General features: G+C 39.8%; 1 protein-coding gene across 2 annotated transcripts; it reads left to right on the plus strand.

Moving 5' to 3' along the window:
• Positions 1 to 573: 573 nt before the first annotated feature.
• LOC100671869 (RNA-binding motif, single-stranded-interacting protein 3) lies at positions 574 to 66,383 on the plus strand. Of its 2 annotated transcripts, XM_064277423.1 has the most exons (5): positions 574 to 1,042; positions 8,375 to 8,422; positions 53,644 to 53,724; positions 56,731 to 56,858; positions 66,116 to 66,383. In XM_064277423.1, exons 1-5 carry the CDS (start codon positions 953 to 955, stop codon positions 66,120 to 66,122), a joined length of 354 nt encoding a protein of 117 aa, XP_064133493.1. In that variant the 5' UTR covers positions 574 to 952; the 3' UTR covers positions 66,123 to 66,383. The 2 variants fall into 2 exon arrangements, with proteins under 2 accessions (XP_064133493.1, XP_023410653.2); XM_023554885.2 differs by lacking the exon at positions 8,375 to 8,422 and having other exon boundaries at positions 583 to 1,042.
• Positions 66,384 to 144,179: the final 77,796 nt, after the last annotated feature.

A 144,179-nucleotide genomic window follows, 5' to 3' on the forward strand; every position in this document is an offset into this window, starting at 1 on the left:
AAGTAGTAACTTGGATTTTAGATTTTTTATGTTAGATTTTAGTATGTCCTTCAAAGAGATCCGGTCAGGAAGCCCATCTGGGCCAGCATTGTTCCCCAATCCAAAACCAAAAACCCACTGCCATCGAGTTGATTCCAACTCATAGGACCCTACAGAACAGAGCAGAACTGCCCCATAGGGTTTCTAAGGAGCGCTTGTTAGGTTCAAGCTGCTGACCTTTTGGTTAGCAGCTGTAGCTCTTAACCACTATGCCAACAGAGTTTCCAATAGATAGATCATATTGTGCTCATCAAGTATTATTCATATTAACCCATTGCCATCGAGTCCATTTGGACTCATAGCAATCCTGTAGGATGGAGTATAACTGCCCCATAGGGTTTCCAAGGCTGTAATCTTTATGGAAGCAGACTGCCACATTTTTCTCCCATGAAGTTGCTGGTGGATTTGAACTGCCAACCTTTCCTTTCGCAGCCAAGCACTTTAACCACTGCGCCATCCAGGATCCTTATTAATCATGGATAACTGGCCTAAACCAGGAGTTCTCTTTGATATTGAAAAACATTAAATACTTTATATTAGTGTTGATACTTTCCAGTCAAAGAAGTTTGTATGTATTTAGAGCAACAGCAGAAGGGATCTATATGATATCTTAGAATTCATTCTGCATAGACTGTTGGAAACGGAAGTGGCAGGCATTTTTAGATGCATCACAGATAAGCCAGCTTAGAGGAAAGGAAGTTGGTAATGCCATATATTTAGACGACCACAAAATGGCAGGGAGAGAAGTAAAAATTACACTTGGTCGAATTTAGCCTCTTCGGGAAAAAGTGCACACGTTTGATGTTAACACAGTTTACTAGGTTTATGTTTTAAAAAACGTTTCCTTCCTTGTGGAGCATGTTTTCAGACGGACTTTGTGTGCACTTCGCAGGGTGCTGTGATTACGCCAACAATGGACCACCCTATATCAATGCAGCCGGCAAACATGATGGGCCCCCTGACACAGCAGATGAATCACCTTTCGTTGGGTACCACAGGAACGGTGAGTTGAAGAGTTTGTTTTCTTGGACTTCCTTACTAAAGAAGGAATACCCTCTGTTTTTACTGGCGTTATTGGTGAAACTGGCTCTCTCATTTCCAGCCTGGACTAACATGCCTTCCAGATTCCAGTACAAATAAGCTGCATTCTGCATGTGTTCCATTCCAGGGCACGTTTACTCACATTGACAAGGCGGAGGGCTCTGCTGTGTTGCATTTAAATTCCATGTACTTCCTGTCCCTCTGACACAATGCACCAGATAAATGTCTGTTTTTGGAAAGGTATCTTTTTGCATGCACTTGCGAGTCTTGACCTTGTGGCTTAATACATTTGAGCTTGATTTTCTTTTCCCAGCTGCTTACTACTTGAGTTAATACATGATTCCTAGTTCATTCACAAGTGAGGATCAACCTTGACTATGACGGATGGGCAGGGATTTTTATTTACTTTCAATGTTTAAATCAATAAAAAGTAATTGGGAACCTGCCGTATCTGAGCTCTTTTAATCTTTCTTTGGATACGTATACGTAGACGATGTCAAAGAGAAGCAAGGGAATCTAACGTATTTGATCTGTTCTTGTAGTTGGGATATTTTGGACTAATCATACTTCTCCTTAGGGAACAAAAGTAGGTTGCAATATGCCTATTCCAGCCTTGATTTTATATCATCGAGGCATTTGAAGCCATGAGTAAAACTCTATGTTGTAAAGCAAAACAAAACAAATCTCTTCAAAAAGAATACTTCAAATGTTCCAGAGGACAGATGGCTAATACAACCTAGCATACTGCAGATTTGTTACCGTTACAGAGAACAAGGACAAACATTAACAACACCATCCGCAACAGTTTTATTTTTTATAAATGTTAGTACAGATAATCTTGTCAGTTTTAAAGATGTAGAAACAAAAAAATAGTTTTCTTCTGACTGAGGAAGCTTAAATAGTGCAGAAAGCAGTGGACTAAAAGTTGGAATCCTAGATTTGAACCTTGATTGATCCCTATGGCTTCTATCTGTCCTCGGGAAAATAACTTAGTATCTTTGGGCCTCAATTTCCCTCTCTCTCATTCCAGTAATGAGCTTGTTGCTATTTGAGGGCACCTTCGCATATATGACTCTGTGTCATACATGTTATAGTCACTACCTCTGTGTGGAGTTACTCTTCAGGATTATGCTGACATCATCTCCAAATATTTTCACTGCTGTGTTTGGGGACTTTTACCTTATAGCAGTGCCTTGCTAATGCCACCTAGATGTTGTTGACTTACAGGCTTCTTGGAATATACAAAGTTGCTGACATGCCCACTGATGCCTCAACAATCTGCCCTAAATAGGACTAAAGTCCATATAACTTAATGAAAAGTGTCACATTGCCTCAATAAAGAAATTTAGTTTTATTAACAGAAGCAAAGTACCTATCTCCAAGGCCTCAGTTGCTGAACCTGTAAAAAATAGATGATAACTTACCTGCCTAAAGACTTGGGCAGATCAAATGCTTTCTTAGGTCTCCAACCTAGACTTTTAGAAGTCATGTCTAAGACTTCATTTAATTCTATACCATAGTACAGCTGATTTTCATAGGGGAGATAGAGTTTGAAGATGAGACTTTTTTACAACTCTTAGCAATGTGTAAGGATTATTTCCATTGCCAATGGGAGAAATTGGAGGGAAAGGAGGGATAACAGGCACCAAGCAAGTCAGCAGAACACATTACATTAGTTCTCAAAGCTTGAAAATAATCCTCTGTTCTCTGAGACAATTTAGGCAATGGCTCTGCCCTCCAGACTCTGGGTATTGGCCACACCTTCTGGATCCTGGGTGGAGGGCCCTCACCCTGGGCTTCAGCTCCACCTTCCAGGCCCTCTGAAACAGCAACTCTTCTCCCTAGGCTGTGGGTGGCCCCATTTTTAACAACATATTTCCTCTAGCTTTGGTTTTTTTTTTTTTTTTCATTCTTCTCCCCCTTCACATTGGTAATAAATAGTGCTTAGATAAATTATAAGTTCCGTGTAGCATGCTGCTTTGCAAGGATTTAAAAGTTTATAAGGTTCTGGAGAAACAGAGAGGACAGTATTAACTGTGTCGATTCATTCAACAAAATATCATTGAGTGTTTTAGTGTCTAGAATACTGTGCACAGTGTTGTACTTTTTTGTTAAACCATCTCTCTTACACTTACACTTTGATATGCCATCATGGATTCATATATCTGAATTTTTGATTGGCATTTGGAGTAGCTATTTATGCAGTTGAGGATTTTTTCTAAATAAAACTTTTCCACCTTATTGCTTCTTTCCAAAGTACTTTATCCATCTCTGGGAAGTCAGCGTGGTGTCATGAAAGAGCAGCAGGCTCTGAAATCAAACTTGAGTTCAAAGCCTGGCTCAGCCCCTTATTAGCTATGCATGTTTAAGCGGGTTACTTAACCTCTTCAAATTTTAATTTCCTCTTTTATAAAGTAGGGAAAATAATATTTACATCCCAGGGGTGTTGTGTTAAATGAAATGATGTATATATAACATACCTAATACAGTGTATAACACCCAGTAAATGATTATCAAACAAGGAACCCTTATTTTTTTTTTGAATGGCTTCTAACTGGTGAGATTCTAGTCCAGATGGCCAGATGGGATGAAACACCCTATCAAGTCCACAGCACTGGCCTGCTGTATTTCATTTAATGCAACTTGTTTCTTTAAAGTCTACACTTTCTTAGCTCCTAATATACCGTTTCAGGGTTGCAAACCAAAAAGTCTATGGAGCCAAGCCAAGTAACATTAATGAATAAAGTTGGTTGAGTTCAAGAAAAAAAACCTGGAAAAATAAACTCAAATTTGCTCTGTATTTACTGACCTAAGTCATAAGTATAGTCATACAATACAAATATACATGCTATTAGAGGTTATTTTTTAAATTAGAGATATTTTTAATGCAGTAGTAATGACATCTCTGCCTGAGTATTAGGTGAACAATAGGAAAAGGTAGTGCCTTTGGCAGCCTGGAACATAGATGCCTCATCTAGAAAGGGCAGTCACCACTCACCTCCAGCCAATTATTACCAAAAAATAAATTTATTTATTTTTAGGCACATAGACTCAGGGTGCCCTTATTTTCCAACTTTTCAAGATAAGCTGAATATTTGGCTGATAATATGAAGTTTCCCTAAGTTTAAATGTTGGGCATAGTCTGACCCAAGAGCTCCCAGTTTGTGGTCCCTGCCCAAGGTTTTCCTGGTTCTTCTCTGACCATCTGGCCGTTCCTTCTTCCTTTAATCACAGACTCTTCCTTTTCCTTTTGCTCACTCCCTTCGTAAAAGCTGGGCTTCTAATTTTAAACTTACTTCTCATTCCACATGGTTTCTCTAAGCAATCTCACTTTCATGGTTTTAACCTCTGTCTTCCATACAAAAGATGCCTGCGTTTGAGTCCTCAACCCTAACCATGTCTTAGAATTTTAGACTCATTTATCTAACTACCTGCCAAGTGTCTCCATGCAAATCTCCCTTGAAACTGGCAAAGTCACTCCCACCCAAGCTAATCTCATGATCTTCCTGAGCTCTCTCCCCACTAATCTCCTTCCTCTGAAACGTTCCTTCTCTGTATTTCATCGTGGGCTAATCACATGACCATTCACCCAGGTACCCAAACCTAGGACTCAATCTAGACTCCTTTTCTGTCACCACCATATGCAATTATTTTTTAAGTCCCACCAATTTTGGCTCATAGGCATTTTTCCCATTCATCTTTTTCTCTGTATTTCTATGGCCTCTGCCCTGGACCTGGCAACATTCCTCCCTTGATTAATTGTGATACTCTCCTAACTGGTCCTCCTACTTCCAGTCTCAACTTGCTTCAGTCTGCCCTCCACAGTGTTGCTGCAGCCAATCAATCTGAAATTATCTGACCATGCCTCTCCCCTACCTGGAAGTTTTCAGAGGCTTTTGGATGTCTGAAGTCGCTGAAATTCTGCAGAGTGAGGTGTAAGCATTGACAAGTCTGGATTAAGATAGGAATTACAACACCAGAAACAGATGGGCTCAAAGGATGGAGCGGAAGAAATTACAGTGAATAATCTAGAGTAGGCAGTAACTAGGGCTGATGGGAGTTAGCGCTAGTTTAATACTTTCCATTTTTAGAAGGAGGACCTTGGCCATAGGCTATGTCCCACTTTGTTTTTTAAGATCCCTAACTAAAAGGGGGAGGGAACTGTTCAAAGAAAGAGGATGTATTTGTTCCCACATAACCTCAGATTTTAAAATGGATGCCGTGTAGTTTAATTAACCTTTCTCTACACTTTGCCACCTCGAATGTTTCTTATTCAATTATCTACCTATTTTTAAACTGGACAGAGTCTGCAAGCCTTAAAAAAAAATGACTTTTATGAAAGCAGTATCCTTGTTTTATTTCAGGGCTCAGCTGACCTTGAAGAATTTTCTGGCTATTTTGCTTTTGTTTGTTTTTTTTTTGTTACCAGGATTCCCTCGATGGCTCCAAAGCCCTGTTATCCATAATTTCTTATCACTTTACTATAAGCTCCAGCAGAAGCCACTGGGGGTTTGTCTGTGTCATGGGAACCTCCAAATTGCATGCCAGCCTTGTTTTACAAGCTTCTTATCACCTTTTCCTTTGTTCAGTTGGTGGTCATTAGTGGCTTACAATGTCACCAGAATCTGTTGAAAGACATAAAAAAGTTTTTATTCTGCAGGATTCTTATCTACACTTCTGTTTGGGTTCTCCAAGCCACTGGTGATTTGTGGTGTCATTGGATTCCCATGACGTAACCGCAGCCACTTTCAAAGATAATCTTGCCGTTGTGCTCCATGTGTTCACCATATGGACAGCATTTTTCAATCATGCCATTCCTCCCTTACACGCTAAAATTCTGATGGTATCAGGTGAAAATCCTGAACTATTCATGTTGCTTAGAAATTGGCTTTCTCTTTCAATAATTTTGTATGAATAGAAGTCTTAAGACTGAGAGTGATTAAAAAAGCAATACAGCAGGTTAAATAGACTTATGATTCAGGAAATAGTATCATAAGTGGTAATGAGTACATCTCCTTGAATGGTTTTTCAGGGAAAAAAATTATCAATTTAAAAAAATCAAATACAAGAAAGAATATATGATAAAAATGGAATCATTTAAAAATATGTTTAGTCTATTGTAAGATATAAAATATCTTGTTGGGTATTGTAGGATGAATAAAAAAGAAACTTTGAAAGTAGTCTTGCAATATAAACAATAAGTAGGCTTTAAGTGGTACTCTTGTATTATGAAAGTTCATTTTCAGGTATTAAGCTATTGCTGTTTAAAAAATGAACTTTGAGTACAAATAAATTAACTAAATATAAACCCCCAATAGACAAAATGCCAAACAGCATGAACATATGGTTGAGAAAAGAATATAATGCCAAAGAACAACCAAAAAAAAAAAAAAGAAAGCAATCGAAAAACAGTAATTTAGTCAAATACATTTATCTCCCAACAAATAAGAAAAAATGATCAAAGGAATACACATTGCTGACAAAGGTATGGAAAACCTAGCATTCTCATAGACTGATCAGGTGATGATAGGAGCCCAAATTTGTTCAAGTGTCAGCTGGAGAGTAAGGTAGTCATTCAAGGCTGTTGGTTAATATTGAATGACCAAGCAGTTGTGGTTAGAGAAACTAGTCTATGGAAATATTCGAAATAACAGGAAAAATTTTATACCTCAGAAATGCCCCACACATTGTTCTTTGTTATCTCTAATAAATATGATTAAATAAATCGTAGTCCGTCCATAAACCAGAATATAATGCAGCGTTAAGTTATATTGTAAGAGTTTAAAGTAATTAGAAAGTGGATTATTTTTAATGTTGAATCAAAAAAAAGCATGATATAAATTTGCCTCTGTGGAGTAGAATATCAATCGTGAAAAAATGTTCATGAAATAAGGCCACAGAGGAGTACAGATGTTGTTATTTCTAGGTGAGGGACTAGGGGCAATTTGTATTTTAATCCTACTTTTCGACATTCTCCAATTCCTCAATAATGAGGCATGATTTAATTTTATAACTTTAAAAATGTTATAAATATATTCTTGGAAAATCACTAATGGCATGATCCCAAAATTAACTCTTTTATAGAATTAACTTTTGAGGGAGGTGGTTTGGAGCGGTAAGCTGTGATTGCAGTTTTTTAAAAGGTCCTACGAATTACTACCACTTGAGTAAACCTTTTGGAGACTCTTTAAAACGTGTTTTACTTATGCTAGATTCTGGGATTACAACCAACTCTTGAGTTCATGTATGTGTGGCGAGAAACAAAATCTCGTATGACTATCTCGTGTATTCGCTTTTTAATCTTTTGATCGATGTTCGCTTTTGCTGATCAAAGGGCTTCACAGTGTTCAAGTCCTAATCTATCTTCTCACATGCCACTTAGTCATGAAAGGCTGATTAACAGTGCCCTTTGTGACAAGGAGATGGCATTGAGAAATTTGCGATAGCCTGAAAGTTATCAAATGGGCGGAAAAGTAAAGTTTGAGATTTCAGGTTTTAAAGTGGAATAAAGATCATGTGAATGCAGTGAGAGTTGCAGAATTACATCTATCTGACCATTTATTGGCAGTTTATTTGAAGATGAACAATGCCTGGTTCCTCTCCCACAACTTACCCCTCCAAGGGAGAATTTATGATGCTTTGGGAAAAGGCAATGGTTATCTCTCAAACAGATCCTATTGTATCACCTACGCTTCCTCAATTCCAACAAGTACAGTTCCTTGGCCTTGATTCAAGAACACCCTTCTCTCTGCCTCACCTGTACCCGCTGGGATCAGAGCTGGGCCCAGTGAATAATAAGGAAACTTGAGCTTCAAAATGTGTCAGCCTCTATAGATTATGAAAATTTACTAATTTTTCATTTTTCTCTTTTAAAATGTAGTTCCTTCCTTTTTTCTCCAGGACTCTGTTTCAGACTGTGCTCTGGGCTCCCACCAGATGGGCTGCCCTGTAGAAGTCTTTTGTCAGCCAGAGAGGGTGAAAAATATCACATTGATTCCCCAAGGGAGGAACCAAAATTGTGACAGACTGAGGAAGATGACCATGTTCTGGGACAGACTGTACTGTCCTAGCAGGTCAGCATGGTCCTAACGATATGTGCAGTTGTGGTGATAATGGGGACCGTGATGACATCAGCTGTAAACGGGGGGCCCTAGAGCCTTGCCTGTTTCAAGCCAGAGGGGTTAGGCCGCCATATGACATACAGTTGGCCCTTCCCATTTTTAGAGAGCTAAGATTCTATTTTATTTTCTTTTGTCCTTCATTGCATTCTTTCTCATGCTCTTTTCATTCAAAGATTCAGTCCCAAGACAGGATTATGATACTGCACCAGCTGTTGTGTCAGGTAGGAAAATTCTAATTCCTTTAAGACATGATTGGAGGGGAGAGATGGAGGTTGCCTGCTTTCCTCCAAAACTCTTCAAAGCAGTGATTCTCAACAGGGTTGGGTGCACGAAATTTGACATTCTGTTTGGATGATGGGGTGGGACGGGGGAGGGAATATATGGTACAAAAAAGCATATTTAATATGGCAACCCAGTTTTCTGTCTGGAAAATAAATACGCTGCCCTAGAAATAAAAAATAAAAACTAACGTTTTGTCAAGGCTAGGCAAAAGATAAGAGTCTCTCCTGTGTCTCAGTGATTCTCGGCGTTAGGAGGGGTCATCGGAATTTCTGGGAAGTGGGAGAAAGGATTTTATGGTTATCAAAAGGAGGCACAGATTAATAAACATGGTTTGAGAAGCACTGCTTTAGAGCCCAGAGAATCAGAGAATTCTCTGAAATCAGAGAATCATCCCATTTTGCTTGCTCAGCATTCGGCATAGTATCTGACACATAGTAGGTGCTCAATAGAATTGTTTGTTGAATGAATCAAAACTTCAAATTTGTTTCAAAAATGGTATTTTTTGGATCTGAAAAGATAAGCTGCCAGTGTTTGACTTGACAACAAAGTGAAAAGGTTGATTTGAGAATCCTTTAGTGTCTTGAGGATTTTAATTAGCAATATTTAAGTTCTTTTATGAAATCCAGTGGTGCCATTTGTAATAAGGTATGTGTATATGAAAAGGTGTGTCTTTATTTTGAATGGCACAAATCGTCTTGTGCATTCCCAGTAATTCTGACCTTTGGTTTTATGCAAAGAGTAAAAGGGGCAAAATTCCTTGTTTTTTGTTGCTTTTCTTTAATTAAACAAAATACTGTAGTGCAAAGAAGTTTGAATTCGTTGATTCTTTAATGTGCCAGATGGCAAGGACATAGTGTTCAAACCAAGAAGGGCATCAGAGAAACAGAGTAAACAATCAAAGCCAGAAATAGATGAAAGAGCCCATGAGGCAGTTGAGTCTGGCAACTGGACTGTGGTTTTCAAGTAGAGAACATCTTGTTCTTGGTTACCCTGTTTGCTTGACCCAACATCCAAAGGATAATCCTTTTCTCATGTCTTGTGGATTTGTTTAGTTATGCTTAAGACTCAACACTCATCTTAGAACTTCAATTAAGAAGGCACCAATCGAGGGACAAAAAGTTAGCTTTCTGCTGTGACGTACAGGAAGTCCCCGTCTTACAAACGAGATGTCTCTGTGTCTTTAAAAGTCGAATTCGTAGGTAAGTTGGAACAGGTGCATACAGTTCTCATTCAGCCTTACTTTATTGCAAGAAAGGTGCTCGGCTGCTAACTGAAAGGTCAGAAGTTCTAACCCACCAGCCGCTCTGTGGAAGAAAGATGTGACAGTCTGCTTCCATAAAGATCTACATCTTTGGAAACCCCATGGGGCAGTTCTGCTCTGTCCTATAGGGTTGCTATGAGTTGGAATCCACGCGGCAGCAATAGGTTTGGTTTGGTTAGTGCAAGAAAAGGCTCGAAGTCCTCACAATGATTTAAAAGCTGCGTGTGCAGCAAACGAAGGTGATTGTGATGAATTTTTTGTGGGTAGGAGTTGGTTCAATCAGTTCAAAGTGAGGGCAAATTTACAGAACACTAAAGGGCAAGAATGAGTTGTCTGTAAGTCGGATGTTCATAACCTGGGGCCTGCCTGCAACTTTGGTCTTGGATATGTGTATAGATTGCCATTAATTAAAAGATCACTTCTATTTTTCCTAAGTGTATCACCTGTCATATCTTAACGGGCTTGTTTTATTTAGACTATGAGACCCCTGAGAAGTAACTTTGTGTAACGTATGTAGCGCCTACTTTATATAGCATGACCCCTATTCTTGATAATTCACCAATATTAACAATAATGAGAGACACAAACAAAATCAGAACTTTCCTTAAACTAGGTTTCCTGGTCTCACTTTCGAGAACATGATGGAAAAACAATCCAAGCATCAAAAGCACTTAGTAGATAATCAACCACGCATCAGACTCTGTGCACGTCAGTTGGGGCACAACATCTGACTGCAAATCTAGGTTCAGGGGTTTCTACCTGATTCCATAGGTAGAAGCCACTGAAGGTTCTTGATCAAACAAACAACTTGGTCAGAGTAGATACTTCAGAAACTTACTCTGACAGCTTCATATGTACTTGAGGAAGGGGAAACAGAAATCATGGAGAAGAATTAGAAAGCTGAGATATGATAAAATTAGAATAAAAAATATGCTAGAGTTTCAGCAGTGGAATACAAACGAGGGGATCAATACACAGATGAATTGAAAAATAATTGTGTGGGGGATTTTACAGGGCTTTTTCCCCTTATAAGTTTTGATTGGTGGTTTGACATCTTATAAATGTGCGCAGGCTTTTTTGGTCTACCTCTAAATCAAAGTAGACTTGCCTTCTAAAAATGTTAACCAACATTTAACAAATTACCTGGTGGAAACAGCTTACATGGCTTTTGAAAATGATATATCTTTTGTCCAACCCCTGACCACACAAGAAAGTGAAAAAGCAAGGGTGTTGTACCATCTCCCTTCCGTATTTCCCAATATGCCACCATTAGACAATTCAAATAATAATGAATTCTTTGCCAGTGTAGTGGTCAATTAAACTGACAATTTGTTGGAGTTCAAGGTATCTGCTTGTTAAACTATAGAGCCACAACTGAACCCAATTTCCTTCTATCAATATGTAAAACATTTTTTGAACACCTTCTGAGTGCTAAACATTGTACTCAACTGTTGGGGATACAGAAATGCTGGTGGTGTAGTGGTTAAGTGCTATGGCTGCTATCCAAAAGGTTAACAGTTCAAATCCACCAGTCACTCCTTGGAAACCCTATGGGGCAGTTCTACTCTGTCCTATAGGATCGCTAGGAGTCGGAAACGACTCACAGGCACCTAACAACACAACAATAGGAAGTTAAGTAATTTCCCCCAGGCTTCACAACTAGTAAGGGACACAAGTAGATTCTGAACTCAAGAATCTGACTGAAAAGTTTATAAACTTAAATGTATTTGTTTGCATTACAGCACATACGACAGTGTTTAATAACTTGTTTACACCTGACTTCCTAACTAGACTCTAAGTTCTCAGAGAGAAGATGCATCCCTAGCACCGAGCCTAATAATTGCCACATAGTATGCTCCCAATAAATATTTCTGAATAAATAAAAGAACATGGTGACATGCGACTCAAAGAAAGGGTCCTTGCCTAAAATCACGTCTACCCTGACCCAGCCTTAGTGTCTGCCATAGTGATCATTTATTTGCCCCAACGATTCTAAATGACTTGGTGTCATCTCATCACCCCATATTGTTCCCTGCCACCAAGCGTGTCCACATCCTGTCCCATCCACCTAATGCAACTTTCCCACTCCTCTCTAACTGGTGAACTCTTATTCATCCTTACAAATCTAGCTCAGAATTCATTTTATTCCTGAGGACTTCTAATCTTTCTGGATTGTTTCCATACTTTATACCTTTAACGTCACAAATAACAGCAGCAGCAACAACAACATTAAATTAGAACACATTTTTAAAAAAAAAAAAAACTGAACTGCCAACCTTTTGGTTAGTAGCTAAGCTCTTAACCACTACACCGTTGGTTTACTCATTGGCGATAATAGTAATAATTATCTCCTAAGGTTGTTATGAGCATTAAATGAATTAAAATATATAACCTTCTTAGTACAGATTTTTGGCATAAAATAATTGCTCAAATATTATCAGTCACCACTACACTAATCATTATTGCTCCTAGGGACTACAATGATGTAGAGAGAAAAACAACTAGCATTGTAGGGCAGGTCAAAAAAAGTTCCAGTAGAAGACATGTCTAAACAGAGACATAAGGACAAACAGGAATTAACCCGTGAGCATCGAGTCAATTTTGACTCATAGTGACCCTATAGGACAGAGCAGTACTGTCCCATAAGGTTTCCAGGCTGTGTCTTTATGGAAGCAGACTGTCACATCTTTTCTCCTGTGGAGCAGCTGGTAAGTTTGAACCACTGACCTTTGGGAATTAACCAAGTACAAAACAAATTGGAGACGAAAGTTTCAGACCGAGGAGGCAACATGTACAAGGCTCATGGTCAGTATGGAATGGCAAAATCAGGGAACTGCAGATGGCTAAATAGGCTAGGGATACCGCTAAAGAGATAGGGAGTAGAGCAACAAGTCTGGAGAAATAAGCTGGAGTAATATCACTAGGTATGGTAACTTGAACTCTATCCTGATGGCAACAGAAATACATCAAAGGATTTTCAGTTGAAGAGCAACATGACCACTCTGGCTATAGGGTGTAAATGCATTGAAGAGAAGCAAAACTAGGAAAAGAGAAATAGAACTCAATAATTGAGTCAAGAAATCATGATGGTAGCTCAATCAGATATACAAGACCAAATGGGCAGCTCCTGTTCAAAAGCAGAATGAGAAGGCAGGAAGGGACAGGAACTGGTCAAATGGACACGGGAAACCCAAAGTGGAAAGGGAGAGGGTGCTGTCACATTGTGAAGACTGCAACTAATGTCGCAAAACAGTATGTGTATAAATTTTTGACTGAGAAACTAATTTGACCTGTAAACTTTCACCTTAAGAAAATTAAAACAAACAAACAAACAAAAATCATGATGGAATGTACTTAGGTTGTGGAAATGAGAATGGAGAGAAGTCGGCAGATTTGTGACGTATTAAGGAGATAGAACACACAGGACTTGTTCTCTGAATTAATGTCAGGATAAAAGGAGAGAGAAGACTCAAAGCAAGTTCTCTGGTTCATGGCAAAGCAATGGCCCGAGGTGCCATTTGCTGGGGACTGAACCATTGGAAGTAGGATCAGGTTTGGCAGGAAGGAGGCCAAAATCAGTGTTGTACATACTGAGTTTGAGATGTCTATAAGACATCCGAGAAACCCTGGTGGCACAGTAGTTAAGCACTCAACTGCTAACCAAAAAGTCAGTGGTTCGAAACCATTAGCAGCTCTGTGGGAGAAAGATGTGGAAGTCTGCTTCCATAAAGATTTACAGCCGTGGAAACCCTATGGGGCAGTTCTGTTCTGTCCTGTAGCGTCACTATGAGTCTGAATCGACTCAACAGCAACAGTTTTTTGTTTGCTTGTCTTGTTTTTTGTTTTTAATGAGCCATCCAAGTGGAGCTGTTCAGTAGATGTTTGGATGTGTGTGTGTGGAGCTCAGAAGACAGCTCTTAGCAAGAAATGGATTTTGGAGTTGTTAGCATGAAATTAAATCATGTCACCCAGAGAATGTGCTTAAAATGAAGTAGGCAGAACCTTGAAAATAAAGAATGGGAAGAGAAGACTAAAATATAGATTGAAAAGAGCAACTAAATACATAGAAGGGAAACCAAGAGTCTGAGGTTTCAAAGAAACCAAAAGGAAGAGAACATTTCTAAGGAGAAGCCTGTGCGGTAAGATGCGCCCTGGAAAGAATCCATTCTCTTTTGTTACACTGGGTTTAGTTAGCGAATTTGATGGGACAGTTTTAGGGAGAAGAACAAACACAGTGAATGTCACATCTTGTAAGGAAGTGAAAATACCAAGTGTAGGAAATGCAACAATTTGGCTTTGAAAGGGAGCAGGGAAGATAACAGGAAATAAATTGAGAATGGAACTGATTCATCGATTGATTTTTTAAAGATTAGAAACAGTTAATCATGATGGATAGAAGCCAGGAGAGAGTTCTAAAGGTTGAAGATGTCACTTCTAAAGGGAAAGACTGATAGAGCAAGGTCCTCGAGGAAGCCAGACATCTCCTCCAGGAGAGTGGGGGGACAGGAAGAAGAAGGGAAGACATGTGCACGTAAGTTTGTAAATGTACTGGTAGTAAGTCAAAAGATTTCCTACGTGAAAAATACCATTTCTTTTTATGTGAGGTATTAAGTGGCATCTTCTGAGAATAAGTGGGCAATGCTACGGTAAGAAATTTAAAGAGAATGAAGAACTGAAAATTTGTGAAGTGAGAAAGCCGACTAGCAAAATATAGGTTTGAGGGGCGTTACAGGGGTCCATTTGAAGCCTTAGATGACGGATCTTTGTGACACTGGTCAGTGAAGATGTTTGATTTTGCACAGTGGTGCTCAGAAGCTGAGACGGCAGACAGGTGGATTAACCCAGCATTAAGGTTTTACTGAGTGGGGTGAAAAGAAGGACAATGTGCAGGACCAGATTACCCAATGAGCAAGCTGTGGACAGGCTGAGTTGTGCATACTTACTAATCTGTAGTGAACAATTTCACCTGTTTTCAAGGTTGTGGTGAAACCCATGTGAAATTGTTCACTACAGATTAGTAAATAAACACAAGTAAGTTTAAGCCCGTGCATAGCTTGCTTAACGTAAACCGATGTGTACCGTGCTTACTGGTTAATACGCCCTTGGCAATGTCCACTGATGAAGTTGGGAAGAGAAGGACTTAGTGATAGACTGTAGTTTCCAGCAATAGGAAAAGAAAAGGCAGCAATGGGGAGTGGGAGCTAGGAAGAATGCAGAGAATAGAATCTAGCGGCTTCAATGAGAGGTGCGAATACAGTGGTCAGAAGTGGAATACTTGGATTTAAGGTCTTGGAAAAGTCCAGGTCATGGAAGCAAGTGGCCAAAGTGAACTTGGCAAGAAGGTAACAGAGGTTAAGGAAATCATGCAATATAAACATAAGAAACTACTATTTAGGGAGGGGTATTTTGAGTCAGAATCCACTCCACAGCATGAGTTTTTTGGCTTATGTTTGCATCTTTGGGTTTGGTTTGGTTTTTGCCATTGATAAGATACGGACTGATTATCAGGGAAAATATCCCAAAGTAGGGGGATGACTGATAGCTCTTATTTCTGGAATATATTGCAAAGGCAATGAAGACTTTCCCTCCGAGAATTTTTAGGAATGAAGTTCTTTGCAGAATACATGGGTTGATTAAGGACAGGAAATTGTCCTAGATCTCTGTTCCCAGGGCACGGTTTATGTGTTGCCAAGGATACTTAAAATGATTTTAGGGATGAAGCAACCCAAACTTTATTTTTACTACAGCAGTTGTATGGTTATTTTAATGTGTTCAATAAGTTTATCAAATGCATAATGTAAGGAATATTTTTGTTTAGGAAGAATCTACTGGAAATAGTTAAGATGAAAGAGTGAATATATTTTTAAAAAAATAATCATTCATTGCCAATTTGATTATACAGGCTTAGGCAAAAATACAGAGTTGCTACGAACGGGTTCTGGAATTAGATCACTTGGGTTCAAATCCTTATCTTCATCCTGTAATAACTGGGCATCTTTGAGGAGATTACTTGACCTCTTTGTGCCTCAGTTTTCTCATCTCCTAAATGAGAATGACAATCATAAGTGTTTAATATGATTATTGAGTGGATTCCATGAAATAGTGCATGTGGAACAGCAGAGTACCTGGTGTCCGTGGTCAGTAAATGTTCGCCGTTTTTGTAAAAGTAATCATCATCATTCAGAAAAAGTAAAGCTAAGGCAAGAGTCATGTCCAGAAGAAAGTGGCAGAAGTTAGGGGAAAAAGGGAGTGTCTGATTTATTTCACTGGAATCCTCTCTCCTGCCTACATCTCTGCTACACCTTGTTCAGCTCGTTACAAGAACAGAGAATAGAAAAGGCTGGAATCACCTTACAACTTCTCGTGCAAAATCAGGAATCTGTTTTCTTTTTAGTGTTCGTTCCTTTTCCATAGCAATTGTAACTTCTTAAAGATCCTCTTATTTTAAGAAAATTTTAATTAAAAAATACATGTGGAAATGAAGAGTAAAACACCATTTTTCAAATATGTATATGGTTGGATTTTATGAGGCACATATGAAAGCAATAGCTATTTTATAGTCAAATATTTATCTCGTTGCCTTGAGCCTAATTTCCTGGAAGAGCTTCAGCATGAAAACAAGCAGAAGACTCGCCTCGACAGATAACAGCTTAGAATCAAAAGTCATCCTCCTTTACTCAAGCTTAGACTCAGAATTTGAACCTGGTCTTGGAAAAATGAAAAACAGGGCCAAAGAAATGCATTGAAAAGAACCTACAGAACTTGGAACAGATATGCATTCTCTGCCATGTATTTTCTATGTTGTTGTTGTTGTTAGGTGTCGTTGAGTCGGTTCCGACTCTTAGCGACCCTTTGCACAACAGAACGAAACACTGCCCAGTCCTGCGCCATCCTTACAATCGTTGTTATGCTTGAGCTCATTGTTGCAGCCACTGTGTCAATCCACCTCGTTGAGGGTCTTCCTCTTTTCCACTGACCCTGTACTCTGCCAAGCATGATGTCCTTTTCCAGGGACTGATCCCTCCTGACAACATGTCCAAAGTATGTGAGACACAGTCTCACCATCCTCGCTTCTAAGGAGCATTCTGGTTGTACTCCTTCCAAGACAGATTTGTTCATTCTTTTGGCAGTCCATGGTATATTCAATATTCTTCGCCAACACCACAATTCAAAGGCGTCGATTCTTCTTCAGTCTTCCTTATTCATTGTCCAGCTTTCACATGCATATGATGCGATTGAAAATACCATGGCTTGGGTCAGGCGCACCTTAGTCTTCAAGGTGACATCTTTGCTCTTCAATAGTATTTTCTATACACCAGGTAAAATAGGTTGAAAATAGTAAATGTCAGTATAAGGACACAACGAGATGTCACAGAAAGAGTATAAATAAATCACAACAAAGCTTACTCAGTGTAGTTGTAGATTAAGTCCTTAAGTGTTACTTTTCTATCTAGGGTGTTACACTCTAAGAATGAAATCCATCACAAAGTAATTTACATTGGAGTATTAAGGCAAAATTCACTGTTTAAAGAGAATAAACTTTTGTTTCTTCCTTATTATTTTTGCTTGTCAATAATATAAGTTTGCATTGGAAAGCCTCATTAATTTGAAATGGATAATCCTCAACCAAAGATGTAGTTGAAGACTACCTTTATACTGCCTTTTCTTGGGTGAGAATGACTTGATAAACCTGTCCCATTTGGGCAGCGGGTGGGGGAATGTTTGAGCTATTTCAGAGAACAAAACCATTTTTTCAAGCTCTAAGCAACATTTGTTTTCACAGGGACCATGAGCTAATTACAAATGATTTCCATCTGGTAATTAAAAATTAGGTCCAATAATTCCTCTAATTAGCAACAATTAGCCATTAAATTGTATTTCCTGTAACTGACCTGACACAGAGTTGTATGTTCACACAAGCCTAACAGGAACGTCGGTTTCATTTCTTTGCTGGATGCTGTGATCTACTTTGGTTACAAAATTGCATTTCTTTAAATGTACTAATTAATTGATATTTTGTTTCTCTTCAAGGAGTTCTAATTAGGGAGAGTTTATTTATCATTCATTCAACTAATATTTATTGAGCTCCCTGCATAGTGCTACAAGGAACCAGGTGAAGTGGTGTAGGATAGTATATGTATTCCCTGCCCTCAAAGAGCACAGAATCTAATGGCAGAGGACAGGACAATAAAAAATGGCTCATAGCACAGAACGAGACAGATGTACACAGAGCACTCTGTAGAACACACTTTGTCCATATTGTTTTGTGAGGGGACAAATAGGCACGTGCACGTTGAGTCATTGTGTTCTTCTGGTGCGTTTATATTGTTCACTAAATGAAGTCTTAAAGACCTTTCCTGTAAGACCCCATTTTTTATTGCTCTATTCAAGTAACAGATCCTAAATGGAGCTTAAACAAATAAACTATATCCAAACCAAACCAAGTGCCGTCGAGTCGATTCTGACTCATAGCAACCCTATAGGACAGAGTAGAACTGCCCCAGAGAGTTTACAAGGAGTGCCTGGTGGATTCGAACTGCCGACCCTTTGGTTAGTAGCCATAGCACTTAACCACTACACCACCAGGGTTTCCAATAGACTATATATGTATGTATATATATATATAAATATACATATATATGTGTGTTATATATATATAAACCCTGATGTCACAGTAGTTAGGTGCTAAGGCTGCTAACCAAAAAGGTGGCAGCTCGAATCCACCGGGTGATCCTTGGAAACTATGAGGCAGGTCTACCCTGTCCTATAGAGTCGCTATGAGTTGGAATCGAGTCCGTGGAAAAGGGTTTTTGTTTTTGTATAAACATCACTGTTACTTAGCTCAGTTGTTTTTTGAGGGCGGAGGATATTGTAGGGAGCCGAAAAATTATCTCTCCTGATCTTCTAATCCAGGGTCAGCAAGCCTTTTCCGTAAAGGTCCATATAGGAAATATTTTAGGTTTTGCAGGGTATAGGGCCTATGTAAAGGGACCCTGGTGGCGCAGTGGTTAAGCACTCATCTGCTAACCTAAATGTCAGTGGTTTGAACCCACCAGCAGCCACACAGGAGAAAGAAGTGGGAGTCTGCTTCCATAAAGATTTACAGCCTGGTTCTATTCTGTCCTTTAGAATCGACTCAAAGGGAACGCCATTATGCAGGGTCTATGTCACAGCTACTGAACTCTGTCCTTATATTTCAAAAACAGTCACAGAGAGTATGTAAACAAATAAGCATGGCTATGTTCCAAAAACATTTTATTTACAAAAAAAAAAAAAAACTTTATTACAAAAACATGTATTTCCAAAACATTATTTCAGGCAGGGAGCCGAATTTGGCCTATGGGCTATAGTTTGCCTGTTCTAATTAATTTATTTTCAGAAATATTCCAAATTAATTCTATCACTAGCATTCTTTATAATAAACAGGAGGTGCCTTTCCTTTACAATGAGCATTTTTATGCTTTTTGCTTCATCAAACATAAGAAACATAGAGATGAGAGAGACTAAGATGGAAATTGAGAGACATATTTCTTTTTTTAATTAATTTTTATTATGCTTTAAGTGAAAGTTTACAAATCAGATCAGTTTCTCATACCAAAATTTACGTACACCTTGCTATACGCTCCTCACTGCTCTCCCCCAATGAGACAGCACAGTCCTTCCCTCCACTCTCTCTCTCCTTGTGTCCATTCAGGCAGCTTCTGGCCCCCTCTGCCCTCTCATCTTCCCTCCAGACAGGAAAGAGACGTATTTCTTATTGTGACAGTTTGCACAGCATAATTGATGGTTGTACTAAAGTATGAAAACACATTAAGTGCATTTTTATTTTTCATATTCTCATATATGTCTTCTGAGGATTATTCGTACGTATTAGCCACAGAACATCACCAACCAGGAGAAACAAATGTACGTTGGGTTTAATCTTTTCTTGTCAACATTTAGAATTTTGCACTGATAGAAATTCAGAGTAAAGGTAAGAAATTTATCGTTCCAGTGGATTTTGGAGTAAAAATATCTCTTACATCTTCTTCGCACCACCTGTGCTGGTTTTGTGGTGGCTGTTGTTAACTAGCGTCCACTGAAGTTACTCTTGTTCTCTCAGCACTGTTGTTGTATGCCATCAAGTAGATTCTGACTCTCAGTGACCCGATTTGACAGAGAAGAACTGGTACATAGGGTTTCCTAGGATGTAATCTTTATGGGAACAGGTAGCCAGGGGAGCAGCTGGTGCGTTCAAATTGCCGACCTTTTGGTTAGCGCCACCAGTACACCTTCTATCAGTATTAGCTAGTCTGTTTTTCTCTGGGTAACTGCTTCTGTGAGTATTCTGCTTTGCACTCTGGTGGCAAAAGTTTTTCTGGCCTTGTCTAAAGACTAAACAATGCGTAGGGCAGGCCTGGGATGGCTGGAGATGCGATTGCCCTTCTGAGGCATGAGTGGAATCTCTGGGTGGGGCGAATGTGCTCAGCTGCTAACCGAAAGGTTGGCAGTTTGAATCTACCCAGAAGTGTCTTAGAAGAAAGCCCTCGTGCTCTACTGCAGAAAAATCAGCCACTGAAAACCCTGTGAGGCACGGTTCCACTCTGACACACAGGGGGTCGCTGCGAGTTGGAGTCATCTCAATGGTCATTGGTTTCTGAGGCAAGGTCAAAGCCGGATGCCATGTGACTGTGTGGCACGCATATCAAACGGCAAGTTAGCATCCCCGAAAGAGTGAGGCAGTCTCTTTGTAGTAGCATCCTTCAGTTAGTGGCAGCAACAGGCTTTGAGGCCACCACAGCAGCAACACAGTGTCCCTTAGTACCTCAATCATCTACAAAAAGGCGGAGCCTGTATAACAGGCAACAGAGGAAGAGAGCACTTTCAAGACAATAGATTTTGAACTAATTTCTTACACCCAAGTCAGTACATTAGGTACTGAAAGCACGTGGCTCCTTTTTTATCAAAGGTACAATGTGGACACTTGAGGTTCCCGTCAGAGACACCAACCAAAAATTGACTGATTCACCATTTGCCAAGGCAAACTTGAGACATCCAATACTGGAAAGATGGTGCCTGATAGACATGCAACGTTTCTCTAGACTCTACGTTATATTCGTTTATCAGAAAGCACAGTACCTGAACCATCTGATGGCACGTCCCTATAAAAATGCTTCCTCTAAGGTATAATATATTTTAACCGCTTTCTCTCTTAGAGGGGTGATATATGACACATAAATTTAAACAATGGTTACTCACTTTTTGAAACACCACAGTTGAAGTAACTGTCCATTATTTTACCCAATGCCCTTTATAAAAAGAGGCAAATGATAAATTGCTTCTTGAGTTCAGTGCCTCGGCAAGTAGCTCTCTCCAGATGAACAGATATACTTCTTAACTGACAATGTGAAATACATAATTTAATCTAGTTCCCTCTTGGCCTTGGTTATCAGGATAGTTGGAGTTAGATGCAGTACATTCTAAAGGTTCCTGGTAACATGTTTTTTTTGTTGCTCTTAACTATTTCTTGATTTGGTAGTTTTTTTTAATTTAATTATTATTATTATTTGTGCTGGTGTCTTTAATTGTGTTTTTTAATACAGCACTGAATTTTGTAAACCCTCTGCAAATTCAACTTGGGAGTACAAAGACTCTTATTCCTGTAGTAACAAGTAAATGAAGAAATGGATCCAGGGAAGTTTGAGTGCCATAAAATCTCAGTGGAGAGAGAAAATGAGAGCTGATCGTGATTGCGTGTTGACCTTATCTGAAAATTCACCAGCAGGCACTGTTTCCACTCATTCACACTCATAAAGCTCAGAATAGGAAAAAGGGTAGTGTAAGAAATAGAAATGGCTTTCAGAGTCAAGAGGGCATATGTGACTCCTGGTATCATTCTTTAGTAATTATTTGATAACAAAAGTTACTTAAATTTTCTGAAGCTTATTTTCCCTGTCTTTTAAGTACAGATAATAGTGTAATAGCAATTCTTTATGTATACCCAATAAGATGAGGATAACATAGCTATAATACCTAATAGAGTGCCTGACTCAAATATTAAATAATTGACGCTTCCTTTTCTTCTTTCTTTCCTACATTCAGGGAAGTGTTTTAAGACTTTTATAAGCAACACTACCCTCACGTTTGCCATTACAGATTGGCAGAATCAAATTAGTGTTTAAAAACAGTTTCCAGGCCTGATATCCAAAAATAGGACAAATGTTAAAGGTATTCATTACATATCTTCCCTAGTGGCTGAATTATTACAATAATATCAGCTGAACTAATATAGTAAATACATTATAAATATTTTATAAAAAGCTTTTATAGCAACATAAAAATAGTATTTATAGTAAAACTCACAGCCATCGAGTCAATTCTGACTCACAGTGACCCCACAGGGTTCCCAAGACTGAAAATTCTATGGAAGTAGATTGCCGTACCTTTCTCCCTTGGAGCCACTGGTGGTTTCGAACCACTGACCTTTTGGTTAGTAGTCAGTCGCTTTAACCACAGTGACACCAGGGCTGTACAGTAAAAAAAAAGGTGACAAAATTGAAGAATTATTGTAATTTTGAATCCTACAGTGGGCACATGAAAATAAGCTAGAAGGGAAGGCACAGAGTGATCATATGTGGTTTAAATTTCTGTTTTTGAAACCTTTTGAAATGTTGCTTTGGCACTTACAAATTTACTAAGGTTTTAGTATCGCAGACTTAGAGTATATACCAGGAAATAGGACTTTATTCAGCTGAAGATGGAAACGAAGGTGATGATGACGATCATGGTGGTGGTGGTGACTTTGGTGGTAGCCGTGACCTCTAAAATTTCCCTTAAGGCCAGTCATCGCATCTTAACACTGTGGCATTCAAAGTGGAATCTGAGGAAATATATCTTCCTAAATAAGTATCATAGAATCTGGAGTCATTCTCTAAGTCTAAAGCCATTGCCAAACTTTATGTCAATATACCATCCATCCACTAGAAAGTCAGTATCTCTGCAACCAACTGACTGCTGCTTTTAATGGTTTTTGTATTGAAATCACGTTTCAAATGATATATCCTTGCATGCAGTACTGAGAGCAGCCTACACTCTTCCCGATGTATTTAATAGGAGGCTTCCAGTCCCTTGTGGTTTGTGGAATTGATATAACACATTTGAAATTGGTCACATGTATAATATACTTTCATTACATATTGAAATTAAATCTAACTTTCAGAAGATATATGTGTATATATATAAAGCTATTACCGTATATGTAACTTTTCATTTTCCTGATTAAAATAAATTTTTTTCCTAATGGAGGTATTTTTTCCCCAAGCTATAGATCACAAATATTTATACCTACCAAAACCAAGGCAATGTGATTTCAAAGTTGGTTTGCCACCCAAAATATTGCTTGTTTTTCTTCTTTTCTATCACTAAGTTTTGCTCATTTTGGTAACGTGGAATATCTCACAAGCAGCGCGTTGATTCTTATTAGGTCAGTCCTCCTTTTACACTCGAATGGGTCACCCACTTTAGTGCATTTACAGTGATTTAGCTTGGATAGAATATTGATTGAAATACCATTAGCTAACTGGACCCGATACTGCATATCAAAACTCTTGTCACTTCACATCAATTTTCCTAAAAATGGAAGGCAAAAAGCTGGAAAGAGTTTAAACCAATTGTGTCCTCTGATTTACAAGAGCTCAAAATATTTCAGTGGACAGCACAGTCATGTTGGTTTCAGAGTGACGAGTTGCAGGCTCCTATTGAGCATCAATGTAATTAGTTAATGTGCTTGCTCTGAGTTCAGCAATCTTCCCAATGGATTCAAATCTTGTGAAACACAGGACTCCAGTTTCAGGAAATGTGAATTTTGTTCATACCTGAGCAGTTACTATAGCAAATCAAATATGCAAGGGTGGTTAAAATCATTGAGATTCTGAAATACTTTCTCTGGAAGAATATTATCTACCAACCCAAGAAGACCAGGGACCAACTATAGTCAAACAAAGTATCTTAGTTATCTAGCACTGCTGTAACAGAAATACCACAAGCAAATGGCTTTAACAAACAGAAATTTATTCTCTCACAGTCTACGAGGCTAGAAGTTTGAATTCAGGGTGCCAGTTCCAGGAGGAGGCTTCCTCTCTGTTGGCTTTGGGGGAAGGTCCTTGTCATCAATCTTTCCCTACTCCAGGAGCTTCTCAGTGCAGGAGCCCTGGGTCCAAAAGATGTGCTCTGCTCCTGGCTCTTCTTGCTTGGTGTTAATGAGGTCCCTCTCCTCTCTGCAGGCTTCTCTCTTTTATCTCAGAAGAAATTGACTCAAGATATAACCTAATCCTGTAGATTGTGTCCTGCCTCATTAACATAACTGTCTCTAATCCTGTCTCATTGATACCATAGAGCTTAGAATTTACAACGCATAGGATAATTGAATTAGATCATAAAGTGAAGGAGAGCCACACAATACTGGGAATCATGGCCTAGCCAAGCTGACACATATTTTGGGAGGACACAATTCAACCCATGACACAAAGTTAGATTTACCAGCTCCCTAAAACAAAGGAGAATGTATTCTAGATGAACAATGGGGAATCATAGAAGATAATGTTTGGAGGGGCTTATTATGGATTTGGGCTGGTGCAGTGTGACTGTGGGAAGTGCTGAAGGGAATTAAAGTTTGTTCTATATTGGGTCCTGCCAGAAAATGTAGGGCAATTCAATGATTGGATGTCTTAGTAAGTGTTATCCAGTAAATGAGAGGAACAAAGTGGGGATAGAGTTATCATTGGTCAAGAAATAGTAGTTACTCACATGAGACAGAAAAGGGAGATGTTTAATTGTTTTTAGTTTTGGAGAATGTCCTTGTCTCTGTCTTTTTTCTACCACAGTCATGGAGTGGCTTAGTCTGACAATTGTTGATAATATTTGAAAACTGTTTATGTTTAATTGTAAATTTTATGATCTCACAAATAGCTGCCAGTTAATGGTCATTTGAAAAATTTCCATAATGATTTACTTATCTCAAGAGCAATTATAATGTTCTCTGACAAAAATATAGTAGGACATTGAATGACCTTGAGAAAGTGTCAGTGCAAACATGAAATAAGCCAAAATGGCATTTCATTCATCACATGTATTGAGTGTATGCAGAAGGTGCTGGAAATGTAAGGATAAATTTGCACGCAAAAGAATACATAGACACTAGCTCTAGAGGCTGAGATGAGTGCTTTATGTAGATTGTTTGTTACTCACATTTGATTGTCACAATTCTCCTGTAAGGAAGGTTCTGTGTCCTCTAAACAAATTGATTCTTTATGAACTGAGTTGGTCCTATTGATGCTCCTTTTATTCATCTTACTGATTCCCCAGAGCAGACGTTGTAAATATTTTGTTCTTCTCCCATTGCAAACACCAGACTGCCGTTTGTTCAGGAAACGGCTGCCTCCTCCGTTATAACAAGATGGGTAACACATTTGATGCAATCTTCCTCAAATGTTTCCTCTTCACTGCAAATGCCCATTTCTTCCTCCTCCATCTCTTCCTATCCTCCTGTTTTTTTTAAGTCGTGACCTTCTTTTTCGTCAATGTTAACTCTTCCTTCTGTGTTCTTGATTGCATCTGTCTTGCCTTTGTAAGGGTCTTACACCATTAATTACCCTTTATCCCACATGTACCTTGCTCGATATATACTTACCCACTGGTAGCTTTTCCTCTGCCCAATGAAATGTTTAGTTAGATCTTTTTTATCTTGTTTCTGAGGATGCTGGCCTTAGAGTACTTTGTTTTCTCCATTCTCTTCTTCAGTAAAATCTTCTACTTCCTCAGCTTTCACTCTCATATGTATGACTTTCAAATCTATATTGCCAACCCTGTCCTCTTTGATTTTTAAGTGAGAAAAATGAGGTAAAGGGAAGAAGAGTAAGATAAAGTTAGCCTCCACGCATTGTTGTTGAGTCGATTCTGAGTTATTGTGACCTTACAGGACAGAGTAGAACTGCCTTATAGGGTTTCCAAGTCTGTAATCTTTACAGAAGCAGACCGCCATATCTTTCTCCCATGGAGTGACTAGTGAGTTCAAACTGCTAACCTTTTGGTTAGCAGCCAAGTGCGTAACCACTGTGCCACTAGGGCTCCTTGAAGTTAGTGGGAGGCTAATAAAATAAATGTCATTAAAACTTATCAGAATTAGGCAGCAATGAATTAATTCACTGTGTTCATTAGGTAAGAAAACGAGTTATCATCAGTGATCATCTAACTATGTCTTAGGTGTCCCTCATCTACTCCCACTACTCTTGGGTGACTCATTAGAAGTTTAAACTTAATATTCACAATTTCAGTCAGCCTCATAATCTTTTTTCCCAATCCAGTTTCTTTTGTAGAATTCACTAGGATTCAAGCAAGCCTATATAAATAAAATTTCTCTGAGCCAAGGTTTTGAAAGTTATGTGTAGCTATGAGTTTGGCACTGTTATTGTCCTTGACAGTGGCTTGGAGTATATCTGTTATTTTTGTGTTATAACCATATGTTAATATTCAGCTAAAATTTGAGTAAGATAGACAATCTCTTTTATAAATTGACAAGTCATTTTTCTTCCAGCCAGACACCTCAGAGACATTTTGGCTCACTCTACCCCACATGAAGTCATCATTTTTTCATGTAGATTATACTTTCACAGTATATTTTGAGTCTGTTCTATCCATTTCATCCTGTCACCACTGGCCCTGGGCGGGTCTTTGATAACTTTTAATATTATTATTGTAATAGTCCCCTGGTGTCAACACCTGGTCCTTCCTCTCCTTATTTAGCCTTCACAACAACTGCATGTATTTTTAGGTTAAGCTTTTTTTTTTTTTTTAATCTTATCTGCAAGGTTGTAGTCTTAATATCACAAAAAGAAGATTTACCTTAGTAGACTATCCCTGCAGTCTGAGTAATTCCAAAAAGTACAGATTAGATTCCTTAATCTAAAGCAGTATTTTCTAATAGTAACCCTTGAACTTGTAACCAGAAATGCTACTCTACTCAAAGCTATGGGGTGGTTTACAGAGGTTGTTCTACAATGAGGTGAACGGTAAGATATAGAGGGATATGTGTATTGGGAGGGCAGAGTGAATGGGTTTTTTTTTAATTCTTCTTAGCTTCTTCAATTTAAGGATATCCATTCAATGCCAAGTTCAGCTGATTGTTAAAACATATGGCCCTATGTGTAACCAGCAACAAAGAAAGCTACGTTCCAAATACTTGTCAAGAAGTATAACAATTCCAAAGTCACTGCCACTCATATCTTTCAGAAGCTTGGCTAAGAGAAATCATATTTTTCAGAGGAATATTTGGATATTATGAAGTTTACCCATTCTCCTTGGCTATTCTAAATTATAACCCTGGATTAAGTGGAGAAATCTGTTTTACCTGGATGACTGCTTCTCACTGGCTTCCTGAAAAAGAGCTTTTTCCCCAAGTATGCATTGGCATAATGCCATTTACCTAAGTTTGAAGGACACTATAATAAACAGCCCTTGGAAACTGGCTTTACTTAAGTCTGTCGTTCATTGGACTACACAGTGTCTGCTCCATTCAAACCCATGGGAAAAATTTCTCTCTTACCTCCGTATTGGAAATAGTTCTTCTGCACTTTTGGTTTATGTTCTTATGCAATGGACACAGTGAACTGCATAATTCATTGCTGCCTGTCTTAGCCATCCAGTGCTGCCATAACAGAAATACCACAGGTGGATGGCTTTAACAAAGAGAAATTTGTTTTCTCACAGTCTAGTAGGTTACAAGTCCAAATTCAGGGCATCGGCTCCAGGGGAAGGCTCTCTGTCTCTGTTGGCTCTGGAGGAAGGTCCTTATCCTCAATCGTCCCCTGGTGGAAGAGCTTCTCAGGCACAGGGGCCCCATGTCCAAAGGACACACTCTGCTCCTGGTGCTGCTTTCTTGGTGGTATGAGATCCCCCGTCTCTCTGCTTGCTTCCATCTTTTATATCTCAAGAGATTGCCTCAAGACACAATCTAATCCTGTAGGTTGAGTCCTGCCTCACTAACACAACTGCCGCCCATCATGACCTCATTAACATCATAGAGGCAGGATTTACAACATATAGGAAAATCACACAATATCAGAAATCATGGCCCAGCCAAACTGATACACACATTTTGCGGGGGACGTAATTCAATCCGTGTCACTGCCTAACTTTGATAAGGTTTTAATGGCATTTACTTTATTAGCTTCCATGCTGTCTTCATCTTACTTTTCTCCCCTTTGCCTCATTTTTTACACTTACTTAATGCTACTATATTCTATGGAAACCCTGGTGGCGTAGTGGTTAAGTGCTATGGCTGCTAACCAAGAGGTTGGCAGTTCGAATCCTCCAGGTGGTCCTTGGAAACTCTATCAGGTAGTTCTACTCTGTCCTATTGGGTCGCTATGAGTCGGAATTGACTCAACGGCAGTGGGTACTATGTTTTATACAACTTTGGAAGCTGCCTTAAGTTCGCTTGGGGAACAGGTCAGGCTATAATTAATTAAATTCTGTAAATGGAGACTCCTAGTATATTGTTTCCCCAGTTCGGAGTCACAACTCACAGGCTGCAAGAATGAAGAAAGACTCATCAGCTTTATGTTCAAGACCTGCCATGATAGAGCTATTTTTCCAACTATTTTTCTTACTGTCCTTCTCTATAACCACAAACTTTCACTGCTCATGATTGTAGGAAATGAGTCATCAACACTTTCTCTCTCACGTTTCATGCTGACCCTCTACCAGAATTACTTCCCTGCCATACCTGCAGTCTCCACCAGTCAAATTTGATCCATCTCTACGTGTCCGTTTCTTCCATGAATCTCTTTTTGATTTTCATAGCCAGATATGATATCACATTAATTTGAAAATTCTCACAATTCCCTGTTAGCCCCTATTGTACAACACCTGATATTATAGAGACTTGTACATACCTTACCACTTCTCTGTCTACCTCAACTTATATCCTAGGTCCCCTGGAGGGTTGAAGATCAAGGATGGCATCATTTCTTTTATCCCTTATTGTACTTAAGCTCAAATTTTGATCAAAGTAAGTCTTTGAGTAAGGGCTCACTCTCAGTTAAATGGTTCAACATTGACACTCCAAATAATGTGGAGGACAAAGTGTAGAGGCAAAGCTAGACTCTGAATTTTCTCTAAAAGACCTAAAATTTAGGCCCTCTTTTCTTTTTTACCCTTCCTCCTCCCCTCAAAAGTTACTCCAGGTAGCTTTCTTGCCGTGGCAGAATTAGAGTGACATGCTTCTAACTGGTCTTGCTGATTCAAGTCCTATCACACCGCAGTTCACCAGAGCCATCTTTCTGAAATAAACATGACCTGTTTAAAATCTTTCCACAGCCTTCAAGATACAATCCTTACTTGCTAGCCTGTGCAAGGGTCTTCATGATCTTGATGCCTACATCTCCAGACTCATCTCTTACTACTTCTGTGCTCTGGGCAAAATAAAGCACTTTCAGTTCCCAAGATGGGCCCAGCCTCCGGATCTTGGCATAAGTAGGAAAAAAAGAAATACAAACACAGCCTCTATCTAGAATGCTTTTCCTCCACTCTTTAACTTGCTGATGCTGGCTTGCTTTTCAGGGCTTGTCTCAGATACTTCCCTCTCCTTGGAAGTCTCTCTCACTCTTCTGTCTTGTCTTGTTGTTGTTTGGCACCATTGAGTGGGTTCCAACTCATAGTGACCTTATGTACAACAGAACAAAACACTGCCTGGCCCTGGGCCATCCTCACAATCGTTGCTGTGTTCGAGCCCATTGTTGCTGCCGCTGTGTCAATACGTCTCATTGAGGATCTTCCTCTTTTTTGCTGACCCTTTGCTTTACCAAGCGTGATATCCTTCTCCAGGGACTGGTATCTCCTGTTAACGTGTACAAAGTATGTGAGACCAAGTCTTGCCATCCTTGCTTCTAAGGAGCATTCTGGCAGTACTTCTTCCAAGAGAGATTTGTTCATTCTTTTGGCAGCCCATGGTATATTCAATATTCTTTGTCAATACCCAAACCTACTGAATCCGAAACTAGGGGAAGGCCCAGAAATAGCTTCTTTAACAAGTCCTTCAGGTGATTTTGACGCACATTTAAGATTGAGAACCACTGCTCTAACCAGTCAGTCTCAGGCATGTGTGTGAATGGGGGAAGGTTAAAATAATTAAGAGAATGGGAGAGAATTAAACTGATGGTGGAATAAAAGCAGAATGTTAATTATCTGCTATTATTCAAACTCTATTCTTCCTTCCAGATTTCTATTATATCTTGTTGCTTTCTTTTACTATATCCTTCCTTTTGCATTTTTTTTTTTTTAAACCAATAGAGGTTAACTTAGGTTGGAATATGACTATGTTAGGTCCTTTGGGGAAAAATAGATAAATCCCTATTTGAATGTGTGCAGTACTATCAGAATTCATGGTCTAAATGAGATAGTCATGAGCTAAAGTGATATATTTAGCCATTTCCAGGACAATGTCATCAAACCGATCAGCACATTGGCAAAGTGTGTGCATCCAATTATGGAATGGTTAGTTGCCAAGAGATACTTTTAGGACTTTAGAGACCCAAAACCAGAATTTTAGATCACAGCCCTGCCTCTTGGACTGGAGAGGAGGGAACCACAGATGTTTACAAACATAATAGCTATAATTTGTATGTCTGGTGAATCCTTCTGGTCTCCTTTTTACATGGTTACTTCAGGGAAGTTTGACTAATGCATGAGTTAAGCCTTTATTTTTTAAAAGGGATTGTCTTAGTTATTTAGCGCTGCTATGACAGAAATACCACAAGTGGATGGCTTTAACAAACAAATTTATAGTCTCACAGTCTAGGAGGTTAAAAGTCCGAATTCAGGGTGCCAACACCCAGGGAAGGCTTTCTTTCTCTGTCGTTTCTGGGGGAAGGTCCTTGTCATCAATCTATCCCTGGTCTAGAAGCTTCTCAGCACAGGAACCCCAGTCCAGAGGATGTGCTTTGTTCCTGGTGCTGCTCCCTTGTTGGTATGTGGTCCCCCAGTCTCTCTGCTTGATTCTCTCTTTTATATCTCAAAAGAGATTGACTCAAAACACAACCTAATCTTGTAGATTGAGTCCTGCCTCATTAACATAACTGCCTCTAATCTTGCCTCATTAACATCATAGACGTAGGACTTGTGACACATAGAAAAATCTCATCAGATAACAAAATGGTGGACAATTGCACAATACTGGTAATCGTGGCCTAGCCAAGTTGACACACATTTTGGGGGGACACAATCCAATCCATAACAGGGCTATGACCCATAAAAAAAAAAAAAAAAATCATAGGATACATATATTGAAGCAATCACACCATGTCAACAAGTCTCTGCCTCACACATCCTTTTAAGCCTCCAGTAATTAGAACAGTAACTATATTGGTCCTTTTTATTTTCCACTGATGTCAATACCAACTAAGAGGATTACATTGTACTTGAGTATTAAGGCTCTTTTCCTAACTGGCAGAATCTAATCCTGATTATTCACTGTTTGTATTGCTAAAATGTTTAACACTAGAAACAAAGCTCTCAACTGAATCCCCAATTTCATACCAGGTTGACCTTCATTGTCTACAGATTCACTGTGTCTCATTGCTAATGAGGACAGTTGTAGTTTTTGTCTTTTTTTTTGTCAGTGCCTGCAGAAAGAATTCTGTGTAGAATTGGGAAGGAATTCTATTGTGTACATATTTATTTATCTCCTGTACCCTTCACAATTGCTTTCAGTTCCTTTGGGGATTATTTAGTTATTTTCTGTTTTACTTCCCTGTTGTTTATGCAAAATACAACTCCATGGAGGAATGACAGACATTCGGAGTACCCAACACAAATTTATCACTTAAACTTTGTTAATCTTTCGGTCATTTGTACAAAATATAGATTTCCTGGTGGAACATACTTAAACACCATTTCCCAAACAATTCCCTAGTGTAGGAGATCTCAAATTTAAAGCTCACCAGGGGAGCTTTAAATATCCCAATACACAAACCACCCTTCAGACCAATTAAATCACAATATCTTCAGGTGAGGCGAGGCATCAGGATTTTGGTAAATCTTCCCAGGTAATTCCCAGGTAAAGCCCAGTTCAAAAACCAGGGTCCTACAGAATGCAACTCATATCTCATGAGATGTTAATGAGATACTTAAAAATGAAAGAAGCTCTGTGACCCTGTTTCTGTTTCTAGTTTGGGAAATCCACCAAACTGTATAAGTCTTCATAGAGACCCACAATATACATTTGCATATTAAAGACTTTGAGTAGTCCTGTAGGAAAGGAAAAAGTGATCACAGTAATCCACCCTTATCCACGGGGGATAGGTATGTTCCAAGACGCTGAGTGAATGCCTGAAACTTCAGATAGTACCGGATCCTATATACAGTATGTTTTTTCCTATACATACATACCTGTGATAAAGTTTAATTTATAAATTAGGCACAGTAAGAAATTAACGACAATAGCCAATAATAAAACAATTATAGTAAAAGTTATATGAATATAGTGTCTCTCTCACTCAAAATATTAAGTCAAGAACTTTCACCTTTTCATTTAAAGGAAGCACTTTACGACTTCTCTTTGGCATATCTGAATTGCCGGCATCACTACTCTTGTGTTCTGGGGCCATTATTAAGCAAAAATAAGGGTTACTTGAACACAAGCACTGCAATACTGCAATAGTCGATCTGATTACCAAGAAGGCTACTAAGTGACTAACAGGTGGGTAGCGTATACAGCATGTATATGCTGGACAATGGGATGATTCACATCCCTGGTGGGGTGGGATGAGATAACAAGAAAGCGGTGAGATTTCATCAAACTACTCAGAATGGCACACAATTTAAAACTTATAAATTGTTTATTTCTGGAATTTTCCATTTAATATTTCCTGACTGAAGTTGACCACAGGTAACTGAAACTGTGGAAAGCAAAATCAGGAATAAGGGCGGACTACTGTGTAAAGAAAGAAGGAGGAGAGAGAGAAGGAACCCTCACGTCTAAGAAAAAAAAGACCTGCCTAGATTTGGTTTATTCCATCATTTTTCAAATTTATTTACTCAGAGATGTCTTTCTAGATGGGACACTTGTAAAAAATTCCTTGGAACACTCCTTCCAAGGAATATAATTTGGAAAATAATTTGATTAAAAGCAATCCACAGCCAAATTTTTATTAGAATGCATATGAAAACCCAGTTATGACTAGATTCAGCTCCACTGTCACATAGCATTTGATACCTAAGATAACTTTTAAGTTTACCATAAGGCTTGAGAAATTATCCAAAGCGTAGACAGCAATAGGGTGTTTGGATCACAAGCACGATCCAAGAATAAGAACACGTACTCTACTAAAGCAAAAGCAGAGAGATTTATTGAAGACTTGACACAGTTCAAATCGGGGACACCCCAGACCTCACAAAGTGAAGCTAGCACTCCGAGGTGGTGAGGTTACTAAGATATACTTATATACTCAAATCAGAAAGTAACAATGTAAAATTTATAATTGGTGCTAAGTGATTTAGGGAAGTGGAAGGCAGGGCAACTCCAAGTGGGAGCTTGAGGAAGATTGGTGCAAGGCGTATGTGTGTGCTTCTTAGATTGGTTACCTTAGATAATTGCAGAAATTTGTGACTAAAGAGGGCCTTACAAGGGAGTCACAGGACAAGTACAGGACGTTATTTTCTAAGAACATTCTGATAAGATAGTATCTTTAGCAAACATTTTCTGAGAGTTACTTGTGAAGGAAATTTCTGATAAGAGACATCCGTCAAGACCCTTCCTTCAGAAACATTGTTTCTGTATCTTTAGCTTAACCATAGAGAAAAACATTTCCTTAGTTACAGGATTAAGCCAGTACAGAGGTCAGTGGCTGTTAAAGAAACAGGTGAGCCCTAAAATGGTATCCAAACCCCACCCTAGGCCAGCTATTTTATTCAGGTCAGGTGCCTCAATTTTGGTGTTCTCACACAGCACTGTATGAGATCTAGTTCATTTTCCCAAAATTAGCAGAACAAAAGAGTTACGGTAAAATGGACATGGAGAAACCCAACATTTAGCAACACTGGGAAGGTATGAGAAATCCGATCAGGTAAGAAGGTGGAATGGTATCATAGCAGCAGTGGAGTGGTACAGTAGCTGTTTAATCTAGTGTTTAATAGCATATGAAGGATCATCACAAACTGGTTAGTTTGGGACTAGCCATTGTATCCCTTTTCTATTGCACCCACTCTTTATATTAAATTCTCTTGTCTCAAGCTTTAAAACTTTATCTCAGAACTTTATATTTCTGGGGTCTGTCTAAGCAGCCCTAGCCTTATAGTTCCTTCTTTTCTCCATCAAAACCAACCTTGCTTCCTTTTTTCAGAATTCTTACAGTTGTTTCTTGGGGGTGATTATATGATAAAAAACTAATTTCAAAATGTGTTAACATTTATCTCTAGTGATGAAATTTGTAGCACTCTAATGAATTGTTTCCATGAGACAGAACTGCAGAATGATGGTGGCCATTCTCCATGTGGGTTTCCTACGAGGTCTCAAAAAATTCTCCTAATTATGAAAAGTTTTTGAGTTGCCATAAATAGTGATGAAAATATTTAAAGTAAACAGGCAAATTGGACTTGAATAGAATTTTCAAATGGACAGCCAGCTATCAATGTTAGAGAAGGTTCTATTGGCAGTTGAATAGTATTTACAGGTGAAAAGAGAATCAAATGCTTACGAGACATGGCTCAGAGGCTGGTGTTATCCCTGGTCTGGTACTTTTTTGGCCAACTCTATCAGAGCTGATAATGTATATATATTTTTTAACTCATTTTCTCTCTGGCCTAGTTTCACCTTCCAGTTCCATGTGACTTCCACAACCACAAGAAGCTGTGCTCTTTGTTGCAAGTGACAAAATACCCAGCTCAAAAGAGTTTAATTTAAAAAGAAATTTATTGATTCATGTATTTGAAAAAACCATAGGAAGAGCTGGCTCAAATGCTCTCAGTAAAGGTTTGTTTTCTTTATAGTTCTCTGCCATGTCATCTTCACATTTCATGGACTCACATCTGACAATCCCAGCCCCTGCCTGTCGTGGTAGCCAAGTGTCTGTCATAGTTAGGACCTTACATGCTCACAGATTGCACCATGCAAGGGAAGAGAAAAGTCATTTCTGAAGGACTCCACAAAAGGGAGAGAATGATTTAATTTCCCAGAAGACCCAGAAAACACCTTTTCAAGTCTCATTGGCTCTGGTAGGGTTATTTTGGACAAGGGATCAGTATACAATAAGTACAGTGGAGTCAATCATATTCAAACTGTGTGTTTGGGAAAGGAAGACATAAGGAATCCCAAAGGAAATATGGGTTACCATTGAGGAGGGAAAATGGAGGCTGAGTGGGTGAAGGAAAAAAAAAAAAAAATACAGAGAAGTTCATTACACCTGTCCTTCCTTATTATTCCTCATTTATCTCTAGAACATATACTTATTTTTACTTTTGATTAATTTTTGCTTTTGACCTTGAGTCATGGTTTAGTGATTGATCTCTGTTTTTAAATCTTTTTTTTTGTTTTATCATTATCCTTTAGATACCTAGACATTTTCAAAGCAATTCAGTTTCATATATTTTTATTTTCTTTAAGAAGTATGAAATATATTCAGAGATTGTATCGTACGAGTCACAATATACTCATAGCATTGTAAACATATTTGGCTCTCAATAAATATTTTTGAATAATAGATAGGAAACACAAAGCTATTGGGCAACAGAAAGAGAAAAATAGGACCAAAACTCTAGAAAAATCTGCAGTTAACTTTCTTGGAAGAGAGTGTCCACGATACCCTGTGAGTTAGTGAAGGAGTATTTCAAGGCCAAAATAGAAATGAAAGGTTTCTAGGATAAAGTCAAGAATAACGAACTAGATGGGACTGGACTGAGCCAAGGAAGATCAGAACGTATTAAGAGTAATGCTGATAAAGTGTACACACACACACACACACACACACACTCACACACATTTTCTCTCTCTCTGTTTGCTTCTGGCTGCCTCACTGCTTCCACCACCCAGATAAGTGCACTCTTGGTGCACTTGTTTGTTTTTTAAATCCATTAGTTTTATTTATTCCTGGAGCTGTTTCTTACATGCTTCTCCAAATGATCAAACCCTCTGTTTCCTCTTTCCAGTGGATGGGAAATATTAAGATTTGAGGCCACCTTCAGCCCTTTTGAGTTGACTCTATCAAATGTTCCTTTAAGAATGTAACCCAGATATCACTCGATTGCCAGTCTTTTGAAGCCAGATAAATTAACTGGAAGCCCAATTCCATACCCTTTGATAGTCCGAAGCTTCCTGTAATACTTATGTATATATTTTGAGGGCATTGTGGTCACTTCTGTCTGCTCCTCCCATTCTTTTGCCTTTATAACTATCTCCTCCCATTGATTTAATGTCTGTCACCCTTGCCTTTAAGGCCCTACTGGCCACTCCCAAGTGCCTTATCTATATTATTTCCAGGAAAAATAAATTACCATTTCCTACCTAAGTTGAATTCTGATCGTGCTAAACTACTAAGATAATGAATTTTTCATCTTGTAATAATAAAAATAAAATCAATAATAATGACAGCTTCCATCTATTAGGTTTTTAGTATGAACCTCGCCCTATGCTGAGAACTTTATATGCATTATTGTGTTAATATTTCTCCAAACTCCTTTCAAGTATGAATGTTTGACTCCATTTTACAAGAGAATTGAGATTTTATACATACAAACCCAGGTCTGTCTTAACTATCATTGTGTTGTTGTTGTTAGGTGCCATTATATTGGTTCTGACCCACCAGGACCCCATGTACAACAGAACAAAACACTGCCCAATCCTGTGCTATCTTCACAATTGTTTCTGTATTTGAGCCCATTGTTGCAGCTACTGTGTCAATCCGTCTCATCAAGGGTCTTCCTCTTTTTTGCTGACCTTCTATTTTACCAAGCGTGACGTCCTTCCCCAGGGGCTGATCCCTCCTGATAACATATCCAAAATATATGAGACATAGTCTTGTCATCCTTGCTTTTAAGGAGCATTCTGGTCGTACTTCGCCCAAGACAGATTTGTTTGTTCTTTTGGCAATCCATGGTACATTCAATATTCTTCTCCGACACCACAGTTCAAAGGCATCGATTCATCTTTGGTCTTCGTTATTTATCGTCCAGCTTTCACATATGAGGTGATCGAAACACCATGGCTTGGGTCAGGCGCACGTTAGTCCTCAAGTCTTTCATGTACAATCATCATTGTACACCACTCAAAATGACATATTTCCCTAGAATTTTATTGGCTGATATTTTTTCTAAATCTAGAGATACTCTAACTTTATTTTACATTGCCTTTTTGAAAAATGTAAATGGGAAACGAATTCTAAGCCCGTGTTGTTAAATAAGTAATGTCTGTGTAATCTTTATACTTCTTCATGTGGGTTTCCTATGAAGTCTTATACCAATATCAACCTTATACCAATGCTAGAATTATTACAATATGTATCAGCAATTCCCCCCAAAATGGAGCTTCCATTTTTCAGCTTTTTTCCCCCCAGAATATGTGGCTCTTTACCATAAATGTCATAATCTTCTTCATTAATATGCTTTAATTTGAAGTATAGCATTGGACTAGTTTATTTTTTAAGTGTTCCTTAAACTAAAATAGTAGACTCTGAGAGTCAATCCCACGTTAGTTTTTTGTCAAGCAACTAAATACTTGAAAATAAAAGAAACAGAATGATTTCATAAGATGAGGGTATTTCCTATGTGTTAAATTAGAAAGCAGCAGAAATACTATGTTAATATATCAGTATTTCCAAAGGCATAATAAGTAATATGTTCAAGAAAACAATCACAACAACAAAAACAAAGAACAAAAAGCAGCACCAGAGGAGAACAAGCTCAGCCGTGCTGCTAGATTTTTCTGTGGTTGGAAGGTTTGGCTCCCTTCCAGTGAAGCTTCTCTGATCGATACCAGCCATAAGGAGAGTTATTGTTAGGTATCCCTCCTCCCTGCCCATTAAGGAATTGTGAAAGCACTAGTGAGTCAGAATATTAATACCTAAGTTGGTTTCAAACTGGCAGTTTCCAAGATTTATTCATTGGAATTCATTCTGCAATTCAGCAGAGAGAACATCTGCTTAGATTTAGACTGAACTTGAATTCAAATGTGCAGGCTTTCTTTCGACCCTCAAGAGAGAAAGGCCTCTAGGAATGAGAAGGTGGGGAAAAAGAAGAAAGAATATTTACAGACTAAATCAGTAGTAGTTTTAGCATTGCCCGTAGACATTTACATATCAGGCTTTTGAAAACCATCTGAAGTCTTACCTGGCCTGGCTAGAACAACAGGCCTCTTGCCCTGTCAATTGCTTCACTATCCTAAGTCAGCTCTGCAGGGGCTTTTACTTTTATTCAGTCTTTCTGCCCAAAGCACTCTGTACTCCTTGCCCAATGGATCGTCAGTTTCCCCTTGACTTCACTACTCATCCTTTCCTCTGTGGCCTCTGAAAACTACTTTTAAACCCAAATATAAATTGCCCTATATTCTCATGCTTTGTGCAGAAAGTTCTCTTCCTCATGTCTTACTTGAAATCTGGTTTTTCCTAAGAACATGTCTTCCCCAATCGTCTTCTCAGATGGAAACTGCACTTTCTCCTGTGACCAGTGGAGGTGGAAGGAGGTATTAGCAGTCTTTGAGATCACCATGGCCTCTCATTTTTTTTTTTTTTTCTCTGCAAATTCCTTCCTCTTTTAAGGATGACACTGTCCCAGGATGCTGTCTTCTTTCCCTCCTTGTTGCTGTCATCTTTGCCAAGCCCCACGTTGATCTCCTTGTGAACCCCCACATTCCATTTGAGCTTTTTGCCCTTCATCTTCTCTTCTCTCCTGCTCCTACCATGTTAATACCACAGTGTCAGTGTCCCTTAACCTCCTTGTTTCCAGTGAACTTCACCTCATGTTGCTGAGGACATTCACCCCAAAGACTACATTTTGGACCTAAACATATCAGCTCTGTCTCTTAAATTTTAAAACCCTCCTACTTGCTTTATAATCATTTACTCTTGTATCTCTCTTTTCTACTGTGTTCACTGCCCCTGCCCACCCTATTTCTTTCCCCCTCTAGTCTAGAAAGCTTTGTGTATCACTTCACCTGCTCTCTTGCCAGCACCCTCACTACAACTGTTAATAATAATGATGGGGTTTGAAATCCTTTCACTTATCCCGTGTCAGATCCCTTTCTAATTTTCCAGTGAAATAATTCCAGATATTTGATTTCATATGTTCACCTTACTTCACCATTTATGATTCACAATATTGAATCAGCACTCTTTGCCAGTGAACTTGACACTCTTTTTACAGAGAAAATCAAGGTTATCTGGTGTGAATTCTTTCAGCTTCCTGATCCTTTAATTGATTCTGGTAACCAGCCTCACCTTCTTCTCTCAAAGGAAAAGGTGAGCTTCCTATTTTAGGCTCACTTCTGTATCCTGACCCAATACTCATTTCCTCCCACCTCCTCAGGTGTCTCATTCCAAACCTGCATTATTTCATTACCGTTGATCCCGGCCTCAGCCTAACCTTCACCTTCAGAATGCTTCCCAACCAGCACTCCACAGCTTCTACCAATGTGTTTGTCATCCCTGTGCTGATCATACTGCTTTATATATGACGGAAGACCTTATTTCTACATTTAGCATCCTGCTTCTTTTTGTTCGTGATATAGTTTTATTGTTGTTGTTTTTAATTTTAAATTGCAATTAGATTCAGTTTCTTTTCAAATATATGTAGAATACAGGCCAACATTCTTTCCTTTTCTCTTAAATTTAATTTTCTTTACTTTATTCCTGCTTTTAACTATACAGAAGAAGAAGGCTGCTTTGTTAGTGTATTCTCTCTGAGTTTCTGTTATTTTCTTTGCAAAGTGTAGTGGCTTTCCACTCATATACCAAATTCCTGCTTTATGCAGTTGAGATGTTACTCAACAGGCCTAAAATGGTCCTTGCATTTTAAATCCCTAAATGAACCTGCTTACAACCCGTTCATGCTAACCTAAGGTGCCCAACACTTGAAGGGCCTAATCAAGAGTCTCAGGAAATGTCAGACGTTTTTACCAAAGTATTTTGTGAGTCTTGGGAAATGCTCATCTCTTACCTCCATAATGATCTTCATAAACTTTCTTTTGTGGCATAATTGTGTTTCTAAACTAGTACCAAACACACTACAGTCATATTTTGTCCACTAATTTTCTTATGGCATAGGCATCAAGATGAAAACAAAGGATTAAGATTTTTGTGTTCTTCCCAGAACCACTAACTGTATAGCTCCTGTGACCTTGAATTTTTCATCCAGAGTGTTTAATTATTCATTCATGTTTTTTATTCATTCATTCACTCAAATGCATATTAAGTGCCACCCACAATGAATCAGGCATGGAGCTTGCATGGTTGGACTGCTAAGAGCTATAGCCGAGATACAGATAAAGGGCCATTGGATATCATAGGAGAGAGTTATCACTTCCTATGGGAAACCAAAACAAATCTTCGTGCAAAAACTTCGCATTTGGATTCTGAGATTGAGAGACAGATTTTGGATGTGTGTTGCAGATGGATAAAAAGAGACTTGAACACAGTGGAAACGAAAAAGGCAGGAAGTTACCAGGAGAGTCCTCTTAACTGTGAGCAATTGTACTTGGGTACAATCCAACATGGGAGGATGATGTAAGTCACAATGATTAGAAGAATTCAGTGGGAGTGGGTTGAAATTTACCCTAGGATAACATCCTTTGGCTCTGCATTGTTTAACAGCTGTCATCAAGTAAACTACTTCTCCATTCCTGTGGCAAGAAGAGACATCTGGACTCTGACACCAGAGAGTGAATTTCTTCCCCATCCTCCTTTCCATCCTTTTGCCCTTGTTTCTTTACTTTGAGCTCCTCATATCCTTGGACACAAGGACAATAGTTTCTGGTGCCTGATGGAAACTCCTCCATAGTATTTTTGTATTGCTATCATTGCATATGCTCACATGCGTAGAGTAATACCATTTAAATCAGCGTTGCTCTTTTTCCCCATAAGCAAGTACAGCCCTTACTGTCCCTAGGAATATTTTGGTCAAATAGCTTTATGCCTTATTTTTGCAGTTTCCAATTTGTAGTCTCTTTCTATTTTCCTTCCTTGTTTAGAACATTACTCCCTCCTTGCTTCTTCTCCCCACTCCTGTCCTACTCACTTTCATTTGTTCCCCACCCTTCTTGGATCAGGTTCTAATATAAATATTCTAAATAGTTGAGTAGGTCAAGTTCCCTCTCTGGAAGTTTCTAGACTGAAAAACAAACTCACTAAAAAAGAATGTTTGTTGACTCTTGCAGTGACTTAACTCTGTTTCCAAGGATATTTTAGGGGCACCCTCCACATTACCTCTTATTGAGTTTTATTGTTTTTTTGTATCCACTGGGATGTTGGGTGTTCACCATGTGTGGGCCCAAGACCATTAAGAGGATATGTTTCATGTGGAAATGGAATTTGCTGTGTGTGTGGCAGTCTGGATGAGTTCCCTTTCACTTTGGCTGAAGTATCTTTCCCCAGCCCAGTTGAATGCTTTAGCCTTAGAGCTTACATAGGAAAATGACAAAGATTCTTGGTAAATGGAGGACTTCTTAGTTTACCTGTCTTGATAAAGTCCCCCGAAGTCTTTCGTTTACAAAATAAAGAAACAAACCTAAGCCTCCTAGAGAAAAGGATAAATGTGCCTGTTGAGGCTGAGGACATTAGGTGTTGAACTGTGTGTTCATATAATTTTCTGAAAGAACTACCCAGATATTGATCATCCAGGTCATTTGTTACAGTGATTTCTTCTTGATGCTTTCAAATTTAGAGAATGATTTAAATAAATGTTGATTTGACCTCAGTATTTCTCTCATTTGAAGAGATCAATGCTTTACAGAGAATTGTTATTCGTTACCACTGATAAACCTTACTAATTTGGCAAATATAATAGAGGATGTTAAGAAATACCAAGGAGGCTAAAAGCAGACAGGAAATTAAAACTCAAAATGGGAATACTAACAGAAGAAAGCAGTAATAATAGAAAAGGCCAACCTAGAAGACTTTGAGTAACTACTCTGTTTCTGGGTACTGTGTTGAACTTGAGATTGGCAGCAATGAATAATACATAAAATTAAATAACTTTGTTAGATCAGAAAGGAAAAATGAACTAACCAACACACCCAGTAGGTTAGTAACAAAACCAGTTTCTTCTGGGCTCCACTGGATCCTCTTTCACACAACAGTGTATACTTACTGGAGAATCCCTGAGTGGTTCAAATGGTTTACACTGAACTACTAAGCTAAAGGTTGGCAGTTTGAGCCCACCTAGCAGCACCGTAGAAGACAGGCCTTGTGATCAACTTCTGTAAAGATTAAAACCAACAAAACACCATGGAGCAGCTCTACTCTGTAACACATAGTGTTGCCATGAGTTGGAATCAACTCGACAGGAATGGTTTTGTTTTTATTGAAAATATTCACAACAGATTATAACCCATTAAACAATTTCAACACATCTAATTCACTGACATTGGTTCCATTCTTCATGTTGTGTCACCATTCTTATTATCAGTCCCCATATTATTTCACCACATTAATTTACCCTCACTGTTCTGTAAATTACTCAGCTATGCTTTAGAGTTACTATTGTCAGTTTGATCTCGAATAGATAATTCTTTAAAAGAGTGCAATGCTCAAAATGAAAGTTTGTTACTAATTCAGCTAAATTGTGTTTAATTTGAAGATGACTTCAGGTGATTGTTTCAGTTCAAGGTTCAAAATTTTTCTCAGGGCAAGAGATTTGGAGGTTCCTTCAGCCTTAATGGATCCAGTAAGTCTGGATTCTTTAAGAAATTTGAAATTCTGTTCCACATCCCCACACCTTTTGATCAGCAGTCATCTACTGAGTCCTTGATAAAAACATTCAGTAATGGCAGCCAGGCACTGTCCACTTCTGCTCTCATGGCAAAGGAGGCAGTAGTTCATGGAGGTAACTAGACCTGCAATCCAGCTTCTTCTCTCAGTGGCAACAGGTTTTGTTATGCTTACTTGACACAATACTTGGCACATAGTAGGAGCTCAATAAATTTTTACTGCATGTTGCTGAAAAGTATTGGGATTTAACAAAAAACACCTTGGGGTCTCAGTTCCCTGAGCTCCTCGCTTCTGGTGATCTTTTACTCTAGAGCAATTCCTAGAATTTGTCATTACTAATCGCTGTGCCAGCTCTAAATCTCAGTTTCAAACGTGTCACTTTCTGACCACCATCTCATTCCTTTCCAGCAGCACACTTTTTCTATGACCCTTATTGCAATAATTCTTTGAGCATTAAGCCTTCTGACCATGTTTTCGCTGTCAGTTTTCCTGTTCCTTTCTTCACAGCTTTGCCTGGCTTATATTCCATGGTAAAACCCTCACCTCCCTTGGTCCACTCTTTCTTCATAGTACTTTCCTGGTAAAACCTCCATCCTGCTTGTATCTAATTCTAAGTCTGCTCTATTCTTTTGAATACCTGAATGGGGCTTCAGTAAAACATGCCACCAGGCTGATGGGTTTCACAATAACTTTGTGACCACACAAGTTATATAGGCCCTCAGCATTGCCCAGAAATCTTCTTCCATAACCCTGTGCCATTCACTGTCCTACTGTCCATGACAAGCACTTCAAACCTTTTCTCAGAGTCCCAAACCCACCACCAATCACTTTCACCTTGCATCTAAAAACCATCCCACTGCCATCGAGTCAATTCTGACTCATAGGGAGCCTACAGAATTTCCAAAGCTGTAAATCTCTGCAGAAACAAACCACCACGTATTTCTCCCATGGAGCCACTGGTGGTTTCAAACCACCAGCCTTTCACTTAGCAGTTGATTTCTTTAACCCGTGCAACACCAGGACCCCTTTCACTTTGCATACTACCTGAAAAATAGAAATGATGAGAAGATAACTTAGGTATCTTATCAAACCATCCAGTCTTCCTGCATCTGAATCCATAGTCTCTTTCCTTCTATTTGAATGGATAAATTGTTCTTGCTCTCATCTTAAGATCAACACTTCCTTTTTTCTGTCTGTCTGTTTTTTGGTAAGCTCTTTTATTGACTTATAACATACCTATGTACAGAAAAGGACACAATTCATGAGTGTACAGCTCAATAAATTTTACCAAAAGTAAACACTCATGTATCCACCACCCAGATCAAGACATAAAATGGTCCTATCATCACCGAAGCCTCCTTCGTGTCCCTATCCTTTTATTATCACCACAAAAGTACCTACAATCCTGACTTCTAATACTGTAGATTTGTTTTTGAACTTTATGTAAATGGAATCATATAGTATGAAGTCTTTTATGTCTGTCTTCTTTAATTCAGCATTACATCTGTGAAATTCATCCATATTTGTAGAACATTTTGTTTTTAAATTATTTATATCATCATGCCATATATATAATTGATTCATTTTACTGTTGATGAATATTTAGGTTAATTTTGGGACTATTTGAAATAATGCTACTCATAAATATTTTTGTATGTATCTATTGTTATACATATGTAAGAATTTCTGGTGTGTATGTACCTTTTTTTTTTTTTTTATGTACCTAGGGAAGGAATTAAATGGTCGTAGGTTCTTTTTAGGTTCTGCAACGTTCTGCTTCACCGGCACTGCCAAACAGCTGTATAGAGTAGATGTACCAATTAACCTTTCACTAGCACTATATGAGAGTTCCTGTGGTCCACATGCTCACCAACACTTGGTATTGTCAGTCTTCCATTCTGCCATCCTGGAGGAGTGAAGTGTTATATCATAATACTTTTAACCTACACTTCCCTGATATCCAATGAGTGAGGTTGATCATCTTTTCACACGCTTGTTGGCTGTTTAGACATTTAGATATCCTCTTTCCAGATACCTCTGTTCAACCCCATTTCTGTGTGCGTTTACGAATGTGTACATTTGTGTATGTGTATGTGTGTATTTTATATATGTATATACACACATATATGAGTTTTTATTTTTGTTTTCTTAATTGAGATTTTTATTAATAGATTCACATGCAGTCAAAAGGCATAACATAGAGAGATTCCTGAACACATGGCCAAACTCTACCCGGTAGTAACATTTTTCAAAACTGTAGTATAATATCATAGCCAGGATATTGACATTGATACAATTCACAGATGTTACTCGGTTGTCCCCAGTTTTACTTGTATTCATCTGTGTGTGTATGTTACATTCTATGCAATTGTATTACATGTCTAGGTTCTTTTACTCAGCCCCACAGTTAAGTTACTGAACAGCATCAGCACCACAAGTATCCCTTACGTTGTATCTTTGTGACCATACTCACCTCCCTCTCACTCCCTCTTCTCCATCCCTAACCCTGGGCAACCACTAGTCTGTCCTGCATGTCTAAAAGTTTATCATATCAAAAATGTTATATAAATGGAGTCATGTTGTTGTTGTTGTTAGGTGCCATCGAGTCGGTTCCAACTCATAGCAACCCTACGCACAACAGAACGAAACACTGCCCGGTCCTGCGCCATCCTTACAATCATTGTTATGCTTGAGCTCATTGTTGCAGCCACTGTGTCAGTCCACCTCATTGAGGGTCTTCCTCTTTTCCCCTGACCCTGTGCTCTGCCAAGCATGATATCCTTCTCCAGGGACTGATCCCTCCTGACAACATGTCCAAAGTATAACCAGAACGCCTCTAAGGGGCGTTCTGGTTATACTCCTTCCAAGACAGTTTGTTTGTTCTTTTGGCAGTCAGTGGTATATTCAATATTCTTTGCCAATACCACAATTCAAAAGTGTCAATTCTTCTTCGGTCTTCCTTATTCATTGTCCAGCTTTCACATGCATATGATGCGATTGAAAATACCATGGCTTGGGTCAGGCACACCTTAGTCTTCAAGGTGACATCTTTGCTCTTCAGCACTTTAAAGAGGTCCTTTGCAGCAGATTTACCCAATGCAATGCGTCTTACAGTATGTAATCTTTCAGAATTGGATTTTTGTCATTGTTCAGTGTAATTCCCTGGAGATGCATCCAAGCTGTGCATCTCTGAATAGTCCATTCAAATCCATTAAAATTTGTTTTTCTTTTTCTAACTGATTTGTAGAAGTTTTTTAAAAATATGTATACAAGATTTTTTCTCTGACATATGTATTTATTATAAATATCTTCCCTCAATCACTTGAAAATGAGTTCTTAGTTTTAATGAAATCAGTTTATCAATCTTTTCTTTTTATAGGGAAACTCTGGTGGCGTAATGGTTAAGAGCTATGGCTGCTAACCAAAAGGTCAGCAGTTCAAATCCACCAGACACTCCTTGGAAACCCTAAGGGGCAGTTCTACTCTGTCCAATAGGGTTGCTATGAGTCAGAATTGACTTGATGGCAATCGGTTTTTGTTTTGTTTTCTTACGTAGTTAGTTCTTTTTGAGTCACATTTAAGAAATATTTGCTTTTTCCAAGATTCTATAGCCATTCTTCTGTTTTCTTCTAAAATCTATACTATTATACTTTTTATGTTAATATTTATGATCTATCTCAAATTAATGTGGTATATTTGTGAGTTAAGGAGCACTTGTGGCTCAGTGGTTAAGCGCTCAGCTGCTAACTGAAAGGTTGGCAGTTCAAACCCAACAGCCACTTCACAGGGGAAAGATGTGGTAGTTGGCTTCCATAAAGATTACAGTCTTGGAAACCCAAGGGGGAAGTTCTCCTCTGTCCTATAGAGTTGCTCTGATTTGGAAGCAGTTCAATGGCAGCAGGTTTTTTTTTTTTTTTTTTTTTAAATGATGTGAAGTAAGGGTCGGGGTCATTTTTTTCTCATAGAGATATCCAGCTGATCCAGTATCATTTATTGAAAAGATCATTCTTTGCCTCACTGAATTGCAGTGGTGCCCTGGTCATCAATCAGGTGCTTCTGGATATATTTTTTTCTGGTCTCTCTCTTCTGCTTCATTACTCTGTTTGCCTATCCTTGCAACAATACCACACTGTCCTAATTACTGTGGATTTCAGTAAGTCTTCATATCTGGTAGTGTACGTCCTCCAATGATTGTCTTGGATATTCTAGGTCCTTTACATTTCAACATATATTTTATAATGAGCTTGTCAGTTTCTACCAGGAAATTAGGATTGCATTGAACATATAGATCTCTTTGAGGAGAATTAACATTTTAACAATATTGAGTCTTCTAAACCATAAATGTGATATACCTCTCCATTTATTTAGGTCTTATTTAATTTCTCTCAGCAAATGCTCTCTGCTTTTGAGTAAGACATCATTCATGTATTAGACATATTTGTAGATATTTGGGACGATTACTTCATCATTCACAACTTTCTTTTTTCTGTAATGGTACATTGAAAAGTAAATAGCCTGCTTGGTAAGTTAATTCTAACAAAAATCATTATGAAAGCACACACTATTACTACTCTGTATGACAATCCACTTCATTCTACAAAATTTCATTGGCAGAAATAGAAAGGCTGTAGAAAGACCTGACCGGTAGTGGTCCAAGGAGGAGTTCAGCCTTACCATGCCCTATTGGGGACGCTCTTTTCTTTAGGGAAAATGCCTCCAGTGCTGTCCCTCTCTGTGGAGGATCTCCCAGCCCTTGGGTGACATGGATGCTTGAAAAGCATTCTTGAAATTACCCTTCAGGCAGCCATGACTAATTAGTCAGAGCAAAGCATGTGAGATGATACCAATTTGCCATCCCAGGTCCAGGCACTACTCCCAAACTCTGAGATGATAGTATTATACAAATCAAAAAAATATGGCCTTCAAAACCCCAGAATACCTCTACCTCGGAGAACACTGTACCACTCTCACAGTCCTTCCACCAACCGTGAGGAACCATGACTCAGGTTTTTCCCTGTATCCTCAAGCTCCCTTTATTAGAAGAAACTTTGTACCAGATGATTTTTGAAAGTAATTCACACTGCATGCTGTTAGCACCACCTTCCACGGTTGCTGCTTTCTGCTGCTCAACTTCTTTTCTAAGTTGCATTTTTAGAACTCTTCCTGTATCCTTCTAATTGACGTCCTGGGCTTGGTAGGACCTGGGCAATTCCTCTTTCTGCAGTGAGTTAAGCAGCTTTAAGAATTTTATAGCTAGGACTGGAACCACCGATTTAAAATCTAAACAGTATAATAAGTCAAAACGTGCCCATTTTGATACATTATTTTAGGAAATTTCAAAAATTAAAATATGGGAACTTCTTTGCCACTCCCTCACTCCATAAATAATTAAAATAAAAAATTTTTGCATAGGAAATATGTAAAACATTTTTGTTGTGTTTTGTTTTGCTGGAGGAAGGGAGAGTAAATTCAGAACTAATAATCTGGGCTTTCCTTCTCTGTTTCCACAGAAATAATCAATGATTCCATAGTAACAGAAACAGTTTATTTGTTTCCACTTAAATAGGCAAAAACACAGTTCTTTTCTAATCTTGCCATTTTTTTTTCCCTCTATGTAACTATATTGGTGATGCAGCGTCTAGACTTTTTGGAACAAGTGATGGAATCTGGAGTTTATTTTGTGGGTTTGAAAATGGTTGTTTAGGGCTCCTACATACTCAGATGTGAAAACCCGGTGCGTTCAGAATACGTAAAAATTATCAAGCTGCTTACCCCCCAAAATGTATCCATTATTGCTATATGTTACCTCAAGCTGCTACTGAAAAAAATCGTATAAGTTCATCCATTGCCCCTGCATCAGCTCACTGTAAGGTGGTTCACATCAGCTATAGCATTGAAATGATTAAAAATAACTAAATGATTTGTACTTGTGAAAGAATCTTAGCAGGTATTGTCTCGTCAGGTATTTTCGAACTTGTGAGAGATACCGGTGAAGAAATTAGCTTAAGGGATAGACATCTGTTCTTGTTATGGTTTTCATAAGTAATCCATGGGAAGTGATCTCATCAAAGGGGCAGACTTTTGCTATCACAGTCATTCCCGTAGTCCTTTGTCAGTTGTTAGGTGGATAAAGTGAAAGCCGTCTTTGAGGCACATGGATCTAAACAGTGTTTGTGCAGCCTGGATCCTTAAATCTGACTGTAGTGTATCTGTGCCCTTAAGGAAATCAAACTGTGCTTGCAGAGAAAGTTCAGAATCATTTGTCATCAATTACCCCAGGTGAGAGTTGACGTTACACATAGCTGTAGATATTTCCTCTAAGTACTTGCTCCTAATTTTACAAGGCTGTCACTTCGTGAGCCTTTACCTTCGAAAATGTGTGTCTACTGCAGGAGAGCTGTGCTGCAAAAGTTTATACAGAGATAATAGTTTCAAGGGGTATAAAGCTCTGTAGATTTGACATGCTTAAAGAAATGCTGTCTTTAATTTTCAAACAACTTGCTCAAGCTATTAGATTTTCTGTGACAAAAGAAAAGCAACCAGAAAGAATTTTTTCTTTTTTTTTTTTATTGAAAGATAGACATACATATGCACACGCAGCATCTGACCTGAGCTGACCTCATTTATACCATAAGATCTGCATTCGTTCCGTTCAAAAGAGCAGCATAGAATTAAGGTACGAAGTATGCATGGTAGCCCTCCTAGAAGAATGTCAAGCATCCGGAATATGAAGTGAAAATAAAAACATGTATTCAGAATCAACTCGACGGCACTGGGCTTTTTGTCTGGGTCATAGGAAAGAAATAACAATGAAGATGTGGATCAAAGCATGTTCTTCTTCTTCTTGCCTTATCTTACGTGGGACACCAATCATTAACAAAACAAAACAAAAAACCAAACCAGTTGCCTTTGAGTGGATTGTGACTCATGGCAATCTCATGTGTTTCAGAGTAGAACTGTTCTCCGTAAGATTTTCAGTAGATTACCAGGCTTTTCTCCTGAAGCACCTCCGGGTGAATTTGAACTGGCAACCTTCTGGTTAGTAGCTGAGTGCTTATTAACCATTTGTGCCACCCAAAGCCAAAACCAAACCCATTGCCATGGAGTTGATAGCGACTCATAGCAACCCTATAAGACAGAGTAGAACTGCACCATAGGGCTTCCAAGGAGCAGCTGGTGGATTCAAACAGCCGAACTTTTGGTTAGCAGGCATAGCTCTTAACCACAGCGTCACGGGGGCTCCCCCCAATTATAAAAACTCGTAGCAAGAACAAGCTGCTATCTCTATCACACGGCAGTGATCAGAGGAAGCTCTCAGAATCTCATGTTATTAACTTCTAAGCTAATGAAGTAGACTGAAGTGTGCTGAACTGTGGATCAGAAGAACTGGGTTCGTTCCCATTATCCATGGGCCTCAGTTCCTCCATTTGGAAAATACGTGAACCATCCTGCCTAACTCACTGTATTGTTCGAAGAGAGAGTGAGTAGGAATTTACTTCATAGGCAGTTCCATTTTAGGTACGTTCACAGCTTCATTGTGAGTCATGGGAGGAGCCAAGGGTTATTGATTCAATTTTACTGAAGCGGAACACAGATGAGATTTCAAATAACTCAGAGTTATTTGAAGAAGCTTAGCTAAGAATCACATAAATGCTTCTCATTAACTATCCTTCCTGGGAAAATTAACTTGGCAAAAGAAGTCTAAATAATGGGGTAGATTCTATTGTGAACTCGTGAACATCGCTGTATGTGACCACAGCCATGTCCTCCACTCTGGTTCACGGAAGTAGGGGTGGATCAGAATATAATATAGGTGCTGGTGACATCATCTTCTTATGAAAAGGCACACATACTAAAAAAAAAAAAAAAAAAGTGGGTTTTTTGCTGGGTAGTTGCAAAGTTTGAATCACTAACTCCAGAAAAGAAAACACACAAATTATTGAGGAATTATCCTTTAGCTGTTCTTGTTCGGTGCTGTCAAGTCGGTTCCAACTCATAGAGACAGTATGTACGACGGAATGAAACATAGACGGGTCCTGCTCCATCCTCACAATCATTGTTATGTTTGAGCCCATTGTTGCAGCCACTGTGTAAGTCCATCTCATTGAGGGTCTTCCTCTTTTTCACTGACCCTCTACCGCACCAAGCATGAATCTTTCACCAGGGACTGGCCCCTCCTGATAACATGCCCAAAGTACATGGGACGAAGTCTCGCCATCCTCACTTCTAAGGAGCATTCTGGCTGTACTTCTTCCAAGACTTACTTGTTTGTTTTTTCTGGCAGACCATGGTATATTCCATATTCGTTGACAACATCGCAATTCAAATATATCAATTCTTTGGTCTTCCTTTTTCATTGTTCAGCCTTTGCATGCATATGAGATGATTAAAAATACTGTGACTTGGGTGAGGCACACCTTACTCCTCAAAGTGTCGAAATCCTTTAGCTAGTCTATAGTAAATTTTGAAAAACCATGATCAAAGGTGAGAACAGAGCCAAAACAGTATGAATTCTGTGCCTAGGTAAATTCATAGTTGGTAAAAATGTATTTACTCTTGCTACAAATCTACTAGGATTTGTGAGATTTAATTAAAGAAACATTTCCTAAATATGTTCCCTAGATCACTAATTCTGGTAGGTGTTACCTCCCACCCCCCCAAAAAAGGGAATGCTGGTTTAATCATCCTTAAACAGATTTCTATAAAACATGATCTGTTGGAGTTTTTTTTATTATAAGTCAACATTAAAGAAGAGAATATATTATGCAGCATTGCTCAAATACATTGGAACATAGAAAGCTTTTTTTTTTTCTCCCAGCAGTTGGATTAGTGTTCCTGAAATACATTGTAGGGAATTCTAAGTCAAAGAATATGTAAAACCTATAGAAAAGAGGCAAATCATCTGTCTGAAATGGCCAGAAAACCATGATTCCCAACATATTTGTTCTATTGTACATAGGGTCCCTAGGAGTCAGAATTGACCCGACAGCTCCTAACAACAACCACCTCTACAGAAGTTTTCTGGTCGAGGCACATACCTGTCATAGGGTTCTTGATGTGAAATAATATTTGCTGAACTGTGACTCTAGACAGGCCTACATATTTAAAGAATTGACAGCCATCACTTAACTGAATACTTACTGTCTGCTTAAGGGAACAAGAACAGTGAGAAGAGTTAGCTAAGATATTTGTTTAAAGATTACGCAGACATATATGGGGTGGTGAAATTAATATCTATAATGAGCTCAGAATTATCAACGGCCAGGGAGCATGGAAGATTTGTAACCATCAGGTATGGAAGAGTTATGTCTATCTCCTTTCATTCAGACATAGAACAATTATTTACTGAGTACCAAGCATTGGACTGGGTGTTGGGAGATGCAAAGACAATGAAAACTCAGCCCATGCCCTTAAGGAGATGACAGTGTGGACAATTTTAATAGAAGGGTGGTGAGTGCCAGGAGAGCAAAGACAACAGGACACAGAAATCTTCTCTGATAATCTTCAAACATAAAGCTAAATTACTAATATCACCAGGCTTCTCAATAATTGCTCTTGGTCCCAGTTACACAGTGGTTTTTTGCATAGATACAAATTGCACTCAGTTGTCTTTAGTAGCAACACATGGATTACAGACAGCAGTTTGGGGGTTGTTCAATTCAGTGTTGCTTCATTAAGGCCATCTCTATTTGTAGCAGATAGATACAGTAGAACTGTACCTAATTAAGATGGCGATGCATTTATTCCAAAGGTGATTTATTGCCAAAATTCTCATGAATATCAAACAACAGCAACAACCGGTGGGCTAGTCTCCATCTTGATAGTTCTCTTAATTCAGAATCATACGTCCCATGGATACAGAAAGTACCAAGATATGAAAAATGTACTGATTTAGAATTTATTTATACATGGACTTAATATTTAAACTCAGCAAATTAATATTTAAACTCAGAATACAGCTCAAAAACCTTGCAATTTTCTCATCAAAATCATTCCTCGACCTTTATGAAAACAGAAACATTGTTCATTAGATGGTCCTGGTTCCAAAGTTTTGTGATGTCAGTCAAGCTTAGAACCTCAGAAACAGTAGATTCTGTAAGAAAATTCAATTCTCAAAGAGTACGATTTTTAATTAACTGGGGGGAAAGTGTATTAAAAATAGGGATAGGGATCATATTTCATGCTTATGTAGATGAGCATATAATTTCTGTGGGCATCCCTTTCTTCTTTGCAAAAATACACGTTAACCCCAGTACGTATTTTACTGAAAAGTACAACTTAATGAAACACAATTTGACTGTTTCATAATTCATCTCAATGATTAGGATTTTGAGGGTTGAAGAAGTTAAACAGGAAATATTGACAGGGCCATGACAATGGAATAGGGGAAGGGAATAAAGGTGACTTCAGTGTTTCCTACAATGCTGTATTTTAAGATGCAAAAATGACAAAATAATAACAGTCAATTCTGAGTGTTGATATGTATGTATTTCTTACATCATTCCTCTATTTTCATTTGTGTCTTAGTTAGAAGAGAGTTTATTATCAACAATTAACCTGATGATTCATTCATTCAACAAATATTTGTTGAGAGCCTACTATGAGATCAATGCTAGCCATAAAATGCAGGAAAAAACAGACATCATCCCTCATGGAGTTATGTTTTAGGTGTGATCTCTGGAATTGAAATCTGACACAGGGTGTTTAAGAACAGGGACAGCATGGGGAGAATTAACTTGTAACGAAACTTTCGAGGTGAGACTGCTATTGGTATTTAATCTGGAAGCGAAGGTCATTCTATACTGATAGGAACTGCCTTATTTTTGGTCAAAATAGAATCTGACTTTAATCCTTCACTAGCCCTGGGCCACACAGCTAATTCAGACTTGTGCAGCATCTACTTTTGATACTGTAATTAACCCCAAGTTCACATGCATTTTTCTTTGATTCCCTCTAGTATATGACTGCTGCCGCTCCTATGCAAGGGACCTACATTCCCCAGTACACGCCTGTGCCTCCGACAGCTGTCTCTATTGAGGTAAGTCTATCTTTGTCTTACAGGAAGAAGTGAAGGAAGATATATGTCAGCTACATAGAATATGGTCCCCCATAACCCGAAGAATTCTTGTGTGTGATTTTTGCGGTGCTCTAACATTTGAAATTGCAAACTCAGCATTTGAAAGCATGTTCATTGATTCCAATATGCCTGTGTTTTTCTTTCCATATAAAATAAGGTAGTCTGGTATAAAGATATAAAGGGAGTTTGATTTTTCATATTTGGAGAAAAGACCAGAGACCAAATCACTACGCTATCAAATGTTAACCACACTCATAAACAGGGAGGGGGAAAAAAAAGTTTGCAGCTATTTGACTGAGCTAGCTCTCTAAAAAAAAAAAAAAAAAAAAAAATTTTTTTTTTTTTTTAGGGCCTTTTTATTCGAAGAGTAGTCTCTGGGCCACCATCATTGGCATCACCTGGGAGCTTGTTGAAGGCCCCTGGGTGGCACAAAATGTTTACACTTGACTACTAACCTAAAGGTTGACAGTTTGAACCCCCCAGCAGTGCCACGGGAGAAAGCCCTGGTGATCTTCCATAAGAATTCCAAGAATACCCAGTGATACAGTTCTACTCTGTAATACATAAGGTTGCCATGAGTCAGAATCAACTCAATGGCATCGGGGTTTTTTTGAGGGGGGTTTTGGAGCTCCTTAGAATTGCAGACCCTAAGACATCACCCAGACCTGCTAAATCCTAATCTGCATTTTAACAAGACCCCTCAGGGATCCAAATGCATATTAAGATGTAAGAGACACTGGACTAGTGTGCTAGTTCTCAGCCTCTTCTTGCACACTCCCATTATTTCGGGAACTTGAAAAAATATTGATGTCTGAGTCCTGTTCCCAGAGATTCTGATTTATTTGTCTGGGGTATGACCTGAGCATCACGATTTTTAAAAGCTCCTCAGGTGTTTCTAATATGTACCAGAAGCAGGAACCACTGCTCTCATGAATAAACCTTAACAATTTTGTGGCTTCCTCCAGGTAAGAAAGAAAAAGTTGGTTCATTCTTATTTCTGTGGACGCCATGAATCATGAAGACATGTTGTCCGTAATGGAAGCTTTAGCCCTTTCCTCTTCTCTTTCCATTGGGCTGCATCCTTCTCCTCCACACGTCATTTTTCTGGACAGAACCGTCAGGCTACATAGAAAAGGAGGGAGCGTAGGGCTGGGCAAGTGGTGGTGAAACGCTTTAATGTGTATTCTTCTCTCTGGTCCTGATGCTCATCTTCCCCTGTCCTGATACACATATGCTATCAAGGTCACGGTTCCTTCCTTTCCTCCACTGGGGACTCCTCTGCAGTTGATGTCATTGATACTTCATGGATGGCGAGCTGGTGTTTTGGCACCACTCCACATGAAAGTCCATTATGATTCTCCCGACCTCAAAAGCCCCAGAGATTGGAAATTCCAAAGCATCTCCCACATTGTAGGACAGTCATGCTTCGCTAGCCTTATTTAACCCTGTAAGAGCGACCCTTACAGACTAAACTGAATCTTATGTTTGTTAATTGATTAGTATAAAGCTCTGCCACATATCTGCATTTCTCTGTCTCTACCAAAGGCAAATGCTTCTATACAAAATTTGAGTACTTTGATGACTATGAAATAATAAGGCACATTTGGTGGTGTGGCTAACTGGAAGCAGTCTGATAGTTAAATCTGAGATGAAAGAAGGTTTGTCACTGAGAGAAATGTAAGTACATACTGATGTATGTTTTAAATTTAAGAGGAAAAGCAGCGATTCATCTTCTATGTGAAAACACTCACTGAAAAGTCACCAGTATCCAAGCAAGAAAATGCAGGTAGGAAGTTCAGAAAAATGTACAATACTAAGTGGTATATTAGGATGGGAAGGCTGAATTAATACAGTGAGGTTTTTCAGATTCAAAGGAACAATCAGAAGAATTCTTTTTTTTCCAGGATCTTTAGTTAGTGGCCAAGAATTGACCAGGAACATTTGAAACCCAAAATCACTTCAGGTGTCCAAGGCTATAAATGAAACCAGAAAAATTGGTTCAGACGGATGCCTTCCTCATGCCCACCCCGTAACCTGTTGCCGTTGAGTCAATCCAACTCATAACGGCCCTATAGGACACCGTAGAACTGCCCCATAGGGTTTCCAAGGCTGTAAATCTTTATAGAAGCAGACTGCCACATCTTTCTCCCACAGAGCGGCTGGTGGGTTTGAACCGCTGACCTTTTGTTTGACAGCCAAGTGCTTAAACCACTGCGCCACCAGGGCTTCGCTCTTCCCTTATAATGACCAAATAAAACCACCTACGCCTCTTTCAGAACGAAACATACACGCCTGGTGATGACCACCTCCAGAAATTCATCCTTGCTGACATCTACAAGAAACGAGAAATAGAAAGGGTACCGGGCAAAACCAACCAAAATTAAGGACAAGTTTTTTTCTTTTAGGAAACCTCTAAATGAATTCCAGCTCATGCTATGCAAAACAAAACAAAACAAATCAAATCACTGAAGGAAAAACCTGTTTAACTGTGTCCTTTAAAAAAGAAACCCAAGCTTCAATATAGATTTTTATTAAAGGCCACATTTCCACTGTTCTGCCAAGTCATATAGACATAGTAGAGTGCGTGACTCCAGGCAAATGTTTGAACATACAGTTCTTTAGAGGAACCCTGCATGAATTCTCTAATCCATAAATTATTATTTAATGTGACTATATGCCACCATGGTTTAAAAGTACCAAGTATGGGCAAAATAGTTTTCTGCAATTCGGCGGGTCCAAGGACTTCTGGTGGTAAGGCTTCTTGGTGACACATTGGACTGAATTCCTCAGTCTTTATCTAAATATGCTGTGTGGTTTGCCTCTACATACTTACTGTAGTTATTTCTTGTCACTGAGAGCAACAACTCTACTCAGGCCCAGGAGATGAAGGCTGTTCTCCCCAATCCACTGGAAGAGAGCCCTTTGCTAAAACCAATAAGTCCTCTGTGTTCTTCTTTACTTCCTTAGGGTGTTGTTGCTGATACCTCTCCCCAGACGGTGGCACCTTCATCCCAGGACACCAGTGGTCAGCAGCAACAGATAGCAGTGGACACATCCAACGAGCATGCACCTGCATATTCTTATCAACAGTCTAAGTAAGTGCAGGCTATGCTGAGTTCTTTCCCTGAAGATCAGCCATCTTGACATCTGTCTCTCATGCTGTATCTGCTAGCTTTTACCGTATAACATATAGTAAATCACCCCCAAACCTAATGACAAGCATTTATTTGGCTCGTGATTATGTGGGTTGGCAATCTGTGCTGACCTCAGGTGGATGGCTCTTCTGGACTCACGCATCTGCAGACAGCTACTAGTCACCTATGCAGCTCAACTTCTGGGTGCTGTCTCACTGTCCGCTGGATGATCTGGGTGCCTGGGCCACGAGTTTCTCTTCCTCCAGCAGGCTTATTCACATGGCAGTTTCAAAAGACCAGAAAGAGGAAGAATGCAAGCTCCAAGGCACAAACACTTGCCATACTCCACTTGTGACTCATTTGCCCAGACTCATTGACCAAAGCAAATCACACAGCCAAGCCCAGAGCCAATGTGGAGGGTACTGTCAAAAAGCTTGGATACATGAAAGACATTGCAGCTATTTTCACAAAAATCCCACCATACATATGTTTGGGAAAACTCCAGAATTCCCAGCTAAAAGTAGATAGTCTGCGTTTTGGTCTCAGTTTCTTCATTCTTAGATGAGGAGAGTAGCAGCCACCTTGCAGGGTAGCTTTGAATACTTAGTCAACTAATTCACGGAAAAGGGTAAAATGTAAAGCAACATAAAAACAAAAACAAAAACCCAGGCCAGTTGCTGTTGACTCAGTTTCGAATCATAATGACCCAATGTGTGCGGAGTAGGACTACACTCCATAGGGTTTTTAAGGCTTTCAGAAGCAGATTGTCAGGCCTTTCTTTGAGGTGCCCCTGGATGGGTTTAAACCACCAACCTTTCAGCTAGTAACCCGCTGCCGCTGAGTGGATTCTGTTTTATAGCAACCCTGTGGGACACCGTAGAGCTTCCCCATAGGGTTTCCAAGGAGCACCTGGTGGATTCAAACTGCCAACCTTTTGGTTAACACCCATAGCCCTTAATCAGTGTGCCATCAGGGCTCCAGTTTCAGTTAGCAGTAGAGCATTTAACTCATAGCGACCCTACAGGACAGAGCGGGACTACCCCATAGAGTTTCCAGGGAGTGTTTGGTGGATTCGAACCATTGTCCTTTTCGGTCAGCAGCCAAGCTCTTAGCCACTGAGCCACCAGGATTCCTAAAGCAAAATGGAATAGGTCCTATTCAGGAATTAAGTGGTAAAGAAAAAATCAGATAATCAGACTTAACTCTTGAAAATCCTGAAATCACTTGTAAAGCAAAGTATTGTTTACTTTGTGTTGAGTAATTATGTAGACTAACATTTGAGAGCTTCTGACTGAAACCAGAGCAAGGAACAAAAGGAAATACAGAGGTCTTGGCATGCAAACCATTCTACTTCGTAGATAAAAATCAAATCCCTGGTGAATAGAGAATTCCCAAATGATCCTGCCTTCTGCATAGTGTTGCTCTGTCTCTTTGTCATCATTTCTCTTTAACCTCAAGGTATATTAAGAGATTTGTTTGTTGTTGAAAGATTAATCAAGCTAATGGGTCTTCCATCTGTGGTTTAGCTTCCAAAGTCAGCCCTGTAAATTCAGTGTGCTCTGGATGTGACTTCATCATGCAGATAGAAAGTGTTATTATTGTTGTTGACGTTATTATTATCACATAACTTTTAGGCGAGGTCATTAGTGAATGAGATGGTATTTTTGTTAGTTTCTTGGGATTTTGTTTTGTTTTGTTAATATACCTATGTTGTTGTGTTGTTACGTGCCTTCAGATCCCTTCTGACTTACAGTGACCGTATGTACAACAGAACAAAATAGTTCCCGGTCCTGCGCCATCCTCACAATCATTGCCACGTTTGAGCCCACTGTTGCAGCCTGTGTGTCAAACCATCTCACTGAGGGTCTTCCTCTTTTTTGCTGACCTATAGCCTGTATGAATCACTTTTACGTACACCACAGGTTATGGGAGGCTCTAGCATTCTGCTCAGAGTCCCTGGGTTGTACAACTGTTTAACACTCAGCTGCTAACCTGAAAGGTAGATGGTCCTCACCCACACAGAGGTGTTTTGGAAGAAAAGGCTGGCAATCTGCTTCTGAAAGGGCACAGTGTTGAAAACCCTGTGAAGTGCAGTTCTCTTCTGCACACATGGGGTTGCCATAAGTCAGAATCAACTGGACGGCAGCTGGTTTTGGTAGTAAGGGCACCTACAGAGACACTTATTAGAAAGCAGGCACAAAACAATTTATACGGTTTGCTCCATAAGCTTGATGAAGCCCAACTCTGCACATGAAAAACCCACTCATGTAGACTAGACAATTTCTACAGGTTATCCTTCTAGACGTCACCAGAAATCTTCTACTCCAAGACAGTCCCATTTTGAGCTCAAGCCTCAAGCAATATCCTGAAAGTTACAGGCTACAGATTTCCCTACATTTTTATTATAGGTTGTTTGTGTAAAGTGGAGAGTATCTCTAAATATTGTAGCCAATCCGTGTATCTTGAATACTCCAAATTCCACAAATGGAGGTTCATTTCTAGCATCCATTTAGCTAATTAACCAGCTACTACTTTCATCAGGTACCCATTTCTAACAATCACTATGCTAATTGAGGTATGGATAGCTTCAAGTACTTGTACAAACCTCTGGCCTTTCTCATTAAACACTAGCTGACCTTCCATGGGGTGTGGACTTCTGATTAGGACAGCTGAATGTCCCCTGAAAAGTAGCTAGGCCCCATCACACATACCTTTAACACCACAATGTCTATACTGATGGTATTTGAACATAAACTACAACAGAAGATTGTAGGAGAAAAGTTTGACAAAGATACATGATGTACCTCTGAATAAAGGAGTTATGTCTGGGATCTCTGTCTGCAAATATTTTAATATTTCACATTCCGCTTTCCAAGCTAAAAAACCCATTCTTATGTTTTATATTCATGCTTTTCTTTTCCTTCATTGTTAAAAGAGGCTAATAATGCAAAGGACACTCTGAGCACTTATACGAAAAAGGCAGAACTGATAACTGTGTTCTATTTTGGAAATTCCAATTTCCATCCTAGTAATTATGTTTTACCTTATGTTATTAAGAAAACCTTAAGGTAAGCAGAAATAAGTCTTCAAGCGAAGTGAAATTCTAATAGACAGAATCAGAACTTCTTGGTTCATTTTCCACCTTTGTCCCTTCCTAGTTGTCGCTCAGCCTTTCTGAGCCTCATTTTCCTCTTCTGTAAAGTGAGAGGATTAGATTAGGGTTCTCTATGAGTCGAAATTGACTTCACGGCAAGGGGTGTGGTTTTGGTTTAAAGGGTGTAAGGGGGAGCCCTGGTGGTGCGGTGGTTAAGAGCTGACTGCTGACCAAAAGGTTGGCAGTTCAAAGCCACCAGTCATTCCTTGGAAACCCTGTGGTGTGATTCTGCTCTGTCCTTTATGTTTGCTATGAGTTGGAATCAACTCAATGGCAACGGGTTTTTCGGTGTAAAAGGAGCTCTGGCTGCACAGCAGTCAAGCACTCCCTGCTAACTGAAAGGTCAGTGGTTCAAACCCACTAGCCACTCCACAGGAGAAATATGTGGCAGTCTGCTCCCATAAAGATTAGAGCCTCGCATAAACAGTATACAAAACACTACTAACAGTGCAGAAGAAAAAGTAGATAAGTGGGAGCTCCTAAAAATCAAACACCTACACTCATCCAAAGACTTCACCAAAAGAGTAAAAAGGTTACCTACAGACTGGGAAAAAGTTTCAGATATGACATTTCCCATCAGCACCTGATCTCTAAAATCTACGTGATACTGCAAAAACTCAACTACAAAAAGACAAATAACCCTATGAAAAAATGGGCAAAAGATACGAACAGACACTTCACTAAAGAAGACATTCAGGTAGCTAACAGATACATGAGGAAATGCTCACGATCATTAGCCTTTAGAGAAATGCAAATCAAAACTACAATGAGATTTCATCTCACTCCAGCAAGGCTGGCATTAATCCAAAAAACACAAAATAATTAATGTTGGAGAGGTTGTGGAGAGACTGGAACACTTAGACACTGCTGGTGGGAATGTCAAATGGTACAACCACTTTGGAAATCGATTTGGCCCTTCCTTAAAAAGCTAGAAATAGAACTACCATAAAAAAAAAAAAAAAAATTTAACCATAGGATCCAGCAATTCCATTCCTTGGGATATATCCTAGAGGAATAAGGGCCTTGACACGAACAGATATATGTACACCCATGTTCACTGCAGCATTGTTTACAATAGCAAAAAGATGGAAGCAACCAAGGTGCCCATCAACAGATGAATGGATAAATAAATTATGGTATATTCACACAGTGGAATACTACGCATCGATAAAGAATAGTGAGGAATCTGTGAAACATTTCATAACGTGGAGGAACCTGGAAGGCATTATGCTGAGTGAAATTAGTCAGTTGCAAAAGGACAAATATTGTATAAGACCACTATTATAAGAACTTGAGAAATAGTTTAAACAGAGAAGAAAATACTCTTTGATGGTTACGAGGTGGGGGAGGGAGGGAGGGTGGGAGAGGGGTATTCACTAATTAGAGAGTAGATAAGAACTACTTTAGGTGAAGGGAAAGACAACACAATACAGGCAAGGTCAGCACAACTGGACTAAACCAAAAGCAAAGAAGTTTCCTGAATAAACTGAATACTTTGAGGACCAGCGTAGCAGGGGCAGGGGTTTGGGGACCATGGTTTCAGGGGACACCTAAGTTGATTGGCATAATAAAATCTATTAAGAAAACATTCTGCATCCCACTTTGGAGAGAGTTGTCTAGGGTCTTAAACACTAGCAAGCAGCCATCTAAGATGCATCAATTGGTCTCAACCCACCTGGATCAAAGGAGAATGAAGAACACCAAGGACACAAGGTAATTACGAGCCCAAGAGACAGAAAGGGCCACATGAACCAGCAACTACATCAGCCTGAGACCAGAAGAACTAGATGGTGCCCAGCTACAACCGATGACTGCCCTGACAGGGAACACAACAGAGAACCCCTGAGGGAGCAGGAGAGCAGTGGGATGCAGACCCCAAATTCTCGTAATAAGACCAGACTTAATGGTCTGACTGAGACTAGAAGGACCCTGGAGGTCATGGCCCCCAGACCTTCTGTTGGCCCAGGACAGGAACCATTTGCAAAGCCAACTCTTCAGATAGGGATTGGACTGGACAATGGGTTGGAGAGGGATGCTGGTGAGGAGTAAGCTTCTTGGATCAGGTGGACTCTTGAGACTATGTTGGCATCTCCTGTCTGGAGGGGAGATGGGAGGGTAGAGGGGGTTAGAAGCTGGTGGAATGGACACGAAAAGAGAGAGTGGAGGGAGGGAGCAGGCTGTCTCATTAGCGGGAGAGCAACTGGGAGTATGTAAAAAAGCAAGGTGTATATAAGTTTTTGTGTGAGAGACTGACTTGATTTGTAAACTTTCACTTAAAGCACAATAAAAATTTTAAAAAATAAAAAAGGTTAGAGCCTTGGAAACCCTATTGGGCAGCTCTGCTCTGTGTTACAGGGTAGCTATGAGTCTGAATCTACTCAACAGCAATCAGTTTGGCTTAAAGGATGTAAAGGAACCCTGGTGGCACAGTGGTAAAGTGCTCAGCTGCTAACTGAAATGTTGGAAGTTGGAACCCACCGGTCACTCTCACAGGAGAAAGATGTGGCAGTCTGCTTCCATAAAGATTTAGGGCCTTGGAAACCCTATGGGACAGTTCTACTCTGTCCTACAGGGTCACCACGAGTCCGAACGATCTCAAGGCCAGTGGGTTTGGTTTTGGTTTAAATTAGACCTCTAGTGCTGAGGGCTGTTTTACTTCCGTGCCCTGAAGTTGGATAGGGTTAGAGGGAAGCATCCCTGGTTAAATTAAATTGGGAAACACTACTTTAAACTCTGTGAAATGCATTTCTTAATTGCAGTTCCCCTCAAAGATATTAAAATGCTAATGGACAAGACCTCCTAGAGGGCCAGATAAATACTTCAGATGCTTTACTGCTAAAGGATTAGGGTGCATTCTGCCTTCCTCCTGTGGAATTCAAAGAGTTTTTTTTTTTTTAACATATTATAAGTCTAACGAATTCTGATTGTGTGCATGATGACTATTTTGATACTAATTTAAAAGACTGCATTCTTTCAAAAGCATTTTTTATATTGGTAGCCACCTTTGTTGATACTCAACCACAGGTATGGTAGATGTGGAGGTAAACAAGTAGTGAGACAGTACCGTTTGCCATGGAGTTGATGCTAACTGATGGCAACCCTGACTCATGGTGACCTCATGTGTGTCAGAGTAGAACTGTGCTCCACAGGATTTTTAATGGTGTGACCTTTTGGGAGGAGACTGCCAGGCTTTTCCTGTAGTGCCTCTAGATGCCTCTAGGTGGACCCAAACCTCCAACCTTTTGGTTAGCAGCCAAGCGCATTACCTTTTACACCACACAGGGACTCCAATAGGAACATAGTGCACAGTATTTCCCAGACCCTGGACTGCAGAACCTTCTTTGCACGTAGCATCACATGAAGCTGGCACATCAGAAAACCAAAACCAAACCCGTTGCCGTCGAGTTGATTCTGACTCATAGTGACCCTATAGGACAGAGTAGAACTGCCCATTAAGACACCAGGAAATAGTATTTAATTCAATGAGCTCTAAGACTTCTTCTAGCTCTCAAAGTCTAGGATTCTGGAGGGTAGTTTGCTACTTCCCAACCTGTTCCCTCTGTTTCTGGGGGGAGACAAATACCTAGTTTTCCAACGTTCTTACTGACCTTGGAAGACCCTCGTGTCATCCCCAGCATTGCCAAGTCTTTTTATTCTTCAGTCTTCTCTAACGGCAGGAGGTCCACGTGAACTACCTCGAACACCGATGTCTTATACGTTGCCAGTGTATTAATGACGTGCAGATACGTCCTTAATTAGCTCTCTGATTTGTCTTCCGAGCTTGTGAATTAGAATACATTGTATTTGCACAGGGCTTTCCAGCTTGCTAACTGCTTCATACACATTATATTATTCATATGAATTTCTCTTTTCAAGTTGCAACCCGTTTTGTTTCCAAAGTAGTCTCACTGCCCCACTGAGGATGTTTTTGTTGCTAATGATCACGAATCTGAAAATTTAGAAGCCTTCTATTTTTACGTATATCAGTGCAATCCATAAATATTATGTAAATATGCACTTTCACGTTTCGTATAGGACAGAGAAGGTGGGCAGGAGTGAATTCAGTTCTATTAGGTAGCAACACCTTTTTCCTTCAGACTTCAGCTAGCAACTATGAAAATGTGAAGAGCAACCATTTATTTTTCCTCATTTGTTTTCATGTAGCAGTGAGGCCACATTAAGGGCCAAGCAAGCGATGGGAGAGGGTTATTGAAAACATTTGTGTAAAGTTATAAACCCTGAAAGTAGCTACAGCCTAGCTCATAAATATGGATGATACCGAAAGCAGTGCGTATAAAGCCACTGAACAGTGACGCTCTTCTCTGTCAGTGTAGTCTGCTGAGTAAGATGCCATTCATGAAGCAGCTATTATAGAAATTCATGATGTTTTAGGCATTTTCTGCTCAATGAGTGTGGAAGATGGGGGTGGGGGAAAAAGAACAGAACAAAGAGCAAATAAAAACAAAAACCGTTTTTTTTTTTTCACCCAAGAAGAGGCTAGACTTTTAGAAATAAATGGAGCAAGTCTACAGTTTGCAAAGTTATAGAAACACTGTTAAAATGTAGACCATGATTCCCATGACGACTACCAATAAATTTCCCTTATTGTTGCTGCTGTGACGAAAATTGTCATTGCATTCCTTCTTAGAAGAAACTCTACTTTCTCCTGCAACATGGGAAGATACATAGATTTATTGCTAGTGACCTAAACTATTGGTTAAAAACTGAAGTATTCAGTCTATCAACTAGTCACTTTCCTTCACGATGCTCCTAACAAGTTAAACAGATTCACAACAGCTACAGCTGGCTAATAGGATGGGTGTATTTTTTTTTTTTTTTTTTTGTAAATTAGGAAAAGGAGCCCCTTTTGAGCAAGTCCCAGGCTCAATGTCGTACAGTTCAAAGCACTGGGGTTGAGAGGGAGGCATTTTGCAAATTTGAATAAGACCTCCTTGCTCAGGTGAGATGCTGAGACATAGCTTGGGGAGGAGACTGTGAACTGGAACTTAGCCTTTACTCACTGGCTCAGCCCTGAGTTTTGTACAGTGAACAACCTGTACAACCGTACCAGTGGCCCTGAGGCTTCTTAAGTAAATTGAGCCATTAGGTATCGGGAGAAACAACAGTGCTTTTTCCTGTCATCCTATGCCAGGAAGGAAGAGGTGTTCATGTAAATGTGACCTACAGATAGTTTAAAGATCCTTCTTAACATGTCCCTGCTTGTATTTAGCAAAATCCTAATCTGTTGGCAAAAGAGCTAAGAGTAAAGCCCAACCCACTAGAAGCTCATCCCTGCAATACAGATGGGGCAGCGGCAGCAGATGTTATTTGGGCTGGACTGGGCAAAGTGGCACACAGTAAAAATGACGTATGTCTAGTTAAACACCTATTACGTGCATACAACTCTGCGATACTCTAGAAGAATAAAAAATATAGTCCCTGATCTCAAGAATTTCAAATCTTGGTGGGGAAAGGGGGTAGAAAGGGAGAAGAGAAGGGGAGAAGGAAAGAGAACAAAACATCGTTAACCTCTTAACTGCCTTACTTACTGGGCCAACAAGGCTTAGGAGAACACACATAATGCACATGGGCAATGCTACAAGGTTTCATATATTCCAGGGCTGTATCTGGAGTACATAGTAGGAACTCCGTATTGGTTGACTGAGTTAGCAGTGAATCTCAGTGGGGTTCTGAAGGTATAGAATTACTCAAACTATCTGTGGGAAAGCCAAACCAGGCATTGAAAAATAAGTTCTGTGCCTATTGGGAGTATTACGTAACTGAGTATATTTATATTATCTTATTGTTTTAGAACGGAAAGATATTCTTGACCTATTAGCCTTGATTTTTAACTTGAATAAACTCTCTGGCCTGAATAAATATTCATGTGAAGGCAGAACTTGGCATCCCCAGAGGCCCAGTGTGTTTTGATAGCTTCCATGAGGAAGGTACTATACTGAAAGAGCTTGGTATCTTTCAAAGAGACCTCACCAGAAAAGAGCACAGAGGAGGATTCTGAGGTTACTTTAACATAATAACCACTCTCATTCAATTGTTTTCACAGACCATAAACAGGACTGAAGAATGTCCGTCCGAAACTTTGCCTTGAATGAAGAAACTTCATTGGACAAGAAGTTGACTTCCAGTTTGCACAGGCGTCAAATTTTTTTTTTTTTTTTCCTTCTTTACCCAATGGAAGCAAAGTGTTTTTATGTGCTGTGCAAATGGTTCCTTCATGGTCTGACAGTTTTATTTTTGCCGTCATATCTGTTTTTTTTTTAATTAAAGAAAAAAATCCCAGAAGAGGAGGAAAAAAAAAAAAAAACCTACAAAACAAACATCGAAGGTTGACATTTTATCTGGAAGAGCATTCAAATTCAGAATTTACCTGAATGTGTAGATAGTTTTTTTTGTTTTTTGTTTTTTGTTTTTTACATCAAACCTGATGTCAAGAGGTGGGCAAGCAGAAATGGAAAGAAACTGTCTTCCTTAGTAATTAAGCTATTCCTCCTCTCTTTTCCTTCTTGGTTAAGTCTAGTACGCTCGGGTTTTTTTTTTTTATTTTTTATTGTTTTGGTTTTTTTTCTGCTGTTGTTATTTTTCTGTAAAAATTTTGGTAAGATTTATCTTGAATCTTAATTGCCTTAATTTTAAGGACATCAAAGCTCTCAAGGCAAACTGTCAACGTCTTGTTAAAATATCAAGGAAGAATTGAAATATTGTGCCGGCTTGAACTGGTACAGAAGTTTAAGACTATGAGTTTTTAGGGTGAAAAAAAAAAAAAACTGTACAGTTTAAGAGAAAATGTTTTTCTTCATTTGAAGAAAATTTGTGGATAAAAGAAACCATGGCAACTGCAAGAATTGGGAAAATGCTGGGAGTTTTCGTGAACTTTGTCTTAACTGTTGACACGAATCATTCTAGAAGGCTAAAACGTTTTACGGTAAAGTTATTAACGTTGGTTTTAAAACAACTGCATTAGAAATAATGCGTGTTTGGGGGCAGAATGCAGATTTTTTTTATTTACAAAGCGTGATCGCTAGCAAAAGCATTAGTGCTTTTTATCTGCAGTCTTTTTTATGAGCTTTACAAAGTTTTTAGTCAGCTTTGCTTGTCACATTGCAAAACTTAGCTTCAGAGCATTAAAAAAAAAACTTAAGTAGATAGGAGCTTATGGTCAAAAAGTGAAAAAAAACAAAAAACAAAAAAAAGCAATAGTTAGAGAAATTGTTGACAATTTCTGTAGTCTTTCCTAGTTGTGATCAAATTCAGCCTATGGATGGCCTATTTTATACCAAAGATGAAGTGACACCCTGTTGCAGTCCAGAAGATAGAGGTTGTTTTTCTTTTCTTAAAAAAAAAAAAAATTTTATTTGACCTACTTGGCCGGACCAGTTCTTACTTTGTCGTTTGTTTAAACTATCTTCCACTGGTGTTTTACATAATGCCAAAAAAAAAAAAAAATTTTTTTTTCGATGTCTATTTGTTGATAACAGAAGCTTGCACCAAGGATATTCAGTGGTCTCAGATGCAGAGTTAGGGATAACAACTGATAGGGCTAAAAGGCTTTAAATTCCATGGGCATTTCTGGTTCTTGAGTAGTGAGGCCTGTACTGATCACCACCAATAAGCCAAGATACTTGTTTAGCAGGTTGAATTTTCTTTATATAAATTTTAAACTAAAGACACTTCCTGAACCTGGTCTGAAAGGTCACTTGTCAAAGAAGTTTAGTGATATTCTGTGCAATGGTGAGTGGTCTCCTGAAAAAGGTCTCACAGGGCTTGTAATGATAGTCTTCCTTTAAATTCTGACACCTCTGGGTTTTGTCTCCTCACCTCTGTCTTTGTCATCATCTAGCATGGATAGTCACTTTGATTCTGCTATGGGGGTGGGGGGAATCTTCTTTTTTGCCTCTTTTCATTATATTTCCATATCCTGGTGTTGCCAGAAAGAAACACAAAAGAGACCTTTTTTATTTCAATTTATCTCTCTGAGGCAAGTAGGACCAATAAGATTGAGTATTATTTTAGTGGAATTTAGATAAGCTCTTAAAATGCTAGTTGACAATCAAGAAATTATCTAATTTATATCAATAAGAACCAAAAGAATTAGGTTTAATGAATCGTTAAAGCCAAAGGAGATATATTTGCATTTAGAATGATGCAAAATTTTGTCTAAAATGAGTTCAATTGACTTCCCTGGAAGACATCTCTGCATATTTGATGTAAGAAACCCATGTACAGTCTGTACAGTTCTACCTGAAATTAAGGATAATATAATTTTGTTAGCTGAATCATTCAATAGAATTGCGTTCTGAATGAATCATGAAAATCAAATGGATGAAACTCTTCACAAAGTACGTAAGTCACAGAAACCTGTCTTAATCCAGAAATGGGAAAGTGTATTAAGCGCACTGTGAAAGAAAACAGGGTAGACTTTAAAAAACTAACAAATTTAAAACATAAATCATATACTTATGATTTGATATGAGTCAACATGAGTAATGGGGTTGACTTACAATGACAATTACAATTGTCAGTGGATGGCCTGTGGAACAGTAGCCTAGCCTTAAAATAAACTCTGGTTCTTTTATTTGCAACCCCATGAAATGAAAGCTCAAATCTAGAGAATTCATCCATATCTTTCAAATTAGAAATGAAAATGTATCCAGGAAAATGTAACATGTGCTACAAGAAACTCCACTGGTCACAACCATCCTTACGGTTTTCCATGTTTTAGAGAGAATTGTAGATTTATACTTTCTTCTGTTCCATCCTTCACCTTCTCATGTATTCTAAGGGTGGTGCTTAACTTTTATCTTTGAAAAGTGGGCCCCCAAGTTAGAGGGGGACAAGGGAACATGTATGGGAACCTTGTATTCTGTTCCTCTTTGCACTCTCTGAGCTCTTTGTATAAATAAGGATTATCCTGGGCATGACTCATTTGAATATGAAACCAACACGTTTTCATTTGTTTCTGTAAAAAAAAAAAATTAACATGATACAAAGAAAAGTCTCGTTTACACAATTAACAATGAGGCTAAGAGTTAGCTACCATGTGGCTGATGAATGTGCCTAGGTAACTTCCTGTTTCTAATCAGAGCTGCTGCTTTATCTATACATTCAGAAGCATTTTTTTCCACGATGGAATTTTCATAGTCACCATTTTCTTAAGCCACTTCAGGCAGAAGGAAATGACCTGTCATTTTACGTGTTCATGGTCGTTTTGCGTTTGGATTGTTATATCATGCCATGGGGCAGAATGTCTTATTTCAAACCGAAAAGAACAACAAGAACAAAAAAAGGAAAAATGGCACATGTTCAAAATTGCTCCCCTTTATCTGTCATCTTGTAAGAGTCAAGTCTGGGGGAAAAAAAAATATCAATAGGTAAGCAACATTACTCCGTGTTTCACTTAAATCAATGTAGCAGATCTGGTACAGTTGACCGCGTGTAAGACTCACTCCTACCCCTCTCTAAGGAAAAACCACATGGTGTTAAAAGGACTCACATTTAAAAGTGTGAAATGGAAGGGTGAGAACAGAAAAGGTTGGATGCCAAGGAAGTTCACGTAACTTCACTATAGCTACAGAGGAAACCCTGGTGGTGTAGTGGTTAAGCTCACATAACTTCACTATAGCTACAGAGGAAACCCTGGTGGTGTAGTGGTTAAGAGTTTGGCTACTAAACAAAAGGTTGGCAGTTCAAATCCACCAGGTGCTCCTTGAAAATCCTATGGGACAGTTCTACCCTGTCCTTTAGGGTCACTGTGAGTCAGAATCGATTGGACAGCAATGGTTTTTTTTTTTTTTTAAATAGCTACAGAATGCATGCTTACCCCTTGCCAAACTGCTTTGAAAGTCACTTTCAATCAAGTATGATCCTCCAAAAGTATTTGATTGTTTCCTGCTCCAATTTTATTTGAATAATTGGGATGTCTATTCTATACCTGTGTATTTTTTACAATGGTTTAATTTAAAAATGTCCATTAATGGGAAGTGAAACTTGATCTAAATCGGACCCTTGCAATCTTTTTCATGCTTGAGGAGATGTTTCCATAGGCTGGCTACCCAGATTATATTAACAGGAGACTAAAAATACGTCTGACAGCCTAGTCTCATTCTTAATTTGAGCGTGGGGGGAGCTGCTGCACTGCCGATGAGCTGATAAGTAGAGAGAAATCCTTCGGTGGGTTTCAGTGTTAAATGTTTTTTATATGATTTAACATCAGACAAAGGGATGATATTTATGTGTGTATCTAACAACATTCAGCACAGTTGAGGAATCAGACATCGTAATAAAAGTTCACTTTGAACACGCCATGGAAACTTGATCTGTATTGTCCTGTCCACAGCAGGGGATAAAAGGTGAGCTTTTGTTCTTTACTGTGGCTGGCAGGCTTCAGAGTTTTGACTTCACCGGGACTGACAGCCTCTCACTCTGATCTAAGGGACTGACAGAATTTAAATGGGCTTATTATTGATTCAGTGGATTGTACCCTTCCTGTAACAGAGTGATAATGGGATTTCATTAATGAATCAATTTGTTTTACAAATGACGTCCACTGTGGCGTCAGAAGACAGTTGGTTCTGGCTCAAGTTTACCATTTCTTACCAAATGTGTTTAAATATTTAAACTGGTCCCTTAATCCAAGTGCTCTTGGTTATGGTTGCCCTTTGTGGATTACACAGAGTTCAGAAAAGTATAAAAGCTAAATACTAAATCCCTGAGTGACCCCAAAGATATTTTATGATGTGGGGAAGGGAAATCACCCCAGATTAGTGATATATCTTTGATCTCATACCCCAACACATAAACGCTCACTGCGTCACAATAGAAAGATGGATGGCTTCTCAACATTCATTTCTTTTTATTTCTGGGAAGGAAAATTATCTAAAAAGTTACATCCACTCAGGAAGCTTTAAAGGTGCAACTGAGGTAGAATCAAGCTTGGAATTTGAGGAAGAAACACTAGGTCACAGAGTCACATCCGAGTTTTACTTCCATTTTATTCACTCCAGTTATTAACTGCCCAGATTTCTGAGTCTTGCAGGAATACAATCACTCTCAATTTTGGAAGGGCTAATTATCTACTTTGTGAGTTTGTTCTTTTTTTTTTCTTTCTTTCTTTTTTTCAACTATTAGGATTTGGGCTCTGTTTCCCTTTATTAGCATTTCACCCTGAAGGCAGAAAAAGAAAACAATTGGAGATAAAATTCAAATCAGTCTATTTTGTCTCTTATTAAGTAAAGATTTATGGAGAGAGTTTGCTCACTGGTAAAATTGTCAGTGCTTTGTATACTGCAGATTTCGGTTATTCATCATGTCCTTTCCCACCCACCACAAAAAACTGAGAGTTGGCTGTATTTTTGCAGAATATAAAGGAAAAATTATAGCAAAGAATTTGGCTTCCCTCAAAAAGGAAATGGTTATGATTTCATTTACTCTACTGAATTTTGAACCAGTACTAAAGGAGGTGAATTCAGACTCTGTTATGAGAATATAATAGCAGTTCTTGATTAAATATATATGCTCCTATCCCTGTTTTAAATCTTTGACAAACAACATTGTTTTTGTTATTTTTTGACTTTGCATTACTGTATTAAGACTAAATTATTTGGACACTCCAGTGGATATTTCATGATCACGTCCAACTTAAATAATGTTCAAAGTATAACTTCAGTGTTATGCTTTGTATTTTCAACCCACTGGTCTTAGATTATAATAAAGATGCCCTGTGGGCTCCCCCAAATGTTGTATCTTCATATAGAAAACAAGTTATCCATACTTTTCAGGAACTGTAAAAATTATTTCAAAAAGGCACTTGAAAAAGTTGTCTCCATTCTGGAAAATAATGACTTCCATTTACTTAACAAAGAAGAAGAAGTTAAATGAAATTTTAATTAAATATATACATATATATGTAAAAGTGTACTTGCTATGAGCTATTCATTCAGTTTCAAAAACTAATGGGACGCAGCTTCTTTGAAATCCCTTGTTTCAGGCCGTATTCAATCAAAATTTTTGAAACGTCATCCAATTGGAACTTTATTTAAGAGCATTTTTGTACTGCTGTTGCTGACTGTCATGGAAAGTTCTGTAATTCTATGATGTTTCTGGTTTTATTTTTTATTTTTTCATCTGTACCACAGTCAAATTAGCTACCATTTCCCCCATTCCCTGGGCTTTCTGTAGATCAGTGGATGTTAGGTTTAAACTTCTGTTTTCTTTGATGAAGCTTTCAATAAAAAAAGAAAATAAAATCAACCAAGTAGGGCCGTTGTGTTTTTCTGCCCTTTCCAGAGGGAATGTGTTGGGAGAGAGGAACAGGGCAAGTGGGAGGGAGTGGTGGTTTGGGTTTTATCAGGTAAAGTGCTGGCTTCCTACAGAGTTCCTCAAAGAAAGGATTATCCCTGGTGTTGTGGATGGAATTGTGTCCTCCCAAAGCATGTGTTGGGATCCTAACTCTTATACTGATAGATGAAATCCCATTTGGGAATAGGGTCTGTTATGTCAATGAGGCCATATCAGTGGAGTGTGTGTCCTAAACCTCATTATGTCTGAGTTATGAGGAGCAGTGTAGACACAGAAGGAAGCACAAACAGGAGAAGATAGGTGTCATGTGAAGATCACCAAGGAATCTAGAAACAGAAGCTCAAAGACACAAGAATCTTCCCACCAAGCCAAAAGAGAGCCTTCCCCGGAAATTAGTTCTTCCAGCCTCCTGAATGGAGAGAAATACATTTCTGTTCTTTAAAGCCACCCGCTTGTGATATTTGTGTTACAGCAACACCAGGAAACAAAGACACCTACTAAGGAAAAGTGAGTGAGAAAAGGGTATTCTATTCATGCAAGGAGACCCAAGAAACCCACTATTTGGGTTGGAGGGGAGTAGGCCACTTAGGTCTTCCCAAGGCCTCTCAGAGTCTACCTGCTCTTATGCCAGCTGCTGTCTCCAAACATCCGTAACATCCACACACTGCTTGATGCACCTTGTGTGAAGGCCAGAAGGCGTAGATTTATAAATAAAGAAATTTCATCTGATATCTGTGGTTTGTATCCCTGTAAAGATTAAACTCTAGGTCTAGCAAAACAAGAAGAGGTGTCTGCTCCTCCAGCTATGGATATCTGTGCTAAGCAAATAAGAAGAAATTATCTTTCTCATCCAGAATCATCCAAGCTGGTTTGGAACTTACGAATATGAGCAACGAATGTTCCCTTCTGTGATACATATTTTCTGTATTGTTTGAGCATATTCAACTTTACTATAGATGATCAGAAGAAAAATGGAATGGATAAAACTCATACCAAAGTAAGCAAACTTTAAGGCAGAAAAAATACGTACAGCATATTGAGTGTGAACAAAAACAGGAAGAGACGAAAAGACTGAGAAAACACTATGTATTTATAATACACTAAATATACACAGAAAATCATGTATTCGTGATACACTAAATATACCTGAGAAATATGAAGCACTAACTATTCACGGGTCTTAATTTGGCCAGCCTTTGATGAAACCCATTCTGGTACTCATAAGCAGCTCATCAGGCCAATTGGCGAACTTCAACCACTTGTCCCTACTCCTCGTGAATGGAGCATGCGCGTTTCATTGGCTCCTATCTTCTGTTGACTCACTTGCTCAAACCACAGATCCGGTTCTTACACCACACCATCAGTAGGAAAGGATGCTGTGGCAGAGAGAGAGGGAGGATTATAAACATCGCAGAACAATCTAGTGTGACCCTTCCATCCCTTCTATACCCCAATTGAGTTAGCCATGTTTTTCAACTTTGTTTTTAATGTGTATACTAAATTGATTTAATAAACCCAGTGATCTGAGCATCTTGATTCGGTCTGTGAGTCTTTCTGTTCCATGACCATTGGTACAACCTGCATGGGAATATACTTCGAGGCTGACATTGCCTCAGGGTAACCCCTCACATGGCACCTTCATTCTTCAGAATACAAGTGTGCAAGGGAGGGTGTTTAGAGAACAGAGCGACCAAGGCCCAGGCTCTACAAGTGGGTTGTATATATATCACCTTTCCCTATTTGAGCATCAGTTCATGTTGCACATTTTGGCAAAATAAAAAGCTGGAATAATGGAGTTGTTGTAAGTGTGATGGTTAGTGTGATTCTGACTCATGGCACCATATGTGTGTCAGAGTAGAACTCTGCTCCTTGAGTTTTCAGTGGTCGATTTTTTGAAAGTAGATTGCCAGGACTTTCTTCCAAGGCACATCTGGGTGGACTCAAACCTCCAACCTCTTTGTTAGCAGCTGAGTTTGTTAATTGTTTGCACCACCCAGGAACTCCAGGCTAGGCTATAAACTCATTGCTGTTGAGTTGATTCCAACTCATAGTGACCCTATATAGTACCCAGTTATTCAAACACTAATCTAGGTGTTGCTGTGAAAGTATTTTTTAGATTTGGTTGACATCTACAATCAACTGACTTTAAATAAAGATTATCCTTGATAATATAGGTGGGCCTCATCTAGTCAGTTGAAAAGCTGTAAGAGCAAATTTGAAGTTTTCCTGAGAAAGAAGGAATTCCTCCTGTGGACTGCAGCATCAGCTCCCATCCAAGAGTTTTCAGCCTCATAGCCTGCCCTGAGGATCTTGTATTTGCCAAGCCAGACCTCGCAGTTGTATAAGCCAATTCCTCAATTCCTTGAAATCTTTCTCTCTCTGTAGATATTCAGTATATACATATATTTACTTATTACTGGTTTTATTTCTCTAGTAGAAACCTGACTGATAAAGAAGTTATAAGAAAATATGACTGAAGGAAGAATCTGAGCTTAATTGTACCCATATTGCATCAGAGTTTATTTAGAGCGATGTATCTCTCCTTCCTTCCTTCCCTCTTTTTTCTTCCCTCCTCCCTCCCTGTTTTCTCTTTCTTTCTTTCTTTCCTTCCTTCCCCCCTCCCTCTTTTCTTTCTCTCTCTCTCTCTCTTTCTTTCTTCCACTTTATAGACTCTTTCAAGAAGATAATACCACCGCAAAATTTTTTCTTCAAATTTGGGAACTTTCTGAAATGCATTCACAGGCTTATGGCGAAGAACCCTTGGTTTCAAGATGTAAAGAGAGGAGAAAGAAGACTAGAGAATGAAGAAGCAAGTTAGATTTATAATGGTGCCCCTTGTATAGGGAATAACTGTGATTTCTTGATCTTATATTTACGCATTTGCATCATGAATTTTTTATAATTTATTTTCTCCAAGAAGAAAGGAGTGCTTTATCAACTCCTAATAGTTCCAATAAGGCTCGTGTTCCATAAATCTTTTCCTTAGGAATACTGATGAAGATAACTTTTTTAGCTGCTTTTCAGGGGTAGTGAGGTGAAAAATAATATAGCTCTAACTTAATCTCAGAGGGTTCGATTATTTCAGGGTTTTCTGTAAAGGAGTCTCATTTACATTAACGATGAAATAGTCTCTATAATATATCAATGGCTGTGTTTTCACTTAAGTCCTTGGAAACAGCGAGCAGCAACCTTCTGCTCTCAGGATCCTGCCCTTAGGAAACTGTAGGTTACTTTTGTGGTAAGGAGGTCAGCAGGGGGCACTGTTGTATTAGTCCCCAGTGGATTTCACCCAAACCTCGATAATGAGAGATACGACTATAAGAGCAAGGATCCTCATTAACTGAGCCCTCATGATGTGCCAGGTACTCTGCTGAGTGCCCCATTTACTTGAGTTCATACAACATTCACAAGAATGCTCTGAGGTAAGAATTAGCATTGTTCCCATTTCCCAGATGAGGCTTGGAGAGTTGAGCAACCTGCCCATGGACCTACACTTATAAAGGAGGAGAATATACTTTTGAAGAGAGGTTCAAACTCTTAGCCTTTGGGTTCTAAGGTTTCCCCTTCTGTAATAACTTTGGGAAATGCCAGTATGAAAGACACATTTTTCCCCCATCAGCCATTAGTTTTTTCAAACAGCTCATCTCACTTGACCAGAGATTTTGTGGTTTCTGTAAAAGAGGGTGTTGTATAGGATTTTATCTTAGAAAATTAATAGAGAAGTGCTCTCATTTGATATGTATAAACTAGTTAATTGCAAGGTAGTCAAGGCAAGGCACACAAGTAAGACCTCCCAACATTCATTTAGAACTAAGAGTCAGAATTAACAATTACAGTGTTAGTTCAATAGAGTCCAAATCTTTAGACTTCAGGCTTTTTCTTTAACAAGAGGTCTCAGGAAGAAGGCTTAGCCACAGCTTGAACTCAGCGGAGGTCCCTCATAGCTAGGGTCTGAGATTGTCTGCACTGGACAGAGAGTTTCAGCAGGTTCTTGGTGTTTGCCTCTGTCATCTTTCAGTGAAGAAACAGAAATTCAGGGTTCATATATGAATTTGTCATCTTGGCTCCACAGAACAAAGACCAGTATGTCTTTTCTCCAGGGTTAGAAACTAGCCGAATGATGCAAATTTTTTTCAAGTTTAGAGATTAGGGAGATTGTTTGGATATATGTCTCAAGGCTAGTTTAAAAAGATTATGTTATGTCTTCTTTCATCACAGCATGTCAGGTCAAAGTCAACTTAAAGGTTGTTTACCACATACTTCACATATTTCTATGTTTCTGTGTACAAGTTTAGGGTCGCTATGAGTCGGAATTGACTCAACGGCACTGGGTTTGGTATGTATAAGTTTATAAATTTTCTAAATAACTTTCTTATGACTTACAGGTTTCTAATGACTTACAGATAAAACTAGAGAGCCTCACAAAGGTAGACATTTTTCTATGTTTATATTATCAGTGCTTCTATATATGTATTTTGAAAGCATAATAGTGACTTATACCTTATCAGATTTGAGATCATTATAGAAACATACAGAATAAAAGGTGTTGGACATTCACTTAGTCACTTTGGTCACCCAACCCATACCCTCACAGAAGCCTAATATAGCTCACATTTCCTATCACATAAGTAATTTGCTGTTCCAATCTCCTTTTGACTTAAACTTATCTTTAATTTCTTCTGGAAGGGACCAAATTATTACCAGATAGGTAGGTACAATATTTAGTGATTCATTCATCCAATCATGGGCATTTGATAAATATTTTAATGATGGAGCCACATGGTTCTTGTTTTCAAGGATGTCATATTCTAGTAAGGGCTGGTTTATTACAACATTTTTGGCATAAAATAAGATCAGGAAATTTTGTGAGCAGTGTATGTAACTTTTTCATGGCTCCTTTAGCATGAAATAGTGACTATACACACACACGTGCACACACTGTGTGTGCACGTGTGTGTGTGTATGGCTCTTGGTTTCCATGGTCCCTCTCCTACTCCCACTCCCATTTCATGATCAGATTTTTTTATGTTTTTTTTACACCCATATAAGTGATCAGCAGAAAGGTTTTCACAAACTGAATACGAGTGTGACGAGCCCTCAGGTCAAGAAACAAACGGTTGTCAGCATCCAAACAGACACCCCCTTTCCATGTTCCCTTCTTAGTCTCTATGTAATCCCCACCCACGCACCCAAGGGTAATTCTGTCTTTAATTCTAACGACCTAAAATTGTTTTGCATGATTTGTACTTTATATAATGCTAATTGGTTGGCTTTTAAGAGAATGTGGGTGTTATCTATGGAAAGAAACACAACTATTTCGCTTGCGTTTGAAGCCTCAAGATACCTATTGATCTTCTGAAAACTACTGTCATTGAGTAACCGCCTGTACTCTGATTAAGGTAAAACGGGGGGATTTATTGAAACAAAAGAGACAGCTCGAGCTAGGAACAGATTGAACTCCATGTGGTGGAATCCACTAATTCAAAATGGCAACTCAGTAGTAATGTTTTTTAGGCGGGAAAGCAATGGATATGAACCACATTACTTGATTGGTATTTACAAGCTTAGATCACAAAAAGGCATTACTTGATTGGTAGATCATTTTAAGGCAGGGCTTCCGGTGGCGGGAACTCATGAAGCATGAATTCCGGTAGCCGGAACTTGTAAGGAGGACTTCCTGTCCCCAGCTCTGAGAGGCGATTGGCTTAAAAGGGCATATATCGCTGACGGTGCATGGGGGGGAGGTGGGTCGCAGTGTAGTTATGTCATCATTACTAGACATTCTTGTCTTAGAAACAGTACGGAAGATGGCTGTCGCTGGGGTGAAAACGGAACCACCAAACAAGGAATTGCACGCAGTCCTCAAACGGGCCATTTCAGATCTTACTAGGTACCTCAGTTTTTTTCTATTTCCCTTACACACTATGCATATGGCTATATTTTCCAAATTTTAACCATCTCTTGTTTCAGAGGTCACACAAATTCTCTTTGCAGCCTCTCAATGTTTAGCATCCTTTATAGCGAGGGAACACAGCAACAGTCCTAAACCAAATGTCCTTGAGAGAGTGGTAGCCTCATTCTTAAGGCAATGGCTGAGTCCCAAAGAACAGCTGGTTGTAAATCTTCATTTAAGTCTTGGCAATATGTCAGTCATTGTCTGCTTATTCATACAATGAGTGACAGGGGGCAGCTGATGCCAGACTTCATTGGGAGACCACCCAGAGCCAGAAGTTGCCAACACACCACTATTTACACAAAAGCGCGGCATATGGAGTATATTAAACTCATGCCCACCAACTGAAATGACAGCCTCTTTGGCTTCTGAGTATAATTTTAAAATGCCTGGGGCTTTCTTACATTGAAGCGTTTACACTCTCCTTCTTTCCTCCTTCCTGCCTCTGCATCGTTGATGCCAGTGGAGATCTCTTGTTGTTATGATCCTGCCCAGGTGTGTACTTCGGGGTTTATAGAACATTTAGGTGGAGAGATTACCGTAGGTAGCCTTCTTTTACCACTGTGGTCTCGGATGTGGAAATCAAAGCCTATATATATATATATATATATATATATACACTATATATATACAACCTACTTCTTTGGTGAACCATTGGCAGACTTTCTATTAAAAATGTGCATTGTGCTTGAAATACTTTGCGAGGGGCATTCTCTGATGTTCTGGGTAAGCCTCAGTCTGGGTGTCCGGGTATGGCCTTCCAAAGTGTTCCTGCCCTCTTTCCTGCTCTAGTGCCGGTCTCAAGCATGGAGTCCTGCCTCTTCCCCAGGTTTTGTTTTGGTTTTTGTTATTGTTCCTTTCTCCTGGCTACAAAGGGCTTCCACAAATGCCTTAAGGCAATGGTTTTTGTTTTGCCTTTCTCTTCTGTAGATTAAGGCATGGACTTTTTACCTCCCCTGGCATTGGTGGTTGTTTGGAGGGAGCTGGGTCTTGGTGGCATTTCTGGCCTGAGTTGCTTTTCTTTCTCCCAGCCAGGACAGGGAAAGCTTTCTCAGGTTCTCCTTTACTCCTCTGTTTGGTTCCTGGAGAAAAAGCCTGTGGTGCATACTGCATTATACATGCAGCCCCTAGGGGATTCACAGTCTTATGCTAGCCCACATTTGGCCTTTAGAAACTTATTAAGAATGTTTAGTTGAACCTATTCCCAGTTTATAGGACATCTGGAGGTTTTGACTCAAGTAAGCAAAGGATATCATGCTTAGTAAAGTAGAGTGTCAGCGAAAAAGAGGAAGACCCACAATCAGATGGATTGACACAGTAGCTGGGCTTAAGCATAACAATTGTGAGGATGGTGCAGAACCAGGCAGTGTTTCATTCTGTTGTACACAGGGTCGCTATGAGTCAGAACCAACTCAACACCATGTAACAACAACAACAAGCAAAGGCTCAGGTCTTGTTTTTCCCAACAAGTACCTGTTCTCCCAGATTTTAGATTAGTGGGTTACCCTGTGACGTCAGAGTTCCAGATGGGTTTGAGAAAAGTCATTAATTTGCAGTCTGCTCAACATTTTCCATGTTGTAAGTGTGGGAGAGATGCTGTTTCCAGCTTTCTACATCTCTGAGCTAAACTGGAATTCTTGATTATATTAGTTTTTAATTTCAAAAACCTAAAGAAGTTTCTTTAAATGAGAGTTTACTCCAAGGCTAGTTAGGAACATAGGAAAAAAAAAAATGAGGGCTTTTGGCTTCTCTAATTAGCAGTTTCTCTGTGTCTATACTGTTCTCCAGTCTTTCCAGGCCTAGAAAACAAAAGGGAAGATGGAAACAAGGGGGACAAAGAGTTTCAGGTTGCCCAGCTCGCCACGAATTTCCTTGGACATTGGTAAAGTGAGGGGTCCCTGTGAGAGGGACAGGTCTGGGAAGATCTGTGCTAATAGTGATGGGAAATGAATCATCTTGAGATGATTTTCTTGCAACTCTTAACCTCTGCACTGGGAGTCATCATGACAAGGAAAATAAAGTAAAAGTCAGAAGTCTGTTAACTAAAGGAGGTTCTTCTCAACTGTAATTGGGCTCACCCTACCATCTCTTTACTCTAGACTCTGCCTTAACCAATAGCTTACACCTAATATTGCAGAAAAAATTTTTTTTCTCTAAGACTTTTGATATTTTTTAACTTACTCCTTTTTCTGATATTCAATTAGGTTATTACAAAGGTAAATTTATCTTATGTAGTCTGACAAATTCAAATAACTTTCAATTTAATAATCACACACAGCCATCCATATTCATGAACAGTATTTCCACTACACTTCACAACAGAAAGTACACCTAAAAATTATTAAATTTAATAAAGCATGGGGTTTCTAGTGAGTGAGAATTCCCAGGGCCCTCGCTACCTCAACAGAAAAGGTAGAGACTAACAGCTGAAAGTACAGGCTTTCAAGTCAGGTGACCTATGTTTGAATCTCACACTTCTTTTTTCCAGCCACGTGGCCTTGGACAAGTTATTATTTCAATTTTCTAAACCTTGTTTTCTTCATCTGTAAAATAAATAAAATAATAGTACCTACCCCCTATGCGTTTTATGAAGGTTAAATGCATTAATACAGGTACAACACATAAAAGGGCAACTGGCCAATGGTAAATGTTTAGTCAGCATTGGATGCTATTATTTTATTGAAAGATTTCATTGAAATGAAGAACAAAGGATACTCAATTAATATGCAGTGGTTCAGGTCAGAAATCATTTTAAGTCCCTAGTAGTAGGACCCATCTGAGATGCCAAATAGACCTTGGTTGAATGGTTACCATTGAGTCAAGGCCAATGTCTTATTGCCTGACCCACAGCAGGCTGAGTTGTCCCAGGAACTCCTTTCATCTTAATCTGTTCAGTGTGTTCTGGTTAGACTAAGCCTTGGTTATCCCATTCCAGTTAATTATGAAGGAAGAGAACAGGGAACAAGGGAGCTGTTTCAGTACCTGGCAAAGAAGTCAAAACCCACCTATGAAGAAAGAGAACGTGGTTCTGCTCTGTGACATGAATAAGAATTATGGCAAGTGGCCAGGTGCTCAGGAATAGGGCCAGCTCTGAGTGAGCTGGATCCCGTGGAGCAAATAAACAATATGTCCTTCTGCTTTTCCCATTGGTATACAATGGGGATAAAAATTAATAATCCTTTTGAGTAGCACTCAGCAGTTCCCAAAACTGTCACGGATGCTACTTCTTTCATTTTCTGTAGTACATACAGTTATCAGGTCAGAGATTCATCCCCCTCTTTTGTTCAGATTGAAACATTGAGGCTCAGAGAGGTTAAATGACTTGCCCAGACTCAGTTGCAGTCATTACTGTTAAATTCGTCCAGGAATTCATCCACAGTGGAGAATGGAAAGAATGTCCATATCTGAATTAAAACCAGCCGTGAGAGTAGTAGTCAATGCAGTTCTTCCGAAGAAGTATCTCACAGGATGTCTGTAACATCTCTCCTATACTGAGTTATTACTCTTCTATTTGTTACTTATTTCAAACAAAAACCCAAATCCTTGGTGTCCTTTGATGTCTCTGTTCCTTCCATTCTCCTCTTTGCAAACTCTGACCTCCAGCTCCCCTCCCTGCTTTGTTTGGAGGTCACCCAGGCTATAAACGCTGAAGCTGACCGTGTGTGCACTGTCTCCCAGACGCTGTTTTCTCCCTGGTTGGCTGTAGGAGTGCATTCTTCACTTGGAAATCTGTCTGCAGCCGTGGTAAACCCGTTCCCTACACGTTGCAGACCCTGGCTGTTCAATCCATGTCTGTATTAGACGTACTGATACACGCACGATGCTCACCTACTGGTGTATATGTCCCTCAAAGGATGTCTTTTCCGTTAACATGTCTCTCTGTTTTATTTAGGGTGCTGGATCCAGCCTCAGCTGCTAGAAAAGTCTGCTTTTAAAATAAGCTTCTTTTATGTCAGTCTGTATTTAGTTATTTCACAAAGCCTATATTTCATTTTTCCCTGGTTTCTTGCTTGTCTTTCATACTCTCAATTGGGATTTTTGTTTATTCATTTAGTTTTTTTTCCTGATTAAAAAAATCTGTTCATGATTATTACAGAGAATTTGGAAAAAAATGTAAAGTGATTTAAAGAAGACAATGTCTACCATCATTTCACAGCAGAGAATCTGATTTTTGTTCACTTTTTTTTTCTATACGCAATTTAAAAAATACCAATTTAGGGCTGTGCTGTGTGATTCTGAATCAATTTTTCGTTTGTGTTATGAGCGCTGTCACTAAACTATTTTCAACTGTACCACTTTAAACATTGTATTACATTCCCTCGGATAGACATACTGTAATCCATCTCTGGCTTTGATTAATAAAAAGAGAAAAATACCATAAAACGTAGTATTGAGCAATGATGGGCAATTTACTTTTGAGAAGCTGAACTTAAAATACTTAAGTAAAAAGTCAGTTTCCATTAGCAATACCCAGAAGACTGCCTCATTTTATTTACTCTGAGCTGCTTACATTGATTGCCATTGCACTTAGATCCATGTTGAAGATCTCAGGCTTAACAAAGACAAAAATATATGTATGTTTGACATGGTGTATGGTGAAGTCTAGCTAGTTGATTTTTTTGTTTATTGTACTTTAGATAAAGGTTTACAGAACAAAGTAGTTTCACATTAAACAGTTCACATATTGTTTTATGATGTTGGTTAGTAACCCCATGACATGTCAACACTCTCCCCTCTCAACCCTGGGTTCCCTATTGCCAGCTTTCCTGCCCCCTCCTGCATTCTAGTCCTTGCCCCTGGGCTGGTGTGTCCCTTTAGTATCGTTTTGTTTTATGGGCCTGTGTGATCTTTGGCTGAAGGGTGAACCTCGGGAGTGACTTCATTACTGGGCTAAAAGGGTGTCCGGGGGCCATACTCTCGAGTTTCTCCAGTCTCTGTCAGACCAGTAAGTCTGATCTTTTTTTGTGAGTTAGAATTTTGTTCTGCATTTTTCTCCAGCTCTGTCCAGGACCCTCTATTGTAATCCCTGCCAGAGCAGTCAGTGGTGGTATCCAGGCACCACCTAGTTTCGGTGGAATCAGTCTGGTGAAGGCCACGGTAGTTGTGGTCCATTAGTCCTTTGGACTAATCTTTCCCTTGTGTCTTTAGTTTTCTTCATTCTCCCTTGTTCCTGAAGGGTGAGACCAGTGGAGTATCTTAGATGGCGGCTCACAGGCTTTTAAGACCCCAGATGCTACTCACCGAAGTAGAATGTAGAACATTTTCTTTAGAAACTATATTAGGCCAAATGAGCTAGATGTTCTCCGAGACCAAGGTCCCCACAGCCCTCAGCCCAGCAATTCAGTCCCTCAGGGAGTTTGGATGTGTCAATGGAGCTTCTATGACCTTGCCTTGTGTAAGTTGTAGTATAGCTAGTTTTTGATTATTTTATTTTCTTTAAATGTGGGGCAAATAAGTATAGTTGAATGTCAGGGAGTTCTCATTTTGATTTCTGACAGTAATTTTGAATTAGTAAGAGAGAAGGCTATTAAGGAAGGAGCAGAATAACGTGTGGTGTACCACCAGCAGAGTTTCAAAAACAATTTATATAGGTAAACGTGTTTGTGTGTGTGTTTTGATACATTTTAGCAGTGCTCCCCTTTCATTTACACAGTCACACGCACAGACACACATGATCTGCTTGTATTGGGGTAGAATATCTCTGGAATCATTCACAAGAAACTGATCATGTTGATTAATTCCAGGGTGGAAACTGAGGTAGCAAAGGGGATTTTTAACTACGTACTCTTTGTACCTTTTGGATTTTTAGTCTGTGAATAGAATAACTCTTGCTATTGTTGCTGGATGTAGTCCAGTCAATATTCGACTCTTAGTGACCCCACGTGACAGAGTAGAACTTCCCCATCTGATTTTTCTAGGCCGCAGTCTTTACAGAAGAAGATTGCCAGGTCCTTCTCCCATGGAGCTGCTGGCTGGGCTCAAACTACAAACTTTTGGTTAGCAATCAAGTGATTAATCATTGTATCACCAGTGCTCCTGATGTTACCTTTCATAAATAAACAAAATTTAAAAAAGAGGTGAATACTTTTGACAAAGACAGACATCTAGGTTTTGAAATTTCTATACCCCTTGCAGTGAAATTGTCAAACTTCTAAGAGAGAAGCGTTCTTCAGGGTTCTTAATGTTCTGTGTGCCAGAAACATCTTTATGGTAATGGTTTCTCAGAATATGTTTTTAAAGGCAAATAAAATACATATGGAAGAAAATAGCTATACAGTCTAGTGTCACTTAACATCCACCGTAGGGTCTGTGAAATAGGACGTTATGTAATTTGGACGTTGTGCGAACAGCGTATTACATACACTGCCCCCCCCAAAGGTGCTGCTGAGATTGCCTGGGACGGGGAACGTGCCCATCCTCTAGCAGCGGCCGTGCCTCCACGTCCTGCTCTCCTTTGCCAGCCACGGCCTCCTCCAGCTTCCACACTGCCAGGGTGCCCTGCAGGCCTGTGCAGTGCTTGGAACCCGTGTCCCTGCTGTGGTTGCTGCCCAGCATGGAGGGGATGAGCAACAGCCCCAGTGTGCAGAGCACCAACAGCAGCACAAACTTGCACTACTCTTGGCATTGCCACCGCCTGCTCTTCATCATTCACCGAGACCCCCGGGGTGGGCTGCGCACCTGTCCTTTGTCTCAGAAATCCCTTCCCAGGCCACACCTCCCATCTCTTCCAGCTCCTCTTCAGCTGGAGGAGTGGAACAGCCGGGCCTGTGCATCCATGAGGGAAATGGGAGACGGCAGGGACCATGGGCATACATGCAGCTGGAGGTTGCCCGAACAGACGTTATGCGGTTCATGGTATATTGAAAAGCAATTACCAAATTGTTTAAGAATTTTTGATATAGTAAATCTGTGCTTTTTTATTAGTGCCATAAATAAGATCTAATGTCAGGTCTAGGAGTCCTGGCTGGGGTAAATGGTTATGTGCTCGACTACTAGCTGAAAAGTTGGCGGTTCGAACTCATGTAGAGATTCCTCAGGAGATAGGCCTGGTGATCTGCTTCTGAAAGGTCACAGGTTTGAAAACACTATGGAGCAGTTCTGCTCGCACATGGGGTCACCATGAGTCAGGATGGACTCAACGGCAACTAACGAAAACAACGTCAGGTCTAACGATTTCTGGAATTTTGAATTATCAGGAACAATTGTAGTCTGATGTGAAATTATTTGTCATTGTGCTGTTGTAACAGAAATACCACAAGTGGGTGGCTTTAACAAACAAAAATTTATTTTCTTACAGTTCAGGGGGCTAGAAGTTCCAATTCAGGGTGCTAGAACTAGGGCAAGGTTTTCTCTGTCTGCTTTGGGGGAAAATCCTGTCTCAGTTTCTCTAGTGCTCTTCTCGGCATTCTGAGAGATCTCCACATGACATCTATCTTTCGCCCATTCCTGCTTGCTTGTTTCTATGCCTAATATGCTCTTTCATATCTCAGAAGTGATTGGCTTAAGGCATACCCTACACTGATATGAACTCATGAACAAGGAAAGCCGTATTCCCAAGTGGCATTATATCCACAGACATAGAGTTTAGGATCTACAACATGTATTTTTGGAGGACACAATTCAATCCATAAGAGTTACCAAGCACTGTGGTTTGTTACGTCGTTTGTAGTTAAAGAAAATGCTAGATTTCTATTGGATGTTAAGGGCTATATATATATATTTTCATCCAAGTTCAGAGACTCCCTAAATTTTATTCTTAAACTCCTCAAGCAGTGTGTTAACTTCAGGATAAGAGACCTTGTTGGTGGAAAAGAAATAACTTTGGGTAAACCCACTGATTAAAGCATAGCAAGTACTGTAATGAGGCTCCAACCCAATCTGAGGGAATTTGAAGACTCACTTCAGAAGTGATACCTGAGCTAGGTCTTCACTACACTCACTTCAGAAGTGATACCTGAGCTAGGTCTTCCCTACACTCACTTCAGAAGTGATACCTGAGCTAGGTCTTCACTACACTCACTTCAGAAGTGATACCTGCGCTAGGTCTTCCCTACACTCACTTCAGAAGTGATGCCTGAGCTAGGTCTTCCCTACACTCACTTCAGAAGTGATACCTGAGCTAGGTCTTCCCTACACTCACTTCAGAAGTGATACCTAAGCTAGGTCTTCACTACACTCACTTCAGAAGTGATACCTGCGCTAGGTCTTCCCTACACTCACTTCAGAAGTGATGCCTGAGCTAGGTCTTCCCTACACTCACTTCAGAAGTGATACCTGAGCTAGGTCTTCCCTACACTCACTTCAGAAGTGATACCTGAGCTAGGTCTTCCCTACACTCACTTCAGAAGTTATAACTGAGCTAGGTCTTCACTACACTCACTTCAGAAGTGATACCTGCGCTAGGTCTTCCCTACACTCACTTCAGAAGTGATACCTGAGCTAGGTCTTCACTACACTCACTTCAGAAGTGATGCCTGAGCTAGGTCTTCCCTACACTCACTTCAGAAGTGATACCTGAGCTAGGTCTTCCCTACACTCACTTCAGAAGTGATACCTGAGCTAGGTCTTCCCTACACTCACTTCAGAAGTGATACCTGAGCTAGGTCTTCACTACACTCACTTCAGAAGTGATACCTGAGCTAGGTCTTCACTACACTCACTTCAGAAGTGATACCTGAGCTAGGTCTTCCCTACATTCACTTCAGAAGTGATACCTGAGCTAGGTCTTCACTACACTCACTTCAGAAGTGATACCTGAGCTAGGTCTTCACTACACTCACTTCAGAAGTGATACCTGAGCTAGGTCTTCACTACACTCACTTCAGAAGTGATACCTGAGCTAGGTCTTCCCTACACTCACTTCAGAAGTGATACCTGAGCTAGGTCTTCACTACACTCACTTCAGAAGTGATGCCTGAGCTAGGTCTTCCCTACACTCACTTCAGAAGTGATACCTGAGCTAGGTCTTCCCTACACTCACTTCAGAAGTGATACCTGAGCTAGGTCTTCACTACACTCACTTCAGAAGTGATACCTGAGCTAGGTCTTCACTACACTCACTTCAGAAGTGATACCTGAGCTAGGTCTTCCCTACATTCACTTCAGAAGTGATACCTGAGCTAGGTCTTCACTACACTCACTTCAGAAGTGATACCTGAGCTAGGTCTTCACTACACTCACTACAGAAGTGATATCTGAGCTAGGTCTTCACTACACCCACTTCAGAAGTTATAACTGAGCTAGGTCTTCACTACACTCACTACAGAAGTGATATCTGAGCTAGGTCTTCACTACACTCACTTCAGAAGTGATACCTGAGCTAGGTCTTCCCTACACTCACTTCAGAAGTGATACCTGAGCTAGGTCTTCCCTACACTCACTTCAGAAGTGATACCTGAGCTAGGTCTTCACTACACTCACTTCAGAAGTGATACCTGAGCTAGGTCTTCACTACACTCACTTCAGAAGTGATACCTGAGCTAGGTCTTCCCTACATTCACTTCAGAAGTGATACCTGAGCTAGGTCTTCACTACACTCACTTCAGAAGTGATACCTGAGCTAGGTCTTCACTACACTCACTTCAGAAATGATACCTGAGCCAGGTCTTCACTATACTCAGTACAGAAGTGATACCTGAGCTAGGTCTTCACTACACTCACTACAGAAGTGATATCTGAGCTACGTCTTCACTACACTCACTACAGAAGTGATATCTGAGCTACGTCTTCACTACACTCACTACAGAAGTGATACCTGAGCTAGGTCTTCACTACACTCACTACAGAAGTGATATCTGAGCTACGTCTTCACTACACTCACTACAGAAGTGATATCTGAGCTACGTCTTCACTACACTCACTACAGAAGTGATATCTGAGCTACGTCTTCACTACACTCACTACAGAAGTGATACCTGAGCTAGGTCTTCACTACACTCACTACAGAAGTGATACCTGAGCTAGGTCTTCACTACACTCACTACAGAAGTGATATCTGAGTTACGTCTTCACTACACTCAGTACAGAAGTGATACCTGAGTTAGGTCTTCACTACACTCACTACAGAAGTGATATCTGAGCCAGGTCTTCACTACACTCACTTCAGAAATGATACCTGAGCTAGGTCTTCACTGCACTCACTACAGAAGTGATATCTGAGATAGGTCTTCACTACACTCACTTCAGAAGTGATATCTGAGCTAGGTCTTCACTACACTCACTACAGAAGTGATATCTGAGCTAGGTCTTCAAGGACAAGCAAGACTTGCCAGATGAATAAGGAAAGGAAAGTTTCAGAAGATGGAACAGTATGAACCCTAATAGGAGAGTGTGGAAACTTGTGGAATGGCAATTTGTGGGGAACTATGTGTGTTTTATTATTACCGAAGTCTAAAGTCAAGAGATGAGTGGGGAGGGAGGATGAGGCCAGGAGGAGGGCAGGGGTGTGCAGTGGAGAACCTTGCGCGCCTTGTGAAGCACTCGGACTTTATTTGATAAGCAATGGGAAGCCACTGAAGAACTGTAACCAGGGGAGGGACAAGGTCTGATTTGTGTTTTTTATTGAGTACTCTGGCTGCATGGTGGAGGATGGGTTTGAGTTAGTGGACGATCAAAGAAAAGAATATGTTGAAGTCTAAACAGAGATGATTCAGGATGAAGTAAAGACATTCTTTTTAGGGATGAAATAAGGACATTCTGTTTTAGAGGTGAAATAAGGACGTTCTTTAGAGGCGAGAAATATTTAAAATATTACGATGGACTGAATCATCATTCCCTACTTTTCTGTGCGTTCCCTGTTTTAAAATTGGACAGACACACCCTTTGCTATGTGACATCACCCCTTGCACTAGAGGCAGAGTGTATTTCCTTATCCCATGACTTTGGACTTGGCCATGTGATTTTTTTTTTTTTTTTTTTTGGCCTATTTGATATTAGTGGATTTGTAATGAACAGGGGTTTGAGATGTGATTGTGCAGTTCACCTTCTTGATGTTTCATTATCATGAAACATACTCCAGGTAGCCTCTGGTTCCGGGAGGTTGAGAGACACATGGAGCACACCTGAATCTCACTCCGTCTGAAGCCAACCTGAGTGTCTAGCAGCCTGAGCAGAACCTCCCAGCTAAGCCCAGCCTAGATCAGTGGGACCACAGTCAGTCTTCTGTTGAATAAGCATGAAAATAAATGCTTGTTGTAAGCCACTGAGGTTTTGAGGTAGTTACGCAGTATGGAAAACCTGGTGGCATAGTGGTTAAGAGTTCGCCTGCTAATCAGAATGTTGGCAGTTCGAATCCACCAGCTGCTTCTTGGAACCCTTTGAGGCAGTTCTCCTCTGTCCTATAGGGTCATTATGAGTTGGAATCGACTCCACAGCAACGATTTGGTTTGCTTATGCAGTACATGTCAGTGCATACAAATGGAGAGTCAGAAGGATTCATTGACTGAGTGGATATACCAAACCAAAAAAGCCCATTGCCATTGAGTCGTTTCTGACTCATAGCAATCCTATGGGACAGAGTAGAACTGCCCCATAGGTTTCCAAGGAGTGGCTGATGGATTTGAACTGCTGACCTCTTAGTTAGCAGACAATTTTAACCACTGCACCACCAGGGCTCCTGAGTGGGTACAGAGTTCAGAAAATAGGGAAAAATCAGGTAAGATTATCCAGGTTCTGATTAGGGTATAATGGTTCCCAAAAATGAGGTCAGGATTAGCAGAAGAGGAACAGATTTTGTGGCAAAAATTAAGGAGGTCAGAACAGTAAAAGTAAATAGCACATCTAGATGAGACTATGTAGCAGAGAGTTGTATACATATCTCAACACAAGAGAAGAGATCAGGACTGAAGATACTTAAGAGTAAGTCTTTATGTTATAGTTGGTTTTAGTAGTGTGAGAAGGAGCCCTGGTGGCACAGCGATTAAGAACTCAGCTGCTCACCAAAAGGTCGGCAGTTTCCACTCACCCAGTGGTTCCACAGGAGAGAAGATGTGGTGATCTGCTCCTATGAAGATTACAGCCTCGAAAACCCTACGGGGCAGAACTATTCTGTCATAGAGGGTAGCTATATATGAGTCAGAATCAACTTGACAACACACAACAACAACATTAGCATCAGAGCAACAAAGATGGCTCAGGAAGTAAGCGAGGCATGAACACGAAATTAGGGCAAAGAAAGAACAGTGGTCATCCAAACACTTTAGTCCTGGATAGAGGAAAAGATGCCAGACAAGGGTGACTGAGAAGTAGTTTATAGCTAAATGGAGAAACATAGCATTACAAAACGTAAGAGAGAAGTGAGTACAAGAAGGTATAGAAGGATACTAAGTACTGTTGTGGCGGTTTGGTGTAGAAAGCCAGATTGTAAGTGAGCTGAGTAGTGACTTTGACAGGAAAATCCTAACTCTGCCAGAAACGTATTCCTAGACTAGCAGTGGAATCTACGTATCTCAAGCACAAGCAGGCGTTTATGCAATGGAGAAGTGTATTCAAGAGATTAGTCTCCTCTATTAAATCACTTTAAAACCCTATACATGAAATACATTCCGTCTTCAGACTCTTCCATAGCTCATATCTGATTCTTGAAACAACCATGTCGGGTAGAAGCAGCAGGTGAGTTGCATTCAAACTCACATGTTTTTGGCCTCAAATCCCGTCATTCCTTTAGCTCCATTACATCATATTGATAATGGCCACAAAGTGGAATATCAATTATGTGTGAGTGTGTTTCAATGTCTCAGTATTTGATGAACCTGTCTGATCTAGGAGAATCAGTTTGGTTATTACTGAAGTCAGATAAGAGCATCTTGGCAGTAACTGTGCTCTGTTGCCTCCCTTGCATAGAGATTTACGTAATCTAGGATCAAAGATGGAAAAACTTCTTTCCAAGTCTGTTTTAAAGCCTTATTATACTTTGCCTAAATGTTTAAATGAAATTATGTTTCAGCAACTTTGGATTTAATTGAGAAGTCTCTTATAAAATGAATTCAGTCAGAAGCAATTTGTAAAAGCTGTTGAGAGGCTGTGTGGAGTTCTGTTAACAAATGTGGAAATTCTGACAGAGAATTTGAGGCAGAAAGCAAAAAATAGGAGAGTCCAGTGTGGGAAAAGAAATATCTATTTCTTTTTTTTAAAGGTAACTTTCCAGTTATGTTATGCATTTGGTCAAAAGCTTAGAAAATATAGCTAATTAAGGGAGTAATAAAATCACCCATCACCCACCACTTGGTGACAATTAATGCTAGAAATTGTTGTGTGTTGGTATAGATCCTCCCTTCCACTCTTTTCCTAGAATATCCATAAATCAGCTTATTTTAAAAATATCTGCGATCATACTGTATTACAATTTTTGGAGTTCCTTGTAAAAGAATAGCTTCTATCTTTTTTAGTTTTTTATGAGTGCTTCTCAAATTATCTGTGGTAAAGAATCAGTGTATTTCTTTGCTTTTTGGTTTTTTTTTTTTTTTTTTTTGGTATTTCCAGTCTGTTGTGAACCAATGCTTCTGAAAAACACAACAAAATTTATTCGTAGAAAAAAATAAAATAAAAAAGACATGTAAAACACAAGCCTCAGTTTTTAATTATTTTTAATTATTATTTAATTACTTTGTCAAATGACTTTAAAAGTATTAAAATGCTGATTCTCAATTTTTGTTCGTATCGTATCAAACCCGTTTCCGTCAAGTTGACTCCATCTCATAGTGACCCTATAGGACAGAGCAGAACTGCGTCACAGGGCTTCTAAGGAGCAGCTGGTAGGTTTGAACTGCTGATTTTTGGTTAACAGCCAAGCTCTTAACCACTGAGACACCAGGGCTCCTATCTCATCATGGGTGTGGTGTTTAATAATATTATAAACACAGTTCTTCAACCTGCACTTGCCCCTAGATTACACTTTGAGTAACTCTATACTACAACAGGAAACCCTGCTGCCATAGTGGCGTAGTGGTTAAGTGCTGCGGTTGCTAAAGAAAAAAGGTTGGCAGTTCAAATCTGCCAGGCACTCCTTGGAAACTCTGTGGGGCAGTTCTACCCTGTCCTATAGGGTTGTTATGAGTCGGAATCAACTTGACAGCAACAGGTTTTAACGGGATGCTACAGCATCATTTTTGACATTATATACTCTATTCTGGAAACCTTGGTGGCGTAGTGGTTAAGTGCTATGGCTGGTAACCAAAAGGGCAGCAGTTCAGATCTACCAGGTGCTCCCTGGAAACTCTGTGGGGTAGTTCTACTCTGTCCAATAGGGTTGCTATGAGTTGGAATCGACTCGACAGCAATGGGTTTGGTTTCAGTTTTTTGATAATCTATTCTATTGTTCATATAAAGGAACCCTGGTGACACAGTGGTTATGCGCTCAGCTGCTAACCAAAAGGTTGGCAGTTTTGAACCTACCATCTACATCTACTCTGAGGGAGAAAGTATGGCAGCCTGCTTCCATAAAGATTTACAGCCTTGGAAACCCTATGGTGCAGTTCTACTTTGTCCCATAGTGTCACCATGAATTGGAATTGACTTGATGGCAATGGGCTTTTTTTGGTTATTGTTCATAAATAAAGACTTTTGTACCACTTATCCATCCTGCCTTATAGCCTTGCTATTGGGTTTAGGCAGGGACAAGTTTTGAGAAGACCAGACTTAACAGTTGAGGGAGCAGTTATCATCAGAGTGGTAGATTCTACCGTATTGTACTGTATGGGATTTAGTTAATAAAAATTAATTGCATAAATTTTAAACAAAGTATTGTTGGAACAAAAATCATATCAAGCCAATAATATAAATTGATTTAAGATTTATTTAATATGCCAAAAATCCACGGCCATCGAGTCAATTCTGACTCATAGCAACCCCATAAGGCAGAGTAGAACAGCCTGCCCAATGGGGTTTCCAAGGGTATAGTCTTTACAGAAGCAGACTGCCACGTCTCTCTCCTGTGGAGCAGCTGAGGAGTTGGTTAACAGCTGAGCACTTAACCGCTGCACCAACAGGCTTTCTAGCTTATTTAATATATGATCTGCAAGTCAGACCACACTTCTGACTAGAGTCAAAGTGTTCCAAAGAGAAAATAAGTTTCAAAGACTCTTATGCCCTATCGTGTCCACATTGCCATAGAAAAGGGCAGGGGAACAGTGTTTCTATAACAACAATTTACCATAAAACACAGCTTCCAGTCTGTTTCCCGAAACTGACTGGATTCCTCAAAAGAGCACAATGCCCAAGGCAAAACTGTCTTTGCTAATTAGCAAGACTATTATTTGACTTAAAGGTGTTTTTTAGGAGACGAGTCTGCTCAAGCCTCAAGGTTCAAAAGATCACCCCAGGACAATAGCCTGGGTAGGTCCCCCCAACTCCTTGGATCCCAGAAGTCTGGATTCCAGGAGGATTAAAAACTGTTTCTCATTATAGAAATCAACAAATGTTTTGGTAGAGAGCACCAAAACAAGGGGAAAAAGCTGGCAGAACAGTGCAATGGTTTTCATTCTTTGATTCCAAAAATGAGCAGAGCCAAGAATATAGTTAGTCTGTGACCAGAGGGAGTTGTCTATCCTATGAAATGTTTGGGTTACAGTATTAGTTTTCGAACTAGGGTACATGTAATACTGGTAATATACCAAAATCAAACCAAACCCATTTCCACTGAGTCGATTCTGACTCATAGCGACTGTCAAGGATTGAATTGTGTCCCCAAAAAATATGTGTGTCAATTTGGCTAGGCCATGATTCCCAGTATTGTGTGATTGTCTACCATTTTGTCATCTAACCTGATTTCTCTTATCTGTTGTAAATCCTAGCTCTGTGATGTTAATGAGATGGGGTTAGTGGCAGTTTTATTAATGAGGCAGGACTCAGTGTACAAGATTAGATTGTGTCTTAAGTCAATCTCTTTTGAGGCATAAAAGAGAGAAGCAAATAAAGAGATGTGGGGATCTCATACCACCAAGAAATTAGCGCCAGGAGTACAGCAGGTCCTTTGGACCCGAGGTTCCTGCTCAGAGAAGCTTCTAGACCAAGGAAAGATTGATGACAAGGACCTTCCTCCAGAGCCGTCAGAGGTAGAGCAGCTGGTGGTTCTAATCATTGAGATTTTGGGTAGCAGCCGAGGGCTTAACCACTGCATGTCCCCAGGTATTCTTTGCATTGTGAATAGGACCACAGGAAAAAGATGTGGCAGTCTGCTTCTGTAAAGATTTCAGGCTTGGAAATCCTATGGGGTAGTTCTTCTCTGTCGTATAGGGTCGCTATGAGTCGGAATTGGCTCAGTGGCAACAGGTTTTTATTCATAGTACAAAGGTAATACACTCAACTGCTAACTGAAAGGTTAGCAGTTCAAACCCACCCAGAGGCACCTCAGAAGATAGGCCTGGCGATCTGCTTCCAGAAGGTCACAGTCTTTAAAATGCTATGAAGCAAAGTTCTTCTCTAATATAATTGGGGTCACCATGAGACCAAATTGACTAGGCAGCAACTTTTTTGTTGTTAATTTGGAGTCAAAAATCTATATAATTTCCATCTATTGTTTTGGAACATAATATATATCACTCTAGAATCCTGGACGCTGGGGAAACGGGTAGAAACGCAAGAGAGAGAAGCTTGTCTTGGTTACTAATGCTGTGAAACAAGCCACCCTCAAATTAGAGTCCTAAAATAACAACCATTTTATTACATTTATAGATTCTGTGGGTCAGGAGCTCAGAGAGGGCACAGCTGGGATGGCTTGTTTCTGCTCTGTGATGTCTGGGGCCTCAGCTGGGACAATTTGAAGCATCTGGACTGAGAGGATTTGAAGACTTGGACTGATGATCAGAGCACCTACATGTAGTCCTTTGCATGTCATTTTGTGTCTTCACAGCATGGGAGCCATACTGTGGTTGAATGTCTTACATAGCTGCTCCATGCTCCAAGAGCAAGGTGGAATCAGCATCGTCTTTTCAGACCAAGTACAAAAGTCACATAGCATCACTTTTCATGCATTCTGTTAGTTACAAGCAAGTCTCAAGCCCACCCAGATGCATGAGAAAGGAACATAGATCCCATATTTGATGGAAGTAGTATTAAAGAATTTGTCCTTCCTCCCTCCCTTTCTTCCCCTCTTCCTTCCTCCCTCCCTTCCCTCCTTTCCTCCCTCCCTTCCCTCCTTTCCTCCCTCCCTCACTCCTACCCTTCTTCTTTCTCTCTTTCTTTTTCTTTCCATAAAGGATGATTGACTGGGAGAAGAACAAAGTGAGAAAATAAGAGAGGAGCCGTGTGGCATAAATCCGTGTTTTCCCCACAGTATTAGAAACTTACTCAACTTGGTTATGAAATTGTTCCACAAGTATTTTTTACCCAAATGTGTTTAACAGTGCCCCTGTTTAGATAATTAGATAGCTAAATGATAGATGATAGGTAGGTAGGTAGATACATAGGCAGATAGACATATGAGAGAGAAGTAGATATCCCAAGAATGACTGCTTGGAATAATGTCACTTGACAAAGATACAAAAGAAGCATCAATTAACGTTTCCACCACATTTACTTGAGTTGTTTAATCAACTGTCCCTCCCCTAATTCCCTTGACCAGAAAAATTGTCTACAAATTGTTGTTGGTGCTAGTGGTTGTCAAGTCAGGCCCCAACTCATGGTAACTCCATGTGTTAAAAAGTAGAACTGCAGCATAAGGATTACTTGGCAGTTATGTTTACTAAAGCAGTTTGCAAGGAATTTTTTTCCATGGAGCTGCTGGGTGGGTTTGAACCGCCAACCTTTAGGTTAGCAACTGATAGCAAACCCCTTGTACTACCCGTCTCCTTATCTACAAACAGGATGGAGGAAAATGATTAAGAAGTTTCAAATGTGAGGTTCCTTTTATCTGTTGCGCTCTGGCCAAATAGTGAATTGTGCTGCCTCTTCTTTTGGTGTATTTCACTCATGTGTTATTACTCAGGGTGGTGAGCAGAGTTTTACTTTTTTTTATTGTGATGATAAATATTCTGTAGTCATTTTCAAGACTGCTAATTTCTCTCTCTTTTTTAATTTTATTTTAGGGACAAGAAAAATAAATAAGGAAGGCACATTGTTACTCACTTAGCCTTTGCCATTTAATCAACATTATTTTGCCAAATCAGTCTATATGCTGAAAAAAATCACAGTTGAAAAAAGACAGAATTAGAATGGCGAACTATCTGCTCAGAACAATTTTTAAAGCAGAGAAAAAGATTACAAATGGCATTTACTTTAAAAGGGGTGGGGGGATCATTACCTGCTTAGTAAAACACACAGAAAATGTAAGCCAGACACCTAAATATTTAATAATAAAAGTTTCCATTTCTCAGGGAAGAGGCTCCAGATAAGTAAAAGGATTACTGAAGAAGAACAACAAAGTGGGAGGCCTCACACTACCTGATTTTAGAACCTATTATACTGCCGTGGTAGTCAAAACAGCCTGGTACTGGTACAGCAGCAGATACATAGACCAATGGAACAGAATTGAAAATCCAGACGTATATCCATCCACCTATGAGCAGCTGATATTTGACAAAGGCCCAAAGTCTGTTAAATGGGGAAAAGACAGTGTCTTTAACAAATGGTGCTGGCATAACTGAATATCCATATGCAAAAAAATGAAACAAGACCCATATCTCAGTCGTTGCCCAAGAACTAACTCAAAATGAATCAAAGACCTAAATATAAAATATAAAACGATAAAAATCATGGAAGAAAAAGTAGGGACAATGATAAGAGCCCTAATACATGGCATAAGCAGAATACAAAACATTACTAACAATACCCAAACACGAGAAGAGAATCTAGATAACTGGGAGCTCCTAAAAATCAAACACTTGTGCTCATCAAAAGACTTCACCAAAAGAATAAAAATGGAAGCTACAGTTTGGGAAAGATTTTTGCTACAACATATCTGATCAAGGTTTAGTCTCTAAAATCTACAAGACACTGCAAAACCTCAACAACAAAAAGACAACCCAGTTAAAACGTGGGCAAAGGATATGAACAGGTACTTCACCAAAGAAGACATTCGGGTGACTAACAGATACATGAAATGCTCACAATCTTTAGCCATTAGAGAAATGCAAATCAAAACTACAATGAAATACCATCTCACTCCAACAAGGCTAGCACTAATCCAAAAAACACAAAATAATAAATGTTAGAGAGGTTGTGGAGAGACTGGAACACATATACACTGATGGTGGAAATGTAAAATGGTACAACCACTTTGGAAACTGGTTTGGTGTTTCCTTAAAAAACTAGAAATAAAAGTACCATACGATCCAGCAATCCCTCTCCTTGGAATACATGCTAAAGAAATAAGAGATGTCACACGAATAGTTATATGCATACCCATGCTCATTGCAACACTGTTCACAATAGCAAAAAGATGGAAACAACCTAGGTGCCCGTCACTGGCCGAATGGATAACCAAATTATGGTATATTCACACAACAGAATACTCAGCAAAGATAAAGAACACTGATGAATCTGAGAAACGTAACTTGGATGAATCTGGAAGGCGTTGTGCTGAGTGAAACTAGACAGTTGCAACAGGACAAATATTGTATGAGACCACCATTATAAGAACTCAAGAAAAGGTTTAAACACAGAAGAAAACATTCTTTGATGGCTACAAGGATGGGGAAGGAGAGGGGTATTCACTAACTAAATAAAAAAAAAAAAACTAAATAGTAGATAAGAATTAGATAAAGGGAAGGACAACATACAATACAGGGAAAGTCAGCACAACTGGACTAAACCAAAAGCTAAGAAGTTCCCTGAACACAAACAAAACTTCAAGGGACACTGTAGCAGGGGCGGGGGTTCAGGGACCATGGTTTCGGGGGACATCTAGGTCAATTGGCATAACAAAGCTTATTAAGAAGATGTTCTGCATCCTACTTTGGTGAATGGCGTCTGGGGTCTTAAAAGCTAGCAAGAGGCCATCTAAGATGTATCAATTGGTCCCAATCCACCTGGAGCAAAGGAGAATGAAGAACACCAAAGACGCAAGGAAAATATTACCGTGAGAGACAAAAGGGGCCACATAAACCAGAGACTCCATAAGCCTGAGACCGGAAGAACTAGATGGTGCCCAGCTACCACCAATGACTGCCCTGACAGGAAACACAACAGAGAGTCCTGATGGAACAATAGAAAAGTGGGTGCAGAACTCCAATTCTAGTAAAAGAGACCAGACTTAATGGTCTGACTGAGACTGGAGGGACCCCAGAGGACATGGCCCCCAGACTCTCTGTTAACCCAGAACTAAAACCATTCCTGAAGCCAACTCTTCAGACAAAGATTAGACTGGACTGTAAGACATAAAATGATACTCGTGAAGAGTGTGCTTCTTAGTTCAAGTAGACACACGAGACTAAATGCACAACCCCTGTCCAGAGGCGAGATGAGAAGGCAGGAAGGGACAGGAGCTGGTTGAATGGACAGGAGAAATCTGGGGTGGAAAGGAGGAATGTGCTGTCACATTAGAGGGATAGCAACTAGGGTCACATAAAAATATGTGTATAAATTTTGTATGAGAAACTAACTTAAGCTGTAAACTTGCACCTAAAGCACAAAAAAAAAAAAAAAGGAAAAAATAAGTTTCTATTTCTCCCTGGCTTCATCCTCACTCCTTGAGAAACTGAGCCCATTTCTAATGAGGACACCCTCATGAATGGTGAAGTTTTCACCCTCAACCGTTTAATCCTCCTTTATGTAAGTGCCAGCTAACAGAAACACTGAGCAAGTGAAACACAACTGAATGTCATGATGTGAATATCATTAAGTAGGGCTCTTTACAGGAACGAAACAAATCAGCTGAGAATTGCTGTTTTAAACTTGTATTTCTGTGGCTGAGCTTACACATATGCTATCTAGCTATCTTAAAAAAAAAAAAAAAGTAGTACTTTGGTTGAATTAGGTCCATTGGTGATACAAATGGTTTGTGCTCAACTACTAACCTAAAGGTTGGTGGTTGGAACCCAGCCAGTGGTGCTTTGGAAGAAATGCCTGGCAATCTCCTTCCATAAAGACTAAATCAAGAAAACACCATAGGGGAATTCTACTGTGCAACACATGTGGGTGCCATGAGTCAGAACTGACTCAACAACAATGGATCTCCAGTTGAATGATCCGTATATTTCCGGGTAAATTATTGTTGGGGTTCTCTGATGATGAACAGTGCTCCTCAGACTTTACAGTGTGTGAATCGCCAGGAGATCCTGTTAAAATGCCAGTTATGATTCAGGAGCTCTAAGGTGGAGTCAGACTCATGCCAATGCTGATGGTCCCAGGGCTACACCTTGAGTTACAAGGACCGGAAGACAGTATATTTTGGGTTTCACTGGAAGAGGAGCCCTGCTGGTGCAGTGGTTAAGCACTCGGCTGCTAACGGAACATTTGCAGTTCGAACCCACCACCCAGCCACTCCATGGGAGAAGGATGTGGCAGTCTGCTTCTATAAAGACTTACAGCCTTGGAAACCCTATGGGGCAGTTCTACTCTGTCCTATAGGGTCGCTGAGAGTCAGAATTTACTGGACAGCAATGGGTTTGGCTTGGGTCCATTGAAAGATTTCAAAAAATAACCCTAACTTTGTATAATGTTTCTCCACACACAAACTGGCTCAGATTATTACTAGCAGTCAATTCAAATAAAATAACTTAATAATCAACTGAAAAACTCCACTGGCCTTTTACTGGAAGCACAAAGACTACCAATATCAGGCTCAGATTAGAAGGAGACCTGGTACAAGTCAACTTAATAAGAAAAGCCACAACTACTATAGTGTTCACTGAGTATTTGATCAGTTCATTTGAATTTATAGTTTTGAGTATGCAAGGCTAAGGTTCTTGAGACAGGTATTTTCCTTACATACCTGGCTGGCCCTTTGGTAAATATTAAGTTACTGGACTTTGAGTAGACACCACAGCTTCTGCCTCTCAGGATTTTGCATAAGGTTCTTAATCTCAGAATGAGAGACAAACTGGACAGAGCAGCAAAACACACAAAGGTACACACAGGTGCGCACACACAAGTACAGGCACAGACACAGGTGCGCACACGCATACAGGCACACACACGTGCACACGCATGCACAGGCATACACACAAACACTGAAGGTGGATTTACTCTGTCCCGGGAGCATGCCCAAATGTGTGTGAAGAAACCATCTCAGACATTTCTCTCAGAGTCCCAACCCTTTACTAATTTTCCAGCTCTGAGTAGAAAGGAAAGGACAGTGGTGTGTAATCAGAGACATCTCTGATTTACACATCAACGAGCAGTGCAACCCACGGGGAGAATGAAATTGGTGGGCAGCTAATAAGTGTCTGTACTTATTAAGGCAACAGGCACAGCCTAAGAAACAAATCAAAGCCTTTCCCAAACAGTGCAGGACACTTACATTTGGCCTGAGTTCACAGGGAAGATGCAGCTTTAGAAATACAAAGAACCGAGAAATGGAGGAGCCACCTGAAGTTACAAGTAAAACATTGTTCAGATACACCACAGGCAAAGGAAAGGATTTTTGTGACAAGGAGGGGACACCAAAGGCCATGGGAAAAGGGAATAAATGAAATTTGTCTTTTTTAACCTCAGCTTTCATTCTGGAAGACTATGGGAAAATTTAAATTTCAAAGTCATTCACAAGAACCAGGAGAATAACCTTGATGGAAAATTTCTAGCAGGACTACAGAGACCTTTAGTGCCCCAAATCAAAAGGAACAGATGAACCGTCCCTTGGGGAATTTATTCCTCTCCTGATGGTTACTTTGTCAAACGGTGACTCTTTCACAGGAAATGATGACACAAGTATTATTTCTGCCTTTGAGATGATACAGTGAAGAATGTCTGTAAACACACATATACGTACATGTACTCCAGCAGCCATGTATCCAAGTTCAGAAGAATTCTGGGCCTTTCCCTGGGAGCTCTCTGGGTTCAAATCCTACCTCAGATCTTCTACTTACTAGCAGTAGGAGTGACTAGAGGCAAGATACTTCGCCTCTCAGAACATCTGGCTACTTGTTTTGAAACTGGAAATGATACTAACTATGAGTCAAGACTGCTGGTGCTCAACTCGTAAATAGATAGTTCTGTACATGTTTTCCTTTCTTTCTATTTGAATGAAAACATGCTGTAGAGGGCCAGGGTTAAGGATAATGTCTGGGTCATTCACGTCAGTTGTCTGTTTTCCTTCCTCTTTCCTCTCTCCTTCCCTCCCTGCATTCCTTCTTTCCTTCCACAGTTCATCATCATCTTGTTGTGTGTCGTTGAGTCGGTTCTGACTCATAGCGACCCTAGTGGTTCAAACCCACCCAGTAGTGCCCTGAAAGAAATGCCTGGCAATCTGTTTCTGTAATAATTACAGTCAGGAAACTCTATGGAGCACTCCTACTCTGTAATACACGGGGTCACCATGAGTCAGAATCTACTCAACAGGAACAGGTTTGGTTCATCAGCATAAAAACCCCCATTGCTTTCAGATCCGTTCTGACGCATAGCAACCCTATAGGACAGAGTGGAACGGCCCCATAGATTTTCCAAGGAGCGCCTGATGGGTTCAAACTGCCAACTTTTTGGTTAGCAGCCTAGCTCTTAACCACTAGGCCGTCAGCATAGATCCCCAAAAATACCTTATCCTGAAATATATGGATAATTAAACCATGTGTCCTTTTCTTGAACTTCGTCCTTCCCTCCCACCCTCCCTCCCTCCCTCCTTTCTTTCCTTCTTTTCCTCCTTCCAGCATTATTGAGTAAATCACAACAATGAATAAAGTTCCTGAACCCGATGTGCTCAGAGTGGAATGAAGAAACAGAGCTATAAACCATTTCAGTGCAATGCAATTCATTTTGTATCCAGATGTGTCCAAGTTACTAGGACAGAATCAAGGATGACTCCTGTCCTGATCATGGCAGTCCCTGGGTGGGCCAAATGGTCAACATGCTCAACTGCCAACCGAAAGCTTGGAGGTTCAAGCCCACTCAGAGGTACCTTGAAAAAAAAGGCCTGGTGATCTACTTCAGGAAAATCAGCTGTTGAAACCCCTATGGAGCACAGTTCTAGTCTGTCACACCTGGGGTTGCCGTGGGTCAGAATTGAATTCACAGTGACTGGTTTGGTTCGGCTTGTAATTACGGGCCGGGAAAATGGACCGTTAAAGCTAATGCTGGTAGAAGTAGTAAGGACTTCGTAACCATGGCGATACTCATGGTAAGTATCGGACTCTAATGGGTTTCTATTCATTGTTTTGGAAACCTTGGTGGCGAAGTGGGTAAAAGTTTGGCTGCTCTGCCAAAGGTCGGCAGTTCGAATCCACCAGGAACTCCCCAGAAACCCTATGGGGCAGTTCTGCTCTGTCCTATAGGGTCGCTATGGGTCGGAACTGACTCAGCGGCAGTGGGTTTGGCTTTTGGTTTGGTATTCATTGTCTCATTCCTAGTTTCTAGTACAAAGCGTGGTCTATAAACCAAAAAACCAAACCCATTGCCATCAAGTCTGTTATGACTTATAGTGAACCCATGTGCTTCGGAGTAGATCTGTGCACCATGATATCTTCTTGGCTACAATATTATGGAAGGAGATCACTAGGGCTCTCTTCTGCAGCATCGCTAAGTGGATCCGAACTGCCAGACTTTCAGGTAGTAACCAAGAACAAAGCATTTACACCATCCAGGGACCTGGACCTGGTATATGTTGCTGTTGCTAGGTGCCATCGAGTTGGTTCCAACTCATAGTGACCCCATGTACAATAGAATGAAACACCGCCTGATCCTGCACCATCCTCACAATCAGCGCTATGTTTGAGCCCATCGTTGCAGCCACTGTGTCAGTTCATCTTGTTGAGGGCCTTCCTCTTTTTCGCTGACCCTCTACTTTAGCAAGCATAATGACTGGTCCCTGCTGATAACATGTCCAAAGTACGTGAGATGAAATCTCGCCATTCTTGCTTCCGAAGAGCACTCTGGCTGTACTTCTTCTAAGCCAGACTTATCCTTTCTTCTGGCAGTTCATGGTATATTCAATATTCTTTGTCAACACCGTAATTCAAAGGCGTTAATTCTTTTTAAATTTTCCTTTTTCATTGTCCAGCTTTTACATGCACTAGTCCTCAAAGAGCTGTCTTTGCCTTTGAACACTTTAAAGAGGTCTTTTGCAGCAGATCTGCCCAATGCAATACATAATAGTTGGAGAGTAATAAATTTATGAATGAGTAGATAAATGGTGGTGGCAAGAACAGGAGAGTAAATTGAGCTACTTTAGGTCAATGGTTATCAACCCCAGCTGAACATCATAACAACCTTAGAAGATTCTAACACCATACTTTTGGGATGGGGTGCAGGATGATGAATTTTTATGAAGCTCCACAAACAATTGTTATGCATGCTTATGTAAGAATTACTGTGTTAGAAAGAGGGGATTGCATGTGTTGAGTCTTAGAGACACGAGATTACCCATTGCTGGCAGATAGTTAAGAATGCTGCAGATAGTAGCCTAAGGATTTTAGGCAGAACTATCGCCAGAGCAGGAACCCTGGTGGCACAGGTAGCCTGAAGGTTGGGAGCAATCTGCTTCCAGAGAAGATTACAGTCAAGAAAACCCTATGGAGTGGTTCTACTCTCTAACACACGGGAGTCACCATGAGCCAGGGGCCAACTTGACAGCAGCTAACAACCACTGCCAGAGCAAAGCAAAGGAAATTCTCTCCCACTTTCAAGAAATGTTGGGACTTTTTGCTAGATGACTGTCTTAGCCTGGGTTGCCCACCCCCACCCAGGAAAGAGTCTGTAACAAGGTCTTACCTGCAGGTAGTTTATTTGGAGATGATCCCAGGAATTGGGGACCAGGGAATGTGTAAAAGGAAAAAGTGTGTTACTGAGTTGGTAAGCAGTGCGGGCAACTCCATTCAACCAGGCCTTTGGAGGAGTCTCTAAAACTTTCAGGATTTTCCTCTGTGGAGAAACATGTATCAGCTCTGGCACCCCAAAGGTAGAAGTTCGCTCTGTTGTTGTTGTTGTTAGGTGCCGTCGAGCCGGTTCCAACTCGTAACTACCCAATGCACAACAGAACGAAACACTGCCCGGTCCTGCGCCATCCTTACAATCGTTGTTATGCTTGAGCTCATTGTTGGAGCCACTGTGTCAATCCACCTCGTTGAGGGTCTTCCTCTTTTCCACTGACCCTGTACTCTGCCAAGCATGATGTCCTTCTCCAGGGACTGATCCCTCCTGACAACATGTCCAAAGTATGTAAGATGCGGTCTCGCCATCCTTGCCTCTAAGGAGCATTCTGGCCGCACTTCTTCCAAGACAGATTTGTTCATTCTTTTGGCAGTCCGTGGTATATTCAATATTCTTCGCCAATACCACGATTCAAAGGCGTCAACTCTTCTTCGGTCTTCCTTATTCATTGCCCAGCTTTCACATGCATATGATGTGATTGAATATACCACGGCTTGGGTCAGGCGCACCTTAGTCTTCAGGGTGACGTCTTTGCTCTTCAACACTTTGAAGAGGTCCTTTGCAGCAGATTTGCCCGATGCAATACATCTTTTGATTTCTTGACTGCTGCTTCCATGGCTGTTGATTGTGGATCCAAGTAAAATGAAATCCTTGATGACTTCAATCTTTTCTCTGTTTATCATGATGGTACTCATTGGTCCAGTTGTGAGGATTTTTGTTTTCTTTATGCTGAGGAGCAATCCATACTGAAGGCTGTGGTCTTTGATCTTCATCAGTAAGTGCTTCAAGTCCTTTTCACTTTCAGGAAGCAAGGTTGTATTATCTGCATAACTCAGGTTGTTAATGAGTCTTCCTCCAATCCTGATGCCCCATTCTTCTTCATACAGTCCAGCTTCTCAGATTATTTGTTCAGCATACAGATTAAATAGGTATGGTGAAAGAATACAACGCTGTCGCACACCTTTCCTGACTTCAAACCAATCAGTATCCCCTTGTTCTGTCCGAACAACTGCTTCTTGATCTGTGTAAAGGTTCCTCATGAGCACAATTAAGTGTTCTGGAATTCCCATTCTTCGCAGTGTTATCCATAGTTTGTTATGATCCACACAGTCGAATGCCTTTGCATAGTCAATAAAACACAGGTAAACATCCTTCTGGTATTCTCTGCTTTCAGCCAGAATCCATCTGACAGCAGCAACGATATTCCTGGTTCCACGTCCTCTTCTGAAACCAGCCTGAATTTCTGGCAGTTCCCTGTTGATATACTGCTGCAGCCATTTTTGAATGATCTTCAGCTAAATTTTGCTTGCATGTGATATTAATGATATTGTTCTATAATTTCCACATTCGGTTGGATCATCTTTCTCGGGAATAGGCATAAATATGTCTGAAGTTCGTTCTAGGATGTGCCAATTCTCCTGTACTTCTAGGCATGCCGAGCAGAGAAATTCTGGGGTGGAAAGCAAAAAGATGTGTACTTGAGGTGGGTGGCTAACACAGCTGGATAAATTGAATTTCATATGGAGCTGTGCTAGAGCCACATCTGGAATCAGAGGCCAGGCTGAGAGAATGGGAGGAAAGTGGGACACACGAGAAATCTGATACATTGATCTCCAAGACTCCTTCCAATGACCTATTTAAACTCAGTCTGTTTATTTGCAGCCCTCAGTAAGAATTATCACCCTCCTTTTTTTTCTCAAAGAATATTGCTTATTCTTCTAGTTGGTGTGTGTCCATTTAACCTCTTGTTTTAGAGTTTGATACAATCATTTGGCTTGTGTCCTCTTCCTTCTTTATGCAACTGATTCTCTATAATTGTTAAGGAAACCCTGGTGGCGTAGTGGTTAAGAGCTACAGCTGCTTACCGAAAGTTTGGCAGCTAGAATTCACAAGGTGCTCCTTGGAAACCCCATAGGGCAGTTCTACTCTGTCATTTTGGGTTGCTATGAGTTGGAATCGACTTGATGACAACTGGCTTAGTTTTTTTGGTTTATAATTAAAAGAAAAAAAATCTTTTTCAAGATTTTGTTACTCTCTTTTGTCATCACTGCAAAGCTATTTCTCATTTCATTCGGGCTTCATATTAAGTGATATAATAACCTCTTGCTTTTTATAAAGTAAGATTACGTTATATCTCCAACCTGCCATGATCAAAGAATCTTAGAAGTACTGATGGAATATGAGTATGGAAACCTGCACGATGGGGTATGATGTTGCTAGGGAAGGACGACTGACTGAAGTAGTCATTTTTTTTGGCAAATTCTGTGAAATCCCTCATACATAACCTCTCTGGCTTTCAGATGCAGAAATTCATTTTATCAATGCCTCAAAGTTTACCAGGATCAGGAATGCTAATCAGCTAGAGATAGATGTGTGAGCTTCTTGAGGGCAGAATCTGTGTATGCTTTGTGCACCAAACATAGAATATCATCCCCAGAATATCCCCCTAGACAGGATCCCTTCCACAACTCTAGTGACTTTAGAAACCAGGAAGATAATGCAAATGACTGAATTTATAGGAAGTGCCGAGCCAATGGGAACTGGCCAGTATATACCCTATTAGGAAACCCTGGTGGCGTAGTGATTAAGTGCCATGGCTGTTAACCAAAAGGTCGGCAGTTTGAATCCGCCAGGCGCTCCTTGGAAACTCCATGGGGCAGTTCTACTCTGTCCTGTAGGGTTGCTATGAGTCAGATGCCCTATTAAAGATGTTTGATTTCTATTATTTCAAAATGCTATTTGACCAAATAAAATGACAGTAACAACAAGAGCAATAAACTATTGGCACCATCTAGTAGGTGGTGAAAATCAGCTCTTTATTATTATTTATTTTCTTTTCATGAGATTCTGCTATTTGGTTTGCAAAATTTAAATAATGTCCTTTGGCTGCCACGTTACTCAGGCAGTAATCAACACGATTCTTCAATTTTCTCCTTTATTCTTCTTTTTTAAAAGTTTGTTTTATTTCTACTTATCAGAACACAATATATTTGTGTCCTCTTCCTCTATCCTTGTTCCTACCCATTTGTTATATATATATGTTGTTGCTAGGTGCCATTGAGTCAGTTCCAACTCATAGTAACCCTTTGTACAACAGAACGAAACCCTGCCAGGTCCTGCGGCCATCCTCACAATCCTTGCTGTGCTTGAGCCCATTGTTGGAGCCACTGTGTCAATCCATCTCATTGAGGGGCTTCCTCTTTTTCACTGACCCTCTACTTTACCAAGCATGATGTCCTTCTCCAGGGACTGGTCCCTCCTGATAACATGTCCAAAGTGTAGGAGACAAAGTCTGGCCGTCCTCACTTCTAATGTACATAGATATATACACACACATATACACGTATGCATATGTTTACATTTTTGTTTTATATATAAGCATTCACTGTAAATATTATCTGTGTATATAGGGTCGCTATGAGTCAGAATTGACTCGACAGCACTGGGTTTTGTATATATTTGTTGTTTTATGTACGTAAGTGTTGAATATACACACACACACATATATATGCATAATCAATACTTACCATTAGCCTTCTACCCAGGTTCCCCCAGCCACTTCTTAGTGAGATGAAGCTCGTCCTCTAGTAGCTGACCCAGGAATGACTCATGAGTAAAGTACTCCCCAAGTTCTTGCATGTTTAAATCTGTCTAAAATCTCAATACTCGAAAGACAGTTTTGTCTGAATGAAAACCCTGAGTCATACATCCTTTTCTTGAGTTTCTTGAAATTATTACACCGCTATTACACTATTAATTTAGTTTGCTCGTTGCTGTCAAGTACCTGATTTTATGAGTTTCAGAGGGGACTTGCTCTTTTTTCCTGCAGAAACAGAGATCCCCCCCATAGGTTTAAAAACGAGCACTGGTGGCACAGTGGTTTAAGTGCTCGGCTGCTAACTGAAAGGTTGGCAGTTCAAACCCACCAGCCACTCCATGGGAGAAAGATGCGGCAGTCTGCTTCCGTGAAGATTTACGGCCGTGGAAGCCTGGTGGGGCAGTTCTACTCAGTCCTGGAGGGCCGCTATGAGTCGGAATCTCTGAGTTGGGATGACTAGATGGCGATCTTATTTTTCTTTTTAATAGTTTTCTAATAAGCTTTCAAGGATATGTCTCAAAGTTGACTTACACGATGGCTTCTTTCAATATGTAGATTGAGGTCTTTTATTTCTGGAAAGTTTTTTTGATTATTGTTTCAAATACTAGTGTGTCACTGTTTCATCATTCTTGGATCCTCTTCCTATCTTCTATATTGCTTTCCTATGACCCTTTCTTTTTTATCCTCTTGGCTGTTTTCATTCTTCTCCATAATGTACTTTATATGTTTAGGTGATACTATGCTCTCCAGGTTACTTGCAATTTAATCTTTATTTCATAGACGATTTTTTCTTTATTTCCTGAGATTGGTCAACTCTAATTTCATATCTTCCTGCTTTTGTTCATTTCTATTCTGAATTTTTGTTTGAGTTAAGGTGTTCTCTCATATTTGAAAATGGTTGTTTAAAGATAGTTAATTCAATTGAGAAGGTTGTTTTTTAGGTTTTCTCCATGTTACATGGTTGGTCTTGCGAGTAACATTTTCATTAGCTGAGAAATTTTGATTCTCTCGTTCCGTTTGCCTCTTACATGACTGTTGTCTGCCGTTTTCTATTTATTTCTTTCACTACTTGGGTGAAACGAGAAAGTTAGAGTTGGGTATTTTCACCCTGGGTGGCACAAATTGTTAAGTGCCGACTACTAGCCAAAACGTTGGCAGTACAAACCCATCCAGAGGTGACTCAAGACAGGTCTGGTGATCTGCTTCTGAAAGGTCACAGCCTCGAAAACCCTGTGGAGTAGTTCTACTCTGCTCACATGGGATCGCCGTGAGCTGGAATTGACTAAATGGCAACAAACAACAGCAGTGTGGAAGGCTAGAGGGGCTCTCGATGGACCTTTTCCTTCCCCCATTTCAAGGGTTAGAAGAAGGCTGATTTGGGTAATTCCACCTTGATTAGGCTGATACCACCCACATTGGCTCCTGATGTCCATTTCTGTGATGCCTGACTCATAACGAGAGTCGAACTGCTCCGCAGGATTTCCAAGGCTGTAAACCTTTACGGAGGCAGACTGCCACATCTTTCTTCCATGGAGGCTAGTGCGTTGGAACCGAGACTTTTCAGTTCACGGCTGAGCACTTAACCACTGCACCAGGAGGGCTCCTTGCCTCCTTCCACATTGGGTAGGCTCCAGTAGTTCCCTTCATGGGTAAACCATTGTTAAAGAGAACAGAGCATCATTTCAGAATGGGTATTTTTCCCTTCCTCTTTTTGGAAGGGTGAGAACATTTTTCTCAGATCCAGGGTGTAAACTTGATGGAGCTCCTGGAGGTAAAACTCGCAAAGTGTGAGGCACCCTCAGTCCGGGCTTCCAGGAGTTTTTCTGTCTCAAGCTACACCACGCTCCCAGTGCCATCCCACGCTCAGTCTCCAGCAATTAGTTACCCTTTAAGTGTTCCTACCCGAGCTGTGAACTGTTTAGCTTCCTGGAAAGTGGTGATTCTCTGCATTAGTCTTGTATTTCTAGTTTGGGAAGTGATGGTGTACCCTATGACCTAAATTCTCAGATGTATCTAAGGAGAGTTGTTAATTTTCAGCGTTTTCTTGTTGTGAAGATGGATGCAATAACTTCCACACTGTTTTCATGCCAGGCAAGGAACCATTTTCTATTTACTTCTAAATAGCTTAAATTTTCTAAGGCCAACAACAGCATGTTTCTATAGAGAAGATTCAGGGTTGTAGGTGGCTTATTAGGTTTTTTACTTCAAGAATACACTTTTTGGTTGGCACAGTAAAATGTAGGCTATTTAACGGAGTGTTTGTGAGGTAGGGGAGGGCTGTGTATTCTGATTCTCTAATTCTCCTTTGTTTCTGTAAGACCCTTAATTTCTGGACTTGATTTCTTCTTTCTCTTTATCACCAAGCCTCCAAGGGAGATCTTTTCCTACCAAGATAGCTCCATTTCTTCCATAAGCAGTGCTTTCACGAGACTGATACCTTCGGTCTCAGGCACTTTCAAATCCTTTCCATTTGATCCATGATGTATAGTATTAGTTATTTATTACTGCATAACAATCCACCCCAAAATTAGTGGTTTAAAACAGGAAACATTATCTCACTGTTCTTATAGGTCAGGAATTTGAGAGTGGCTTGGCTGGGTGGTTCTGGCTCAGGGCCTTTTTTGAAGGGGCAGTCAAGGTTTCGCCCAGGGCTGTGGTCACCTGAAGCGTTGTCTGGGGCTAAAGGATTCTTTCCCAATCTCACTCATGTGACTGTGACCAGAGACCTCAATTCTTCCCCATGTGAGCTTTTTTAAAGGGCTGCTTGACCATCCTTACAACATGGCAGAGAGCTTCCCCCAAAATGAGTAATCAGAGAGACAGAAAACACAGTATCTTTTATGACTTGGTCTCAGAAGTCACATACCATCACTTCTGCTGTATTCTAATGCTCAGCACAGACCTACTTAGATACAACATGGGAGAGGTCTTCAAAAGAATAAAAATACCAAGAGGGAGAGATCATTGGAAGCCATCTTGGAGACTGGCTACCACACCCCAGTAACCAGTACTGTGATCTATCAGGCTTCAGCAATATTTTTCCTCTCAGGCTAGAAACCCCTTCATTTGTAGGGTGATGTTATATTGTTCCAACGCTTTTAGTTGCCTACCGCCTTCTCTTTTCTGTTTAGTATCTGTTTCACTCTTTGCCCTGGCATGGTTCTTGAGTTATATGTAAATTGAAGGCTGTGATATCTTTTATCTCCATGTCATACTGTAAGTATGGGTTATAGATCATTATTATTATTATTATTGCTCTTCTGGATGATATGTGTAGGTTTTGGAGGTCAAGGGTAGAAATTTGAAGTTTGGCAGCTGCTGTTATTCCAAAGGAACCTGAAAGTCTCCCAATAAATAATTTTTGAATGTGTGCATGAATGAATAAATGGGTACAAAACCAGAAGGCTAATTTATTAAATGAAATTACACTGATGATCCATTATGGAGACTGGATTCTTATGACTGTATAACTAGCCTATTTTGCTTCTTAAAATATAGGGATTTGTATTATAATCAAGTCCTTGGGTGGCTGCCTTGCACACCTGCCTGTTCAAATATGGCCCAACCTTTTGTCTCATTGAGAGAAGCCCTGGTAGAGTGTGAAGGGCTCAAGCTTTAAAATCGAACCTGGTTCAGTATCCCACAGCAGGCTGTTCACTATGACACCTGTCTTCGGCTGTGTTTTCTAGAGGAGCAAAACTAGTAAAGCATATATAAATACATATACAGAGAGAGAGAGAGAAAGAAATTTATGTCAAGGGAATGGCTCACACAGCTTTTAGAGGCTGTCACGTCCCAACTCTGTGGGGCATGAAAGAGGCTTCTCCTGATTCACACAGCCTCAGGGGCTGGTGAACCCAAGAGCAGCAGGCCAGAGAGCAGGGCTGTTGCAGGCTGTAAAGACTGACAAAGGTCAAGATCAGCAGGCAAGACTGCAGGTGAACTGCTAGCTCAAGTCCCCAGAACTGGAGGTCAGAGGAACAGGAGCCAGCTGCAGGATCTAGAACAAAATAAAAGCCTCAGCAAGGAGAGCAGGAAGGACTGGGCAGCAAAGGGCAGACAGATGAAGGCTGAGAGGGTGGTGAGCCACCATAGGCCCTGCCGCCACTGATATCACTCACAGCAGATCCCATCATGGGGGGTGATCACGTATCAAATCTCAACAGGGAAAAGATCACAACATTACATGACTGCCGAAACACTGAGAATCATGGCCCAGCCAAGTTGACACACAATCTCAGCGATCACAACACCTTACTTAAGGTATTTCACCTCCCTGAGCCTCAAGTTATTTCTACAGACCCTAAAGACAACTTTCTATTTTTCTCTCAACCAGTGTTTTCTTATTAAAGCTTTTGTTTCGGGAGACAATAGTTTTTATACTTCTTGTTGCTAGTTGCTGCCAAGTGAATTCCAACTCATGGTATGTGCAGGGTAGAATTGCCCCATAGGAGTTTCAAGTCTGTGACCTTTCAGGAGCAGAGCGCCAGGCCTGTCTTCCAAGGAGCCTCTGTGGGTTCTAACCACCATCCTTCCCAGCTCATAGTTGAGCACTTACTGTTTGCACCACCCAGGGACTACTCGGTTTTTATACTATTGACTCAAATATTCTCAAATGTATTTAGCCAACTTCCTTATTATTTTCTCACTCTCAAAGACATGTTTTGCATTTCTGAGGTAGTTTAGGATGTCATATTCTGCTGAATTCCTTGTAATCCAGCTCAAAGATTTTGGAAAGCAGTAATTTTTTCTTAAGCTAGGAGGCACATGGGAGTACGTTTTCTTCAGTCATGTTTCAGAAGTGTCATTTTATAAAAGGGGATGACTAAATTTTGACATAAAAATGAATATTGTATTTTTCTGTACCATGTCTTTGCTCAAAAAAAAAAAAAAAGAGCAGTATTATTTACTGATAGAGGCCAAACCTACAATCATTGAGAAAATGGGGAAACGTACTGCAAATCAAGGTTACAAATGTCCGTAGTCGATCAGGTGTGTGTTTGTTTAGCTAATTTATTGTTTTTATGCCATTATTTCCAATGGTTCAGATTAAGTGAGCATTTCATTTATTGATAGTAAGTTTTAGAGTATTTAGAAGTTCCAGTCTGGTGAAAGCACCAAAGAAGTTATTAGACTAAGTTATCAAACACTATTTCTAAAACTTAGAGAACCTAGAGTCATGGGAATTCTTTTAATGGGTTAAAAATAATAAAGGCATCTAAAAAATCATGCAAGTCTCAAATTCTGGACAAATCGACCTAGAAAAAGTGGTAAGACAGAGCTATGTGAATGAGTCTAGAGTTGAGGCTTGGTTGTAAGAATTAGGAGACGCGACGTTGATTTTCCTTTCCAGCAGAGGGCACCATAGACTACAATCCAGCCGCCATGCCTGTGGGCTTGCGCACAAAGACACAGTAATCTTAAAGCAGCAACTTGTAGGTTTGAAGTTTTTGTACCAAGGAGAGGTATTTAAGATCAACAAGTACCTATTAGTGATTTGTCGATGAGGTAGAATTTGTTTAAAAAATGTGAATTTAACTCTCCATGCCTGTCTGACATTTGTACCCTTCAAATGGAAAAACAAAAACAGAGAATCTTATATTTATATGCGTACTTTCACAGGCTTGTTTATTTAGAAATTGGGTGCCGGAAAACTTTTTTCTATGGTGACCTCATGATGAAATCCACCACCGTTTTGCCCCTTGGGATTTATCTGGGACAGCTCTGTGGGATTTGTGGGTTCTGTGGAATTGTCATAGATTTCTGATTTCCAAGAAAGCTTCAAGGAGGCAAAGCCCTAGTTCTCCAGATGTTTCTCCAGCTCTAGCAGTTAAGTGTGTCCATTGATTTCCAGTCCAGTAGGACACTGAGAAACGCCTGCCTTGTTCAGCAGAGGTGGTGCCCCAGCTCAGCAGCTTTGGAAATCAGGCTTTGCCCAGTCACGACGATCAAGTGCTTGCAAGCCTCCCTTTAGCTCATTTCAAATGCTGGGCCTGTAAAGACAGACTGACTGGTGTTCCCTTTGTACTGAGAAGGGCACATTTGAGGAGCCGAAAGCTCGCTTGCAGTCGTGAGTGTTCAGTAAGCTAAGTGCTTTCTACTGGCTGATTAGGACTGAAGTAGTGCGTTTGAAAATGAAGCACTATTTGAAATTCATGGGCTGGCGGAGGATCACAGCTGATCATAATTTCTCCTGTGAGAATGTAATTTCCCTCCCCCTGTTCACTCTTGTCAGGCTGGTGAGGAACACTCAATGGAGTCCCCCAGCCTGTGGCAAGGGGCTTCTCAGTGGCTCTGCTGGGGAGGTGCAATTAAGAGTAACAAAGGCCACAGGTTTCCTGCTTCTGGCTTTTTGGACTTATGAACGGATGGCTTTCAGGCTTACAGTTTGAGGAATCATATATGGGAAAAAAGAGCAGATGCTTCAAAGCAGTTTAAGCCACTCCTCCAGTTTAATATAGTTTCCACCATCCCTTTGGGCAATAACGTAAGCTTGTGTCAAACAGTGCCTCAGAGATAGCATAGCTTTGAGGCTGAGTGGGTATCCTAGGTCTAGATGGACCCTCTAAACTTCCCCGAGACTCTGGATAGTGATTGTAATTGTTTCTTTTTTCATACAGCAGTTACGAAATCCACTTCAACATAAAACTACGTATTTTTATGCAAATAATATGCGCCTTCTACATTTGTTTGCCAGTCGTGACATCCCCCTTGAGATACTTTTGTAAGCACTGCTCTGCCAATTTTTTTACATGTTGCTGTAAAAAAAAAAAAAAAAAAAAAATTGAATAGCAGCTTATGAAAATACCTTGTTGCTAGCGGGGAGCAGTTGGCAAACAAATGTAGAAGGTGCGTGTTATTTGTGTAAAAACAGTACATATTCCACATAGCATTATGATTATTGTATATATTTTTTACCAACCATGACCTTTCTTGTGACTCCCTTCCCTTTCCTGGAATATCTGTCTTTTCCTTATTCTAATCCTGCCCAATCCTAGACTGTTATACGTCTTTTACAAAGCCTAAATCCTCCCGCTGCTGGATTCAAAACTCTTGAGTGTCATGTATTTGAGCAAATTAATGGGTGACATAGGCTTTCAAACTGGAGGCCCTAGGTCAAAATTAATAGTAACGAGGATTGGCAAATTGTATTTGACAATTCAGAACTCTTTTTATGGATATTCCAGCTGAGCATAGCACTTATTATTTTTCATTGGAATTAAATATCAACTCAGTGTGGTTAGTTGGGTTGATCAAAATCTATCTGACAAGTATTTCTAATAAAAGTAGGAAATTAAAAAGTTGCTGGAAAAAAATATGGAGTTCTCATTAAGCATGCGTCCTTACTTTTACTGCGTCTCTCTCTCCTTCCCTTCAAAGCTTATAAGGAATTAAAAGACGTTTGTCGGGAGGCGGGGCCAAGATGGCGGACTAGGTGGACGCTACCGCGGATCCCTCTTGCAACAAAGACTCGGAAAAACAAGTGAATTGATCACATACATAACAATCTACGAACTCTGAACAACGAACACAGATTTAGAGACGGAGAACGAACAAATACGGGGAGACAGCGATTGTTTTCAGAGCCAGGAGCCAGCGTACCACTCAGGTGACCTTCGGAGCCCGATTTGGGGCAGAGCCCAGGGGGGCAGACGGCACAGACAAGGGGCCCAGCCCTAGCCCCCGAACTCATCCCAGGAGGGAGCCCAGCCGATTCGCGCAGGCGGCGTGGCGGCGCAGCCAGTGGGAGAAGTCCCCGGGAGCCAGCGACTGGTCTTGGAGCGGGGAGAGCAGCGTCCCAGCCGGGGAGCCGTCCCGCCGGGATTTTGTCGGGCGCAGGCGGGGTGTGAGCGCGGGGTGCAGCTCCATCCCCCTGAATTGACCCCGGGGTGGTCCCAGCCGGTTCGCACGGGCGGCGTGGTGGCGCAGCCGGTGGGAGAAGTCCCCGGGAGGCAGTGTCTGGTCTTGGAGCGGGGAGAGCGGCGTCCCAGCCAGGACACGCAGTCGCGGCGCAGGCGCGGGGAGCTGCTCCGCTCTCCTGAGCTGACCCCCGGGGGGGGGAGCCCACCAGGTTCGCGGGGGCGGCGCGCGACGCGGCTGGCGTGACGGGGAGTCCCCGGGAGGCAGCGACTGATTTTGGAGTCGGGAGTGCACCGTCCCAGTAGGGGAGCCTTAACCTTGGGGGTGGGGCTGACAGCGGAGGATCTGACCGTGACGCCAGCAGGCCAGACCCCCCGGGGGCAATCTCCACACAGCCAGTACATATAGGCGACGCGCCCCATGGAAATCTCAGATATAATAGTCATTCCAAGCAAGACAAACAACTCTGGCTATATTCTGAGGTGCTACTCTCCTAGCTTTCTGTTCCCTCCCCCACCCTCCCCAGGCGGCTCCATTAACATCCAAATAGCCTGAGCCAGAGGGAGAACTCTGATAGGGATCTGACTGCATTTTTTTTTTAGCAGATTTTCTGGAAAAACTAGTTTCCCAGTGATGGCTCGGAGACAGGAGTCCATATGAAACCACATAAAGAAGCAGACCATGACAGCTTCTCCAACCCCCCAAACAAAAGAATCAAAATCTTTCCCAAATGAAGATACAATCCTGGAATTATCAGATACAGAATATAAAAAACTAATTTACAGAATGCTTCAAGACATCACAAATGAAATAAGGCAAACTGCAGAAAAAGCCAAGGAACACACTGATAAAACTGTTGAAGAATTCAAAAAGATTATTCAAGAACATAGTGGAAAAATTAATAAGTTGCAAGAATCCATAGAGAGACAGCATGTAGAAATCCAAAAGATTAACAATAAAATTACAGAATTAGACAACGCAATAGGAAGTCAGAGGAGCAGACTCGAGCAATTAGAATGCAGACTGGGACATCTGGAGGACCAGGGAATCAACACCAACATAGCTGAAAAAAAATCAGATAAAAGAATTTAAAAAAATGAAGAAACCCTAAGAATCATGTGGGAGTCTACCAAGAAGGATAACTTGCGAGTGATTGGAGTCCCAGAACAGGGAGGGGGGACAGAAAACACAGAGAAAATAGTTGAAGAACTCCTGACACAAAACTTCCCTAACATCATGAAAGACGAAAGGATATCTATCCAAGATGCCCATCGAACCCCATTTAAGATTGATCCAAAAAGAAAAACACCAAGACATATTATCATCAAACTTGCCAAAACCAAAGATAAACAGAAAATTTTAAAAGCAGCCAGGGAGAAAAGAAAGGTTTCCTTCAAGGGAGAATCAATAAGTTCAGACTACTCAGCAGAAACCATGCAGGCAAGAAGGGAATGGGGCGACATATACAGAACACTGAAGGAGAAAAACTGCCAACCAAGGATCATATATCCAGCAAAACTCTCTCTGAAATATGAAGGCGAAATTAAGATATTTACAGATAAACACAAGTGTAGAGAATTTGCAAAAACCAAACCAAAGCTACAAGAAATGCTAAAGGAGATTGTTTGGTCACATAACCAATAATATCAGGTACCAGCACAATACAAGGTCACAAAACAGAACGTCCTGATATCAACTCAAATAGGGAAAGCCCAAAAACAAACAAATTAAGATTAATTCTAAAAAATGAATAAATAAATAAAATAATACACGTAACAGGGAATCATGGAAGTCAATAGGTCAAAGATCACAATAATCAAAAAGAGGGACTAAATACAGGAGGCATCGAACTGCCAGATGGAGAGTGATACAAGGCGATATAGAACGATACAAGTTAGGTTTTTACTTAGAAAAATAGGGAGAAATAATAAGGTAACCACGAAAAGGAATATCAACTCCATAATTCAAGATAAAAGCCAAGAAAAATGTAACGACTCAACTAACATAAAGTCAAACATTATGAAAATGAGGATCTCACAATTTACTAAGAAAAACGTCTCAGCACAAAAAAGTATGTGGAAAAATGAAATGGCCAACAACACACATGAAAAGGCATCAAAATGACAGCACTAAAAACTTATTTATCTATAATTACGCTGAATGTAAATGGACTAAATGTGCCAATTAAGAGACAGAGAGTCACGGACTGGATAAAGGAACACGATCCATCTATATGCTGCCTACAAGAGACACACCTTAGACTTAGAGACACAAACAAACTAAAACTCAAAGGATGGGAAAAAATATATCAAGCAAACAATAAGCAAAAAAGAAGAGGAGTAGCAATATTAATTTCTGACAAAATAGACTTTAGACTTAAATCCATCACAAAGGATAAAGAAGGACACTATATAATGATAAAAGGGACAATTGATCAGGAAGACATAAGCATATTAAATATTTATGCACCCAATGACAGGGCTGCAAGATACATAAATCAAATTTTAACAGAATTGAAAAGTGAGATAGACACCTCCACAATTATAGTAGGAGACTTCAACACACCACTTTTGGTGAAGGACAGGACATCCAGTAAGAAGCTCAATAGAGACACGGAAGACCTAATTACAACAATCAACCAACTTGACCTCATTGACTTATACAGAACTCTCCACCCAACTGCTGCAAAATATACTTTTTTTTCTAGTGCACATGGAACATTCTCTAGAATAGACCACATATTAGATCATAAAACAAACCTTTGCAGAGTCCAAAACATCGAAATATTACAAAGCATCTTCTCAGACCACAAGGCAATAAAACTAGAAATCAATAACAGAAAAACTAGGGAAAAGAAATCAAATACTTGGAAAATGAACAATACCCACCTGAAAAAAGACTGGGTTATAGAAGACATCAAGGAGGGAATAAGGAAATTCATTGAATGCAACGAGAATGAAAATACTTCCTATCAAAACCTCTGGGACACAGCAAATGCAGTGCTCAGAGGCCAATTTATATCAATAAATGCACACATACAAAAAGAAGAAAGAGCCAAAAGCAGAGAACTGTCCCTACAACTTGAACAAATAGAACCTGAGCAACAAAAGAACCCATCAGGCACCAGAAGAAAACAAATAATAAAAATTAGAGCTGAACTAAATGAATTAGAGAACAGAAAAACAATTGAAAGAATTAACAAAGCCAAAAGCTGGTTCTTTGAAAAAATTAACAAAATTGATAAACTATTGGCTAGACTGACTAAAGAAATACAGGAAAGGAAACAAATAACCCGAATAAGAAACGAGAAGGACCACATCACAACAGAACCAAATGAAATTAAAAGAATCATTTCAGATTACTACGAAAAATTGTACTCTAACAAATTTGAAAACCTAGAAGAAATGGATGAATTCCTGGAAAAACACTACTTACCTAAACTAACACATTCAGAAGTAGAACAACTAAATAGACCCATAACAAAAAAAGAGATTGAAACGGTAATCAAAAAACTTCCAACAAAAAAAAGTCCTGGCCCAGACGGCTTCACTCCAGAGTTCTACCAAACCTTCAGAGAAGACTTAACACCACTACTAGTGAAGGTATTTCAAAGCATAGAAAAAGACGGAATACTACCCAACTCATTCTATGAAGCTACCATCTCCCTGATACCAAAACCAGGTAAAGACATTACAAAAAAAGAAAATTATAGACCTATATCCCTCATGAACATAGATGCAAAAATCCTCAACAAAATTCTAGCCAATAGAATCCAACAACACATCAAAAAAATAATTCACCCTGATCAAGTGGGATTTATACCAGGTATGCAAGGCTGGTTTAATATCAGGAAAACCATTAATCCATCACATAAATAAAACAAAAGATAAAAACCACATGATCTTATCAATTGATGCAGAAAAGGCATTTGACAAAGTCCAACACCCATTTATGATAAAAACTCTCACCAAAATAGGAATTGAAGGAAAATTCCTCAACATAATAAAGGGCATCTATGCAAAGCCAACAGCCAATATCACTCTAAATGGAGAGAACCTGAAAGCATTTCCCTTGAGAACGGGAACCAGACAAGGATGCCCTTTATCACCGCTCTTATTCAACATCGTACTTGAAGTCCGAGCCAGGGCAATTAGGCTAGACAAAGAAATAAAGGGTATCCGGATTGGCAAGGAGAAAGTAAAGCTATCACTATTTGCAGATGACATGATCTTATACACAGAAAACCCTAAGGAATCCTCCAGAAAACTACTGAAACTAATAGAAGAGTTTGGCAGAGTCTCAGGTTATAAACTAAACATACAAAAATCACTTGGATTCCTCTACATCAACAAAAAGAACACCAAAGAGGAAATAACCAAATCAATACCATTCACAGTAGCCCCCAAGAAGATAAAATACTTAGGAATAAATCTTACCAAGGATGTAAAAGACCTATACAAAGAAAACTACAAAGCTCTACTACAAGAAATTCAAAAGGACATACTGAAGTGGAAAAACATACCCTGCTCATGGATAGGAAGACTTAACATAGTAAAAATGTCTATTCTACCAAAAGCCATCTATACATATAACGCACTTCCGATCCAAATTCCAATGTCATATTTTAAGGGGATAGAGAAACAAATCACCAATTTCATATGGAAGGGAAAGAACCCCCGGATAAGCAAAGCATTACTGAAAAAGAAGAAGAAAGTGGGAGGCCTCACTCTACCTGATTTCAGAACCTATTATACAGCCACAGTAGTCAAAACAGCCTGGTACTGGTACAACAACAGACACATAGACCAATGGAACAGAATTGAGAACCCAGATATAAATCCATCCATGTATGAGCAGCTGATATTTGACAAAGGACCAGTGTCAGTTAATTGGGGAAAAGATAGTCTTTTTAACAAATGGTGCTGGCATAACTGGATATCCATTTGCAAAAAAATGAAACAGGACCCATACCTCACACCATGCACAAAAACTAACTCCAAGTGGATCAAGGACCTAAACATAAAGACTAAAACGATAAAGATCATGGAAGAAAAAATTGGGACAACCCTAGGAGCCCTAATACAGGGCATAAACAGAATACAAAACATTACCAAAAATGATGAAGAGAAACCAGATAACTGGGAGCTCCTGAAAATCAAACACCTATGCTCGTGTAAAGACTTCACCAAAAGAGTAAAAAGACCACCTACAGACTGGGAAAGAATTTTCAGCTATGACATCTCAGACCAGCGCCTGATCTCTAAAATCTACATGATTCTGTCAAAACTCAACCACAAAAAGACAAACAACCCAATCAAGAAGTGGGCAAAGGATATGAACACACATTCACTAAAGACGATATTCAGGAAGCCAACAGATACATGAGAAAATGCTCCCCATCATTAGCCATTAGAGAAATGCAAATTAAAACTATGATGAGATTCCATCTCACACCAACTAGGCTGGCATTAATCCAAAAAACATGAAATAATAAATGTTGGAGAGGCTGCGGAGAGATTGGAACTCTCATACACTGCTGTTGGGAATGTAAAATGGTACAACCACTTTGGAAATCTATCTGGCATTATCTTAAACAGTTAGAAATAGAACTACCATACAACCCTGAAATCCCACTCCTGGGAATATACCCTAGAGATACAAGAGCCTTCACACAAACAGATATATGCACACCCATGTTTATTGCAGCCCTGTTTACAATAGCAAAAAGCTGGAAGCAACCAAGGTGTCCGTCAACAGATGAATGGGTAAATAAACTGTGGTATATTCACACAATGGAATACTACGCATCGATAAAGAACAGTGACGAATCTCTGAAACATTTCATAACATGGAGGAATCTGGAAGGCATTATGCTGAGCGAAATGAGTCAGAGGCAAAAGGACAAATATTGTATAAGACCACTATTATAAGATCTTGAGAAATAGTAAAAACTGAGAAGAACACATACTTTTGTGGTTACGAAGGGGGGAGGGAGGGAGGGAGGGAGAGGGTTTTTTATAGATCAATCAGTAGGTAAGAACTGCTTTGGGTGAAGGGAAAGACAACACTCAATACATGGAAGGTCAGCCCAGTTGGAGTGGACTAAAAGCAAAGAGGTTTCCTGGATAAAATGAATGCTTCAAAGGTCAGCGGAGCAGGGGCGGGGGTGTAGGGAACATGGTTTGAGGGGACTTCTAAGTCAATTGGCAAAATAATTCTATTATGAAAACATTCTGCATCCCACTTTGAAATGTGGCATCTGGGGTCTTAAATGCTAACAAGCGGCCATCTAAGATGCATCAATTGGTCTCAACCCACCTGGAGCAAAGGAAAATGAAGAACGCCAAGGTCACACGACAACTAAGAACCCAAGAGACAGAAAGGGCCACATGAACCAGAGACCTACATCATCCCAAGACCAGAAGAACTAGTTGGTGCCTGGCCACAATCGATGAGTGCCCTGACAGGGAGCACAGCAGAGGACCCCTGAGGGAGCAGGAGTTCAGTGGGATGCAGACCCCAAATTCTCATAAAAAGACCATACTTAATGGTCTGACTGCAACTAGAGGAATCCCGGCGGCCATGCTCCCCAGACCTTCTGTTGGCACAGGACAGGAACCATCCCCGAAGACAACTCACCAGACATGAAACGGACTGGTCAGTGGAGGGGAGAGAGATGTTGATGAAGAGTGAGCTAATTAAATCAGGTGGACACTTGAGAGTGTGTTGGCAACTCTTGACCGGAGGGGGATGGGAAGATAGAGAGAGAGGGAAGCTGGCAAAATTGTCACGAAACGAGAGACTGAAAGGGCTGACTCAATAGGGGGAGAGCAAGTGGGAGAAGGGAGTAAGATGTATGTAAACTTACATGTAACAGACTGATTGGATTTGTAAATGTTCACTTGAAGCTTAATAAAAGTTAATTAAAAAAAAAAAAAAAAGTTTGTCATCTATACTTCTCACTTCTGGTTTCCTCCGCAACTCCCGATAATTGTTTTCTGCCTCCAAAGCTTCACTGAAAGTGCTCGTGTTAAAGTTCCCAGTGACCAAGTCGCCATGGTCAGTGGAAGCCGTTCTGTTCTGGCTTGTCTTCCGGCAGGACCTGGCACCGCAAACTTCCTTCCCTCGCCGGATTCTTCTGATCTTCCTCCTCCTTCCAGCCATTTCTTCTCTGCCTTTCTCCTCGTCCTTTGTCCACACTTACATATTCTCTTTAGCCCCATTCTTAGTCTTTTTTTCTCCGTCTGCACTCACTCTGAGTAGCCTCATCCCAACTTTGACTATCAGTTATACAATGAAGATTTTTGAATCTTTTCCCCGGTTCCAACTTCTGATATTCAGCCTTACACGTCTGTCTCATGAATTTCACCACCTGGGTGAGTGGGGTGGAGAAAATGCTTTATGTTCCCCAGAAGGGTTGCTTTCTTTTTGTATTTGATGGGGCATTTGTTCAGTTACCTGGGGCCATGAGATAAACTTATCCTTTTGGTTAAATCAGTTATTACTCTGTAAATATTATCCAACATTGAGACTGATAGAGTATAATGATGATTTTTTTTTTTTCTTGTTCAAGGTTTTGTATTTCCTGGAGTTTAGTAATTACATCTGTTATTGTCTGCTTAGTTTTCTATACACCTATCAGAAATTTACCTCTATATTCTCAAAACGAGCCAAAGATTTCTTTTCACTATGTTAAAAGTACATCAAGCATTCAACATTTTGGGGCATGTCCCCTCTTAAAGCCTTCCATATTCATGTGCCAAACTGGACTGTATGTTTTTAGCATTTGAAATATATAATTAGTGCTTATAAATCAATAATAAGAAGAAATAAAAAGAGAAAAACGGGCAAAAAATATAAAAAGGCTATTAACAAAAGAGCAAGACAATGGCCAATAAACATGTGACAATTGCTCCACTTCATGGGCATTGCAAAATTAAAATCTTTGATGACACTAAGTTTATGAAAAAGTAAAATTTATACAACCTTGTTGGGATAATAGATCCCATTTCTCTGTCGCCAAACTGTAAGATCAAATCAATGCAATTACTTCTGTTCCCCTCTGTTCTGACCCCAGCTACACAAGTGGCACTTCCTTCTCTGACCCTAACCACTTGGAGCTGGGTCAGACATCACGAGATAAAGGGCACTGTCCTCCAGACTACCAAGTTGGCCCAAGACCTGAGGTGCGAGCTTGGGAGTCCCCACTACACCCTCACTTCTGACTAGCTGGCTACAATTTCAGGGGTTCTCACCAACCCTTCAGGTTACCAGTCATAAGCTTGGGGGTCACCAGCCCCCTCATTTCTGACCTGCTGGCTCCCACTATCCCTTTGCATTTGAAAATTTTGAAAGGCTCACTAAACTCAGGAAAGTTCTATACCTATGGTTATAATTTCATTACAGTAAAAAGGATACAAATGAAGAGACGCATAGGGCAAGGTCTGAGCGGGTTCTCAACGCAAAGCTTCCATGTCCAAAGGATGTGCTACTCCTCCACATACGTCCATGTTTTCCACAAACCAGGAAAGCCACTGAGTTTTTATTGGGAGCTCATTATGTAGACATGATTGATTGAACTCAACCTTCAGCTCCCTCCCCCTTCCTGAGGTGAACTGATACCACTCAGTAGTCTCTCTGGCCTGGCCAGCCCCCACATGAGTCACCTCGTTAGTATGATTCCCCATGCGTGGTCTGGAGGACTCATTAATGACACTTTAATCACTTGGGGCAATTCCAAGGTATCATGGATTGAATTGTGTTCCCTGAAAATATGTGTCAACTTAGTTAGGCCATGATTCCCAGTATTGTGTGATTGTCTTCCATTTTGTGATTGTAATTTTATGTTAAAGAGGATTAGGGTGGGATTATAACACCACTCTTAATCCTCCCACCCCCCGCCGTGTCACATCCCTGGAATTTCCCTGGAGGAAAGGGAAGCAAGCAGAGGGTATGGGGGGCCTCATACCACCAAGAAGGCAGCGTTGGGAGCGTAGCATGTCCTTTGGACCTAGGGTCCCCACGTGGGGAAGCTCCTAGTCCAGGGGGAGATTGATGAGAAGGCTGACAGAGAAAGAAAGATTTCTCCTGGAGCCGAAGCCCTGAATTTGAACTTTTAGCCTACTTTACTGTGAGGAAATAAACTTCTCTTTGTTAAAGCCATCCACTTGTGGTATTTCTGTTATAGCAGCACTGGATAACTAAGACACAAGGTTTTAGAGGTTATCTTTTACAAACCAAGCACAAAGACCAAATTATTTGAGTAAAGTTAATTTTAAACCCCCAAAACCTTTTTGAGGGATGTATCATAATCTAATAATGTTGCAGACGTGCATTCTGTACAGTCCAACAATTCACTTGTAGATTTATACCCTAACAAATATGTGAGCACACATGTGTATTTATGTATTTAGGAACATTGTTCTTGATAGCCCCTAATGGGAATAATTCTAGTGTCTATCAGTTGGACAACAGATAAATAAATTCTGGTATACCCAGGCACTAGAATGCCATACTGCAGTGGAATAATGAAGTACAGCTATGAGGCAGCCTGCTTCTGTGAGGATTACAGCCTTGGAAACCCTGCGGGGCAGTTCTACTCTGTCCTATTAGGTTACCATAAGTGGGAATCAACTTGACAGCAACTTGATTTTTAAATCTATTTAGTATACCTTCACTTGAAAGGAGGACTGGTGGTCCAGTGGATAAGCTGCTCTGCAGGAGAACGATGTGGTAGTCTACTTCCTGTCAAAGAAGAAAATCTCATACTCCGCTAAGAGTGAAAGAAATGGAGTTTTATTGAGGAATAATACAGCTCGAGCTGGGCAGTGCTAAGTGAAATACAAAGCACTCCAGTCCAATGAGAGGTTCCTACTTCTTATGCATGGAGAACAAAGGGAAGGTAGGGGGTTAAAGCTTGATTCAGCTTCAGTTCTGGGGTCCTTCAAAATGTGAAGGTTGGCCATTCGGCTAGGGGGAGTGAATTTTACTCCTTAGATGGGTGGCACCAGCCGATTCAATTACACACATACTTCCTAAGAACAAATTATTCACCTCCTGATACATTCTTTCCAAACTGTTTTCATCCTGACCTTTTGTTTTCTGAGAATGCATGTAGATCCCGCCATTCCTGTCTTAAAATGAGTGCCTACATGTTTGAAAATTTCAGTCTGCTTTTGGTAACGATTACAGCCTTGGAAATCCTATGGGACAGTTTTACTCCGTCCTGTAGGGTGATTATGAGTCAGAATCAACTTGACAGCAATGGGTTTTTGTCATACCTTAATATACCTGTATAGATGAATCTCCCATAACAAATACGGAGGCAAACTGCAATGTTAATTTCAGAATACTGGTCATTCCTGGGAGAAAAGTGATAAAAAGGGGGAGGTGATAGGGTAGAAATACAGAGAATAACTGTGTTAGTTCCTTCTTTGTTAAACTGCATGGCAGCTACATTATGTTATTCCTTATACCTCTTTGTCTAAAATATTTTAGAATACATGAAAAAAATCCATCTGGAGTCAAATATTTTGTAGAAAAGCATATGTAGTGTGATTTTTGAATATATAGAAATGGATTGATTTGATTATTTACAGTGTCCATGTTGGATGGATTCCCTATGAAGATGATCTCAAAATAATGTTATTTAACAGAAGAGAAAGGGCTAGCCATTTGATATTTTTTTCCTTCTCTCCGAACTTCTCTTAGAGACAAGAGGTGTTGGGTTCGGATGGTATTCTGGGAATGAGTCCTCTGGAGTGGTTCATTTTGACTGAAAGGGGCTTTAAGTCTAAAAGTGCATGAAATAGCAATTAAATAATGCCTGACTTAAAAAAAAAAAAAAATGGAGCTTTGAATGTGCCCAGCTGTCATTAGAACTGCCTGGGAATTGTCTTCAGAAAAATGCAGGCTTCTGTAGCCCCCAATATTTCCGACTTTAGTGGAAATGTTGAAGGCTTTTCCAGATCTCCAACCACTTTAATGTCTCGGGAGTCTGACTGGCCAATTGTGCTAAGTGTGTACTTCCAGTGATGTTTATTAATAGAAACTCTAATCCTGACACTTCTGGATGTATTTTATTTTGGATTGAACATATCCTTGCATTGAACTTCCAGTAGTTTTCGTTGTAATAACAAAATGGCAACAAAGGGCACACAAGATAAAAGACATCACATCAAACACCAGATCACATCACAATCCTAGGAATTGCTTTTTCAAAGGGTTCTTATGAGCCTCTGAAGTGAAAGCAATGGACTGGAAATTAACCAGTTGCTGTCAAATTGATTCCCACTTTTCCATGGTGAACTCACGTGTGTCAGCATAGGACTGTGCTCCGTAGGGTTTTCCAATGGCCGATTTCTTGAAGTAGATCTTCCCAGGCGCCTCTGGTGGAGTCAAGCCTCCAGTCTTTGGGTTAGCAGTGAAGCAGGTTAACTGTACCACCCAGGGACTCAAGACTAAAAATTAGAGTTCTTGAATTCACTCCCAGCTTTACTAACTTGGTGTCTGCTGGTGTGGGAAGTGACTCCGAACCTCTTAGCTTCACATACTAAAATGCTAAAAGCTTCACATACTAAAATGCTAAGAGCTAACGGGTATATATAGCAAGGCTCACTAATTGTTTAGAAATTCTTTCTAATAAACTGCCTTTCCTGCAAAACATTCAAGATACTAAAACTAATTACATGCTATCAACTTATTAAGTGCTAGGTGATGAATGTTTTTACAGAGTATTGAGATTCTGGAAAGAAAGTGCGAGGCATAATTATTGTTGGCAGTGAATACTATACGTGCTGAATGGCATAAAAAAAGTTCCTATTACGATGATAGCAGATTTTAGGTGATTTCCCTGGTTGGACTAGAAGACGGCTCTGTTCGCATGGAAAGGTACAGTTGACATAAAGAAACGTTGGTACATCTAAACCCTTGGGATGAACCCTCAAGATGGATCTTCAGGGTGTCACATGATGTGAGACAGGAAGGTGAGAAACTTCTTTAATAGTTAAACTTCTTTAATTTGTTTCTTTCTAAGCCAATTTCAGGAACTAGAGGCAGCCTGCCTTAGAAATATTCCAGTGGCTCAGGAAGACACAAAATGGTATTAGAGAAACTGGCAGAGAAAAGAATGATTACGACTCAGAAGAGGGAGAAACGCTGACTCCATAATTTCAAAGTGCCATTTTGGAATAATTCTAGAGCTGTCACTGGAAGCCTGAAGGCAGGACCAGAGCACTGGTCCTTTCTCCACAGGTAAATTCAGTGGGATTACACCTCTCAGCCCGACCACACCAACACCCACCCTCCTGTCCCAGAACCTATTAACTTGTTTTGGAGAGAGATTTTTTTTCTTTCTTAAGTAAGAAAGGAAAAAAAAAAAAACTTGTTTTGGAGAGAGATTTTTTTCCTTTCTTATGTACAGGTTGGTTATTCCACAGCCTACCTTATCAATTACAGGGAGCAACTTAATAAACTTAATAGCACCAAGAAAAAAAATGTATTTCAGTGACTGACTGTAGCTGTGAGGTATACCAAAGAATGATTACCCTGACAGTGTAAATGGCTTTAGAGTTCCCATAGTGCTTTCACACTCTGCTGACTCCAAAGTCAGAGATGGAAGACGCTTTTTTTTTTTTCTTCAATAGCAGTTCCTATAGGTGTAGGTATATCTGTTCCTTTCAAACACTTTCTGTATGCTGAGAAGCATCTAGGTTTCCCCAAATCTTAAGTTCCATTCTCAAAACTTTTAGGTGTGAAGGATTTAAATTACTTAAAAAATGTCTTTTTTAAGACCTGTATTATTTTGATTCCAAATGAAAGAAAGCCAAGTTTGTATGACTTAACCTCAGAAGGGGGATACATTTGATTTAAAAAATAAGGCTTCAGGCAAGTCAAGAATGTAACGGCTCAGAAACATCTAGAACTGGGAACTCGAATGCCAACAGGACTTTCCCTCTCTCTCTAGATTTTGCTTTTCGTTGAATGCCTACTTCATTCTCTCTGCTTTTAGACCATTGTTAGAGCTGTGCTGGTTCATGCTTTATCTAATTCCTAATTAAAAATCATAATAATAATAATAAAAAGAAGGTAGGATGTATTAGTTTCCTAGTGATGCTGTAGCACAAATACCACAAGTGGGCATTAAAGAACAGAAATTTATTTCCTCACAGTTCTGGAGGCTAAAAGTCCAAATCAGGATCTCAGCCGTGTAGACTTCTCGTCGGTAGTCTCAGGCGTTCCTTGGCAATCCTCACACAGCGTCTGTTCTCTCCCATGTGTGCATGCCTGTGTCTAATCTGCTCTTTCTAGAACTCAGAAGTGAACAGATTTAGGATCCACCCTACACTGGTATGACCTCACTCCCTCACCACCTTCAGGCCATTACGCAAATGGTCCGTCTTCTCAGCGAGGACTACTCTGGCCATCCTAGCTAAAATTGCAATTCAGCTTCTCCCAATATTTTCTTTCCCCTTTCTTTACTACATATTTTTTCTTAGTTCTTATGATTTATCATTTAGCACAGAAAATACTATATAATTTACTTATTTACATGGTTTACTGCAAGTCTTTCCTAGCATGCAAATTAAATAAATTAGGTATTTATTTTGGTCTATTGCCTTCAATTTTATATCCACTGTATCTAGAACAATCTGTAGGAAATATTGGGCCTTCAATAAATATTTATGAAATGAGTGAATAAAACTTTAATGAGTAAAATGAATCTGTAATTTTGCTTTCTTGTACTGCTTCCAAACCTGATAAGGAGAAAAAGAGGCAATCAGTGTGGACATTTTGATATATTTTATATCACTCAACTTATGCATTTTTATTTACAGCTCACTTAATGTTTTCTTTGGACAACAATCATTTCAATATTTGTTGAGCAGTTACCAGGCAACGTGCTGGGCACTGGGCTGGCAAGGCTGACAAATGAAAGTATTATTCATTTTTGTCTGCAGGCAGTTTCTAGTCTGTACTTCAATATTTTCATCTTATGTTTAAAAAAAAAAAAAACAAACCCAGTGCTGTCGAGTCGATTCTGACTCATAGCGACCCTATAGGAGAGAGCAGAACTGCCCCACAGAGTTTCCAAGGAGAGGCTGGCGGATTTGAACTGCTGACCCTTTGGTTAGCAGCCGTAGCACTTAACCACTACGCCACCAGGGTTTTCTCTTCTGTTTAATATTGTGGATATTTCCTTTTGTTATGAAAACAAGATACCCATGAATATTAATTTTAATGGCTATAGAAAAGAGGTTTTAAAATAACCTCCCACTCCTAATATCACACCTGCAGACTTGCTTTGCTTATGTACTCAAAGTTTAAATCTGTTGCCAGTAATTAAAAAATGAGAAACTGAACTTTAATAATCCAGATTTCCAGCTGCATTAGCAAAAGAGGAAATTACCCCAAAAGGAAATTGATACTTAGAACCGAGTGGCAGCATCCAATTCAGACTGGGCATTGACTTGTCCATTGGACTTTCCTTCATCTGCTTTACTCATTTATATTAACTGACTGGTCTTCCAGTTATTTTGATTTTTTGACCTCTGCTCTTATATGGATGTGTCATAATTTTCTTAGCTGTTCTCCAAAGGTTAAGCAATTAGGTTACTGCTAATTTTTCACTGCCATAAAGAAATAATAAACCTGTCAATATGTTAGATTCTTCCCTTAGGGTAGATTCTTAAAAGGGAATTCCAAAGTCATAAAGTAGGGATATCTAATTGCTTTTCAAAAATAGTATCCAATTTTCTACTTCCAGTTACATAGGAAGGAACATATTTTAGTGATGGCCTGCTGAAGCTTCATTTTAGAATGCTTTAGTATTTGCTAATTTAAGAAGCAAAAAAAGCATTTTAATTAGGTCTTTTTTGATTGCCACTGAGATTAAACAGTTTCTGTATTTTTATTATCACTTATGCAGTGCTATTTGCAAATTGCTTTTATTTTAATTTTCCAGATATTTGTGTTTGATGTGAGCTGTTTTTATATTAAGTTGTATTATAGATTGAATTGTGTCCCCCCAAAATATGTTTGTGAATCCTAACCTCTATGCCTCTGGTTACAATATTATTAACATTGGGAATGGGCTGTGTACAGGATTAGAGTAGGATGTGCCTTGAATCAATCTCTTACAAGATATAAAAGGAGTAGATTACGCAAGCAGAGATAAGGGGAAGATGTATGTCAAGGCACATGAAGATCGCCCAGAAGCGGAAGCTCGAAAAAGGCAAGGATCTTCCTCCAGAGACCATAGAGAAAAAGACTTCTCCTAGAGCTGGCACCCTGAATTCAGACTTCTAGCCTCCTAAACTGTGAGAAGATAAATTTCTGTTTGTTAAAAACACCCACTTGTGATATTTCTATTATAGCAGCACTAGATAACTAGGATGGAATTTGGTACCGAGAGTGGGGTGCTGCTGTAACAAATACCTACAATGTGGAAGTGGTTTTGTAACTGGGTAATTACAAAATTAATTTGGAAGAGTTTTAAGGTGTCTCATAATAAAAGCCTAGATTGCCTTGAAAAGATCATTGGTAGAATTATGGACATTAAAGGCAATTCTGTTGAGGGCTTGGAAGGAAGTGGGGAGAGTTGTAGCGAAAGTTTCTATCATCTTAGAGAATACATATGGCACCAGCAACAAAATGTTGCTAGGAATATAGAGGTTAAATGTGCTACTGGAGAGAATAAAACAAAATGACGAACATGTGACTGCACAGCGGAGGAAGGGTGATGCTTTTTATGATAAGGACCTTGCCTGAATTATGTTCAGATGTTTAGAGGAAGGTAGAACTTGTGAGGGATGAACTTGGATATCTGGCTGAGCATATTTCTAAAAAGGGTCTTAAAGGGGCCATTTGGTTTCTCTTTGCCACTTACAGTAAAATGTGAGAGGAGAGAGATGGACTTAAAAATGAACTGTGAAAAATGAAAACAAAACTTAAAGATTTGGAAAATTCTGTTGTACAAACTAAGGGCACATATTCTAAAATTTTCACCAAGGATGTGGCTACACAATCTTTTGTTAAAAAGATTAAGCCTATGACTGATGGATATAATCAACTACCACAGCAGAAAACTCATCAGCTTAGGCCAAAGGGGAAAGAGAAAGAATGAAATTAAAGAATGCTGCCTGACTCTCAGAATTCTATAGGCAGGAAACAGGCCAAAGGAGCTTGTCCTCCAAGAAAAGAAAAGAAAAGAACCATTCCTGGAGCAGCTCAGAGATCAACAGAAGTGTTGGAAGCACCAGTTCTAAAGTGTGGGGCTGCTGTTCACTAGAACCACAGGAGTTTCTGTTTGTTAAAGCCATCTACTTGTGGTATTTCTGTTAGAGCCAAACAAACAAAGAAGAATCAAAGATTTATCTTTCTAAATCTTTGTTTTAACTTTACAGTTCACTCAAATATATTTTTTGTATATTCAATTTTAATTTTATAATCACCAATAATGATATTTTTGTCCCGTTCTAATTGTTATAATCATTATTTTGGTCTTATTCCTTATGGATTTGACTACAATTGCCAGAATAACGTTAAAAAGATTAATAATATTGTGCAGCTTTGCCTTGATTGTAATTTTAATGGAAATACTTCTAGCGTTTTACCTTCAGGTATAATATTGCCCATTGGTTTGCCAGTATCTTCATCGAGGTTATAAATGTCCTTCTCTTCCTAATTTATTACTTATTTTTATATGGAATTGGATTTAAATTTAATCCACTGCTTTTTCTAAGTATCTACTGAGACAATAGTATTTTTTAAAATTTCCCTAGTTGATATTACACATTAAATAAGCTTTACAAGCTTTAAAATAATATATTCTTATATTCTGTACTTCAGAATGGATTATTCCTTTATTACAATGTTGAATTTTATTTATTAGTACTTCTAAAGATATTTGTATTCATAAGTGAGATTACTCAACAGATTTTCCTTTTTGTCCTATATTTGTCAATTTTAGGGTTGGAGTACAATGAGATTTATAGTTTCTGTCTCCCAATCTCTTTCAGGTTTGGCTTCAATGAGCAGGTAACACTTGAAGGAAGTAGGATGTTAGCCATGCAGCTATTTGGGGAATGTGTTCCACTAAGAGACAGCAGCCAGTGCAGAGGTCCTACTTTATTGAGTTTCTTCAATGTGCCACGTATGGCATTGGACCAGGAGATTTTTTTAAGTTTATTTTATTGTGCTTTAGGTGAAAGTTTATAAATCAAGTCAGTCTCTCATACAAAAAGCCATACACATCCCGCTGTGCACTCCCAGCTGCTCTCCCTTTAATGAGATAGCACATTCCTCCTCTCCACCCTGTATTCCCCGTGTCCATTCAGCCAGCTCCTGTACCCCTCTTCCTTCTAATCTCACCACCAGACAGGAGTCACCCTCATAATGCCATGTGTCTACTTGAGCTATGACATTCACTCCTCACCAGCATCATTGTCTGTTATAGCCCAGGCCAATCCCTGTCTGTAGAGTTGGTTTCGGGAATGGCTCCAGTCTTGGGTTATCAAAAGGTCTGGGGACCGTGACCGTCAGGGTCCCTCCGGTCTCAGTCAGACCATTAAGCCTGGTTTTTTTTTACAAGAATTTAACATCTGCATCCTACTGTTCTCCTGCTCCATCAGGGATTCTTTGTTATGTTCCCTGTCAGGGCATTGATCGGTGGTAGCCAGGCACCATCTAATTCTTCGGGTCTCAGGCTGATGGAGTCTCTGGTAATGTGGCCCTTTCTGTCTCTCGGGGTCATGTGTACCTCGTACCTTTGGTGTTCTTCATTCTCCTTTGCTCCAGGTGGGTTGAGACCAATTTATGCATTTTAGATGACCGATTGCTAGCTTTTAAGGCCCCTGACACCACTCACCAAAGTGGAATGCAGACCGTGTTCTTAATACATTTTGTTATGCCAATTGACCTAGATGTCCCCTGAAACCATGGACCCCAGGCCCCCATCCCCGATACCTGGCCTTCGAAGGTTTTGGTTGTATTGAGGAAATTTCTTTGCTTTTGGTTTAGTCCAGTTGTACTGACCCTCCCTATGTTACGTGTTGCCCTTCCCTTCACCTAAAAAAAATTTTGTCTACTATCTGGTTAGTGAATATCCCTCTTTCTCCCTCCCCACCCTCTTAACCATCAAAGAATATTTTCTTCTGTGTTTAAACTTTCCTTGAGTTTATATAACAGTGATCTCATACAATATTTGTCCTTTTGCAACTGACTGATTTCACTCAGCATAATGCCTTCCAGATTCCTCGATGTTATGGAATGTTTCACAGAATCATCATTGTTCTTAATCATTGTGTAGTATTCCACTGTGTGAATATACCTTAATTTATTTATCCATTCGTCTGTTGATGGGCACCTTGATTTGCATTTTTCTAATAGCTAACGATCGAGAGCATTTCCTCATGTATATGTTAGCAGCCTGAATGTCTTATTTGGTATAGTGCCTGTTCATATCCTTTGCCCATTTTCTAATTGGGCTATTTGTCTTTTTATTGTTGAGTTTTTGCAGTATCATGTAGGTTTTAGAGTGGGTCAGGAGTTTAAGGAGGAATTTAAACTTGCCCTTGCATCTAGCAGTGCAAGTATATGAATTCTTCCTTGATAGTAAGAAAACTAGTGTGAGAGAGGTAAGCACACAATGCTTTCGTAGGACATTAGAAATGTTTCTAACTCAGTCTTGAGGCAAGACCTGAGAAGAACTCAGAGTAGAACTGGGTTCTCCATAGGGTTTTCAATGGCTGGTTTTTGGGAAGTAGACAGCCAGGCCTTTCTTCTGAGGCATCTCTGAATGGACTCAAATCTACAACCTCCTTTCAAAGATTTCCTTTCAAAACATTCTTCATCTGAAGAAGTTGTGTCGCTACTGTGCATGGCATACTTCTTTCTCCTGATAAGGCTTCTTGCTGGAGATCTGTGACTATCAAACAGTGTGTTTTCCCTCCTTTTTTTGATGAGCTGGTACTATTGGAGGTATTTGGTATCGATCCTCTGTTTTTCTTTGTCTCAAATTACATGATCTATCATTTTCTTCTCATTCCTATGAGTAGGACTTACCCAGCTGAAGAAGGAGCAAGATTCATGTGAGAATAAAAAAAAAGTGCCATGGAGTTAGCTTGTCTCATGGCAACCCATGTATGTCAGAGTAGAACCATGCTCCATAGGGTTTTCGATGGGTGGTTTTTCAGAAGTAGACAGACAGGCCTTTCTTCTGAGACACCTCTGGGTGGACTCAAACCCCCAACGTTTTGGTTAGCAGCCAAGCACATTAACTGTTTGCACCACCCAGGGACCCCATCAGAATAAGATACATATAAATAATATCAAACAGTTCTGTATAATGTGAGTAAATAGTACCGGAAAATCTCAAAAAGCTGGAACCTGTGTAAAGTGGAAACATTTTAGAGAAGGAGAACTCAAATATTTTCCACTAAAAGGAGCAATAGGAGAGTGGTGAGACTGCACCCTATCAAAGGCAGAAATGTTGCGAGACCCAGAAAATCACAGCAATCCCATCGAGTTCTGGCTTTCACAGGTTTCCCTGTATAAGAAAAGGGTGGCAATACGCGTTGAGATGAGAAAGTGAGGAGGGGCTAAATTATGTTATACCATCTTAGATAGTGTGATTGCTATGTCTGTTTGTCAGTTAGGAGCTAGCGAAGGGTTAAAGTGAGGGAAATACTTGACCATGTTTTGTTTTAGAAAAGTGGCTGGCGGTAAAGTATAAATGATTTTGTTTGGATGGAGCAAAACTGAAGGCAGCAAGGTCAGTTAGGGTTCTGTTGATCATCTAAGCAAAGACGGAGACATTGCTGAGTGATGGCAGCAGAGAACAAGGACAGTGTGTGGATTGGAGAGCTGCTAAATAGCTAAACTGAGCAGGCATTGGTGGCCCACAGGATGGGGAATGAAAGAGAGCTTGGAGACGAGAACAGTTCCTAAGCTTTTGGATTGTAGCATTGGGTAAAAAGTGGTTGCGTTCCCCAATAGGTTTCTTCCCAGATAAGGAATACTGGAAAAAGAGATAAAACTTTTGCCATTGAGTCGTAGTGACCCTATAGGACAGAGTAGAATTGTCCCTTAGGGTTTCCAAGGACTAGTAGATTCAAACTGCCAAGCTTTTGGTTAGTAGCTGAGCTCTTAACCGCTGCGTCAGATAGCAAAGATAAGAAGCCCATTGAAGATTAAAAGCCGAATGAAAGGCACTCAATTTAAACTTCCAAATGTGTGTGTGTATAAGTTAATTTCCTTTCTCCAAAGTAGTGTTAACATTTATAATCTATTAGATCTAAGAACCTATTTTAATTTGTACTTGACACCTAATATATGTATGTGTTTTTCTAATAAAGTCTAAATATATCCAGAGGGCTTGTTTATTAATTGGATTTCCTGAGGCATGATTCATTCCCATGAGGTGGTAATAATCTGCTAATTTCAGATCTTTAATGCCAGAAACATTGGTGGGAGCAGTTACATAACTTCTTATAAGACTGCGTTAGTCACATTTGTGTCCTTTAACTTTTACTCGCACATGAATGTTTTCCATAATCCTCCTCCTAGACACACAACTCTTCTTAGAAGGTTTCGACAATGACTGTTTGATGTGTTATCACTCAAAAGACAAACTTATGCCTAAAAGTGTCACCTCAAGAAGAAGCTTGTCCCTGATTTTTGAGAGAAGGTTAAATGAAGCCAGGAGGCTCCTGTGTTCTGACTCATTGACCTCCCCTCCAGGCTGTGCTCTGAGTGTTCCCACTGGGTTGAATCAGTGCTTCCCATTACGTGAGCCCTCACATGTGAAAGAGGCAATAGCTTCAGAAAAGCAAGCAAGGGGAGGCCTGTGAAGCTGCCATTTAGCACCATGGGAGACAGACTGACTTGTAAGGGGCTGTGAGCCTGAGCCTGCTGGGCCTCATGGTACCCAAGGCAAAGCACAGCTCCCAAGAGGAAAGGAAGCTTCTGAGGAGAATGGCAGATAAGATCAGCAAGACAGAAGAGTGACAAGCATATAAAGATGAATTGCAGGATATAACCACGTGTTACGGATTGAATTGTATCCCCCCAGAATATATGTCAACTTGACTAGGCCATGAATCCCAGTATTGTGTGATTGTCCACCATTTTGTCATCTGATGTGATTTTCCTATGTGTTGTAAGTCCTACCTCTATGATGTTAATGAGGCAGGATTAGAGGCAGTTATGTCAATGAGGTAGGACTCAATCTACAAGATTAGGTTGTGTCATAAGTCAATCTCTTTTGAGATATAAAAAAGAGAAGTGAGCAGAGAGCCTTGCGGACCTTAGACTACCAAGAAACAAGAGCCAGGAGAATAGTATTTCCTTTGGACCTAGGGTCCCTGTGCTGAGAAGCTCCTCAACTGGGGGGATTGATGACAAAGACCTTCCCCCAGAGCCAACAGAGAAAGAAAGCCTTCCCTTGGAGCTGTCACCCTGAATTCGGACTTCTAGCTTCCTAGACTGTGGGAGAGTAAATTTTTCTTTGTTAAAGCCATCCACTTGTGGTATTTCTGTTATAGCAGCACTAGATAGCTAAGACACCATGGAAGAAGTCACTCTGAGTGAAGTTCTGAGAAACTAATATCTTTAACAAAAGTTCAGACTAAGTGACTAGTGCATATTGGCAAAATATCTGGGAAAATTTAAATAAGGTTTGGGTTAATTTGGTTTAAAATTTGATTAAACACTGTATGGAATTGTCTGATGGAAAACTCCAATATTTGTATTAATCGTGTATTTGCCACAATTTGATTCCAATGGATTTTTGCATTGTTGTATAAAATTACTTTTCTTTGGATGACTTTGATGCACTTGCTAATACAATGACCAACTCTTGAAATCATACCACTGCGTGAAAATTCTGATGAGAATGATGATAGTTCACATGTACTGAGAGTTACTGTGTCAGGTAGAGATTAATCCTTGTATGAATGCTGCAAGGTAGGGATTATGTCAATTTCGAAAACTAGGAAACTGAACTGATAGAGGATGAGTGTGTTGTGCAAATATTACATATACTAAAAACCAACACCAAACCAAACCTGTTGCTGTCAAGTCCATTCTGACTCATAGCAACCCTACAGGATAGAGCAGAACTGCTCCAAAGGGTTTCCAAGGAGTGGGTGGATTCAAACTGCTATCCTTTTGTTTAGCAGCTGTCACTCTTAACCACTGTGCCACCAGGGCTCCATTATATATGTTACCATATACTAAAATACCAGACATGCCATTTATTGTCTGGCTGGACTTATTCTTTGATTTGTTTTCCCACCTAACATTTCTAAAGGGCAAGCTTAGGCAATTATAAGTCTTTGTGGTAGGCATAGAGAACCTGGTAACATCAAAGTCAAGCCAGCCTAAAACTTCTGTCCAGGATGCTGACTGCCTGTATGAAACTTTTCAAATATATCACCATGCCCTTAAAAACATAGCTTAACCAATCTGGGAGAAAAATTCATTGTTAGCCTAGATATGCGAGTTGAAGATTATATATGAAAGTCAAGATTTTTAATGCTTGTGAACATGGCACTATAGACAGAAGTATCATGTCATCCCTCCACAGCAAAGACCCAAAAAACTAAGTAAAACAGAGACAAAATGTCAGTCCTGGAACCCTAACTGTCAAATGAAGAGATAAAGAACTCAACCAAGTACCAAATGGAATAAGAAACTGACAGAGAACAGAGAGTGAGGGGAGATATGGAGCAGAGGTCCTTTGTCAGCTAACATAACACAAATTTGCCATCTTGGACTTCTGTTGGTGATCAGAGAACAGGGAGTAAAGAAAGCTTCATGGAGCTCCCAGCAGTAGACAGAGCACCCACTGGACCTGCCCTGCTGGACCACAGCTGAGCGACTGGTCCAGCCTGTTGGACAAGAAGGTGAAAAGTATTGTGCCCACAGAAGAGCAAACAACAAAGATGGCACAGCCTGCCTGCTTAGACATAACCAAATAAAAAGGAAGGACAAGACATACAAATCTATAATCAGTAAACAAAGAAAATAACTACAGAATGTCCCAAAGACAGCAGATCCTATCAAAACATATAAACAAACAAACAAACAGGACAGGATGGTTCCATTCAGTTTCCAAAATAAAACACCAGATGACTTTCCAGTAGAACAAAAGGCACTAGAAATACCTGATAGGGAATTCAAATTTCTAATCTTCTGAGCTGTTGAAGAGTTCAAGCAAAAAGCAGACAAATATGAGGAAAAAATAGACAAATTCATGGGAAAGGCAGACAAAATCATCAACAGCCAATGTCATTCTAAATGGAGAGAGGCTGAAAACATTCACCTTGAGAACAGGAACAAGACAAGAATGCCCTTTATCACCACTCCTATTTTACATTGTGCTGGAAGTCCTAGCTAGGGCAATAAGACAAGAAAAAGAAATAAAGGGCATCCAAATTGGTAAGGAAGAAGTAAAACTATCCTTATTTGCAGATGATATGATACTATACATAGAAAACCCAAAAGACTACACAAGAAAACTACTGGAACTAATAGAAAGATTGAGCAGAGTTGCCAGGTACAAGACAAACTTACAAAAATCGGATGGATTCCTATACATCAATAAAGAGAACAATGAAAAGGAAATCAGGAAAACAATACCATTTACAATAGACCCTAAAAAACCAAAATACTTAGGAATAAATCTAACCAGGGATGTAAAAGACCTATACAAAGAAAACTACAAAACACCACTGCAAGAAACCAAACGAGATTTACATAAATGGAAAAATATACTGTGCTCATAAATAGGTAGACTCAACATTGTGAAAATGACAGTTGTACTCAAAGCAATCTACAAATAAAATGCAACGCGATCCAGATACCAACAACATTCTTCAAAGAGATGGAAAAACTGATCATTAACTTTATATGGAAAGGGAATAGGCCCCAGATAAGTAAAGCACTGCTGAAGAAGAAGAATAAAGTAGGAGGACTTGCGCGACCTGACCTCAGAACCTATACTATATAGTTACTGTAGTCAAAACAGCCTCGTACTAGTACAACAACAGATGCATTGGCCAAGGGAACAGAATGGAGAACCCAGAAGTAAATCCATCCACCTATGGTCAGTCAACTGATCTTCAACAAAGGCCTAAAATCCATCAAATGGGAAAAAGACAGTCTTTTTTAAGAAATAGTGCTTTTTTTATTTTAAGAAATAGTGCTGGCAAAACTGGATGTCCATCTGCAAAAAAATGAAACAGGACCCATACCTCACACCATACACAAAAACTAATTCAAAATGAATCAAAGACCTAAAAATAAAAACTGTAAAGATCATAGAAGAAAAAATAGAATCAATGCTAGAAGCCCTAAGACACGGCATTAACAGGATACAAAGCATAACTAACAACACACAAACTCTAGAAGATAAGCTAGATAACTGGGATTTTCTAAAAATAAACACATATGCTCATCAAAAGACTTCATCAAAAGAATAAAAAGAGAACCTACAGAATGGGAAAAAAAATTGGCTATGACAAATACAACAAAGGTCTAATCTCTAAAATCTGTAGGAAGATCTACCTTTACAACAAAAAGACAAATAACCCATTTAAAAAATGGGCAAAGGAAATGAACAGACAGTTCACCAAAGAAAACATTCAAGTGACTAACAGACACATGAGGAAAGGCGCATGATTGCTAGCCATATGCAAATCAAAACTACAATGAGATACCCTCTCACTGCAGCATGACTGGCATGAATCAAAAAAAATAGAAGACAACAAATGTTGGAGGGGCTGCGGGGAGATTGAATCTCTTATGCACTGCTGGTGGGAATGGAAAATGGTACAAGCATTTTGGAGAATGATATGGCACTTCCTTAGAAAGCAAGAAATAGAAATACCATATGATCCAACAATCCCGCTCCTAGAAATACATCCAAGAGAAATAAGAGCCGTCACACGAATAGACATGCACACTCATGTTCCCCGCAGCATTGTTCACAAAAGCAGAAATATGGAAACAACCTAGATGTCCATCAACAGATGAGTGGATAAACAAACTCTGGCACATGCACACAGTGGAGTACTAGCAACGGTAAAGAACAATGACGAATCTGCGAAACATCTCACAACATGGATGAATCTGGAGGGCATTATGCTGAGTGAAATAAGCCAATCACCGAAGGACTAATATTGTATGAGACCACTACTATAAAAACTCATGAAAAGGTTTATACACAAAAAGAAACAATCTGTGATGGTTACGGGGGAGGGGAGGTGTGGTGATGGAAAAACACTACATAGACAATAGGTAAGTGGTAACTTTGGTGAAGGGTAAGACGGTACACAATACTGAGGAAAACAGCACAGCTTGCCTAAGACAAGGTCATGGAAGCTCCACAGACACATTCTAACTCCCTGAGGTACGGAATTACCGGGCTGAGGGCTGTGGGGACCATGGTCTTGGGGAATATCTAGCTCAACTGGCATAACATAGTTTATAAAGAAAGAAAAAAAAAAGATTTTTAAAGCTTGTGAATAAATAAATCCAAAGATGATAGCAAGTTGATAAAATCATGTGACTAAATCTTGAGTTTTTCACGGGAAAGTCCAAAGGAATGTAAAAATACAAGAGGGAAGGGATTGTCCCTCCTGGAAGCTAGTAAAATTGTCCCAACCACAGGCTAGAACCTTCAAGGAAATTTCTAGAAGTCAGAACATAGATAAGGGCCAGGCCAAAACAAGTGGTAGCTCTGGAAATGATGATAATTGGGTACTTCTTTAGACTCATATTGGATCCCTGGTTGTGCAGTGATTAGAAGCTCAGCTGCTAACCAAAAGGTCCAAAGTTCAAATCCACCAGCTGCTCCTTGTAAACCCTATGGGGCAATTCCACTCCATCCTATAGGGTTGCTATGAGTTGAAACTGACTAGATGGCAACAGGTTTTCAGACCCATATTCTTTAATATCTGTTAAGTATTTATTTATAAAAGACATGAGAGATTGCCTTAGAATGGGAAGATCTAATCAGGGCCCCTGTGGGGTCTTACATTCTTTGAAGTGCTGATTTGCATATCAAACTCAGCAGTTAATTAGACCCACCCCTTCCAGAGGTCTGGTTAGTGATGATCTATTGCTATTTGAGGAGTCCCAGGGTGGTGCAAAAAAGCCTGGCCATCTGCTTCTGAAAGGCCACAGCCACAAAAACCCTCTGAAGCTCAGTTTTACTCTGAAACGCATGGTATCATCATGAGTCAAAATCTACGCAATGGCAACGGGTTTTCTTTTTTCTTTTAAATTGCTTTCTTACCAGTTTCCTTGTGGGCTTAACCCCGCCTCCAACAGTTTATCAAAACATTACTTCTAACCTTCTAGAGATCTCTCTCCAAGAAGCGTATTGGGAAATACAGTTTTCTTCTTTTTCATATTTCCAGTGATTTCTTTTGCACAACAGCAATACACCGCTGGCTCCCCCATGAACATGTTCACCCCTCAGTCCACTTCCCATTCAGGGTCATCATTTAAAAGAGCAGGCAGTCCATGTTTTCTTAATTGTCAAGCTATGTTTCATATGTTAATTGAAGAGGATAATTTTATCAGGCCTGTGACATGTGATAGAGTCAAAGCTGGCCCTTTTATGATCCCCACCTCCTGGTGTTCACAACTTTGTGTAACTGCATGCAGAGGGTAAGCAATTGGAAGGAACTTCAGCTCAAGACTATGTTGCTTTCCCTAACTTGGAGCAAGCATGCCTAGAAGTGAGGCAGAGTGTGAGAAGGATGAGTGACACACATTTTGGTATCACCAAGTTCTGGAGACATGCTGCAGGTGCCCAAGTTCAGGAGTAGCAGAGGTCTGGGGTGGCACACAGTCTGCATTTATGTATGGCACCTAGGGCCCTGCCAGGTCTGCCTCCATGAAGGGACTGCATACCTGGGAAAGGGTTTTGCTCTGCCTGGCTACCTCACAGATGCCACCAAAAAAAAAGAAAGTCTTCCCCAGAGAAGGCAAACCAAAAGGCAAATAAACAACAATAACAAAAATGCCTATCTGACCACTTCTACCCTCTATATGCTGAACTATTAAAGAAAAGTTCAGTAAAAACAAACTTTCTATTGGAGGTAATAGAAAGTGTATTGGAATGCCATGGGCACTTGAGTCAGTGAAGAAGATAAGCACAAGACTTCTGCCCTAACTCATAGAGAAGGAGAGGCTATAGCCAATGGTCCTTCTCACTAAATTTTTGTGATAAAATCAAGGACACTCAGTTAAATTAGAATTTCCAATAAATATTGACTTATTTTTAGTACAGGTAGGCCTGAAATATTGCGTGGGCATAATTATATGAAAAATTATGTATTGCTATATGAAATTAAATTTATCTGGTCATCTTGTATTTTTATTTGCTAAACTGGGCAACACTGCTCTCTGTCTTTTGGGTATGATAGACTTGAATTTGCCTAAGTCCTGAAGAAGTTGGATTTTGTCAAGTGACTTGCTTTGGCCAACAAAGGACAGTGGAAGGGATTTGAGTCACTTCCAAGTGGGAAACTGTTAGGAACCAGTGCACAATTTTCTGTATTTCCTAAGTTGGGATGACAGAATAGACGTTCCACCCAACCCAGTTAGAATGAGAAAGAAAGAAACTTTTGTGGTTTTAAATCACCAAGATTTAGGGGTTATTTGTTTCTGCTGCATAATCTAACCTATCATACACAACTAGTTAGTATCATGACTGGTTACATAAATAAAGAAGAAAGCGAAAAAAAGAGACATGCAACATGTTTTGGATTCCAAAGGATAAAATTCTTAGCCTATGTTTTGAAGGAAAAAAATCATGAACTAATGTTTTCTTAATTGTCAAGCTATGCTTCATATGTTAATTGAAGAAGATAATTTTATCAAGCATGTGACATGTGATAAAGTCAAAGCTGGTGCTTTTATAATTACCACCTCCTGGTGTTCACAACTTTATGTAACCTCCTCTTCATGAGTAAGTGCAGGACCTGCAACTTGCTTCTAACTGGTGATGGCATGGGATGCCACTCTTGTGCTTACGTTACATTAATAATCCCCCATCTTGCTAGCAGACATGCTCTAGAGACTCTTCTTGCTAGTTTAATGAAGTAGGTGGCTATTTTGGAAAAGCCCACAGGGAAAGGAATATCAGGCAGCATCTAGGAGCTGAGGGTGGTCTCCAGCCAATAGCCAGTGAGAAGCTGTGGGCCTCAGTCCTACACTGTAAGAAAATATATTCTGCTAACAGCCAAAGTGAGTTTGGAAATGGATTCTTCCCTAGTTAAGTAAGCCTGCAGATGAGAATGCATTCTTGCCAGCATCTTGATTATTGCCTTGTGTGACCCTAAGCAGAGGAGCCAGCAAAGTAAAGGCATGTTGTTTTAAGCCACTAAGTTCGTGATAATTTGTTACTCAGTAATAAATAACTAATGCACATTGTTACCT

The sequence above is a fragment of the Loxodonta africana genome, chromosome 27 (genome assembly GCF_030014295.1).
Source record: "Loxodonta africana isolate mLoxAfr1 chromosome 27, mLoxAfr1.hap2, whole genome shotgun sequence".
NCBI lineage: Eukaryota > Metazoa > Chordata > Mammalia > Proboscidea > Elephantidae > Loxodonta > Loxodonta africana.

Coding starts and splice junctions, on each gene's coding strand:
- LOC100671869 (XM_064277423.1), top strand. CDS start 953: ATGGACCACCCTATATCAATGCAGCCGGCAAACATGATGGGCCCCCTG. Junction 8,423..53,643: donor TGCACCAGCTGTTGTGTCAG/GTAGGAAAATTC, acceptor GATTCCCTCTAG/TATATGACTGCTGCCGCTCC. Junction 53,725..56,730: donor CGACAGCTGTCTCTATTGAG/GTAAGTCTATCT, acceptor TTACTTCCTTAG/GGTGTTGTTGCTGATACCTC.